Raw genomic sequence first — 144,179 nt, 5'->3', positions numbered from 1 at the left:
ATATGTCAAGGTGTTTGTCAGGTAAGTTTTCAAGATCTATCTGATTCTATCAACACTACATATGACCCAGTGAGACATCCATAAGGCTTTCTTGGCAATCTTGATTAGTCTTGTAAATATTGTAACAACTTAGACTTCTATTCTGACACTGGAAGAATGATTCAGAGTTGAATGGTTATAGCTTATCAGAGAGATTAATTTTAAAAATTAAACAGTTCAGAGGAATAGGGTGTTCTAATTATGAAACTGTTAGGAAGCGCTATGTCCAACGTACATGAGGAGCTTGTAGAAGGCCTGTCAGCTGGGGATAGAGACAGGACAGAACCATGGGGAGGATTTATACTTCTTGAATTTTCAGGTTGAAGGATGTATTGTCTAGAAAAATCTTGAGTAAGTGAAAATAGATCCAGCACTCAGAACAAAAAGGTCTCTATGTCAGACATCTCAATAGTAGGCCATTAAAATAGGCTTGTGAAAAGAGAAAATAATAGGCAGTTTAATAATAAGCCCCCATGAAATCTCTGAACTTTTGAAAATAAACAAATTGGTTGTCATTGGTAAACAGCAAACATCTGAAATGATCCGGACCTGAGGAATTCTGAACGCCGTGGAGGGCTGCTGACATTTTTGTCTCCCCCATGTTTTTTCTCATTAGTTGCTTGAAAAAGGAACATTCGATAGAAGTTCTAGGCTTATATTTTAGGTCCGAGTTTTTCAATATTGGCCCTATCAACATATCTGACCAAATAATTCTTTTTTTGCTGGGGGTGTGGGTGGGGGGTCATCCTCTAAATTGTAAGATATTTAACAGCATCCCTGGCCTCTGCCCAATAGATGCCAATCACACAAGCCCTCAAGTTATGACAACCAAAACTGTCTTCAGAAATTGATAATGTTCCCAGGAGACAAAAACCATCCCTGGCTGCGAGCCACTGCTCTAGGCTGATATTTACTATACACCACAGATTCAAAGATCCACACATTGCTGGATTCTTTATCATCAAAAGAATTAAAAGCACTGAAAAGGTCTGAGGCATAAATATACAAGGCATCAACCCCAAAACTGTACCCTTTCACTTATTCCATACCACATTGCTAATTATATCTTGAAATCTTAGAAAATGAGCTTTTTGAATGACTCAATGCTCATAATTATTCTTAGAAATTGTCCAAGTCCAAACAAGTTAGATATGTTAGTAATAGAAATGTACATACATTTCTTGGCTGAATGCACTTAGAAAAGTTCCATTAAGCTGGACCCTCCTTCAATCAAGTCAGGCCTTACTTCTATGCGTAGAAGTTTGGCCTTTAATCTGTTGCTTGTCAGAGGCAAAAGGCAGACTACACATCCCAGAAAGAATGGAAGATCACTTCAACCCCAGTTTAGATCCCAGATCCAGATTCCCTTGTCTTACCTTTTACTCTGGCAGATTTCCCTATATAAAGGGTGTGTCTTAGACTGTTCAAGCCACTAAACAAGGTACTATAGACTGGGTGACTTATAAACAACAGAAATTTATTTCCCACAGTTCTGGAGACTAGAAGTCAGAGGCCAGAGAGTTAGCATGGTAGGGTTCTGATGAGAATCCTCTCCTAGTTGCATATTACAATCTGCCTACTGTATTCTCATAGGCAGAGAGAGGGCTTGAGATCTCTCTGAAGTCTCTTATATAAGGGCATTAATCCCATTCATGAAGGTTCCACCCTGATGATCTGACCACCATCCAAAGGCTTCTTCACCCACCTCTTTAATATCATCACAGTATGGGAATTTCAGCTTACAAATTTTCTGGAAATACAAACTGATTCAGTCCATAATACGGAGCTACCTTATTTGGTGAAGCTGAAAAGTCCAACAGTCATAGAAGAGATAATCTCTAAAGGGTGAATGTGTATATGCTTAAGACAAGTGTTTTAGGGTATGTATTCAGTGAGGTGATGTGACTCTGCCTGGGCTTATATCAATGGACGTGAGTCTGAGTGAACTCCGGGAGTTGGTGATGGACAGGGAGGCCTGGCGTGCTGCGATTCATGGGGTCACAAAGAGTTGGATACGACTGAGCGACCTAACTGAACTGACTGACACTCTGTTTAATCATAGCTTCCACTATCTCCAAACCCCAAATTGCCAACACCCCTTGCAAGTCTATTTCATAACTCTTCCCTGTGTATGCTTTAAACTCCTGTTTCCATTGCTAGTTGACTGACTCTGAGTTACCCAAATCCAGTTCAGGAAAGGAGAATTTGATTGACTTATCCCATCTTTTCAAATAATAATAACAATAGGGAGGGGACTTCTTTATACCTGTGGCTGATTCATGTTGATGAATATTGTAAAGCAATTATCTTCCAGTAAAAAATATACAATATTTTAAAGTGATTATCTTCCAATAAAAAAATAATAACAATAATAACGTGCAACAGGATAAGGTATCATGTACCAAAGAGTGCTTGCCTTAACTCTTAATCCTTACTTCAAACAAACCAAATAGGAATAATCATTAAGCTCATTGCGTGAAAGAAAAAAAAATGAAGATCAAAGTTGAGTGGCAAATCTTGGATCTGGACTCAGACAGTCTAACTCAGTTTCCATTCTTTTAATCACCAATAATTTGATGGTCATGGATCAGGTGCCCACCAAGGTCCAATTTTGGCTGCTCCCGAGTAGGACAAAGCATGTGGTCCCCACATTAGGAGCTGAGGGCAGTGTCACATCATTTAAAGTGGCTTAGGCATGTGGCAGAAAACTACCTTTGATCTAACTCAATAGCCATCCAAAAGGGCCACAAAGGCCAGCTTAAACATAGAGTGAGTAACAGGTTAGCAAAAATATATCTCCTGTATCACGAAAGGAGCAAGAACAAAAAAGGTAAGGCCAACCTTTTCCTTTAAACCACAAAATAGATCAGGTTATAGTGGAACCATGGATTTGTTGAGCAAATTGGATAAGGAAAAATTCTACACACTTTTTAAATGCTAACATTCTTGTTATTAAATTCTGTTTTTGAATCATCTCTCAGTGATTAATGCACTCTGTTAAGTCTATTTTATTTTAGTTACATTTTATCTTATATTTTGCAAAAAATGGATATAGGGTAGTTAGAGAGCTACATGTACTTCTAAAAATACATCTTTGTACTATCTTTGTCAATGAAAGTGTGCTTGCCTAATTTTGAATATCTGCATTTTAACCTAGTCTCTTGCAAAACTTACAGATATGTCTCCATGTTCTTCTGGAATTTAGAGTTACATAAGAAAAATGAAAGCTTAATTTTAATTTGTTCATTGAAAATTTTTTTTTCTACTGCATGAGCACTTATTTTTTCTAAAACCTAATAATATATTTGCAAGAATAGATTTTGTAGTGTTTTGGGGAGGGGGAGTGTCTGTTTTGAATGCTTTTTAATAGAATGTGAGCCTTTTGAATCTACATACTTTGACTTTTATCAACACAAAGTTTTTTATCCCATTACATTTTTAGTAATTATTCTGTTTATATTATCTTTGTTGGTTCCTTAGAAGTACTCAGCATTATTAGCTTTAGCTTAAATTCTATTCTTTGCCCTCTATATACATGACCTTTTCCTTTTCCTTCTTATCCTTTTACTCTATGTTCTGCAAAAATTTCTCAAGTTTGTTTTCCACGAGAGTATCTGCATCATTGAATGTGCTGTTTACTCCCTGGCATGAATGTCTAATTGTTTTTGTATTGCTTTAGTTCCTTGTCGCTCTTAACTATCTCTCCCATATCTCTTTCAATCTCACTGGGTATCCTCTCATCCTGGCTTGATCTTTCCTAGTAACTTTGTGCTGCTTCATAATGGTCATGTTTTATTACACCCTGAACTTGTTTTCATGGGCTTCGTTAATGTCTTTTGTGATTGTTCATCTTTGACAAGGAGACACATGTTCAGATTTGCCATTCTCAAAGAAGAAGAGCATGTGGATGGCTGATGTTTTCAGTCACCAGATTTTTATCCTGCTTTCCCTAACAACTTGCTTTACACAGAAATAGGAACTTTGAGAAAATGGCTGTTCAAGAAGACTGCATTTGATGTGAGACTAGCTACGGGGCATGGTAGCCTGGGATATATAGTTCTTAAAATAAAATGTCATACTGTTTAATAGACCCTGTAGTGCACAGCAATTTGTAGATGATAGATGGTAATTTTTCATGAATTCCATCTTTTAAAAAAACAGGAGGGCAAGGGTTTTAGGGGGAAAGATCTCATTTGAGTTCAGCAGAGCTGCTGATGCTTAGTCGCTTCAGTTGTGTCCAACTCTGTGCGACCCCATAGATGGCAGCCCACCAGGATCCCCCGTCCCTGGGATCCTCCAGGCAAGAACACTGGAGTGGGTTGCCATTTCCTTCTCCAATGCATGAAAGTGAAAAGTGAAAGTGTCCGACTCCTAGCGACCCCATGGACTGCAACCTACCAGGTTCCTCTGTCCATGGGATTTGCTAGGCAAGAGTACTGGAGTGGGTTGCCATTGCCTTCTCACTCCAAGAGAAAATTTGCCAATACTTGGGATTTTTTAAATGAATTATCACCTTGCTGGCCAGTTCTATCTGAGAATAGTTTACCAGACATCAGGAAACAAAATTGAATTCTATAAGCATTTTTCTTGTTCATTAATAAAATACTTACTAGTATTTCTGAAAGTTAAATAATCAATAAAGAATATACAAAAATCATACAAGTATATATACAAAAACATAGTTTTATATAGTTTAGGGGAATGGGAAAAGAAATAGGTGTGTGTGTGTATATATATAAATAATTTTAGTGTCCTACTTTTTAAGCTAGAATTGTGAAAATGCATTTTGTATGTTATTTGTAAATATAATTTTAAAGGTACATTAGGTTGCATCAAAGTGATGTACTATGGCTACTTAGGCTGAGTCTAATGATTCACCATAGTTTGCTTGTTGTGATCCACTGGGTCATTGAAAAAGCAAGAGAGTTCCAGAAAAAAAATCTACTTCTGCTTTATTGACTATGCCAAAGCCTTTGACTGTGTGGATCACAACAAACTGTGGAAAATTCTGAAAGAGATGGGAATTGAAATTGAATTGAAAATTCTGAAAGAGATGCTCAAGATGCCTCTTGAGCAATCTGTATGCAGGTCAGGAAGCAACAGTTAGAACTGGACATGGAACAACAGACTGGTTCCAAATCGGGAAAGGAGTACATCAAGGCTGTATATTATTACCCTGCTTATTTAACTTATATTCTGAGTACATCATGAGAAACTCTGGGCTGGATGAAGCACAAGCTGGAATCAAGATTGCCAGGAGAAATATCAATAACCTCAGATTGCAGATGACACCACCCTTATGGCAGAAAGCAAAGAAGAACTAAAGAGCCTCTTGATAAAAGTGAAAGAGGAGAGTGAAAAAGTTGGCTTAAAACTCAACATTCAGTAAACTAAGATGATGGCATCTGGTCCAATCACTTCATGGCAAATAGATGGGGAAACAATGGAAACAGTGACAGACTTCATTTTGGAGGACTCCAAAATCACTGAAGATGGTGACTGCAGCCATGAAATTAAAAGATGCTTCCTTCTTGAAAGAAAAGTTATGATCAATCTAGACCACATTAAAAAGCAGAGACATTACTTTGCTGACAAAGGTCTGTCTAGTCAAAGCTGTGGTTTTTCCAATGGTTATGTATGGATGTGAGAGTCGGACTATAAAGAAAGCTGAGTGCCGAAGAATTGATGCTTTTGAACTGTGGTGTTGGAAAAGACTCCTGAGAGTCCCTTGGACAGCAAGGAGATCCAACCAGTTCATGCTAAAGGAAATCAGTCCTGAATATTCATTGGAAGGACTGATGCTGAAGCTGAAACTCCAATACTTTGGCCACCTGATGCAAAGAACTGACTCACTGGAGAAGACCCTGATGCTGGGAAAGATTGAAGGCAGGAGGAGAAGGAGACAATGGAGGATGAGATGGTTGGATGGCATCACCGACTCAATGGACATGAGTTTGAGTAAACTCTGGGAGTTGATGATGGGCACAGAGGCCTGGCGTGCTGCAGTCCATGGGATCGAAAAGAGTCGGACACAAAGGAACAACTGAATTGAACTGACTGACTGAGTGACAGACTTTATTTTCTTGGGCTCCAAAATCACTGTGGATGGTGACTGCAGCCATGAAATTAGAAGATGCTTGTTTCTTGGAAGAAAAGCTGTTATAAATCTAGACAGCCTATTAAAAGGCAAAGACATCACTTGGCCGACAAAGGTCTGTATGTATAGTCAAGGCTACGATTTTTCCAGTAGTCATGTACAGATGTGAAAGCTGGACAATAAAGAAGGCTGAGTGTCAAAGAACTGATGCTTTCAAATTGTGCTGAAGAAGACTCTTGAGAGTCTCTTAGACCGCAAGGTGATCAATCCTGTCAGTCCTAAAGGAAATCAACCCTGAGTATTCATTAGAAGGGCTAATGCTAAAGCTGAAGCTTCAATACTTTGGCCACCAGATGGGAAGAGTCCACTTATTGGAAAAGACTCTGATGCTGGGAGAGATTGAAGGCAAAGGGAGAAGAGGGCAGTAGAGAACAAGATGGTTATATAGCATCACCAACTTGATGGACATGAACTTGAGCAAATTCTGGGAAGGACAGGGAAGCCTGGCATGCTGCAGTCCATGGGGTCAACAAAGAGTCAGACATAAAGACTTAACAACAGTGACTCACCATTAAACATATTTGTAATAAATATTTATAATTTATAATAACTGTATTATTACAGAATTCCAAAACTAGTACCATTGATTTAAAGTCTTATAACATCTTAATTATATATTGAGCTTTACAAAAGTGTCCAACCAGTTTATAGAACAATGAGTAAAACACAAATATGCCTAGCTCAACTTATCCTTAACAATACTGGATATTTTTATCAGTTTTATTTTTCATTGGTTAATTTTTTTTTTTCTTTACTTGGATTACCAGTAAGACTATTTTCCCTATATACTTGTGTACTAATCGCATTTCCTCTTTGGGAAAATATTATGATTAGTACAGTGGGTCTCCAGAAGATAAGAAGGAACATATTTACCTTATCAAGACAATTTTGAAAGTTTTATAGTCATTACAAAAAGTAGAATTCCTGATTTCACCATTCTCAAAGACTTTTATTCTCATTTTCCATCACTCTACTACCCATTACCACTATGTTCCAGTTAAACCAAACAATTTGCAGTTTCTCGTATCAGTCATATGCTCTCAGTCACTTGACTTTACACATACTCTTCCTTTTGAATGTCCTTCATCTTACCTCAAACACACACAAACACACTGTACATACCACGCATGCACACAGAGCCTATGTTTTTTCCCAGGCTCCCTCAGTAGCTCGTTGCTACATTCCTCATAATGTCTAACATCCAACACCATAATAATTAGTATTCTTTCTAGACTTTCTCACTAACCTGTGGGTTCTGTGAGGGCAGGGACATCTCATCTTTGATCTCTAGATTCCACATCATTTATCATCACGTACAGAAGAAAGTAGAAACTCAGTAAATGGTTCTGTGAATACGAACAGTATTGAAAAATAAACACAGCTGTATTCTTAGTGATAGAACTGAATGTCACCCCTAATAATTGTCATGACTCTGAGGGGCAGCTTGTTTGAGTGGAAAGAATATACATTTCGGAGCTGGTCAAACTTAGGTTCAACCCAGCTGTGCTACTTGTCCTTGGAGTCATTACCTAATATTAATATCTCTGAGACCACACTGGAACAAATGGTAATCACAAAACATATCTTACTAGGATTATTTGAGTATAAATTAGGTAATGAGTATATGAAAGAACCTAGCATATAGTAGTGGCTCCAAAAATAATAGACATTTTCTAGTTACTGCTGTATATTTCCATTATAACACTATGGAAATTATTTCCATATAATTAAAACTTCATTCCATGTATATTTCTATTCCATGTATGTTCTACTATAATAAATATTAACCAATTCAAAGGATTTGATTCTTATGTATATATTTTTCCTTGAATCGTTAAGACCAAGAGATAAGGTCAATTGTTCTGTCCATATTCTCGCTGCACGGGCAAGAATATTCTTTTTAAATAAATCTTGGTGAAGAATTAGCTGTAACCACAGTTGAGAAAAGAAGACCTGTATTTTCCAAAAGCAAGAAAGATAGAGTACTCGGTAAAGAAACACATGATCTAATCATCTGCTACTTAATTATTTTTTTGGTTTGCCCCATTAAAACTGCTGAAGGTATTTGGGGACCTGAAATTGCTATAAATAAAGGTACCGCCATCCCTGATGGCAAAAGGAAAGAACTTCTGGATCATGCTCTACTTTTCATTACCAAAAATAATTCACTTGAGCCACACTAAAGAAGTACGTGAAATCTTTTCAGTTGAAAATCAGATGTAAACCAGTAGTGTGTTCAGCCTGTGCACGGGCACATACATGCTCATGTGCACACAAACATCCACACATACCAGAAATTCTCTGACAGCCGGCTTCTGTTTATGACTCAGCCAAGATTCGTACGTGCCTTCTGTATGCCTTCCTTCAGTCCAAAAGGCATTTACATCCATTTGCCAGCCAGATGAACTCAGGGAAAAAGTCACAAAGTCTGCACAAATAAGGATGACACAAGTATTTGTGCAGAATAAATTTGCCAAGATCTTTTTCCTTCTACCCTTATCCCATACCCCTTGCAAGCTGTTTTTCCATGCTGCAGTTTCCTTTCTGCTGACAGCTCGGACCATCTCCATCAGGACTTTGTGTTCTTAGGCCTCATTCCAGGCAATTCTCCATGATTAAATGTAATAGAATGTGTAGCCCCTAGTATGGTGCTAAGCACAACAAAACGTGCTCAGTGCATAAGTGTTTGTTTCTAACTTTTCCAACCCCTCTGAGCACTCACAGAATTATCGTCCATACCTTTCTACACAGGGTCAAAATTACTGCCCCCGGCAGAGCTTCTCAAATACTGAGCAATGTCTACAAATTTTCCATTTTAGAGGTTTTTAACATCCTAAAATATGAAAAACAAATGCTAAAGCCAGATTTTTAACAACAATAGTAGATTTTAAACTTTTACACCTAACAAAAGACTATATTTAAATATAATATACTCAGCGCTACTATTTACAAGGCAACTATAGGATTTGTAAAAGGATATTACAGCCACTGTAGTCCAGGAATGCAACAGGAGTTAAACATGCATGTTATTTCTCATCTTCTAAATATGTTCATTGTGTTTTGTCTGTGTGGAAAGGCTCATTTGGAAGCGACATTTGAAATATAAATTTCAAGTCCTTTGAAATGTAAACTCTTCATTCAAAAAGCCTTACTCCGATCTTTATCACAGTGCTTGTGTCCACACATTTATGGCAAGGAAACCACAAGCAAATAAAGAAAGAGTTAGGGGTAAGATCTGCCCTGAAAATAAGTGGGAAAGAGAAACTTAGAGGAGTCAAATGAGGCCATTATGTCCAGATCTACTTCCAGGTTGAATTGAAGAGAATTTCTTTCCACAACCCCCTGATAACTCATTCCCTGTTACCAAGGAGGCCTTGACCTCCCCCTTGCATTAGCAGAGCCCCGTATCAGTGTCCCAGGAGAATGAACTGTCATGGAAGCCCTGACAATCAAACCAATGAATTAGCAGGCTAAGACTAGAATATTTCCCCCCGACTTTTCTGATGAAAGTAAGCTATTCCTCCTGCAAAGGTGCCTCAAGAGTTTATAACTTTTATGCTGAAAATGTTTCTGAAGTAACTACATAGCACTGATGAACACTGAGTACTATTTTTAATGATGAACTACTTTACTTTCAAGAGAAATAAACAATGAGAGATTTAAAGTGATTATAAAGGCAAACACACAGAGTAATGTATTTATAACTGGAAACTGCAGGTTAAAATGTAACACTAAATATATATCAGCATGTGATAAATACAAGCTATTATGGAATTATGTTTCATGACATGATGTGATTGTTTTATGGGTTATTGAATTGCAGAAAAAATTATATACCAATGAATAGTATGGAGAAAGTCAGCATAATGTGGTGAAACAGCGTGAACTTTGGTATTCTCTTTCTTATCTTCTCCTCCCTCCTTATCTCTGCAACCTGGTTTCTGTCCATCACTGCTTAGCCTCCAGTTTCCCTGAAACATCTGCCAACAAGGTAAACTCATTGTTGCTAAATCCAAAGAATACTTTTCAGTCCTTGTCTTAATTGACCTCCCTCCACAGCATATGACTCTGGAAAATGCCCTTCCTTTTGCACACTCTCAGTCTTGACTTCCCTGACATCATCCCTCCTGGACATCGTCTGATAACTCCTTCTCAGTCTCCTTGCAAATGCTTCTTTAATCTTGATCCCTTTAGAATTGTTGCTAAAGGTGACACTCAAGATTCTTTTTTTTTCTTTTTCTCAACGTACATTATCTCCCTGATGATGTCATCTATGACTGTAACTGCTTTCTCCTTGCTAAAGGACTTACTAACCTCTCCCTCCAGACTTCGATCTCTCTCCTGAGCTCCAGAACTATAGAGCTAACTGCCTACCAGATATTGTAACAGTTCTCTATTACTGAACAACAAGTCACTCGAAAGTAGTAAATCAAAAGAATTATTTATTTTACTCACCAGTTTAGAGGCCAGCTGGGCTCAGCTAAGTAGTTCTCACTGCATGCAGGTCCCTCACACAGTTGTGGCCAGACAATGACTGGGGCTGAGATCAGCTCAGCATCTTCTTTATTCAATTGTCTGTTACCCAGTATTCAATAGTTGGAGACTGAACTCTGAGCCATCTCTCTATATATGTAAGCATGTGGTCACTCCAGGTGGTAGCCCAAGGGTAGCCAGACTTCTTAAATGATAGCTGAAAGCTCTGAAAGGGAACTCACATTCAGAAATGATCTGACATTCCCAGCAAGGCCATGTTAGTCTCCTACTGGACATAAACAATTTCATAGAATACCAACCTTAGGCAAGGTTACTCTGACATCATGACAGGATTATATAAAGCAAGGCCTCTTCATAACCTTGTATAAGTATAGATAAAAGCAAGATCACTATGGCACCTCTAAAATATCCACCCATAGAATTACTCCCACATTCTGACAACACCCAGTCTAGACCAAATCTCTTTCTTAAACCTTCCCACAAATGGCCCAACCAAATCCCAAACCCTGTAAGGGTTCTTTCTAATATCTTCCTATTGACACATCCCACAGTTTCCCATGATGTGCGTTCTTCCTTGCTACAAATAACAAATCCTCAACTTGTTTAGCTACAAGTGTGTTCCTGGTGGACTTTGATTGAAGAGCACTGATAGATCCCAATATTATTCCATTAAATGGATATATCCATAATTATTCAACTAATCCTTTATTGCTGAACATTTAACTTACATACTAATCAAGGTCCAGTTGGGAGACAGAAACCACAACAGTTATTTGAACAGGGAAAAATAAATATTCAAAAAACTACTAAAACAGGTAAAAGTAGGCTCTAAGGGGGCTCTAAATTGGGAAAGGAGTACATCAAGGCTGTATATTGTCCCCTGCTTATTTAACTTCTATGCAGAGCACATCATGCAAAATGCCAGGCTGGATGAAGCACAAGCTGGAATCAAGATTGCAGAGAGAAATATCAGTAACCTCAGATATGCAGATGATACCACCCTGATGGCAGAAAGTGAAGAGGAACTGAAGAGCCTCCTGATGAAAGTGAAAGAGGAGAGTGAAAAAGTTGGCTTAAAACTCAACATTCAGAAAATGAAGATCATGGCATCTGGTCCCATCACTTCATGGCACATAGATGGGGAAACAGTGGAAACAGTGTCAGACTTTATTTTGGGGGGTTCCAAAATCACTGCAGATAGTGATTGCAGCCATGAAATTAAAAGACACTCCTTGGAAGGAAAGTTATGACCAACCTAGATAGCATATTCAAAAGCAGAGATATTACTTTGCAACAAAGGTCCATCTAGTCAAGGCTATGGTTTTTCCAGTAATCATGTATGGATGTGAGAGTTGGACTGTGAAGAAAGCTGAGTACCGAAGAATTGACGCTTTTGAACTGTGGTGTTGGAGAAGACTCTTGAGAGTCCCTTGGACTGCAAGGAGATCCAACCAGTCCATTCTGAAGGAGATCAGCCCTGGGTGTTCTTTGGAAGGAATGATACTAAAGCTGAAACTCCAGTACTTTGGCCACCTCATGCGGAGTTGACTCATTGGAAAAGACTCTGATGCTGGGAGGGATTGGGGGCAGGAGGAGAAGGGGATAACAGAGGATGAGATGGCTGGATGGCATCACTGACTCGATGGACGTGAGTTTGAGTGAACGCCGGGAATTGGTGTTGGACAGGGAGGCCTGGCGTGCTGCAATTAATGGGGTGGCAAAGAGTCAGACATGACTGAGCTACTGGACTGGACTGAACTGAAAATCACTGAAGATGGTGACTGCAGCCATGAAATTAAAAGATGCTTGCTCCTTGGAAGAAAATCTATGACCAACTTAGACATCATATTAAAAAGCAGAGACATTACTTTGCCAACAAAGGTCCATCTAGTGTGTGGTCTGTCTAGTCAGGTTTTTCACAGTAGTCATGCATGGATGTGAGAGTTGGACTATAAAGAAAGCTGAGCGCCAAAGAATTGATGCTTTTGAACTGTGGTATTGAAGACTCTTGAGAATCCTTTGGACAGCAAGGAGATCCAACCAGTCCATGCTAATGGCAATCAGTCCTGAATATTCACTGGAAGGATTGATGCTGAAGCTGACACTCCAATATTTTGGCCACCTGATGCGAAGAGCTGACTCATTTGAAAAGACCCTGATGCTGGGAAAGATAGAAGGCAGGAAGAGAAGGGAACAATAGAGGATGAGATGGTTGGATGGTATCACTGACTCAATGGACATGAGTTTGAGCAAGCTCTAGGAGTTGGTGATGGACAGGGAAACCTGTCATGCTACAGTCCATGGGGTCATAAAGAGTCAGACATGAATGAGCAACTGAACTGAATTGACCTGAAGGGGGTCTAACTTTAAATTCCCTGCTCTTTTAATTTGTGATACTTTGGGATTGACAAGTGCATACTTCTATATTTAAAATAGATTACCTATTTTAATCTAATAAGGACCTATTGTATAGCACAGGGAACACTGCTTAATATCCTGTGATAACCTAAATGGGAAAAGAATTTGACAAAGAATAGATATATGTATATGTATAACTGAATTACTTTTGCTGTACACTTAAAACTAACACAACATTGTTAATCAGCTATGTGCTCAGTCACTTAGTCATGTCCAACTCTTTGCAACTCCATGGACTGTAGCCCACCAGGCTCCTCTGCCCATGTAATTTTCCAGGCCTGAATACTGGAGTAGGATGCCGTTTCCTATTCCAAAGGCTCTTCTGGACCCAGGGATCAAACCCGTGTCTCTTGTGTCTCCTGCACTGCCAGGCAGATTCTTTACCACTAGTGCCACCTGGGAAGCCCCATTAATCAAGTGTGCTCCAATATAAAATAAAATTTTAAAAAGAGCAGGTACTATCTATAGACTGAGGAAGAAGGACAATAAGGGACTAGGAGAAGCCCTCTGGGACCCAAGGCTGAATTCAAACCTCTTCAACAGGAGTCACTACCATAGGCAGCCTACTATAGCAAAAGAAAAACAAAAACAAAAGAAACACTTGACTGAGAGAACTAGCTGTAAAAAGAGCTCATCATTGCTGGTAGGTGTGGATAGGTGGGAGCTGATGGGCAGGAATGGCATGCCTTTGCGGGCTGGTATGGATAGGCCAGAATGTGGCTGTAGATGTGGCCAACATTGCTGGTTGCTCTCAAGTAGCTGCAGATAAGGAGAGATGGTCTGAGGGTGCTGCTCAAGCTCCTGCTTAAGGCTGTGGGGCTCAGAATGTATCTAGAGGGCTGCTGCTGCTGCTGCTGCTAAGTCCCTTCAGTCGTGTCTGACTCTGTGCGACCCCATAGATGGCAGCCTACCAGGCTCCACCGTCCCTGGGATTCTCCAGGCAAGAACACTGGAGTGGGTTGCCATTTCCTTCTCCAGTGCATGAAAGTGAAGAGTGAAAGTGAAGTCGCTCAGTTGTGTCCGACTCTTAACAACCACATGGACTGCAGCCCACCAGGCTCCTCCATCCATGGGATTTTCCAGGCGAGAGTACTGGAGTGGGGTGCCATCACCAACCTGGGGAAGAAGTATTTTCTTGCAACTGCTCTATACTGTCCTCTGCTGATGAAGTGAATAGCCCACCAGCTGGCAAAAGAAGAGTTTACAGGACTCAGCTACATAACACAAAGGAAGACAAAGAAGGGTGAATTTGGAGCTCAGGACAGTAGAATGATAACTGGCACCTTGCAAGTTTTCACCATTATAACTAAAACTATTATCAAAATCCACATAAATCTTTATGGATACCTTACAATTATATCCCATAGAATAGATTACCAAGGTCAAAGATTCAAACACTTAAAACTTCTCCATAAAGGTATGAACATTTATGCTTATTCCAGCAGGAGATAATTGTCTGAAGAACAAGCATTCTCTAGGCAGTTCTAGGAGGCTGACATACTAGAACAAATCCTTAGACAGTGAGTGATCTTAAGCTGATTGCCTAGGTTAGTCTGTTCCTGTTGCTCTGCTCATTTCTTCATGGAGTCTTTCTCTAAGGTGATTTTGGTTTGTTTGTTTGTTTATTTAAGTGACTAGCAAAGCAGAGATAAAATTAAGATTCTAATAATTGGAAAAAAATCTTTTAATGAAATTTGAGGCCACCCATAAATGATATCTGATTTTTCAAAAGATATGATTCAGGAAAGCCAAGATCCATGTTCACATTTTTGAAATGGAGGACTTGGGAAATATTTGATACATCCCCTCACTAATGTCAAGGTTCTCATATTTGTAAGGTTGTTATGAGGACCGATAATGACATATATAAAGCATCCAGGTGGAGTCAATAAATAGTTGCTTTATTTCCTGAGAGCATTGCTGTTAAATTGCTAAGAATCCAAGCATATATATTTTTTCATATATATATATATATATACTAAAGTTGTTTTCATTAAAGGTGTAATTGCACTCCTCATTCCCAAACTATAAGTATGTTATGATATAGTTATGCCCTGATGACTATTAGTTACAGATATGATGGTATTTTTTTCCCCAGCTCCTTAACAAACACCATTTGTCTTTAACTACATTCACTGCAACAAAATCTCAATGCGGTGAGCAGAAATGAAAGGGAATCAGATATTACATGGTGTTTGCATTTGTCTTTGTTTCCAATGCACTTAATTTTTATTATCAGTTGGGAATTTATCCTGCCTGTGTGTCTTCACTTTAAAAACACTCGGTGAGACAAAAACCTACTTGGAATAAACTATTTCTAGCATTGTGCTTTAAATGAGTAAGCTACTTAAAAATCAGGAGTGCAAACACAAATGCTTTCATGGACCAGGCATGTTATCATAAACCAATGAAACAAGAATAATTTAAAATTGTAGGTATCCACAGGCAACATACAAAACTGGAGAAAGCATACTCCATCTAAAGACATTTATACTAAATAAAATAAATAATAAAATAAAAGATGCTGCTAGGGAAGAAAAATTCACAAACCACATTAGACTATTAGACAGCCCACTCAGGACTTCTGTATAATTTTGGGTGAACTGAATTAGATGCTGAGGTAGTGCTGAGAAAGAATTACTAAAAATGGATTCACCAAATAAAATCAGGACTCATTTCCAAGCCAGGTGTCCCACTGATTTTAGCTCAGTCCCTAGCGCCCGTCACACTCACTCTCTTTGGCTTCCATGATGCCAGAACCTCCCCACTCTTCCCTATATCATTCCCCACTACACTACTACAGAAATTAAAGCCTCAAAGTCACTACATTGAGGCCTTAATTTTGTTTACTGTAAAACTCACTAACATAAAATACACTGTTTTAACCACTGCAAAGTGAAAATTTTATGGCATGTAGTACATTCAAATGTTTCGCAACCATTACTGCTATCAAGTTTCAGAACATTTTCATCGCTCCTAAAAAAGACCCTACCATTAAACTGGTGCTCCCCATATCCCTCTCCCCAGTCCCTGACAACCTCTGGCTTTCTTTCTGTGAGACTTTTGTTTTTTCTTGCACCTTCAGTTCAGCCAACATCCCAAGCAAATTAGACCAGAACTAAAGTTTGATAAGGTGAGAAAACAGAACACTTAGCTGGGGCAGGAAAAAGCTCTCCAGTGGCACTTTCTGGATTCAAAGTTAGGATAGGAGGGAGCAGTAGGGAGAAGTCCTTTTGCTTTCCTTGGGCTGGCTAAAGAGTCTGTCAACCCACTCCAGAATCAAAAGACACGACATATCTATTCTCTTAGTTTTTAACTGCATTTTCACTTTCTTCTATCTAGATTATTTTGTTGTTGTTGTTCAGTTGTTTTTGTAACACAAATGTGTTCTAATTTGCAACTTTAAAAACTACAATTTGAAGATCAGAGTCTGAAGTAATTTCTCTACTGAAACTTCTTTCTTGTTCTCCATTGGTCATTTCTCTTCTTTCCCCCTAAACTGTGGCTAACTATATATTCTGTTGGGATTTCCTGGTGGCTCAGATAGTAAAGAATCTGTCTGCAATGCAGGATACCTGGGTTCCATCCCTGGGTCAGGAAGATCCCCTGAGTAAGGGAATGGTTACCCACAATTCCATGGACAGAGGAGCCTATTACACCTTGAAATGCTCTTGCTTTATGCTTTGAATCATCTGGAAATAAGTTTAAGACGCCAGACATAAACACTCACACAATCCCTCCTGTGTCAGCTTTCTTTGGCTGAACTGGAATTGATAATTGATGGTGTCAGTCTTCTTAGAACCATATGAGACACTCTACAGAAGGATTCCCGTCTAAGGCCGAATTTCTCTAAATGGTGAAGTACCAGCTAGTTATACCAATATATCAATATACCCGTGTGGTACGAGATAATCACTATAAATCTACACTGAACAGACCTTGAGATTCTTGGAGGTCAGTCTTTAGTCACTTATTCATCAGTCCATGAAAAATTCACTTGTACCAAATTTGGCTATTTTTCTCTAGGTTTAGGAGAGAAGTACAAAGCTTTGTACAACAGAAATACAACAGGTCCAGGTTAACTTCAAATTAAGGGAAATGTAAAACTATGATCACATTTTCTACTTTGGACTTTTTATCTTTGCTTTGTAATGATGGCCTCGGGCAAGTCATCTCACTTTTTTGCGGTCTTTTTTGTTTGTAAAGTTGAACTCAATCAGTAGTTTTCTATCCAGAGTATCAAATCTCTGAGCACAGGCATTATTTATAGCCTGAAAATAATAATCTTTCCATTCACATGCTATCTTTTTAAAAAATACTTGAATTTTTTAGTTCATAAATATTTGCTAAATAGCCTCTTCCATTTAAAAATTATAAAATTACGTATGCTAACTACAGCAGATTGGAAAATAAGTTGAAGATAAAATCTCCTGCAATCCTGCCATATAGATATGGTGTGTTGTATATTCATATAGTTAGTATATGAGTGTATACTAATATGTAGTATATTCATATAGTATATTCATACAGTTTTCTTTATATGCATTCTTATACATATATTATTTTTAGCAAACGAAAATATACTGTAGACATATTTTATAATTTGTTTTTTTACTTAATAGTATATTATAAACATTTTCCTAAATCATAAGTTGTTTTTTTACAAGATTTAAATGACATTTTCATATATGAATACCCATTACTATTTTTTAACATTTAGCTTCTTTCTGATATTTCATTATTTTTAAACACGCTGCTATGAACATCTATGATGTGATTACATTCATAACATTATGAATTAATTATTGTTATTCTTATTAATGTTCAAATGATTTCAGCTCTGGATGATGGGAGTCACTTTTGGGGACTCGAGTAGTTTTGATAAAACTCCTAGAGTCTTCCATAGCTCTGCTGCTTTTTGGTACAATCAGTATGGCAGGCACCTTTTGTATGTGTTCTTTTACCTTTGTTTTTAATCTCACTAGAGCTGTGCACTCAAATTATTATGCTTTAAAATCACTTGAAATAATTTCTCTTGCCACCAACTTGATTCACAGTTAATATGTTTATTTTCGCTTTCTCTTAAGAAATCGTTCCTTTTTTATTTTTCTATTTTTCTAATTATAGAAAATATTAACTTGGTTTAAAATCATACCTACTAACAAGCTATACCCAGAGAAGTCTCACTTGCTTCTATCCCCATCCTCTTCATCCTTTTCATTTCCATTCAGATATATAAGAATGAGAGACAGAGACTGATTGATTGATTTTAAGGAACTGTGGAGAGTGGCAAGTCTGAAACTTGTAAGGCAAGCCACCAAACTGGAAATTCAGCTAAGAGTTGATTTTGCAGTCTTGAGGTCAAATTCCTCCTTCTTTGGGAACCCTTGGTCTTTACTCTTAAAACCTTCAACTGATGGAATAAGGTCCACCCATATTAGAAAGACAATCTATTAATATTTTACTCAAAGTCTATTGACTTAAATGTTATTCACACCTAAAAAATACCCGTATAGCAACATTTAGACCAGTTTAATCAAATAACTGGGCACCGCAGCCAAGCCAAGATGACACAAAATTAACCATGACATATACGCACATATATATCTATACTCATATGTTCTTATGTATATGCACAAACACATACTCATACATACTCTTCTTGGATAAATGGTGGTTTATAAGTTATGTTTTCTCTGTCTTGCTTTTTCACTTTACAATTTATCCTCAGGATTACTCCTGGCTATGGATAGAAATAGTTCTCATCCCCTCTCTCACCTGCATAATATTTTATAATATGGATATAACATCACAAGTTCACAGTCTCTATTGGTGGTCATTTGAGTTGTTCCCATCCTTGCTCTTAAAAATCATGCTGCAGTGAATAGCCTTTTCATGTGATATTGTCTTGTAAAATGCATGTAAATGCTTGTGTGATGAATGAAATTATTTTGGAAGCTTTGAAATTCACAGTGGTCTTTTAATATTTGGTATTGTCTCAGTTAGCATGCTTGAAACATGCAGCTGCCATCATGTGAGGGTTTAAGAAAATCTCTATCACCTAAAAGGAGTCCTCATACTGGACTATCAAGCATTTTTCATGCCTAGAAGAAAATGAATGAAGAGTTCTTGAAAAACAATTCTCTAATTTTTTACTTAATTTTGCTTAATTTAAATGTGTAATACAAAATGAGATATAAATGACTTATGGTTATAATTCCTATATAATAACAAGACTTCCCAGACCCAAAGCAAACAGACTTATAACGCTGCTGCTGCTAAGTCACTTCAGTCATGTCCAACTCTGTGCAACCCCATAGATGGCAGCCCACCAGGCTCCCCTGTCCCTGGGATTCTCCAGGCAAGAACACTGGAGTGGGTTGCCATTTCCTTCTCCAGTGCATAAAAGTGAAAAGTGAAAGTGAAGTCGCTTAGTCGTGTCTGACTCTTCGTGACCCCATGGACTGTGGCCTACCAGGCTCCTCTGTCCATGGGATTTTCCAGGCAAGAGTACTACTACACTCTATTCAACAACTATCCTTTGGGGTCAGGGAGTGGGGTCCAGGAATTAATCCTCCAAAGATAATGAGGAATGACTTTATATAAACCCTTTATATAAACATTATGTATGCATATATTTCATATATATAATATATATATATAATGTTCACCAGGGTGAACATAATGTATATATAATATATATTATTATATAAGAACTATAATAACCAGGGTGAACATTATGTATGCATAGATTATATGCATAATATATTATATTATATGCATTATATATATAATATATGCATACATAATGTTCAGGGTTTATATAAAGTCATCCGTCATTATCTTTGAAGGATTAGTGTATAGCATATGCATATATCTGTATATAAACATATTTTCATTTTCACCTTCCCCAGCATTTCACATCTAGTAAGCAAAAAGCTGAGATTCAAACCCAGATCTTTCTGTTCCAATAAACCTGGACTAAAACTGGCCAGTGGTTTTTCATAACTCAGGGACATTAAGATAGAAGTGGTTGTAACTCATTGAAAGAGATCTGGGATCTGAACCTAGATAATCGTAGTCTAGTTCTACTATGAATGAAGGAGCTTTGTGAATCTGGACACATCCCTGAACCTCTCTGTATTTCAGCTTTGTCATTTATGATGTCATAAGGACTGACTACATTATGACTAAAGCCTTTACCAATCTAAAATTCTACAAAATTTCTATATTTGCAAAACATCTCTTTTGTGACAAGAATAATGACTTAATCAATATTATTCCTATTTTGACTACAGAGTTTCTTATTACATGTAAGCACCAACCAGTGAGGTCAGAAAGGACTGGGAAATTTTTCTTCAAATTTGGAAAGTGTTTATTCCAAACATTTTATGCTAAAAGGATGACCATTTGATTGAATGATATGCTTGAAAAATATTATACACTATCTTGGAAACACCATGTTGGAGTAGAAAGGCCATTTTAGAAATCACTCAGTATTATCCCTCATTCTACTGATGCAAGTTATGTGATTTCCCAAGACCACACAAACTTACTTGTATTATAGACATCTTTATTACCTGGGTTATTAAGATTACATATACATAATACCTTCAAAAGAATCCTCTCATATTTACCACCAAAGTACAACAAAGGAAAGTGGCATAAGAGAGTGGTTAAGTGTATGTAGGCTGTGAAATTAAATTGCCTGGGTGCAAATTCCAACAGCACTACTTACTGTGTGATTTTGAACCAATAATGTAATCTCTTCATGCCCCAGTTCTCTTCATCTAGAGAATGAGGGTGATGATAATTGCACATACCTCCAGTTTACCAGAAGAATTTAAAAGATAATCTGTGAAAACTGTTTAGTATACTGTCTGGCACACAGAAAACAATCACTACTAGCTGGATTAAGATTATACTGTGTATTTTATATACGCGCTAAATTTGGCTTAACTTTTCAATTGCATTTCTTTTCCTGATATTCAAGGTCAGAATTATTCTAAAATGATCTTTTAAGGATTATCAATCTATAAATTAGACTATGATAAAAGTGTTTACTAGAAAAAATGAACTCTGAAATTAATTTTAAAAAGAATGAGCCTAGATATAGAGCTGTTTTTATTGTAGTACACTAAGGTCAGGTTATTCCCTTGAAAACCCTGTAAAAAAGACTCAGAAGTCACAAATAAGCAACATTTCATCCACTGAGATTTTTGTCCCCCATTAAGCAGTCAGTGATCTGATTTTTGCCAATGTATGGACGTTGCTAGAACATCACCATTTTTAACTGACAGTGATTAAATCCATTTAACACACTATGTATGAATTTTGAAAGGTCTTTATGACTGTTTATCTCATCTTTATGGACCTTTAAACTTAATAGCTTTGGTTGCAATAAAGAAGTGATTTCCAAAAGTTAAGCATCTCTTCAAAACTACTGGCAGACGTTAAGCTGATCAAAATTATGATGTAATCCAGACACAGATTTCTGTGTGTCCTTGTTCTTCAACTTGTCCTCTAATTAATGATATGGTGGCAGGGTAAGTGAGGAGTGAGACATGGTCCCCTGTCAGTAAATAAGAACATTAGTCAAAAGAAATATCAGTTCAGTTCAGGGAATACAAATATTGCAATTTTGTTCTGGTTCAATAGTTTCAGGATCATATGTAGTTTCATTGAAAACTCATAGTACAAAAAAATAAATAAATAAAACTCATAGTATAATAACCCATGTTGGCATTATCAATTCCTCTTCTTCCCCTTCTGAAATGTTAAGGTATCCAGTCTTAAACACAGAGCCCCAGAAGATGACAATCAAAAGAAGTAGCTCAGGGACACATTCCCCAAGCATAACCCTCCTGCAGTTGTGATCATCAAAAATGTCCATCAGATCAGATCAGATCAGTCGCTCAGTCATGTCCGACTCTTTGCGACCCCATGAATTGCAGCATGCCAGGCCTCCCTGTCCATCACCAACTCCCAGAGTTCACTGAGACTCACGTCCATCGAGTCAGTGATGCCATCCAGCCATCTCATCCTCTGTCGTCCCCTTCTCTTCTTGCCCCCAATCCCTCCCAGCATCAGAGTCTTTTCCAATCAGTCAACACTTCACATGAGGTGGCCAAAGTACTGGAGTTTCAGCTTTAGCATCAGTCCTTCCAAAGAAATCCCAGGGCTGATCTCCTTCACAATGGACTGGTTGGATCTCCTTGCAGTCCAAGGGACTCTCAAGAGTCTTCTCCAACACCGCAGTTCAAAAGCATCAATTCTTCGGCGCTCAGCCTTCTTCACAGTCCAACTCTCACATCCATACATGACCACAGGAAAAACCATAGCCTTGACTAGACGAACCTTTGTTGGCAAAGTAATGTCTCTGCTTTTGAATATGCTATCTAGGTTGGTCATAACTTTCCTTCCAAGGAGTAAGCGTCTTTTAATTTCATGGCTGCAGTCACCATCTGCAATGATTTTGGAGCCCAGAAAAATAATGTCTGACACTGTTTCCTCCCCATCTATTTCCCATGAAGTGATGGGACCGGATGCCATGATCTTAGTTTTCTGAATGTTGAGCTTTACGCCAACTTTTTCACTCTCCACTTTCACTTTCATCAAGAGGCTTTTGAGTTTCTTCACTTTCTGCCATAAGGGTGGTGTCATCTGCATATCTGAGGTTATTTTTATTTCTCCTGGCAATCTTGATTCCAGCTTGTGTTTCTTCCAGTCCAGCGTTTCTCATGATGTACTCTGCATATAAGTTAAAAAATATCTATAAATACTGTCAAACATACCTAAGGGTCAAAGTCTTCCCAGATTGAGAACCACTCTTTTGAATCAAGCAGAAGACTGCTTGTCCTAGATCAAGGATCAGTAAGCTACAGTCTAATAGGCCAAAAGTAAAACCCACTGCCTATCTTTGTAAATAAAGTTTTATTGAAACATGCACATTCATTCACTTATTATCTATGCTGCTTTATCACTAAGAGAACAGAGTCGAAGAATGATGACAGGTATTGTATAATCTGTAAAGCCAAAAATATTCACTATATGGTTCTTTAGGAAAAAAATTTGCCAACTCCTGTACTAGTCCACCAATTTCAAACATTTTTTTTTCAGTGATGCAAAATTTTATAATGAAATCTCACATAAAAATTGTGTCAGACAGGGTCCAGATGGAACTTTCAACTTGGGTAATTTGAGAAAGTAAAGCATATGCAGCATATATAGGAAATTTCAAATGTGTGACAGAGAATAGAGAAATCACAAAGGGCTAAGAGAGCTGGGCATTATTACTGTCTCTAGGCCTGAAGGGGAGAGGACCAAATGACATTATAGTAAGGGAGCCAGAAGAGTGAATACCTCCCTCACATTCTCCCTCCCTCCAGTCTCAGACCTGTGCTCCCCAATAGCTAAATACAAATAGAAGCAGGAGAGCAAGAAAACTCACTGTTAGGGTTCCTATTCATCTGCCTACCAGGTCACAGAGCAGAACGTTAAAGGGTGGAAAGTGGAACTGGGGAGCAAACATCAAGGAAACGCAGCTCGCTGTGCTGTGCTGTGCGCTGTGCTGTGCTTAGCTGCTCAGTCATGTCCGACTCTTTGTGACCCCATGGTCTGTAGCCCGTCAGGCTCCCCTGTCCATGGGATTCTCCAGGCAAGAATACTAGAACGGGTTGCCATGCCCTCCTCCAGGGGATCTTCCCAACCCAGGGATGGACCCAGGTCTCCCACATTGCAGGCGGATTCTTTACCGTCTGAGCCAAGCCCTAATAACCAAAACTGATCAAAGCAAAGTTTTTGTGATGTTTAGTGGGGGAAGGTACTGAGATCAGTACACATTGGCCTTATCTCTGACCCACTGGTCCAAGTTGAAACAGAATGCAGTTTGAAAAGTCTCTTAAATCCTCTTCTGCCCTTCTGACTTTGTCTCCTTTCTGAAGCAAAAGCCGGTAGTCAGATATTTCAATGCTGTCTTTTCTAACAAACTTCAATCCTTTAGACCCATTCCCACCATTCAAATCTTCAACCCCAAGTATCAGGTATACCCATCCATTCCCTGCACCCTACATCCTCTGCTCATGTCTTTAAGCTGCTAAACATTGATAGAAAACGTTTAAATACTCTGATTACTGAATCCTCTACAACCTCATAGTATCAGGTAACAGGAGCTTAACTGCTTGCTCAGCTTCCCATGACTTTCAGCCCTTAAATAAAATTGCCTGAATATTCTAATCACCAAATCTGATAGACTTTTCCCAAACCTTATCAACTTTAACTTCTTTGCAGAAAAAGATTTTGCCATTATTCCTTCCCTCTTAATATACTTCTTCCTCTGGCTTCCTTGGTACCATATATTCTTTTTTAAAAAATTGAAGTATAGTGATTTATGCTGTGTTAGTTTCAGGTGCACGGCAAAGTGATTCGGTTACATTGTTGTTCAGTTGCTCAGTTGTATCCGACTCTTTGCAACCCCATGAACTGCAGCATGCCAGGCTTCCCTGTCCTTCACCATCTCTTGGAGCTTACTCAAACTCCTGTCCATTGAGTCGGAGATGCCATCAATCATCTTGTCCTCTGTCATCCCTTTCTCCCCTGCCTTCAATCTTTACCAGCATCAGGGTCTTTTCTCATGAGCCAGCTCTTCACGTGGCCACTAGCTTTTCAGGTGGCCAAAGTATTGAAGTTTCAGCATCAGTCCTTCCACTGAATATTCAGGGTTGATTTCCTTTAGGGTTGACTGGTTTTGATCTCCTTGCAGTCCAAGGGGCTCTCAAAAGTCTGCTCCAATACCACGGTTTGAGCGTCAGTTCTTCAGCACTCAGCCTTCCTTATGGTCACATTCATACATGACTACTGGAAAAACATAGTCTTGACTATACGGACCTTTGTCAGCAAAAAGAATCTGAAAAAGAATAGATATACTTTGGCCACCTCATATGAAGAGTTGACTCATTGGAAAAGACTCTGATGCTGGAAGGGATTGGGGGCAGGAGGAGAAGGGGATGACAGAGGATGAGATGGCTGGATGGCATCACTGACTCGATGGACGTGAGTCTAAGTGAACTCCAGGAGTTGGTGATGGACAGGGAGACCTAGCATGCTGCGATTCATGGGGTCGCAAGGAATCGGACACAACTGAGTGACTACATACATCTATTCGTTTTCAGATTCTTTTCCCTTATAGGTTATTACAAAATATTGAATATAGTTCTCTTTGCTATATAGTAGGTTCTTGTTGGTTATCTATTTTTATGTATAGTAGTGTGTATATGTTAATCCAAAACTCCTACTTTATCCCTCCCCACACCCTTTCCCCTTTGGTAATCATAAGTTTGTTTTCTATATATGGCTCTATTTCTATTTTGTAAGTACGTTCATTTGTATTATTTTTTAGATTCCACATATAAGCAATATCATATGATATTTGTCTTTGTCTGGTTTACTTTAGTTAGTATGATAGTCTCTACTTTAGTTAGTATGAGGTCCATCCATATCGCTGCAAATGGCATTATTTCATTCGTTTTAATGGCTTTGTAATATGGTAACTCTATTTTTAGATTTTTAAGGAATCTCCATACTGTTCTGCACAGTAGCTGTACCAAATCACATTTCAACCAATAGTGTAGGAGAGTTTTTTCTCCACCCCCTCTCCAGTATTTATTATTTGTAGACTGTTGATGACATCCATTCTGACCAGTGTGATGTGATACTTCATTGTTATTTTGATTTACATTTCTCTAATAATTAGAGATGTTGGCCATTGTATGTATTCTTTGGAGAAACATCTATTTAGATCTGCCCAACTGGACATGGAACAACAGACTGGTTCCAAATAGGAAAAGGAGTACGTCAAGGCTGTATATTGTCACCCTGTTTATTTAACTTATATGCAGAGTACATCATGAGAAACGCTGGACTGGAAGAAACACAAGCTGGAATTAAGATTGCCGGGAGAAATATCAATAACCTCAGATATGCAGATGACACCACCCTTATGGCAGAAAGTGAAGAGGAACTCAAAAGCCTCTTGATGAAAGTGAAAGTGGAGAGTGAAAAAGTTGGCTTAAAGCTCAACATTCAGAAAACTAAGATCATGGCATCCGGTCCCATCACTTCATGGGAAATAGTTGGGGAAACAGTGGAAACAGTGTCAGACTTTATTTTTCTGGGCTCCAAAATCATTGCAGATGGTGACTGCAGCCATGAAATTAAAAGACGCTTACTCCTTGGAAGGAAAGTTATGACCAACGTAGATAGCATATTCAAAAGCAGAGACATTACTTTGCCAACAAAGGTCTGTCTAGTCAAGGCTATGGTTTTTCCTGTGGTCATGTATGGATGTGAGAGTTGGACTGTGAAGAAGGCCAAGCACCAAAGAATTGATGCTTTTGAACTGTGGTGTTGGAGAAGACTCTTGAGAGTCCCTTGGACTGCAAGGAGATCCAACCAGTCCATTCTGAAGGAGATCAGCCCTGGATGTTCTTTGGAAGAAATGATGCTAAAGCTGAAACTCCAGTACTTTGGCCACCTCATGTGAAGAGTTGACTTATTGGAAAAGACTCTGATGCTGGGAGGAATTGGGGGCAGGAGGAGAAGGGGACGACAGAGGATGAGATGGCTGGATGGCATCACTGACTCGATGGACGTGAGTCTCAGTGAACTCTGGGAGTTGGTGATGGACAGGGAGGCCCGGAGTGCTGTGATTCATGGGGTCGCAAAGAGTCCGACACGACTGAGCAACTGATCTGATCTGATTTTTTATTAGGGTTTTTTGGGGGGTGGGTATTGAGTTGTATGATCTGTTTATGTATTTTGGAAATTAAACCCTTGTCAGTTGCATCATTGCAAACATTTTCTCCCATTCTGTACATTGTCTTTCTGTTTTGTTTATGGTTTTCTTTGCTATCCAAAAGCTTTTAAATTTAAAAGATCATACAGCATGAACAAGTGGGATATATTGCAAGGATGCAAGGCTTTTCCAAAATCCGTAAATCACTTAATGTGATATACCACATTAACAAATTGAAAAATAATAACCATATGATTATCTTGATAGATGCAGGAAAAAGCTTTTGACAAAATCCAACATCTATTTATCGTAAAAACTCTCTGGAAAGTGGACATAGAGGGAGCATTTATTGTTGTTTAGACTTTAAGTCATGTCCAACTCTTTTGAGATCTGATGGGCTGCAGCCTGCCAGGCTCCTCTGTCCATGGAATTTTCCAGGCAAGATTACTAGAGTGGGTTGCCATTTCCTTCTCCAGGGGATCTTCCCCACTCAGGGATCAAACCCACATCTCCTGCTTATTCTTTACCACTGAGACACCTGGGAAGCCCAGAGGGAACATACCTTAACTCAACATAATAAGGGTTATATATGACAAACCCACAGCTAACATCAGTCTCAACAGTGAAAAGCTCAAAGCACTTCCTCTAAGATCAGGAACAAGACAAGGATGCCCACTCTTACCACTTTTATTCAACATAGTTTTGGAAGTCCTAGTCACAGCAACCAGGGAAGAAAAAGAAGTAAAAGGAATTCAAATTGGAAAATATGAAGCAAACTGTCACTGTTTGCAAATGACAAGATACTACACCTAGCAAATCCTAAAGATGCTACCAGAAAACTCCTAGAGAGAATCAACGAATTCAATAAAGTGGCAAGATACAAATTAATACACAGAAAACTGTTACATTTTTATATACTAACAACATAAGACCAGAAAGAGAAAGTAAGGAAACAATCCCATTTAACCTCACATCTAAAAGAATAAAATATCTAGGAATAAACCTACCTGAGGAAGCAAAAGACCTATACTCCAAAAACTATAAGACACTGGTGAAAGAAATTGAAGATAACACAAATAAATGGAAAAATATACCATGTTTCCATACTTAGAAACATTTCTGACTATGATAAACTCCCTTTAGATGGTGGGTAGAAATGTGAGGATATTGAGCTAGTAAATAGAGGAGGCTCTTATAAATATTCCATATTAATAACTTTTAGCAAATCTGGTAAACTTTCAGTAGTATGGGATATATTCCTCTTTTAGTTTTGCTCATTTCTAAGATAATTTTCATGGTGAATTTCAGTGTATAATTCCTTTTTGCAGTTATGTTCAGGTTTAAATGAGAGTTTATCGGCAGACGAATTGTATTCAATGTATTCAATTTTGATACACTGGTGTTAAAATTAAAAGCATACCATGCATCAATGTTTTCTCTTTCATAGGAAACTTCATCTCCAAGTGATGATGCCTCTTTCTCCCATTATATTCTGACAAAACAGTTTTAAAACTAAATTTGGCATTCCTTTGGTGAGAGAAGATGTTTTATATTAATACTTAGTTTCATAACAGAAAATGTTCTGACCTAGCATATCCATGAAAAGTGAAGTATTAATGTGTGTGCTTGTGAGGGAGTGTTCACTAGCCATTATACATATGTGGTTATGGATATGAGAGAGGAAAACAGGCCAAAAATCCAGAAAAATAAGTAATAAAAAAATCCCTGTGTGTGGTCAAGCATGAGGTTGTAGCTTGGGCCTTCAGTGACTCCAGCAATTAGTTAATCAGCCAATAAAATATGTGTTCATTTTAGATGTTTAGAAGCCAAAGGACTTGAAACAACGTGATTTACATGACCGAGTTCCCCTGACTCAGGATCATATTCTTGTTCCCCAAGATGCCTTAAATATTTATCAGAACCATCTGTACTATTGAAAAAATAATCTCCACAAAGCTCTCAAGACCACCTCTATGTACAGTACTGTAGATTACGTTGAATATGATAAAAATGAAATGATTTATAGTGGTGGCAATATAGACTTCCTCCCACCACCTCCCCAAAATAAAAGCCATAAACTGAATAGTAGATGCTCTTTATTTTTGTTCTGAGTCAACAAGTTCGGCAATATCTCTCTAGTCAGAAGTGTTCATGGCTGCTGCTGCTAAGTTGCGTCAGTCCTGTCCGACTCTGTGCGACCGCATAGAAGGCAGCCGACCAGGCTCCCCCGTCCCTGGGATTCTCCAGGCAAGAACCCTGGAGTGGGTTGCCATTTCCTTCTCCGATGCATGAAAGGGAAAAGGGAAAGTGAAGTTGCTCATTTGTGTCCGACTCTTCGCGACCCCATGGACTGCAGCCTTCCAGTCTCCTCCGTCCATGGAATTTTCCAAGTGAGAGTACTGGAATGGGGTGCCAGTGCCTTCTCCAAGAAGAGTTCATTGGGGAGGAAGGAAGTTTCTACCTAAAAATTTGAATATTTTTATGAAGAACAATGTTCATCTCAGAACAAGGAAATATTGGTCACAAAATACATTAATAAAATGTTCTCAGGGTTCCAAAGTTTACAGATGCATGGCGTGCTTGGGAGGTAGGAATTCACCAACAGGAAAATGACAATAATTCACTAACATGTATAATTCTGGATTTATTAATAGTCCTCACCCATTGCTTATTGGCTGTGTGAACTTGAGTTATTTTACTTTCTCAAGTCTCAGTTTCTTCATTTGTTATGATGATTTTAAAGGAGGAAAAATAATTTTCTCTCCATTCTTCTGAGTTCTAGCTGAGACCCCTATAATTAAAAACAGATTAATAAGAGAAAAATGAAAAAATGTTAAAATGTATACCTCATGTATACATGGTAGATGCAAAGGGGAAAATGAGTAACTCTCTAGGGTGGCTTAGAACTCTGGCCTAAGTATCGTCTTCATCCAAAGACCAAAGAAGGAAAGGTGAGAAAAGGTTAGTTACAGGAGGCTATTAGCACAGTAGACAAGGACAAGTTTGTTATGCAGATTTGAGTTGGTACCTTCTCCACTGATAAGATTCTCTTTTTTTTTTTTTGAGCCAAACTTCTCCTTCTGGTACACAAAGGGAGACACTCTTAACCAATGGAGAGTCTTAGGGTTGTCGTGAGGATTTAGTGAGCTAAGGTAAAGTAAGGTATTCAGAACACAGCTGGAACACAGAAAGTGCTCAATAAAAGTTAGCTATTATTACTTCAGTGGAGAAGGAAATGGCAACCCACTCCAGTATTCTTGCCTGGAAAATTCCACGGACAGAGGAGCCGGATGGGCCACAGTCCATGCGATCACAAAGAGTCAGACATGACTGAGCAACTGCACATGTACATTATTATCTCAGGTTGATGGCTCTTCATGTGTGGCCCCTGGACTAGCAGCAGTAACATCACCTGAAGCTTAAAGATGCAAATGCTCAAGCCTCATCCCAGACCAACTGAATAAGAAACTCTGGGGGCAGGACACAGTACTCTGTTTTAACAAGTCCTGAAGGTGATTCTGGTAACTATTGAAATTTGAGAACCATGCTTGTGGAATATAGGGTAAAACAAACAAACAAAAATAAGTTTTAACACAAGTTATCATTAAGAACTTCTGTTTTCATGACTATTTAAATTCAGGAGAATGCTTGGTTTTCTTTCTTTCCTTAACTAGAAAAAGAAATGCAGCAGTAGCTTGAAAACAATAGGATTTCTGTAGAATAACTCTTAACATCTTATTTTTGACTTTGCTTTGCTCCTTTATATTACACAACCATGTTCCAAGAGATCTATTATTAAATTGCATTACTGTATTGTGTAAAGCCAAGAATACAATGGAAAAACTCACTTAAAAGAGAGAGCATATAGTATTTGTGATAATTATTAGATTGAACATTTGAACACAACCTATTACTCATTAGTCTTAACCAGTTCTATAAACAAGATCATATGACTGTAAGGTTACAGCATAGGCATATGGTGAATCAGTGACAAACCCGGGTACAGGCATCTGTGCAGGGCTTCTAAGTCTGTGCATTGTGGATTGAGTATAGTCAATAAGGTATGTACACAGTTAAAGGTAAAATTGCCTTTAGAACAAAGTAAGCCACAGTGTATATTTTTGTCACTTCAGCCTCCACATGGCTGCCATAGAGATGTTTCTAAAGAACACATTTAATCATGTCACCAAACAACTTAAAAGATTTAAATGGCTCCCTTAAGCCTGGTATGAGAGTCTCTGTAATCTGGCACCTGCTGACCTATGTCATGGACCTCAGTCCTATAATTATACCTCCTTTTTTTATGGAGCCTTCCTTGACAATCCACTCCCTATCACCGGGGAGTTGGTCCTTCCTAACTCAGAGCTTCTGGAGCACCACATGCAGACTTCTAGTAGTCATTTTTACATTACATTATAATTGTTTGCACTTCTCTCTCTAAACAAGACCTTTACTTGACTGTTATTGATGGCAAGAAGCAATTTTTATTTTAGTGTCCCCCGCAATTGGCATAAAGCCCAGTACAAAACAGACAATAAATAAAGATATTATGTGGATTTAAAATGTAAGATCTATACATAAGCCAGAGATCAGCCCAATAAAATACAGCCATCACCTGGAGCCTCTTTCTTAGTCCTATATTAGGACCAAAATCTTTGAATTTTGACAAAAATCTCTGCCACTTCCAAGGTTCCAGTGTCATCCTCATTCTGGCAGACAGTCTCCAAGATGGAATGTCCTGTTCCCACTGTCTTCTGAGAGCCACTAAAACTCATTTCATTTAAGACATTCTGGCCCCCAAAGTTACTACATCTGCTGATATTCATTGAAACCTCCAAACTTTCTCTCAGGCTGTTTGCCATGAGCTTTACAGGTTTAAGAGTTAAGTCAAAATTGCAAACTAAGCTGGGCTTAGCATTTTTAAAGCAGCTGACCCCCCATTTGTTAGCCTACTAAGTATAAACCTCCTGACTCCAGAATCATGGTACTTATTAATATTTGCTGATCTACAACTCATCACTCTCCATCTGACTTCCCTCACAGCCATGCTACCATTTCACTTCTCAGATTAGCATTTTAGAATACTTTCCCTTCTCCACTTGGCTCTGCTGTGTGCCCCTGATGTTTCATTCTTGTTAAATTGTTCGGCCTCGAAGCATTCGGCTGGGGGTAGCTGGAACACCCAGCAAGCTATCTAAGCCAGTTCCGTCCCTGGAGCACTTAGTGCTTGAGCGCCAACACCTTGAATTAATCGCAAATTGTTTGAGAATATCCTATTTGTTTGGTTGCTCATTATCATCTCCCTAGTTACTGCCTTATCCCTTAAGCCAAAGGACACATTTTCAGATTTTAAGTAAATTGGAGTAATGGATGGGTCTGTATGGAATGACAATAACTCTCCATGTAAGTACCAGCTCTTCACTGTCTGCCTGGAGAAACCAAGTGACCTTCCCCTGTTGCTGATTCTGAGATATCCAAGACTCCCCCTTGCTGGAAACTTCTGTAATGCTTTTTAGCAATGACTAACAGAAGCTTGTTTTCTTATCCTTACAGGGCTTCCATAAGGATTAATTCAGTTAATATAAATAAATCTAGGTGGTGAAACACACTACACACATTGTAAATAATCAATAAACTAACCATTTTTGCAACTGAATTTTGGCAGCTGTATTAGTTTCCAAAGGTTGCCATAACAAGTACCAAAACTGGCTTAGAACAATAGAAGTTTATCGTCTCACAGTTCTGAAGGTTAGAAGTCCAAAATCAGAGTTCGCAGGACCACGGTTTCTCTGTTGGCTCTATCAAGGCAGCCTGCATTGTCTCTTCTGCTTCTGGTAGTTGCCAGCAGTTCTCAGGGCCTTGACCTGTAGATGCATCATTGTGGTTATATGGCCATCTTCTCCCTGTGTGTCTTGATATCATCTCCTTTCTGTGCTTATCTGTCTCTGTCCAAATGCCTCATAATGACACCAGTCCTATTGGATTAGGGACTAATGACCTCATTTTATCTTTATCACCTCTGTAAAGATTACATTTCCAAATAAGGTCACATTCTGAGGTACTAGGGATTAAAACATCAATATATCTTTTGGGGAGAACACAATTCAATCCATAACAGAAGTGAGAGATAGCAGAATATGTTACCTTAAAATATGACTGTAGGAGTTTAGGACATGCTACTCCAAAATATGCCCCTTTGGTATATTGACTATTTTGAGCTGAAGGCACTTGAAAAACAGCAAATGCTGGGAGAGGCTTTCTCTGAACTCCTCACGTGTGTCTAAACACAGCTCTTCCGAAAGGAACTCACTTGTCATAAATCTCTTCCCCAGGGCCTTCATTAGGCAGAGAAAACTGACTCCTATCACAGGAGAGAAGGTCAGAGGTCAACACCACACTGAAACAAACTTTGCCACAAACTATCATATCTCACATATATGTTCTTCTAAGGACCCATTCAACTTTCCTAAAAATCATCCACTTTCTACTAAGAAGCCTACATACATCCTTTTTCCCCTTTCCCTATTAAGATAGTATTTAAGTCTGAATTCTAAGTCATCTCAGGGAGCTACTCATTTTCTTCTGTGTATCTCCCATGTATACATAAGGTATACATGTTAATAAACTTGTTTGTTTTTCTTTCGTTAATCTGTCTATTATTACAGAAGTATCAACTAGAACTCAGAAAAGTTCAGTTAAGTTCCATTGCTCAGTCACGTCTGACTCTTTGCGACCCCATGGACTGCAGCACACCAGGCCTCCCTGTCCATCACCAACTCCCGGAGTTTACTCAAATTCATGCCCATTGAGTTGGTGATGCCATCCAACCATCTCATCCTCTGTCATCCCCTTCTCCTCATGCCCTCAATCTTTCCCAGCATCAGGGTCTTTTCCAATGAGTCATGTGGCCAAAATATTGGAGTTTCAGCTTCAACATCAGTCCTTCCAATGAATATTAAGGACTGATTTCCTTTAGCATGTACTGGTTAGATCTCCTTGCAGTCCAAGGGACTCTCAAGAGTCTTCTCCAACACCACAATTCAAACGCATCAATTCTTTGGCACTTAGCTTTCTTTATAGTCCAGCTCTCACATCCATACATGACCACTGGAAAAACCATAGCCTTGGTTTTTTATGCTTAAATGCTCTCTAGATTGGTCATAACTTTCCTTCCAAGGAGTAAGCGTCTTTTAATTTCATGGCTGCAATCACCATCTGCAGTGATTTTGGAGCCCAAAAAAATAAAGTCTCTCACTGTTTCCACTGTTTATCCATCTATTTGCCATGAAGTGATGGGACCGGATGCCATGATCTTAGTTTTCTGAATGTTGAGCTTTAAGCCAACTTTTCCACTCTCCTCTTTCACTTTCATCAAGAGGCTCTTTAGTTCTTCACTTTCTGCCATAAGGGTGATGTCATCTGCATATCTGAGGTTATTGATATTTCTCCCAGCAATCTTGATTTCAGCTTGTGCTTCCTCCAGCCCAGCATTTCTCATGATGTACTCTGCATATAAGTTAAATAAGCAGGGTGACAATATACAGCCTTGACGTACTCCTTTTCCTATTTGGAACCAGTCTGTTGTTCCATGTCCAGTTCTAGAACTCAGAGAAGTAGAGGGAAGTTACTTTTCCTCCCCTGTAGAAGCCCATTTTGGTAAGGCTATAGAATGATTTTTACTTTTTTAATAACTGACACAATTTTATTTTGTTAACCTCCCTTTTCTTGCTGGGGTGCAGGACTCTTTACTTATATTTCAATTTAATTTCTTTTCTGTTCTTGAAATAATCAGATATGTTACCCCCTTGGGCTCTCACCATCCCCAGAGAGCACCTGCCAGGGGTAGGGAGAAGGCAGTGGCACATGTGGGGACCAGCTCTTTAGGGGAGAGAAAAGCTAAAGACCCCAGTTTGTAGCACTGGCAGATTTCCACTATGTATTGATGCTATACGCAGTAGTCCCACCAGGGCTGATCCAAATCACCAACAAACTGGCAACATTCCTGAAAATTTAAACTCAGTCTCCGGAGCAAGTACGAACTGCTTCCAGCACCCCGCTGAAGGCATGGTCTGCCTTCTCATGACTGCCTTCTCCCTTTCTCCTCTCTGATTCTTCAACCCACATTTACCCTTGAACTTCAGGTAACTGAGGCAATAAAGGCCAACACTGACTTACTTGAGATGCAGCAAGTTGCTCTCTGCAAGTGCATTGTTTCTGGTAATTGTTGCTGTCTCTTATCCACCAGTTTGGCAGGGCCTTCTCTGCATGACTGGTGTCCAGGTACTAGATGTGCGTTGTTGGTTCATTGCAGGGTCCTGACAGGTCTTCCTCTACATAGGGTCTGATATGGAAAATCCAGCTTTATATTGGCCTCTAAGCCCCACCCCTTTCCTTGTGACATTTAACCTACAGACTTTTTGTAACTGGGATCCACTTTTCCACAGTCCTTCTGAGAGACACCTGCAAGAAGGCTTTTGCCCCTTCCATCTTCTTTGGCATCTACCTAATGGAGAATAATCTAAATATCTTTGCAAATAAAATGGTGGGAAATGCAGATATTCTCTGGTTCAGCCGTGTCTTTCCTACCACTTTCTCCTTGCCTAATTAGTATCAAACACTCTACTGGTCCAATAGAAAGCAACTTTAAAACAAGAGATCATGTGGAGAAGAAGGAACAGATGACTCTGACATCCCCAAATATGTACAGGAAAAGGAGAGGAGCAAGTCTAAAGTCCTTCTTTGAGTAGGACAATATGAATTCCACAATATGAATTCTGCATTCTTTCAAAAGTCATCGTCTTCCTCTCTCTGGGCCCTCCTTAAATGTGATTCACTGATAAAGATAGGGAAGCCAGTTTGGCTTTCCGAGCAGTAGGAGTAAAGATTATGACTTAAAACTGGCCCTTAGCCTTGGAGAATTCTGCAATTTTATTATCAGAGCTTTGAGTCCATTGTATTTGCTACATTATCGAGCAAACTTTGGGAGGAGAAAAAGATATTATTAATAATAGATAACATTATGAAAATAGAATAATCATACCTCACAATGCTCCCTTACATTATTATTCTAGCAGCGGAAGGGGAAGAAAAGCTTGTTTTTAATCAAAACTAACTCTAATTAAATCTGCCTTCCAAGTTGGAAGAACAGAGGGAGGAATTAATTTATGTTACTGGGAAAATAAGTCTCTATGCTGCCCTCTTTCAATGGCAGAGACTGATAGGTAAGAAGGATTGAGACCAGAGTAGACGACTTAGCAGAGCAAGAGCACATTCATTTGTCTTTGGGTACACAAGAAGATCCCTAGAGCAGAGACTGAGGATAGTAGGGTCTATTTCCACTTCCAAGGGGGAAGCAACAGAAGTAAAGAAGGGAGATGGACTTTCCTGGAGGTACAGTGGATAAGAATCCACCTACCTACGTAGGGATCATGGGTTTGATCCGTGGTCTGGGAAGATCCCACATGCTGAGGTGCAACTAAGCCCATGTGCAACTAAGCCAGTGCTCTGGAGCCCGCGAGCCACAACTACTGAGCCCACAAGCCACACCTACTGAAGCCCTCATGCCCTGGAGCCTGTGCTCCATGAGTGAAGCCACCGCAATGAGAAGCCCGGGTACTACAGCTGAAGAGTAGCCCCTGCTCGCCACAGCTAAAGAAAGCCCATGCACAGCAACAAAGACTTAGCACAGGCAAAAGATAAATTAATCATATATTTTTTAAAAACTCAAAAAAAAAAAAAAAAGAAAAAGGAGGGAGCAAAAAGATAAAAGGAAAGCAACTCTGTGGTGACTGAGAATTGCTTTGTTTCATTTTTTTCTGTTTTCCATTTAAGATACTTGCTCTGCTAGGATATAAACCCCCTTTTGCATTCTCACATGTGCAGTAAAGACTATTACACATAAGTGTCCCCCAAGGGTAATTTTTTCATGTAATTCAAAGAGAAGGGGATGTGTACAGTGTTAGTTCAGCATGGGATGGAAAGAAGGGAACTTGTATGGGAGATGAGAGGCTAAGAACATGGAATAAGTTCTCCCAGAAGCAAGAAGTAGGAGCCAGCCCTGAACCAATATTAATCCCTGGAAAGGTATAGAAATCTTGAAGAAGACAGAGAACAGAAGGTCTGTGCTGACATCTGGGTTTTATTAATAATACTGTTGCTACTGTTATTATTCTCCACTAGGAAGCCAAATAGAACACACACAACACACCTCCCAATAACATCCAAGGCATGATAGCCCCTATATCTAGGTCAGGGACTTGTGAGAGGCCTATTATCAACTCTCTACATGCCTCTAATAAGCACTGACTTTTATTCCTACTCAGGGTCATGTGGTGAACAACTTGGAAAATGTAGCCATGTCCTGGAGCTGACATGTGGGTAGCCAGGATCACCTCAGGCCAAGTTGCTACGAACAGCTACTATCGTTCTTCAATCTTAAGTTAATAGAGGGTGAACAGCAGGTGCCCTCAAGGTGGCCATTCCTTTCCCAGAAACTGAAATCTGTCAGGGAGCACTGAGTGCACAGAGTTGAGTAAATCTGAGCCAATCTGCACTATTGTGAGGCATGCTGTCCCCGTGTCCTGCTGACCTGCTTGGCAAGAGCACGAGCTAGAACTTTGGTCCTAAACAAATATAAAATGTGCTTCTTTAAAGAGACAGCATTAGAAAGTTTTTGCTAATAAACTTTTCTTTTTAGGAATGCCACATCTTGTCATCTGAGAAGTCTCCCACGTGGCGGTTTTGCGATAGTGGCCACAGCTCTGTAACAGTAGCAGCAAAGCCCTCAGCTGGTGGTATCTCACTTTGTGAAATTCAAATCCACAGATACATACCCGGGACACTAGCGATCAATGTGCCCTCTACCGTGTCACAACATGAAGTGAGGGCACAAGGACCTTTCGGCACCTACTTCACACACTTCTTTTCAGAGACCTCAGTGGGTTTTTCTTTGTTGCTTTTTCCTGCTTTTTAGATGTGCATTTCTTTTGTTAGTTGTGTATTTTCCTCAATGTAGAGTGAAAGTTTTTAATATTTGAATTCCACAAAAGGACCTAATGATAATACAACTCAACTACTTTAAGCTGCCCTAAGCTACTGTGATCAACACACAGTATGCTGAGTTTCCAGAGCGGGCAGTGCACACAGCTCCTTATCAGGTGTGCTTTGGTGTACATTTACACCATGTGCCTGTGACTGTCTTTCGTCTTGGTAGAGTCCTTGCTGCTTGTGAGAAGGTGCACTACTACTTTCAATAAAGACAGCCTTTATTGTTAGGGTCACTTATTGTGTAAGCTTGGAAGAGTAACAAGGTTTGTGTCTCACTTTTCTCTTTCACACAATTGCTGCTGCTAAGTCGCTTCAGTCGTGTCCGACTCTGTGCGACTCCATAGACGGCAGCCCACCAGGCTCCCCCGTCCCTGGGATTCTCCAGGCAAGAACACTGGAGTGGGTTGCCATTTCCTTCTCCAATGCATGAAAGTGAAAAGTGAAAGTGAAGTCGCTCAGTCGTATCTGACCCTCAGCGACTCCATGGACTGCAGCCTAACAGGCTCCTCCGCCCATGGGATTTTCCAGGCAAGAGTACTGGAGTGGGATGCCATTGCCTTCTCTGTTCACACAATTAGGTTGTTGTATGATCTTCTGTCCAGCAAGCTCCCTCATGAATCACCATGGCATACAAAGAAGATCAGTTAGTGAACCATACCTCCAGTACCAAACTTCAGTGTACCCGGCACATGAAAGCAAAATAATTGAAAAGTGGAAGAGAGAAGAGAAAGAAATGAAATGAGGAAGAAGTAAAAGAAGAAAAGGTAATGGGCTTATTTAGCCATTAGGGAAGCTCTGGGCTCTCCTTGTATTTTCCATTCACCTCTTTCCTTGGCTAGAAAAACTGCTCTAAAAAAGAAACTCCATACCGGGGAGTACAGGACGGGGTAATACTCTTAGGCTATATGAACAGTCTTTATACTTGTCAGCAAGTAGTTCCTTTTGTCCACCTTGATAACCCCAGTGTCTTGTACAGTACAAGTACTCAGTGGAGGGGCTGACAAATATTTGTATAATAAATGTTTAAAGCTAATGTGGAAACCATTAGATGAAAGGTTGATAAGGAAAGGGAATGATCAGGCTGTGAATATTTGAATTCAAGAATCAATATTTATATCACTAAAATGAAATGGTCAGATCCAATGTGCCTCCTGAAGCGATGTGATGTGAAACATATAACGTCATATTCTAAAAAAAAAAAAAAAAAAACTGAACCTGAATTGGGTCAAGGTTGTAGAACTGAATTCCAATTAAAAAAAAAAAAAGCATGTGGAGAAACAAATTAAACACCACCTAAAGGAAACAGACAGTTCAGGACATTCTACAGGTCAACTCATTGGTATCTTTAACAAGTCAATAACAAGGATAAAAAGAAATACCATGGACCTTAACAGAATTCCAATTTGACCAAATAAATTATACAAAGACAATTAGGGAAATTGTAACATGTACTGAGTGTTAAATGATCCCACATCATTTAACATACAGTACAATAAAGTTATGACTATGTAGGAAAATATCCACATTTTTAGAGCTGTATATCAAAATAGAATGGTGTGATATTGGAGGTGTGCTAAAAATATTTAACACCCATGAATAAAGAGAAAGGGAATAGATAAATATTGTGTGGCAAAATCTGTATAATCTGGGTAATAAGTATAAGAATGACATGTAGAGGAGTACACTTTGTTCTTCTCCATACTTTATGTTTGAAACATTTATAATATAATTCTTTTCAAAGGTAAATACCCTGGGGCATGTTCTGCCCAGGAAAGGGCATAGGGAACTTTTGAGGGGCTAGAAATGCTCTCCATATGATCTGGGTGGTAGTTACATGAATGTGAACATATGTAAAACTCTTCAAACTGTACACTTAAAATTGTGCTTTTTTTTTTTTTTTTTTTTGCTACTTGCTTTTTTATTTGCTTAAAAATAGTTTCAGGTGAGCATTTAAGTTATACTGCACTAAAATAAACAAACTAATCTCCCATCTTTAGGAGAGCAATTAAATAAACACCTGCATGAGAAAGTAAATGTAGTACATATCTGCTTCCCTGGTGCCTCCACTTAAGAGATTTCTGAGAATTCCTGCATCACTCTTTACCTAGTCTTCTACATGCCAAAAAGCAAGGACACTCAGTCACTGAGCATGCAGTCTCCATTTTTAGAGACTGGAAAAACTATCACCAAGTTTCTGAGGGTTTGAAAAAGAGGTAATTACAAGCACTGGCCTTGAGTCATCAGCATCTCAGCGTCCTGGAGAAAAGTAGAGGAAAAATTGATGTGTCCTAAGGCAAACAGACTCAAGGAGAAAGACCTGGGGGAGGGTCAGAAGCAACAGCATCAGCAGAGGGACAGTGGCTCCCTGGGGTTGAACCTCTAGGTCTGTGGCTCAAAAATCTATGTTGTGCCAGACAATCCCACCCTCACAAGTGGATGCATGCTAAGTAACTTTAGTTATGTCCAACTCTTTGTGACCCTACGGACGGTAGCCTGCCAGGCTCCTCTCTCCACGGGATTCTCCAGCCAAGAATACTGAGTGGGTTGCCATTTTCTCCTCCAGGGAATCTTCCCAACCCAGGTATCCAACCCAGGTCTCCCACATTGCAGGCGGATTATTTACTGCTGAGCCACCATGGAAGCTCCACCCTTACCAGAAGATCCTGGGAACAGCCATGAGGGACAGGTGATGATGCTGCTCCTAGCTGCAGGAAAAGAAAGGAAGAGAATAACAATGGAGTGAGCAGCTATCAAAGGTCCTTTCCCATGGAGACCATAGAATGAAGCTTGGTGAATGTGGAGCACTAAGACTTTAGTGTAGTTTATTGTAATGACTGAATCTGATCCCTTTCATTTTCACAAGAGAATACTACAGAGAAGGGAACAGAATGCCTGAAAGGAACGGGAGAAAAGCAAGGAGGTAGGCAGCTCTGATGATCTCCAAATGACCTTTGAGGTTGTTCTTCCTTTGTCTTGAAGAAGAGCACACTTTCACAGCCAAGCCTCTATGGTCCAGGCCTATAGGATCTAAGAAGTCCCACAGCCATCCCTTTCAGTTCAAACTGGAAGAGTTTCTGCTGGGGTGGCTGATCAGCTCCATGGTTCACATCCCACTAATACCCTTTCAAACGGATGTTCCACCACACCCTTTGTGCTCTCTGCAATATATTGATAGACACTGAGAACTTTCAAAATCTTTAAATTCTGGTTCTTGTGTTTTACTATAAGCCTTCAGAGAGAAACAAACTGCTTCATCAACACTTTGCTTAGAAAACTAGTTAAACACCCAGTTTATCACTCACAGGTCCTACCTCCCATGAAATACTGGAATGTGAACAAAATTCAGGCAAGTTCTTCGCCACTTTATGACAAAGGATGCCATTGCCCAATAACATATTTCTCATTCCTGAGACTTTAACAGAATGGCCTTTACTGTCCATATTTCTATCATGCTATTCATGATTATTTAAATGCTTTATAAAGATAGATGCTTTCTTTATAAAACTCCTCTTTTCTTTCTGAGTTCTCTCATACCAGAATACCTTTAACAATCTTCTTACGGTAATCTTGGCTTCTCTAGCATGCATTTCAAAACTCTTCCATTTTCCACCCAGTACCAAAGCCACTTCCACAGTACTCCACCTCATGGTACCAATTTCTGTATTAGTCAGCTCTGGCTTCCAGAGCTAAATACCATAGACTGGGTAATTTAAATAACAAATATTTACTTTTCTCACAGTTCTGGAGCTTGGAAATCCAAGATCAAGTTACTGACAGATTCAGCGTCTGGTAAGAACCCTCTTCCAGGCTTGCAGATGGCTCTTTTCACTGTGTCTTCTCATGACAGAGAGAGAAAACTCTGATGTCTGCTCCTCTTCTTATAAGGGCACTATCTCATCCAGAACTCTGGTTTCTAGTTACCTTCCCAGAGCCCTACCTCCTAATACTGTCCTGTTGGGGATTAGGGCTTCAACATATGGATTAAGTGTATACACTCAGTCTATAAAATTACTATAGCATAATCTAGTTGATCCTGACTGTACAAACCTTATGACAATAAAGGAAGACAGCCTCAGTATGAAGCCAACATTGTAGATAGCAAAGCGGAAGAATAGATAGGGCTTTTGATAATCATTGACTGTCTGGACCATCACTCGTGGAAAGGCCATTTTACTGCTAGATTTACCAGTTACATAAGAAACAAATTCCCTTATAATTTAAGGTATTTGAATTGAAACCACTCCACTGGTACAGTGATTATATTCTGTACTATATGACCCCCAACAATGCTGTGTCTGAATGGAGTAAGCAAGGGCACCAGACTTCTGAGCAAACGACATGCAGGCTGGGTAATGGTCTGTGAAGTAGCTGGATACAAAAGTTCTGTCCACAGGGACATTATATCCAGACTGACCAAAATCAATCCACTTGGCTTCAAGTCCTTCAGTAAGTCTACTGGTAACAGGAAGAATAGTTGAATTAGAAGCAGAGGAGAGCTGCATATTGTGAAATCAATTTCATAAACTGTGGGTACAGTTTTTATTTTCTATCACAGAATATAAAAACCATATATTTTCCCCATTCTGAGAAAAATTTAGAAACAAAGAAAAATTATGAGTCCACGTTCATACGTTCAGCCTACCATCACCGACCATTTGTGTAGCCCTGACATCACCATTTAGTAACACCATGCCTCCGTAGGAGGAAGGCCCAGAGTGGAGGAGCAAGAGAGAAGAAAGTTACTGGGCCTGCATCTGCCATCGAGGGAGCCACAAGACAGCTAGATAGCAACATCCCCACTGAGCAATCTGTTCCAACATGCAAATCCATCTGAGAAGCCCCACGATATGCTTGTTCCTGTTTTCTCTGTAATGCTGGCTTTGGGTGGAGTTCTCCGACTTCCTTATTTCCTTTCATATGTGTCCTTTGAATAAACCCCTCTGAATTACAATGCCACTCTCTTTTGGAAACTGAATGTCTTTTTCAATATCCAATTCTTCCAACTATTTCCGTCAAAAAGAAAGTCCATCTTCCCTCTAACAAGTTTTATTCAAATTTTTTAAGTGTTTGTTTTAACAACCCTGGTCCTAGACTGCCAGGTCATAGTTGTTGCATCACTTATTTCCACCAGATGGCGCTGTTGCTAATTCTCTCACACACGGGAGTCCTATAAAATTTAATCTCGTTAATGAAAAAACACCAACAGCTGCTTCTCCTCGTTCCTGAGAAATTACCAGTTTTAACAACTACCATCTCTGTAACTAACCTGCTGGACACTTAACAACTGTCTCAGAGGGTTTCCTTAAGTGAAATTAGAAATTGAGCTAAGCCTTCAGTGGTGTTCTCTTAGACGTTAGCAAGAGAGATGAGTATTCAGAAAATAATCACACAAACACATAATCACCAACTTTGATTTGTGCTACAAATCAAGAAACAAAGATTCCTGGCTGCTAATGACCAAGCCTGAGGGATGGAATGCATAAGGAGCTAAATTTAAAGGGGGAGAGGAAGCATTCTTCCAAACAGACGGAAGTGCTTTTAAGAAGGGACAGAGGCTAGAAGGATTATGGCACTTTGGACAGGCTAAGCAAAAGAGAAGCTAGAGCTTTGGAATTAAGGATAAGAGCAAAAGAAAGTTGGAAAATGGAGTGGTCCCATTGATAAGTCCTTGGTTTCAGGGACCATTTATATACTGATTATCAAATTAAATCTCTAATCACTCTCTTCCAAGTTCTATAAATGTCCCTACTTGATATATCCACTTAGTTGTTTCAAAGACATCCTCAAATACTGAACTGAAATCATGATCTTTTCTCGTCTGATGGGCTGTTCCCCGAATATCAATAAATGGCACAACCCATACTTCCAGTGGCAAAATTCAGAAAACCAAAGAGAATCCCTGCAGTCTCCCTCACCCTTAGGTACACAGACCATCTATCACCAAATTCTGTGCATTTTATCTATCAAATCTGACAGCTTTCTCTAGATCAGTGATTCTCCAATGTGGTCTCCAAACCAGCAATGTTAATATCTCCAGGGAACCGGTCAGAAATGCAAATCCTCAGGTCCCAACCCAGGACTACTGAATCAAGGGGGCCCAGATATCTGCATTTTAACAAGCCCTCCAGTGATTGGAAGTCCTGTACAGTCTGAGAATCACTGCTCTACAGCTACAGGTACAGGGTCCCTGAAAGTGAAAGCTGTTCAGTTGTGTCTGACTCTGCAACCCCGTGGCTATACAGTCCATGGAATTGTCCAGGCCAGAATACTGGAGTGGGTAGCCTTTCCCTTCTCTAGGGGATCTTCCCAACCCAAGGATGGAACCCAGGTCTCCAGCATTGCATGTGGATTCTTTACCAACTGAGCTATCAGGGAAATCCCTGCTACTGTCAAAAATCTGTTCTATCATTTCTTCTCTGGGCTACAGTAGTAGCTTTGCTATTGTTCTTCTTCACATCCATTAAAGCCTCCTTCCAAGTAATTCTCAGCCTAGCATCCATTATAATCTACAAGAATCTACTCTAAACATCTAAATCCAAATCACTGCCGATGGGCCCAGGTTTTGGTATTGTGTAAGAGCTTCATGTTGAAGACCAAGACTGAGAACCAGGACTGCTGCTGAACTCATTGCGACTCTGCAGCCTCACTGGATCATAACCTGTAAGAGTTCACACGCAGGATGTATTAACAAATATTTGTTGAATGGCTAAACAACATTTTGGACACATTAATTAGTGTTCCCAATTACATAAGGAGTAACTGAGTCTACAGAGCTTAAGCATCTTGCCCAGATCACACAGGAAATGGTGTGGCTGGAATTTGAACCGATGTCAGGAGTTTTCCAACACCATAAACATAAAGCTGTGTTTTCAGAGAGATTTCCACAGCCTGATTCAGTGCCTGAGTATCCATAATGCCCAGGGTTGAGCTTTGCTTGATTCTTATTTGAACTGAGCTCAGCTTGAAGGCTACACAGTTATTTCCTTTCCATTGAAATTGCAATCTGCTCTAAGGAAATGAAGTTTATAGCTCTTGGGGTATAAAGGGCAAATATGCGGGAGAAGCCAGAGATCAAATGGTCAAGTACACTTGTTATAGAATTTTTCATGAACTGAATTCAAATGCTATCATTAGAGCAACTCCCCCTTGTATTTGAAAGGACAAGAACAAAGGATGAGGGGAAAGGCAGCTGTCCGTGCATAAACAGAAGGCAGATGGAATGGTCCAGGCTTGGGGATGTGGAGTAGATGCAGCCAAGGGCTGGGATGGGGTCACAAGAGGAGCCAACGCAGCAGAAGCTTAGAAGCTGTTCCTCCCCCAGTGGAACACAGAGGGAAACATTCAATTCCCTGTAATTCATCAGTGGGTCCCCTCCACATGTACCAACTGCACTTGCTCTTTCTGTGTAACAGTGAGTTGTAACTCCCGGAGGTCACCTTGTTTCATTGATTCTCACTTTTCTCACATGCAAAATGAAGAAGCTCAACTTTGATGACCTTGAAAGATGCTCTCTGCTGTATAATTCTGTAGTTCCATGACCCACAGCCAATGCTACTAGGATTTACTCTGGAAAGATAGGAAAACCCATAGATAGCAGTTATAATCCCCTTCTCAAAATTAGGAAAACAATGGCCCATTTATTGTTTTCCTCAAGTCCTGTTGCATCTAATTCCTAAAGAAAGTGCTTCAGGTCAAGTCCAGCCTGCTTTAAAGTCAAAATTGAACCATGAAGTTGAAAGCAAAATGAATCCAAAGCAGAGTGAGTGCCACTAATCTGCTAAATCCCAAAATTGAGATAAACTAAACTATTATTATGAACTAAACTATTATTATTACTAAAGAAAACAAACATGTAACAAAAAAATTTGATTTTTAAAGTTCATTTGTTTGCATTAGAATAAAGCATGTATAATTTTAGACAATTAAATCAAAATCAACCCAGATTGCCCCTTCATGGATCACTACCTTGTCATGGCGAAGGGATTTGCATAACTCAATGAAGCTATGAGCCATGCCATGCAGGGCCACCCAAGATGGATGGTTCATAGCTGACAGTTCTAACAAACCGTGATCCACTGGAAGAGGGAATGGCAAACCACCCCAGTACACTTGCCGTGAGAACCTCATGAACTGTGTAAAAGGCCACAAAGATATGACACCAAAAGATGAGTCCCCCAGGTCTGAAGGTGTAACCATTGGACAATTGTACTCATCTCCCATGCTAGTAAGGTATGCAGGGAAAGATTGAGGGCAGAAGAAGAGGGCGTCAGAGGATGAGATGGCTGGATGGCATCACCGATGCAATGAATGTGAATTTGGGCAAATTCCAGGAGATGGTGAAGGATAGGGAGGTCTGGTATGCTGCAATCCATGGGGCCACAAAGAGTCGGCCATGACCGCGTGACTGAACAACAACAAACCCGGATTGCACTTCACATTATTAAAACAGTACATTTGATATATATTTTATAATTGGATTGAAACATTTTTATAAGGCTTATGTCAGCACTAGGAGCAAGTAGCTAGGAGGCAAGACTGCCTAGAACACTGAGAATTAATTCAGATTTGATGTGCTTTTGTCCAGCATGTTCATTCCCCAAACTCCACCTAAAGAAATCTTGCCATTTCTTCTACTGTGTCACTTACCTGAGAAAGTTTTTTAAAACATAGCCCCCCAGATTCTTTGGCCTTCCTCCTATTGAAACATGGGATATATGTTCTCCCCCTTAAATTTGGGCTCTGTAACTTCTCAATAAAGAGAATACGGTAGAAGTGATGCTGTGCCAGTTTCCAGACACAGGCTTTAAGAAACTGGCAGCATTTACTTTCTTCCTTGGAACTCAGCCACCATGGTTTGAGGAAGCCAAACAGCCACATGTAGAGGCCAAGTGTAGGTGGTCCAGCTGACAGTCACAGCTGAGGCCTCAGCCTAGAGCCGGCATCCACTGCCAGACATACGAGCCACCAAGCTTTCAGATGATTCCGGCTCCCAGTTTTCGAGCTGTCCCAACTGACGCCACATGGTGTAGAGATGAGCTGTTCCCTCCCAGACCTAGCCAAATTTCAGCTTCATGAGCTAATTAAATGACTGCTGTTATCTTCAGCCCCTGAGTTTGGGGTGGTTTGTTATGCAGCAGAAGACTTCCTTAAATCCCTGCACCGTGGCCACAGCCAGCACTACCGTCAGTACCGCAGTCACGTGGGCAGTCCAAAGCAAGTCCCACTCTCTCCTCCTTCTGGGTACAAGACAAAAATGCACTTCCCACCTGCTGTGAATTTAGGTTTGGTCATATGATAGATTACAGCCAAAGGAAATTATCTGTGCCAATTCTGGGCAGAAGTTTAAAATCTCCTGTGCCATCCGCCGAATTCCCTTCTCCTGTCACAGTGATGGTGGAAGTCCACACAGACACCATTAGCCAGACTCCTCAGTGGAATGACAAAGAGCAGGGCTCCAAGACCAACCAGGCTGAAAGCTGATGATGACAATGAGCAGGGCTGCACTGCTAACCCAGCACAAGGGAGATATCATTATTTGTTGAGTTAAGCTACTGAGATTTTTAAAAATTGTTTGCTACCACAGCATATGACCAGGTTTCTCAATGTCAGCACTATTAATATTTTGGGCTAGATAGTTCTATGTTGGGGCACACTATTCTATGCACGGAAGGATATTCAGCAACATTCCTGGCCTTCGTCCAATGGTGATGCCAGTAGCCCCACCATCCCCAGTTGAGACAAGCAAAAACGTCTCCAAAGTTCACTAGAGGTCCCTTCGAGGGCCCCGGTTGAGAAACTCTGACCTAGACAGCTCCACCTGATGCAACTACCACCATCAGAGTGGCTTCCTCTTCACTGTTTTAAGCCCTTCACAGATTCTCTTCTATAGCACTCATGCCATTCATCACATCAACTTACAATTACTTCCTTGGACCCTGTCACCTGGAAGACTGAGAGCAGGTCCACCACAAAGGGTTGTGCAGTGTGCAGACTTCACAACCTTAACCTCAGAGATAAGCCATGGATGAGATCCATCCAACTCTGCTCACTATGCTATCTCCATGCAGAAGGACGAAATCTCTCTCATCCATCTGGCTGAGGAAGAACCTTTTACAAAAATCACACTAACCCAGGGATGCTCTGATCCAGGTTGTGGGGGACACACCCAGATATACATAGAATGGGACTAGAAAATCAAAGTTCTACTGCCTGATATTGACACAGTGATTCTCTTTGTCCTGAATCTTGGAAAGAGATGGAAAGCTAATTTAAGCCCCCAGACAAGAGTAAGTAAAAGAAATTCAAGTTAAGACTGACTAGTTTGAAAAGAAACAGTGAAAAAAGTTAAGTCTCTTTCCTACTCTTGGCCCCCAATATTCCCTTCCAGGCCAGCCACTGACTTTAGTTTCTGTAATTAGTGGTCTTCCAGAGGAACACCAGGCATATACAGGTGATATGTATATACGGGATGCCGTCTCTTTTTAAACACATATGTTAGCATACTTCACTCATTGTTCTGCATATTCCTTTTTAATTTAAATACGCATCTTAGATGGTGTGCTATCGTTACATGCCTCATTGTTTTAAAGGCATACATTTAATTTCACGGGTAGACACTTCAGATAATCAGTTCCTTGTTGATGGACATTTATCTCCAAGCTTTTAATATTACAATAATTGACCAAATAAATAACTTGGTAGGTAAAAAGTAAATTAAAATAAAATAAGATGGTCTGGTTTGTATCAAGCAAACTTTACCTGGATTCCCTAAAATTGGATATTTATCTGAATCAAGCTGGCATCTCCATTAAAAGACCCCCAAATCCCCAAGCATTAATGTGCGGGCCTGTGGAACTCTCTAATCTATGTAAATTAAGCACCAGTTAGAATGGTTTATTACAGTTTCCATGTAAAACATCAGCTAAACTGTATATATTAGTGCATGTCAAGATCAGCCCTCGTGTAAATTGTTTCTGAAAACACCCAGCCAGTAGGAATCACTGCAATTGCTGCTTATGGAATTTCCCTCTGGTTCTGCTCAAGCAACTCTTGTTATAAGTTAGTTACCAACCAGTTCAGGAGGTGACATGGTCAGCGGAATCCAGCATTAATATATGGGAAAGGATATGTGATTTCTCCTATCTGCCCACCTGTGCCCCAACCCACTGCCTCATCCCTACACAACATACATCCTAAGCTTGATGGATTAATTGTATCAAACTGTGTTCTTTGTCAAATTGCCACCATGTTCAACCCTAACAGGAGAACAATCTGATCCAATAATTTTTCACTGCCATCCTTCCCAAGAAATTTCCATATTCCATAGTCTCTTCAGCATTCTCTATCTTGGTCAGCTCTAATCCTGAGAAACTCTTTATCTTGAAAACTTTCACATACCCTTTATTCTCATGTGCTGTCTCCACTTCAGGAAAATACAGTTAATCCCTGTCATCATTTTTCCCTTCCCTTTTCTTCTTGTACTGTCTTCTCCTTTCCTCATTTGCTTCCTCTCTTTATTGTTACTGTCAACTCAGAAATAACCCCAATTATGATTGATAGGCATTAGAGATACTCTTCTATCCAGAAAAAAGAGAAATACAATGTGTATTACTCCTTTTTTTTCACTTTTTATTTTATATTGGAGTATAGTTGATTTATAATGTCATGTTAGCTTCAGGTATAGAAGAAAGTGACTCAGAAATATATATATATATATATATATATATATGTGTGTGTGTGTGTGTGTGTGTGTGTGTGTGTGTGTGTGTATCTATTCTTTTTCAAATTCTTTCCCCATTTAGGTTGTTACATAATATTGAGGAGAGTTCCCTGTGCTATATAGTAGGTCCTTGTTGGTTATCTATTTTAAAATAGCAGTATGTATGTGTCCATCCCAACTCCCTAACTATCCCTTCACCCCTCACCCTTTCCCTGGTAACCATAAGTTTGTTCTCTTAAGTCTGTGAGTCTGTTAGGAGAAATACAATTTTTCAAATGAACTGCATATGATAAAGACTAGTGTAGTGAAATTCCCAGAAGTCCCCTTTAAAAAATTCTACCCACCTCTATATAAACCTATCTTCCTCAAGAAGCAGTATTAATGATAATCTGTTGCTATTAATAATATTCTGTAGCAACATCATTTTGTCATTACTCATTGCAATTTAGTGACATTATGCTTTATTCATACCTCCTTGAATTGAAATGACCTGTTTTTTGCCTTTGAAAAATGTCTATCTTTTAAGCTGTTGGAGAATAAACCGTCCCTTTCCCTGTACTCTCATATCAAAACTTTATTGCTATTCAATACCTATCTCATTTAGCCTTACTTAATTTGTATTTGTCTCTCCTTCTAGAGTCTCTAAAGATCCTTGAGAAACGTAACTCTACTAATGCTCAGAAACTACCCTGCCAGGATCACATCTGTCTGGCACATGGTAAATGCATGTGAAATGTATACTGAAATGATATGGGATTCATTCTGGACTACGAACCTAAAGATCATTCACAAATCCCTCTCCTTGAAATAACTGCATTATTTTTAAAATAACTAATTAATGGGTTTATTGATAGCCTACTTTAATCTATCATAACTTCAGATAGCTTGTAGAACTTTTACAATTTTTTATAATACCGTATTTTGTCAACAAAAGTCAAGACTGAAGATCAATATCAAGAGCCCAGCTAGGTGGGCCATAGAACCTTACACAGCCATAGAAGTTGGGCTACAAGTTTGGTTCTGAGCTTCCTGGCAGCCAAAGAACAAAGGAAAATATGTTCACTTACATGGATCTCATTATCCAGAAGGAAAAAAAATGCTGTTAATTGAGGAAAGCAAAATTTTCCTAGCACTTAGTTCTGAAACAAAAGGTCTCATATAATATTTCTCATAGGGGATATTAAATAGGCAAACAAGGACTCTTATTTGAAATTCTGATGCATAATTTATTCTTAGACTGCTAATGAAAAGTCATGTGGCAAGAGGCAGAGCCAAAGAGGTCAAAGTAGTGAAGTTAATTTATCTGCTCTTTAATAACAAAGATTATTAGCACATATCTAATAAGTAAAACTCATGTAACACCTAACACAAAATCCTAGAAGTTTAAAAATTTTGGTGTTGTTATTGGTTTTGTTTGTCATAACAAAGGAGACATTTAGGCTTCTGCTTTGTGGAAATTTTGAACAGGGAATTAGAGATCATTGACTCAATATTTCTGAGGTTTAGTCTGAGGTTTAAGACGTAAAACATTGAAAAAGCATGCTGAACAAATCTACATTTAATCAGGAGCCATTTTGTTGTTGTTCAGTTGCTAAGTTGTGTCCAACTCTTTGTGACCCCATTGACTCCAGCTCACCAGGCTTCCCTGTCCTTCACTATCTCCCGGAGTTTGCTCAGACTCGTGTCCATTGAATCGGTGATGCTTTCTAACCATCTCATCCTCTGCTGCTCCGTTTTCCTCCCGCCTTCAATACTTCCCATCATCAGAGTCTTTTACTGTTAAAACAGAAATAAATTTAAATGATTTCCCTTCAAAAAATCTAGTAAGAAGAATTCAAGATTTTCAAAATCAAGGGTTTGATTAAGTTTTCTTCCCCCGCCCCTACATCAAGGTAGCAATGCTATACAATCAGGATTCAATGTAGCAAATTAGCACACAACTAAAGAAGGCAGAGGCCAACAAGAAGAGAGAGAGACTTAAAAGATTAATCAACCTCTGTGCAAACTTCCAAAGGGGCTATTTGGGTCTCACTGTCAGAAGTAGATCAGCTTTTGGATATTAACTAAATCCCCAGTTATTATACAGACTGCCTACGCAAGCCAAGATCAATTGTGCTTTAAATTTCATTTTAAACATTTAGAAAAGAAAAAAATAAGCTGTATAGTCAGAACATTAACTCATAGCACAATTTTATAAATGTGTTTTTCTTGCAGTTTGCCAACTTTTACAAATCTTTGCATGTTTATTGTTAAGTATAAGATGCCATCATTCTCTCGAAAATGATTCAACATGAAAATTGATAGAGCTGTTTGACTAATTTTGTTTTCTGCCAGTTATCTCCAAAATTGTCTCTTAACCCAAGGGAAAAAAATACAGACTTATTTACAGTTCTATGGACCATAAGAATGTGAGATGTGGAATGCTTACCCCCAAAATAGTTTATTAATAAAAATAACCAGAGTTTTGTGTAACTTCTTATTATTGAGTTTAGGTATAGAGTTCTATGCTCAGGAAAAACAGTGGCAGTGAGAAGGTGAACAAACTGCTAAACAAAATATATCAAAAAACACATTTAAATGTGAACAGAATTTGAAACCAAGCTGAATTGATGCTTCTGGCGAGGTCACTATATGGCAAAACTATAATTCTTCTTTTAATAATTAAGCTGACTCAAGAGTACTCATGGCTAGAAGCCCTAACCCAGTGACAAACATTTAGAAATAAAGAAGAAAGATATAAATGTATCCACTGCATCTTGAAGTATCAACTGCAATTCCAGTTAGGATACAATTCCATAAACAAGCCATTGAACAGAAAAACATGACCATTACAAATGGCCGGGGACATAACCTAATATTTACACATGGAATATTCTCCCACTCTAGTACTCTTGCCTGGAAAATTCCATGGATGGAGAAGCCTGGTGGGTAGGCTACAGTCCGTGGGGTCGCAACGAGTCGGACACAACTGAGCGACTTCACTTTCTTTCTTTCTATAGTTCATTTTGGAGAAGGAAATGGCAAGCCACTCCACTGTTCTTGCCTGGAGAATCCCATGGACGGAGGGCCTGGTGGGCTATAGTCTATGAGGTTGCAAAGAGTCGGACACGACTAAGCAACTAACACACACACACACATTCTTATGAAAGGTAGCATTGAAGAAGCAATCTGGGAAGCTAAATGTAACTGAAGAAAAATAACTAAAGACCCCTAAACTAAGTTTTCCTTGTCAACTTTCGATTTTGTCTTATTCTACCTAACAATGATGCATTAGAGATACAGAGAACAAACTAGCAGTTAGCAGTAGGAAGAGGGGATGTATAGAAGTGTGAGATTAAGATATACAAATCACTATATCCAAGCAGCAAGGATATATTGTATGCTGCTGCTGCTGCTGCTAAGTCGCTTCAGTCGTGTCTGACTCTGTGCGACCGCATAGACAGCAGCCCACCAGGCTCCCCCGTCCCTGGGATTCTCCAGGCAAGAACACTGGAGTGGGTTGCCATTCCCTTCTCCAATGCGTGAAAGTGAAAAGTGAAAAGTGAAAGTGAAGTCATTATATAGCACAAGAAAATAGAGACATTGTTTTGTAATGGCTTTAAATGGAGTCTAAGCTATAAAAATATTGAATCACTATTGTACACATGAAACTAATATGAATTCATTTATAATCAACTATACTTCAATATAAATAAATAAATAACAATGATGCATCAACCACCCAAAGAAACTTTATATAATTTGAACTCCAAAAAGCTAATCTTTTGCCAATCATTATTGACTATTTGTCAGAGAAGGCAACGGCACCCTACTCCAGTACTCTTGCCTGGAAAATCCCATGGACGGAGGAGCCTGGTAGGCTGCAGTCCATGGGGTCGCTAAGAGTTGGACATGACTGAGCAACTTCACTTTCACTTTTCACTTTCATGCATCGGAGAAGGAAATGGCAACCCACTCCAGTGTTCTTGCCTGGAGAATCCCAGAGACCGGGGAGCCTGATGGGCTGCTGTCTATGGGGTCGCACAGAGTCGGACACGACTGAAGCGACTTAGCAACAACAGCAGCATTGACTATTTGTGAGGCTAAAGATATGGGAATAAATTCATTTTTCAAAAATAGTCCAAATAGCATAAAAATTCTTTTGAAGTTAGGATCAAAATGTTTTCTAGAGCAATCAGACTTTTGCAAAGCAGCCTGAACTTTCTGCACGTGTAGACAGAGGCAGAGATACCAAGAGTTGTTTGCCACTCGGAAACTTCTGACTAAGGGAAGAGCATCATGGGAGCATTTCTGGTTTGATTTAGATATAATCCACCCCTGAATGAGATTATAGTTCTGAGGAGGTGCCATGTTACCAGCAGATCCATATTCAAAAATCTTCCCACCCTTGCTTCACTTGGAAGAGACACAGTTCAATGTTAAATGAAACTTTCCCTCCAAGGCCACTGGATGTTTGCATTTCTCTGTCTGGAAATCCGAACTTGAAGTAGACTACCATGAGTAGATATTTCCAGTTGTAGTGTACAGACATTATTGAGGCAACTAGTTGGTATGATCAAACTGAAGTCTTCATGCGTAGTCTGTACCCATATGTACATGAGCACCTTCAAGTTTAGAAAAGAGAGTTGGAAGTCAGTGCCTTCAAGGCCTTAAACTGTGCAAGGGAAGATATCGAGACTGAGTCAAAACAGGGCAAAACCTGAAGCCGGGCTGGAGCCCTGTGCTTGTTCAGTCAGATACTATGAATATAAAGGAAATGAGAAGGGTGTATGTAATAAAACTGCTGATTGAGAAAGAAATGAGTAAGACTGCACAGTGAGCAGATAGTGATGTTACCGGGAAAGAAATAAGGCAATTCTTTCGAGGCAAGAAATGAAGGGAAATACATCAGACAATATAGTGGGGAAATAAATGGAACTTTTGGTTGGTGCTTCTTACGGTACATCAAAATCACTTGAGGGGCTTGATAAAATACAGATTTCTACACCCCACACCCAAAGAAACTGTTTTAGTAGGCCTGAGATGACACCCAGGTATTTGAATTTCTAGCAAGATCCCAAAGTACACTGATTCTGCTGATCCAGGAATGACACATTTTAAGTAGTAAGGCTGTAGATGCTGACACATGATGGTCTGAACTACCGCTCTGTTATTTCCTAATTGTGCACTTTGGGAAAATTACCCAGACCTTCTGAATCTTAGTTTCCTCATCCTTAAAGATGATGATATATACTCTGGAAGAGTATTGTGAGAATTAAATGAAGCAACATATTTCAAGCACCTCAGACCTAGTAGAAACTTTACAAATATTTCCATTGTTATTCCTTCTGAGGACAGAGGAAGGGGAAATGGAATCAGGATCCAGGAGTAGCTCCAGGAAAAAGATAGGGCACTATGTGCCCAGAACCTAGAGCAGTGTTTCTCAATCCAAGGTGAGCATCAGAATCCACTGGGGTATCATTTAGATGTGGACAATTCTGGGCCTCATCCTTGAGTCAAAGACTGGGTGGATATCAGGAGAACTGGCATGGATGCTGGGGGATTCTGAGGCCAGTCAGAATGGAGACCACGTACACATAGAAATGTGAGTCTGAGATTTCCAAGGCAGAGAACTGGACAGCAGAGACCAAGCAGATGACACAGGGGACTGGGAAGACAAGGTTGTCAACTTAAGGGCAGCAATGAATCCCAGGGACAGGGGAGCCTGGTGGGCTGCCATCTATGGGGTCACATGGAGTTGGACATGACTGAAGCGACTTAGCAGCAGGATTGAGTTAGAAGAAACCAGAGAAAGCAGCTTGCAGAGAAGAAAGGAGTGGTAAAAGAATCAGTTTAAGTATGTGCCAAGGTTACCAGAATTTGCCTTGAACTTAAAAAAAGACAAAGTAACAGATGATATATAACACCTAAACATATAGGTGGTTAAAACCCCTCACTCTGGAGAAAGGTTTGGTTCTGTTCAGTTCAGTCACTCAGTTGTGTCCGACTCTTCGACCCCATGAATTGCAGCACGTCAGGCCTCCCTGTCCATCACCAACTTCCGGAGTTCACTCAAACTCACGTCCATCGAGTCAGTGATGCCATCCAACCATCTCATCCTCTGTCGTCCCCTTCTCCTCCTGCCCCCAATCCCTCCCAGCATCAGAGTCTTTTCCAATGAGTCTACTCTTCGCATTAGGTGGCCAAAGTACTGGAGTTTCAGCTTTAGCATCATTCCTTCCAAAGAACACCCAGGGCTGATCTCCTTCAGAATGGACTGGTTGGATCTCCTTGCAGTCCAAGGGACTCTCAAGAGTCTTCTCCAACACCACAGTTCAAAAGCATCAATTCTTCGGTGCTCAGCTTTCTTCACAGTCCAACTCTCACATCCATACATGACCACTGGGAAAACCATAGCCTTGACTAGACGGACCTTTGTTGGCAAAGGAATGTCTCTGCTTTTGAATATGCTATCTAGGTTGGTCATGACTTTCCTTCCAAGGAGTAAGCGTCTTTTAATTTCATGGCTGCAATCACCCTCTGCAGTGATTTTGGAGCTCAAAAAAATAAAGTCTGACACTGTTTCCCCATCTATTTGCCATGAAGTGATAGGACCAGATGCCATGATCTTAGTTTTGTAAATGTTGAGCTTTAAGCCAACTTTTTCACTCTCCATTTTCACTTTCATCAAGAGGCTTTTTAGTTCCTCTTCACTTTCTGCAATAAGGGTGGTGTCATCTGCATATCTGAGGTGATTGATATTTCTCCCGGCCATCTTGATTCCAGCTTGCGCTTATTCCAGCCCGGCGTTTCTCATGATGTACTCTGCATGTAGTCAAATGGAATATGTTGATTTTTCAAAGTGAACATGGTAGAGCAAAGTATAAAGGAAAGGGGAAAATTCCAGAAGCCCTGCATCCTCAAACGGGAGTCCCCAATTCGGACTACTCTCCTCAGATCAATTCCAGTGCTGAAAAGTGGAAAACTATCTACCGACCAATAGGAACTATGATGGGTTAGTTTTCTATGCTGCGATGCCTTGCTCATTCCGTTCCTTTCGTATGCCCTGGGGCACCGCTAAAGTGTTTCTCAGAATGGTAGGCTTAGAAAAAGACTGCAGGTGATGTGGTTTCAATGATAAATATGAAAAATGACATGTACTATTAACTCATTCTTGACTATACCCAGAGCACATGAGTATATTTTATACTTCAAGAAAGTTCCCTCATTGGAAATCCTTATTTCAATCTCCTGGGAGCACAAGCAGGAAACACTGCCCTGTGGCAAAGTCTGCCACACCCTCTGCTTGCCCCACAGCCAAGATCTGGAACTGAAAGCTGCACTGTCTAAATGCAAAGTTGTTCAGACTCCAAAACACTTCTTGTTTGAAAGAAAACTTCTCTTGGCTTTCAGAGTCACCGCCTGCAAAAAGGGAGGGATAAGAACATCACCTGTTTGTCGATTGCCTTTCGTCACTGGAGAGATTAATAAGCAGATATACATTTAATAACATGAACACACCTGCACAGGATTCTCTACCCCCTCGTAGAGAGATACACACACATACAACAGATACGCACTTTCACAATAAGAACTGGGGAGAGAGAAATCCTTAGTGTTAAAGAAAAAAATGACATAAAGTTCTTGAGAAAGAAAATAAAAGTACAAGAAGTGAAGATGAAAACAGCCTGCTGGCTGGGTGTAGGTCCATAATGCATTTGGCTTGTTTTCCAGCAAGCTAATACTCCCCTCCCTTGAAACTCCAGCTTGTAAATATATTTATAGCCACTCAGACATAATACGCCAGATACTAAAAAAATCCACTTAGTCATTGTTCCTGGTGAACCAGTTTTGCAAGAGTTAACCTAATCTCTTGCATAAAGCTGAAAAGAGTTTGCCAACAGCTTTAGCAAGGAAGAGTCATGCTCCTTGCCTAAAAGTTGGCTGATCTCAATCAGGCTGCAACAGAAACTAAGCTATTTTTTATTTACGGAATGAACTGTTTTCTGCTCTGGTTGGAAATGGAAGCACTATGGGTGTTCTGGCGAGAACCTGTGTTAATTGATGCTTCTCTCTGTTATGCAATCCTAGTGAGTGCCCTGAGAATTGGCTTCTTGTTCCTCTGCTTCACCCTTTCCTGGGGCCCAAGCACAACAGTCTGCTAAATTGAGCATTTCTAAATCAGTTGTATCAGCTAGTCTTATCAATTATCAGATTGATCAAAAAATTTTAAAGCAATTAATCTAAATTTTGCTTCCCGAGGTGGCAAACTACCTGAGGGCAGGAATAATGGCAGCTCCAGAATTTCTAAGAGGAGAGAAATGGACAGAGATGTTACTGGAAAAGGAACAGTTGGAGGCCGTACCCCAGGGACTTGACTAGAAACAAGTTGTACAATAAGCACATTTACCCTTATAATATATGCTATACATCAATAAAAAATAAGTTTTTCTGAAGATAATTTTGGTAAGATTGAGAAAAATCCCAGTTGCCCATATTATGTATTAAGTAAGAATGCCAAGGCTGGTGAGTGGAACGTGTTCCAGGAAATAGAAGTTGGGGATGCAGGAAGGGGCTGAGGAGAACCCATCAAATTATCCCGTGGTGCTGGGCAGGAAGTGGAACTGATTCACCCTGATACCCCAGCTCTTAGCATGGTAATTGGCACAAGCACCAGTTTGGTACATGTTTGTTGATGCAAAGCAGCACTGAGCATTAAGAAGAGGAAGGAATGATTAGCAAAGATAGAGGAGGGAAGGGAAAGAACAGAAGGAAGAAGGTTTAGAGAAAGAGGTCAAAAAGGAAAAGGAAAGGGAAAGGAAAAGAGGAGCAGGAGGAGAAAAGGGAGAGGGAAGAGAGAAAGAAAAGACCATGACACATTTGGATGAGATTATCCAAGATATCATGGGCCTCTTCAGAGTTCAAGTGTATTTTTCCCCTCTTGGCCAACTATATTATAGTTGTCAGAGCTCACCATGACCACAGTTATTGTTCTATGATGCTGGACTTTTTCATCTGAGATGCTTTCTAGAAGCAATTTCATACAGCTTACTTTGACATCTTAATGGAGATTCTGCCACAGGGCTCCTGCTCAGTGCCACCGTCTCTTTAGGCACAAAGGAAACCTGCTTTTCACTGACTTTAGCACAGAAAACATCCTCCTGGGTGTCTTCCCCTAACAAGTTCTTCTTGTACTTCCAAATGCTTGTTTGGCTGTTGGGAGGATATGAGCCCAGTTTTAATCACTCCAGCTCTCTTACCTGACTCAGAGATCCCAACCAGAAACTAATGCTTGACAGCTCTGTCATTTCCAGTCCAGAGAAGAAAAATGTCCCAAGTCCCAGATTATGAAGTAACAAGATGAGCAGTATAGAACAGACCAGAGAGAGAGAAAGAGAGAGAGAGAGAGACCAGAGCGAGGAGCCAGGGCCACCCTGAAGGCTGTGACCCTGTACCCTTCTGGTATAAGGCTCCTTTGTTTCAGTTAGTGTTGCCTTCTGGGCAAAATGGGCCAATAAAAGGCAAACCATCTGTGATACACTTCTCTCAGATGTCCACAAAATCCCCATAGTTATTACCTTCTGGGAAGCTCAAAATAACAAGCTCAACAATTGTCATTGTTCCCAATTCTTGTTCCAGACATTTGCAAATATACGAACATGGTATTTAGTTTTTAAACTTCATCTACTATTGTGGAATAATAATATGAATGACACAATACATGTAAACCCACTGTACAAGTGTAGTGTTATTTATCTCCTTTGAAGCAGAAAGATGGCGGTAAAAGGGAGGTCAGGATGGGGGGTGGGAGGAAAAGCCTGGCCAAAAGAAGTATAGAAGCTTCATGACAGTTGGCAGCTGAATCCTCTCCCCACACACAATTCTAGCCAGTAAAATTGTCCCCCAGGTATTAGGGGGCATGGTCTGGGAGATCAAACAGACAGCACCAGCCCTACCTTTCGAGGAGTCTGGAGTCTAAGCTCTATGATGGAGACAGATAAGTGAACAGTTATAATGCGTAAGTAATTCTAACAATGGGGGCAAATACAGTGTGATGGCTCATTTTCTATGTCAACCTGAATGGACTGCCAAGGATGCCAAGATAGCTGGTAAGATATTATTTCTTGGTGTTCTGTAAGGGTGTTTCCAGGTCAGTATTTCAGTCAGTTGACTAAGTAAAGAAGACTGCCTTTACCAATACAGGTGGGCATCATCCGACCTGTTGACAGCCTCAATAGAATAAAAAAAAGAATGAAAGGGTGAAACTGATCTCTTTGTTTGAACTGTGACATCCATCTTCTCCTGCCCTCCCAGGTTGGCTCCCCTGGTTCTCAGGCCTTCAGACTCTGAATGAATTGCACCATGGCTTTCCTGACTCTAAACTTTGCAGGCAACTGTGGGACTTTTTGGCCTCCTTAATTGTGTGAGCCAATTTTTATAATAAATCCTCTTACATATATTTCTACACATCCTATTATTTCTGTTTCTCTGGAAAACCCTGATTAACACACAGGAAGATGTGAGAGTATATGGGGACTGTAGGAAAAATGAGAAGAGAATACTTCTCAGAGGAGTTGATTTACTAAGTTTTGCCTTTGGTATGCATCATAACCCTCATAACCCCAGAGCAAGGATAGGTACAGAAAGTGACAAGGAAATAACCAATATCCACCTCGAATCACCTGGAGAAGGAAATGGCAACCCACTCAAGTATTCTTGCCTGGAAAATTCCATGGATAGAGGAGCCTGGCATGCTACAGTCCAATTGCAAAGAGTCGGCCATGACTGCGCCACTGAGCACCTTGAACAGCGCGGCACCTTATGTTAGTCTGGGCTTCCTCTGGTTATCAGTAACCTTTCACAACCTCCCTGTGGACAGGTAAGGTTTCCAGTCAAGTTTCAAAACTGATTCCATATTTATTATTGGAGAGAAGAGTGAAAAGAAATGCCTTTTATAAAAGGAAACATTTTTTGAAATTGGATCCTCAATTCAATCTGGTTTGACTAGGACTATGGCAAAGGAAAATTTTCAACTGGAGAAGTATACGGCCTCTGTAGTGGGAGCAGTCTCTGCAGCATACTTCGATCTTTGTTTTGCATCCCTGATATCATTATAGCAATTCTAGAACCACGGGGTCAGTTAGGATGGCCACCCACACTGGAGCACCCAGTGGCCTGGACACCCCATTAAGCGAAGGTCACTGAGCACACTCCCCTATCTATGTTCCTTAACCATCTGTTCCGGAGGAGACTCTGGTCAAGGATCTTCCTGTTCTCTTTTACTAGTCCCAATCCTGCCATCTCAAAAATTCTTTGTTTCCAAGGAACACCCATGCAGAACACAGAGCATGGTTATAGCCTAATGAAATAGTGAAAACTGGAGGAAAAAAAAAACAGAGGAAGGGAGACATTCTGAAAAGTAGGCATTTGACCTAAATACCACTAAAATGGTGCCAAAACAGACATCTTAATTAAAGAGTATGAAGTGAATGAGATTTTTTTTTCCTCAGAGTGATTTAGGATCATTATAAACCATACAAAGAACAAGACCAGCCACTTTAGGAAACTATTACCTGCTTCCTTAACAGCTTAAAGGGAGGTATGTTCTCTTCCAAGATCCACACACAACACTAAATCACTGTGGTGGGTAGGAAGTGCTAGCACAGCATGTCAATGTCACCATGTTCTCTGAGAGCGTTCATCAGTGGCGGATTTTGAGGCTGCACATTCATTCTACCTTCTCTTATTCTAAACCCCTTATTTACAGAAGGACACACTGCTCATCAGCCCACATCACCCTTCTTTATTCTGAATTAGCCTTCCTTTCCTTCAACTTATATTTAAACAGATAAGAAATTTAAAGTGGTGGGTGTAGGGGGTGACAGAGTCAGACACAACTTGGCAACTAACACACCATCACAGGGAGTGAAGTTGGAAAGGATGTCCCTAAAGTTAAGTATCTGAGGGAGAGAACAGCTGAATGGGCTGTGACTAGACACATATAAAGTGGGCAAAGTATATGAATAGAAAATTCATCAGAGAGAAAACCCAAATGGCTCATAAACATGTGGGAAAAAAATATTCAACCTTACTAGTTATCAAGGGAAATGCCTATTTAAACAACGATGAGATACTGTATTAGTCTGGGTTCTCTAGAGAAATAGAATGGATAGGATATGGTAGATAGATAGATACAGATACAGATATAAAGAGTTGGCTTATGAATCACGGAGGCCAAAAAGTCCCAAGCTCTATAGCCAGCAAGCCAGAGACCCAGAAGAAACCCATGAATGGTTTCAGACTAAGTCAGAAGGCCTGAGAATCAAGAGAGTCAATGGTAAAAGTTTTAGTCCAGGTCCTATTGTGAAGGCAAGAGAAGATCCCAGTCCCCACTCAAAGACTGGCAGGAAGAGAGAATTTTTCCTTATTCTTCTCTGTTCTATTCAGGCTTTCAGTGAGTTGGATGGGACCTAGCCCCATTGGCGGAGGCAACTCACTCACTTTACCAGTTCAAACGTTAATCTCATCCAGAAACACCTTCACAGACACAATGTTTAAACAAATATCTGGGTATGGCCCAGACAAGGTGACACATAAAATTAACTACCATCACAGATACCATTTTGCACTCAACATGATTGACAAAAATTTTAAATCTAAAAAAAAGCAAGCATTGGCAAGGAAATGAGAGGAATCAGGAAAGCACCAATGGCTGGTGGTAATATAAACTGGTATTGCCCCTTTGGAAAGTCATCTGTCGCTCTCTGAGTATGGGTACCTCCCATAGTCTCACTTCTGTGAAAGGTTCATACTCATACAAGCAGAGGTGTTCAAGGATACACTTTACAGTATTGTTGATAATATAGTGCTATTCTCACTGTAGTATCAGAAAAGTAAAATTCTGTATCATAGAGTAGATTTTAAATGGTAAAATGAATCTACATGCTAAACCTCAAAAAATATAATGTTGCATTGAAAGAAAGAATATTGGAGCAACTTGATGGATCATACTGAGTGAAGTAAGTCAGACATAGAAAGACAAACATCACTGGATAGTGCTTGTATGTGGAAACTGACACGGGGGTACAAATGAACTTATTTATAAAACAGGAGTAGAGTCACAGATGTAGAAAACAAACTTATGGCTACCAGGGGATAAGGATAACTTGGGAGCTTGAGACTGACATATACACACTACTATATATAAAATAGATAACTAACAAGAACCTGCTGTATAGCACAGGAAACTCTACTCAATTTTCTGCAATAGCCCTACAAGGGAAATGAATCTAAAAAAAAAAAAAATATATATATATATATATATATGATTCACTTCGCTATATGATTCACTTCGCTATATACCAGAAACTAACACATTGTAAATCAACTATACTCCAATACATTTTTTAAAAAATAAAGCAAGCAAATTGTAAAAGGATACATACAGTATGATACCATAAGTTTAAACATTTAATGTAAATAATAATAAGAGTGAGAGTGAGAGAGAGAGAGGGAGCAAGGGAGAAGTGATTACAGTTGGGTGGTGGCTATATTGAAATTTTACTTACAGAAAAGATTTGGAAATGTGTTGATTTCTCTTAAATCTAAGTTCAGAGTATATAGATGTTATTCTGTTTTATTTACTTTTCTGTATAATTGAAATATTTCTAATTAAAGATGAAAGAAATAAAATAAAAAACAGTATGATAGCAAGAGTTGACAAAATATAATGCATGATCAAATAAAAAAATATACACTAAAAAGATCTAGAAGACTAAACTAAACTGTCAGTGTTAGCTGTCTGTGGGAAGTTACTTCAGGGGGTTTACTCTGTAGTTTCTACATTTTTGTTTTGCTTGAACTTTTGCCATGATCATGAATTAACTTTGTAATCAAAACAATCATCCAAAATGTTGAGAAGGGGCAGAGCAGGTAAAGAAAGATGTAAAGAAACTTACATTTAGGTCCTTACTCAAAAAAACACCCTTAGAGCCCCACCCCTTGGTGTCATTTTTCAAAGAGTAGGCCAGAGGAAAAAAGGAATGCATTTATGTTCTTAGAAGCCAGTAACTAGCTAAGCCCTAATTTTGCAATTATGCAACACCAGCTGCCATTTCTGAACATTCACAAAGAACTAAAAAGGAACTCATTATGTTCCTCTGAAATCTGCTCCTCATCCTGTATTCTCTGTCTAGATAAATGTTGCCACTAGGCTCACTAAGTCCAATCCTATCCCGATACTACCGCCTTAGTTTAAGCTCTCTCATTTTCTTTTTCCTGCTTCGGGACTTAACCTTTGGAATCCATCTAACAAACAGAACTCATAGCAATCAACCTGAAGAATATTTGATCATATAAGTCCTTTCCTCAATTAAACACCTCCACAAAAGTGTTTGCTTCTCCTTACTGACAAGATAAAATGCCAACTCTTTAGCATGGCTTCTGAAGTCTGGAGCTCCTCATGAGCTAACCCCTATCTGTCTCAGCAAGCCGACCTCTTTCTATGCATGTCAACCCTATAATTTCTCTGCAGTTACCTGTAGTCTCCTGTACTTTCCTCTGTGTTTTGTTTATCTTGCTCCCTCTGTGCAAAATGCCCTGCCCCTATCCACCTGGAGAACAGTACATCTGCTTTTTCCACAAGGTCAGCCCAGCACTTCTCTTATGAAGATTCTCCTGATTCTTATCCATATACACTTAAACACACACACACACACACACATTTGTTGACACTTATTTTCACTGCACTATGCTCTTAGTTTCCATTATTCTACAAGGGTCAATTTGGTTTTGTGCGGATTGTCTTACTAACGCTGTTGGTTTTCCAAACATGCCTGATACTGCTATATTCTATTATTTAATTGACCTTTCATTTCCTAAAATATTTTTAAATCTCTTATTTGAGGATAAGCCCTCTTTTCTTTCCTTTGTTTTATAAGTTTATTTCATTTTGTACATCTGCACTTTCATTTCAGGGAGGTGCGTGGCAGCACAATTAGTCAATACGAATGTTCAGTCCATCATCTTGAATCAGAAGACTAGCCAACCACTTTAGCATCCACTGAGCTAACAGATACTACACAATGGTGAAAAATGAACAAATTTCTAAAGACCTAAAACACTTAAGAATGCAGGTGAAGAATATTGTACTTAAGCAATAATTATCTAGAAAAATTGAATCGTACAGTATAGTAAGCTTCAATACTTGAATCAGTCGCTTTGCTTTATTTTGTTCTGATCATATCCATACTAGAATACAGCTTTAATCTAGCTTCCACTTTTATTGGAAAGGGGAGGTTTTAGACAGAGATAGAAGTATAAGAAATATGGTGAAAGTAAGAGTTTCTACTTTTTTGTACCAAGGAATATATTTTCTCCTCAGATGAAGCTATGTGACTGAGTGTTGGTCAGAGGGGAACATATTGAAGAAGGAAGTTCAGCTTTGTAGTTTGAGAAAAAGTGCAAGAGGAAGCAGTAAATTTGAGAAAAGGAGCTGACTATGAAATCTAAACCATTTTTATCTGGGAGATCCTAAACATTTCTCAGGATCTACAAAAAAATTCCCAAAGATATAATAACCAATATGAGCCCCATGCCCTCTCCTTCGTCTCCCCCACTTCCAACTACTTACAGAGTTTCAAGCACAAACTCAATTTTCACAGGCTACAGATATAGAAATTTGGCCTCAGAGTAAATTCAATCTATGGAATAAAACAGAATCTAGAATTGGGTTGTCTCAGGAGATAACAATCAATTTTTAGAGCTACCGGATAAAGTCTGATTAATGAACAAAGATTCAAAAGGCAGAATTAATTGTTTGAAGCAAAATAAGACTACATAGGTACCTTAACTGTCTTTATTCAGCTGGAGAGCTATTTTATGGGTAATGCTAAATAGCCATGTATTTCTTCCACAGAAAGTAAAGAAGGACAAACTTCATTTGAGTGTCAAATATCTGAAGCTATTCTGGAGAAAGGAGTTACAATGATGAACAAAGAAGATTGTATACTTGAGAAGTTTAAAGACTAGTGGAGAATACAGATAAGAAAACAGACTATCACAAGAAAGTGTGTTAAATCCTACTATGAGGTGATCACCAGGTGCTACTGGAACTTATAGAGGAACATGTTTGCAGTGAGGAGGCCGGGAAATGTTCCCAGGGAAAGTGACATCTTCTCTGAAACTTGAAGGATTATCATATACTCAGGGGAAAGTTTATAGAGACTCATCATGGGAAGGGGAAAGAGAATCTCATAGCAGAGCAAAGAGCCTTGAGGATATCAGAGAGGGACTTCTGCTGCCACAGTAGAGAGCTAGAACTGGACCAGAAGGGTGGAGTGGAGGCAATGAAAGGGTTTGGGAGGGGATGCAACAAGATATGATTTGCATCTTAGATCTCTCTGGGTTATGTGGAATGTATTAGGAGATGAAATGGCTGAGTATTTGATGCTGGGAGCTCAGGTAGGATTCTAAGGCAGCAACCTCAGGAAAGAGGAGAGTGGTCCTAGACTAAAATAGTAACATTAGATTAGAGGGTAGTAGATGTGACGCATTTGAAAGATGTGTCTGTGGAAGAATCAACATGGGTAAAGAGAATAATCTAAAGCGAAACAAGCTTTATTCATCCAAGTCTAAGGACTTCAGAAAAGTCAGCTATTCAAAGCAGATCCTCTTTATGGGCCCTTCTTGTGTCTAGCCTGTTTCTCCTTCCTTCCCATTCTATACTTAAGTGTTCCCTTTCTATAAAGCCTTTCAGTATAGAATCTGTGCCCCAGGAAAACATTTCCCCTCCCCTAAATGTCTAGGCTAATGCCAGTTCTTTTCAATGTCCATGAGCTTTTGCCTTGGATGGAAAAGTTTTTTCCCAGCACCACCTATCTTATTACCCTGTTTTGAAAGGGTAATCTGTCAGGCACATCAAACGTTAAAAGCAAGAGGAACATTCTGAGGTTTGTAGCGTGTATATTTTTCTCACTAAGTCTTAACTTCTCAGCCATCAGACAAAAGAGAGGAAAACTGTTCCACTCTTCCCCGAAAAGGAGAAAAGCTTTTAAAACAGTTGGCAGAATCCACTATTCAAAATGGGAAAATAAAATTTCCAAGCTACATCAGATGAGAAAGGCAAAAGAACACATGTGTTCAGGATAAAGTTTGTTTTCACTTGGGCTAAAATATTGCTGCTTCATGATCCTAAGTTATTATCATTAGAGGCAGATTGTAGCTAACAATTCTATCAACACAATTCAATGCTTCCCCTAGGTTACTGTAATTAGGAAATATAGGGGAAGTTTTAAGCTGATCTCATCAAATAACAAAGAAACTCCAACATTTGTGAAAATACAAAATGAGAGAGTAAAGGATTGGTATGTAAGACTCAAAATTTCTTCTTTACCTCCAACTGATAAGTATGACTAGAGTTACTATTAGGACTTTGATATCACCTAGAAAATGACAATCAAAGAGGGCCTAGGTTCTTGGATATTCTGCTAGTATCTCAAACTCAACACATTAAAATTAGAATTCTAGGTGTACCTTTTTCTCTTCCCCTTCTTTACTCCCCCTTCAGTATCACCAATCTTGGGAAAAGCATTATCAATCACCAAAGACATTAACTCCTTTTCCTTCATTTTTGATCTTCCTCCCACTCCCACTGCTAGCTTAAGTCCAGTTTTTTCAGACTCTGAAATGCCTTAGAATCCATGGCCACTGTGTTAATTCTGACTTTTACTGTCTCTTGAACTGCTGGCACTCAAGTTTGATGAATTGGTCCTTTAAAGGTCCATCTACTCAAGGCTATGGTTTTTCCAGTAGTCATGTATGGATGTGAGAGTTGGACTGTGAAGAAAGCTGAGCACTGAAGAATTGATGCTTTTGAACTGTGGTGTTGGAGAAGACTCTTGAGAGTCCCTTGGACTGCAAGGAGATCCAACCAGTCCATCCTAAAGGAGATCAGTCCTGGGTGTTCTTTGGAAGGAATGATGCTAAAGCTGAAACTCCAGTACTTTGGCCACCTCATGAGAAGAGTTGACTCATTGGAAAAGACTCTGATGCTGGGAGGGATTGGAGGCAGGAGGAGAAGGGGATGACAGAGGATGAGATGGCTGGATGGTATCACCAACTCCATGGACGTGAGTCTGAGTGAACTCCGGAAGTTGGTGATGGACAGGGAGGCCTGGCATGCTGCAATTCATGGGGTCGCAAAGAGTCAGACACAACTGAGCGACTGAACTGAACTGAACTGAAACTGCTTCTATCAACTTTCCATCTAAGTTTCTTACGAAAAACCAAATTACTATTATAAAATATAAAGCTAACGATGATTTAAAACTTTCTATGGCTCCCTGTTGCTTATATAAGGCCAAATTTTTCATCTGGTCTAGAAGAATTTCTCAATCCAATCTCAATACACTTTCCAACCCCCGGCCTCACTGCAACCTACCACTGTAACCATGCAGTGGAAGCTTTGACCATACCCACCTCCAAATTCTGTTACATCTCTATGCCTCTGTTTGTGCTGTGTTCTTTCCTTGTAAGAGGCTTCCTTGATGGCTCAGTGGTGAAGAATCAGCCTGCTATGCAGGAGATGCAGATTCAATCCCTGGGTCAGGAAGATCCCCTGGAGAAGGAAATGGCAACCCCCTCCATCATTCTTGCCTGGGAAATCCCATAGACAGAAGGAGTCTGGCAGGCCAGAATCTATGGGGTTACAAAAGACTCAGACATAACTTAGCAACTAAACAACAACAACAACTCCTTATAAGTCCTACGTCTGAACCCTCATTGTCTACCTGGCAACTTTCTCCTTGATCTGAAAGACAGCCCAAGTGCCACATCTCAGTTTCTTTTTCTTTAATAACCCCTCAAAATTTAGTTGGATCCTTCATTTCCATATCACAGTTAACAAACTGTCATCAATATTATAACAATTATCCCAGTATGATTATACTTTTACTGGGAAAGTCTTTGATAGATTAGGCTGTAACTTCTTTGTGTCCCCAGTCCTAATGCAATATTAGATGCAATAAGTATTCAAGTGTTTGTGAATTAAGTTCTCTCCCCTAGTAATAATAAATGTGAATGATTTTCATGTATAATCTCAAACCTCCAGTTATCAGAAAAATCAACTGATTCTCAAACAATATAGTATGGTACAAATGTATATCATAATATATATAAAATGTAAATTATATTAAAATATGTCTTAAAAATTATATAAAAGCACTGTTTCTTCTACAAAAAGTTGAGTGGATCACATAATACAGCACAGGATAGAGTAAATTTTATGCATACAAGAATTTTAAAAGAATAATGTAATGTGAAACCAGTGACCAAAAAAAAAGTGCTTTTTTATTAGAAACTGCAAGACCTTTGCCCTGGAGTATATAACAGAATTTAGTCAGGGCAGAAGACAGTTCAATTTAAACAATGAATCAATGTTCAAGGGTAACCAAGTGGATAGAATAGTAACTACGGGTGTTCTACAGCACTGTGAGAAATTGTTGGACAGTAATAACAATCACGTTGTAATTATCACTGACTTGTTTATGACCAAACCTTCCAATATTTGAAAGTATTTCTTAAAAGGTAATGAAGTAGAGGCAGAATTGAGGAGCAGTGGTTTGAAATTGACAGCCTGGATTTAAACCCCAACAGTAAACTCCCTTCCTCTGTTGACCTTTGGCAAGTCACTGTAACCTTGCTGAGCCTCAGATGGCTCTACTCCAAAAAGGGATGGGACCTACTTCACAAGATTGTGAAAATTAAACAAGAGAAAAACAATGTGGGCTTTGGAGTAAGCCCTTACTAAATGTTACCTGCTGTTATTTGTTGACATAGTTGTTCTGTTTATTACTATGGCCCATAGTGAAATTGGGCTTCCCCGGTGGCTCAGAGGTAAAGAATCTGCCTGCAATGCAGGAGATGTGGGTTCAATCCCTGGGTCAGGAAGATCCATGGAGGAGGGAATGGCAACCCATTCCAGTATCCTTGCTGGGAAAATCCCATGGACAGAGGAGCCTAGCGGGCCACAGTCCACAGGGTTGCAAACAGTTGGACGTGACTGAAGTGACTGAGCACGCAGTGAGACTAACACACTCTCTTCATTTTATCACCTTTACTTGTCACTTCTGTGATCTCTTAAAACTGATAGTTTAACTTGCTCAGTTCTGATTCCTCTACTTCCACAAATACCCACTATGTGGTTCAGAGAAAAAAAGCAGAAACCTGGACACAGCTGTTAATTTTTCCTCTCTCTTCAAAAGTCCAAAAACAGAGCCCTGCTGTTGTCATTGTCATGTATCTGATTGGAAATACTCATTTTCTGGGAAAATAAAATCCAAGTATCTCTGCCTAATCAGTGTCCCCACAGGGCCCAATGCAATCAAAAGAGTAAAACAATAATTATCAAGTTTGCAGGGTGGGTAAAGTGAAGTTTAATTGAGGAGACCTGGTGAAACTTGTAAAACATCACCTGTGGAAGCAGACAGGCGATATACACCCAGAGGAAGAAAATGACAACTCTGTCAAAGATACCCACAAATTGAATCTACATTAATGTAAGGTCAGACACATGAGGCTGACTCAGGATATATAAGTAGATAGGAGAGCCCTAACTTTTGTCTCACCGAAGTTAAAGATCAATGGCCAAAAATGTTTATATATGCATGCGCAATTCTGTGGTACATTCATGCAGTGCTTTTGTGATCAGATAGATACCAGTGCAATTTGACTCTCAGGAAATAAGCAGTAGTAACTTACGACTTAGGACATAATTGTTTTCATCCAATCATCCGAATTTTATGGGTGTATATGGCAGGTATTAATACCTGCCTCCTGAGACTATTGCAATAATTAGTGTTTTCAACAATGTTTTGAGCTGTAGAAAGATACAAACAAGTATGGGAAGATGAGCTATGGTTATCAGATATAACTATTATTTATTTTTCCTTCAATCAAGGATATATAAGGGCCAGTGGTTCCTCACGTACTTATTTAAGAATGAATTGATATCCCTCAGTCAAATTAAGGCTTTCAAACAGTGGGATTCTTCCCTAAATTAAACCTGAACTCAGTATGTTCCAAAATAGTTAATGCCACTTAAGTACACTGAAGTCTGGGTATTGTACCCTTGTTGCTAATTTCACTTGTGTACTTCTTCACCCTCCCAGCGTTCAACATGGTTGACTGATGATGACCCTCTTTCTTTAGCCATTCTTTTATTTTTTATGCGTGTGTTTTTTTTAATATAGCAGAATTATGGATGGAAGATTTTTCTTCACCTCTATTTTCCAAAGTTTAACCATTCTTTTTTTGTTGTCACTATGATACCATATTTTACTGTGTTTGATTCTACTTTGCAGGTTCTTCTTTGCCTGTTTCACAGTTTGTTTCTTTCCTAGGTCCTGTTGCTTGCTTTTTGAATTCTCTGCTCCTGAGCAGCACTGCCCACCACTGTGGTTCCTAATGAGAAACACTGAACGCTGTAGGAATTCAGAGTGGAACCTGGTCCTTACAGAGGGTGTCAGGAAAAAGGTGGTATGTGAGTTGATTCCTTAAGAGTGTGGGAAAAGTGGGCCAGATAAAGTTTCTGGTATAAAAATTGAAGCTGTTTGTATAAAATTGTATTTCTCATTCTATTGTCTATTCCAGCTTGCTCTTTATAAAAGACATGTTTTCCTCTAAAGGAAATGTTTTCACTCTAGTGTCTCAAACCTAAATGAAGTCCACTTTAAAGAGTTGTAGAAGAAAAAGAGACTCACCTCATTCTTACATCAAAATACATTCATTTAAATTCAGTAAGATATCCAAATGAAAAGTTATGTGACTTCCTTAGTCCTTCAGTTTTTCAAATAAGAATTCTTATGATTGCCGAGTATACTTTTCCATCTAGAGAGAAAACTACACTTTTATTTGCATTTCTAATGCAAAGAAGAAATGCAAGAGAATTGTTAAAGAGGAAAATTATACAACTTTGGGGGCTAAAAGGTTTAACTTACAAACACAGTTTTCAAAATATTAATATTTTAACAGAACTCTTTTGTGTGTTATGTATCACATGTACACATAATAATATTTTAACAGAACTCTTTTGTGTGTTCTGTTATGTATCACATGTACACATAATGCACATGTGATAAACATTTTAAAAGGAGATCTAAATATCTTTCAGCAAAAGAGAGCAGATTGGGAGTAGAAAAGTCATTCTGGGAGGGATGTGGATTTTGATGGATTCCCCAAAGGAGACAGGTGGTATGGCATCTAGATGACTTTGCAATTTTATTGAACATTTTTATATTTGTGAAGTGCTTTAAAATAACTCCTCATGACAAGCATGTAATCCAGATAACCATTATCATCCCAATTTTTGAAAAGATGAAACAGAGATCAACAAAGCAAACTGCCCTCTTCCAATAGAAAAGGGCAAATGGTAACAGATTAGAAATCAATGAGCCTGAAATTCTGTTTTGCTGTGTGAGCCAAACTCTGGGTCTACCTGTTGGCTGAGTGCTGGTCAGCATTTGCCAAATTTGAACAAACAAAGCAGTGCACAGTTGTGACAGTTCATCCAGATTATTCAGGTCAGAATTTCCCTGTGACCCTGGAATCTCAAAAACAATGTAACCTGAATTATTTAACAAACTCACAGTTTTAGGTTTAGTTTTACTGTGTGAGACACCAAGATGTTAGTGTTTTACAGGAAACAGAGATTTAACTCTCATTTGGTTGGGCTGAGGTCAAGTAATGGGAGTGACTGGGAATTTTGCTGCGAAAGAGAATGAGACATTTACTAAATATGTAACATTTACATTAACATTAACATAGGAGAAACTTTCCTATGTCTTCCATTTGCACAGTTCTCCTCACTGAAGAAGTACTTTTTATTTTATTCCTGGCTACCCTTACTGTCCTAAGGAAGCATATCTACTCTCTCTGAATATAATCTGAAATGCTATTTAATGTTTAATATTACATATAATAATAAAATAATGAGCTCCTAGAATCTCTTCTGGGTTCTGACACACTCCACACTGGCCCAGCTGCAGAGAAGGAACACCAGCCAGAGCTCTAGATATGCACAATGACAGTGTAAATTAAAGAAAAACAAACAGCTTGTTTTTCCTCTTCACCCTCTCTAGAATCAAAACACAGGAGAACCTGAGCGAGCAGAGCAAAGCCACAGGCAAATGATTCACTGGAAATCTTGAATGTTTGCTAGGTAAGGTCTTCAGGGGCCTCTCAGATCAAAAAGCCCAGGCCCTTCTGCTGCCAGCCCTGACTCACTTGGGAGAAGCCCTGAAGCATGTCTCCTCTGATATCTGCTATCAGGAAGGCTCATGACCCAGGGTTGGTGGTAGTATTGTTTGCTTTTTAGTCTTTAATTTTTTGTGTGCATTTGTCCATTTGTTTAAGGCTTATAAAGTAAGTGTTCCATAGTAAATATTTGGAAAAGATAGAACTTTCTTTTTTCAACAACAAGGAAAAAAATATCTCATAATCCTATCCAGAAGCACCTGTTAACATTTCTATCATTTCATTTAGACCACGGTTTCTCAACCTCAACACTGTTGACATTTTGAACAGTTTAGTTCATTGCTGTTTGTGTGTGTAGGGACTGTCCTGTGCACTATATGATATTTAGCAGCATCCCTGGCCTCTACTTAAGATGTTGGTAGCAATCCACCCTCAACCTCCAATTGTGACAACCAGTTGGGTCTCCAGACATTATCAAATGTCACCTGCGGAACAAAATTGCCCTAATGGAGAACTGCTTTGGAGAGTTTATATTTGGAAAGCAAGAGTATTGATTTGAGATTTATATATGAGAAAGTTTTAAGAAAGTCATTAGGGATGGGGCTCCCCTGGTGATCCAGTGGTTAAGAATCCTCTTGCCAATGCAGGGACATGGGTTAGATCCCTGCTCTGGGAAGATCCCACATGTGATGTGGCAACTAAGCCCATACACCACAGCTACTGAGCCAGAGATCTACAGCCTATGAGCCATGACTAATTAGCTTGTGTGCCACAACTACTGAAGCCTGTGTGCCTGGAACCCATGCTCTGCAACAAGGGAAGTCACTGCAGTGAGAAGCCAGAGCACTGCAACTAGAGAATGGCCCCACTCTCCACAACTAGAGAAAAGCCGTAAGCAGCAACAAAGACTCAGCACAGCCAAAAATAAATTAATAAATTAAAAAGAAATTCCATAGGGAGAACTTAGTCCAAGCTGTCATGTCACCATGAGAAGGCTCATACAGACATGACTTGTGCAAAGTTATCCAGTGGATTAGTAGTCAGATTTCCTGAGCTTCTGATCTACAGATCTTTCCACTCTTTTCCTTGTGTTACTCCTGTATTCTTAGTTGATGGTCACATATGTGGGACACAGTCAAAACTGTCTTTTTCTGTGGCTCTTAAATTTCAAATCAGTTATCATTCCTACTACACTGTGTGATTTTTTTCCTGCTCTTCATACTTCTCCCTAACCAATAGTGACCAGTTTCATGGGTGATGATAGATTCTATTTTACTAAAAAGAAATCTGACTTTCTTAACTTAACAGTCCTTCTGCTAAGGGGTACTCAAGAAACTTCCATAAGTTCTTGTGATTTTGTTTTTCTGCTCATTAGTTATCTATCCATAGTGCAATAATTTAGTGATTAGGGTCTATTTTCTTCCCTCTTTGTTCTGATTAATTCCACTAATCTAAATAGCAGCTCTAAATTTCTTTCCTGGAAATCCCCTCCTTCAATTCAAATTCAAAGCCCTATCATCTTCCATCTGACTAAAGAAGCAGTCTCCTTGCTTCTACTTTTGCTTCTCTGTAACCCATAATCCACTCTTCACAGAGCTCTTTTCTTTTCAAAATGTAAATCAGACCATGCCATTCCTCTGCTTAAAATCCTTCCATGGCTTTCTATCACACTTAAAATACAAATTCCTTGCCCTGACCTACAAGGCCTTATGCCTTGCCAACTCCCTACCCCTCTTCTCTGGTCATTCTAGCCTTGTGGTTTGTTCTCAGACATTCCAAACTCTGCCCACCTCAGGATCTTTGCGCTTGCTCTTTTCTCTGTCTGGAATGCTCTTCCTCCATGTTCCTGTGACTGATTCCTTCTTATATCTGGTTTCATCTCCAAAGTCAGTTCTTCAGGGGAGGGTTCCACCTCGTCATCACAGCTTCCCCTACCTGCACCTCAGTGATTCTGGATCATGTTACTCACAGTATTTATTATTATATATTGATCTAAATAATGATATTTATTAGTTTACTTTTTATTTACATAGATTATTCCCCCCCCCCATAAGAATGTATCTAGTTTCTTCACTCCTCTATCCCTATTCCCCACAATACCCTGCAGATAGTACATAATACTCAACAACTGTTTTTGAATTCAGTTCAGATCACTTCAGTTACTCAGGCATGTTTGAATCTTTTTGACCCCATGGACCGCAGCATGCCCGGCTTCCCTGTCCATCACCAACTCCCAGAGCTTACTAAAACTCATGCCCATCAAGTCGGTGATGCCATCCAACCATCTCATCCTCATCCTTTCTCCTCCCATCTTCAATCTTTCCCAGCATCAGGATCTTTTCCAATGAGTCAGCTCTTCACATCAAGTGGTCAAGTTTTGGAGCTTCAGCTTCAGTATCAGTCCTTCCAATAAATATTCAGGACCGATTTCCTTTAGGACTGACTAGTTGGATCTCCTTGCAGTCCAAGGGATTTTCAAGAGTCTTCTCCAACACCACAGTTCAAAAGTGTCAATTCGTTGGTGCTCAGCTTTCTTTGCAGTCCAACTCTCACATCCACACATGACTATTGGAAAAACCATAGCTTTGACTAGACGGACCTTTGATGGCAAAGTAACGTCTCTGCTTTTTAATGAGCTGTCTAGGTCGGTCATAGGTTTTCTTCCAAGGAGCAAACATCCTTTAATTACATGGCTATAGTCTCCATCTGCAGTGATTTGGGAGCCCAAGAAAGTAAAATCTGTCACTGTTTCCACTATTTCCCCCTCTATTTGCCATGAAGTGATGGGACAGGATGCCATGATCTTAGTTTTCTGAATGCTGAGTTTTAAGCCAACTTTGTCACTCTCCCCTTTCACTTTCATCAAGAGGCTCTTTAGTTCTTCTTCACTTTCTGCCATAAGGGTGGTGTCATCTGCATATATGAGGTTATTGATACTTCTCCTGGCAATCTTGATTCCAGCTCATGCTTCATCCAGTCCAGCATTTCTCATGATGTACTCTGTATATAAGTTAAATAAGCAGGGTGACAATATACAGCCTTGATGTACTCCTTTCCCAATTTGGAACCAGTCTATTGTTCCATGTCCAGTTCTAACTGTTGATTCTGGACCTGCATACAGATTTCTCAAGAGGCAGGTCAGGTGGTCTGGTATTCCCATCTGTTTAAGAATTTTCCACAGTTTATTGTGATCTACACAGTCAAAGGCTTTGGCATAGTCAATAAAGCAGAAGTAGATGCTTTTCTGGAATTCTCTTGCTTTTTTGATGATCCAGCGGATTTTGGCAATTTGATCTCTGGTTCCTCTGCCTTTTCTAAATCCAGCTTGAACATCTGGAAGTTCACGGTTCACATACTGTTGAAGCCTGGCTTGGAGAATTTTGAGCATTACTTTGCTAGTGTATGAGATGAGTGCAATTGTGCAGTAGTTTGAACATTCTTTAGCATTGCCTTTCTTTGTGATTGGAATGAAAACTGACCTTTTCCAGTTTTTGAACTAATTAATTAATAGTTAATTAATTAATTAATGACAGATCTACAGAACACTCAGGTAAATACAATTTGGGATCCTTGACAGCCTTCTTTAATAACTGCCAACCCTCCTATTCAAATCTACTCTCCACCTCCTGCCACATCTTCCATACAGAGTCATAACCAAGGCATTGAAGGGTTCATTTGGTGACACTGATTTAATAATCCATGCCCTATCTGACTCTGAATGAATCACTTGGATTTCATAAAATTTCCCCATTATATAAGCTATCACTAATAGTCCTGGCTCTTAAAAAAAAAAAAGAAAAACATCTTATTCATAAATTTATTTACCTGAGTAAAATCATCTAATAGGCCCAAAGCCAAAAGAATCCAAAGAAACAGAGTTACTAAGAGGACAGCATTTCTTTGCATGAGGTTATTACTATCAACTACAACTTCATCCAGATGTCACAAGAACAAATGAGAATATTTGTGGAACATTTTAATGTTAATAAGAAGCATTCAGACACATGAGAAATGAAGCTATTGATTTTCTAACATTACAATGTGCCATTTACATGCTTTTACTAGTAATTATATTAAGGAAGGTCAACTTTTGTGCATTTCTCATAAGTTGAGAAAGCCTAGTTGCTTACAGCATTTACCCAAGAGATTATGACTCAGAATTTGGGAATATTTAGAAATAGTTCATGTGTGGATGTGAAAGTTGGACTGTGAAGAAAGCTGAGTGCCGAAGAATTAATGCTTTTGAACTGTGGTGTTGGAGAAGACTCTTGAGAGTCCCTTGGACTGCAAGGAGATCCAACCAGTCCATTCTCAAGGAGATCAGTCCTGGGTGTTCTTTGGAAGGAATGATGCTAAAGCTGAAACTCCAATACTTTGGCCACCTCATGCGGAGTTGACTCATTGGAAAAGACTCTGATGCTGGGAGGGATTGGGGGCAGGAGGAGAAGGGGACGACAGAGGATGAGATGGCTGGATGGCATCACCGACTCAATGGACAAGAGTTTGGGTGATCTCTGGGAGCTGGTGATGGACAGAGAGGCCTGGCATGCTGCAGTTCATGGGGTCTCAAAGAGTCGGACATGACTGAGCAACTGAACTGAACTGAACTGAACTAGAAATAAATAAACTTAGTAAATTTCAGTTTTTTTACCTTCTTTATTTTCTGGAGACTAACTGTTGTCGTGTGTTATGAAAAGAGCATACATCAGAGAGCAAGAAAGCTCCTTAGAAATCATCTGACCCAACACCCTCATTTGATAGATGACAAAGAAATACCCAGAAAGTCAACATACCAAAGTCATTCAAGCTTTTTAGGGCTTTGCCGGCCTAAAGCCATCTTTCCCTACATTCACTCTAGGGATTGTCTTTGTCATGTCCCTTCCCACGTGCCATTATTCTCTCACTCTCCTCTAACTTCAAAAGGTCAGGCTGAAAACCAGGAAGAGAAAAATGCTAAGATCAAGATCTCATCAAGAAAAAAAAACAAAGAAAACATAATTTTGTCCTGATATTTCCAAATTTAGGGTTTTTGATGAGAAATAGCCACTCTTGTCGAAAGATGCAAATAAGCATCTGCAAAGAATTCAAGTTAACATAGTCAACATTTTAAAACCTTGGCTAACTTGGTTGCCAGCCCTCTAGAATGCTCAGCAATATGGAATGATACTAAATCCAGTAGTACGTAGACCAAAGCAAAAACTTAGGGGGAAAATGTATTTGGGGAGGAAAAAAGCAGTCCTTAAGTATTCAATAACAAGTGAGCACAGCTGAGAAAATCCAAAGACCAAAAGGCAAGAAACAATACAATGGTATCAGTCCGGGGGTGGGGTGGGGGGTGGGGCGGGGAGGAAGTAATGTTTATAAAATATCAAGACTTTGAAGAATCAAAAGTCAAGAATGTGTGTGCAATCATTCACAAAGAAATATTAAGTGTTTTCTGCTCTTTTTGAGAATATGGAGTATTATAAATGAATTTTTTAAGGATTTCCATTTGTAAGATAAAAGGAATTCTGAAGCATAAATTCAGTTAACCTAAAACCTGAATTTGTTTTCAGATAGCTGTAGGAATACACCGACAGTCAGACCCACACACAAAAATATATTGAAGAGATAAACTGCAATGGCTCCATATTGAACTGCTAGCATGATTTCTAATCATTATATATCCAAGGCCCCAGAAATCCAATTACCTTTAAGAGAAAATACTAGATGAAAGTAACCACGGTAGTTTCTATACATTGAACTGGCCACTTCTCACCTGTTAATACAGGAGAGATAAATTTAAAATAAGCTTTTAAAATGTCAAGTGGTGGGGAAAATGTATCAGCAGAAGTATAGGCAAGTTCTGATAAAATATGAACACACTATTGTGGTGTAAATTCTACTTTCTCTTCTATTTCATGCTTCATTTTATTTCTTTCTTGTCCTTCTAAAATCTAGCAACAGAGAAGATTAAATTTACAACTAGGTTGTTTCATAACAAAATGGATTTCCTTTTTAATAGAGTAGAAATTAAGTAAGATGTTTAACTCTATATACAGTTTTCTTCATCCCAGGGTGATTAAAATGGGAAAAAAATAGCACAGCAACTGATATTTGAATATGCTTTGTATATTGGAACATTATACTTATATTTTAAATTATGTAGAATTGAACCCTAAAAGGACATTATATGCAATAGGGAGAGTACTATATACAGTGTACCCCTGAACAGAACAAGGAATTAGGGGTGCCAATCTAATAGTTGAAAATGGTTGAAAACCTAACCTGTAGTTGAAAATCTGAGCATAATTTATCTATACAACCAGTTACTTTATATTCATGGTTCCACATCTACAGATTCAACCAACCCCAGACTGAATAGTACTGTAGTATTTAGTTCTAAAAAAAAAAAAATCCATGCATAAGTGGACAGCACAGTTCAAAACTATGATGTTCAAGGGTCAAATGTATGTGTGTATATGTTTGTGTATGTATACACATTTTAAAATACATATATATTTATTAAATTTTAAAAGAAGTCATCATATGGAAAAAGAAGATATGGAGTATTGAGATTTGCTTATCTTGATCTCTTTTTTAATATGATAAATAGAACCATATAAATCTGAACAGAAAAAGCTAAAATCTAGTGGTTCAGCAGGTAAAGAATCAGCCTGCAACGCAGGAGATGCAGGAGAGGAGGGTTCGATCCCTGGGTCAGGAAGATCCCCTAGAGGAGGAAATGGCAACCCACTCCGGTATTCTTGCCTGAAAAATCCAATGATAGAGGAGCCTGGTGGGCTACAGTCCATGGAGTCACAAAGAGTCCGGCACAACTGAGCCCATGGCATCATACTCTGGGACAAACATCACCAGTGGTTAGTTGGTTGGTTTTATAAACAGCAAGTAATTCAAAAGGCAAGAGAGTTCCAGAAAAACATCTAATTCTGCTTTATTGACTATGCCAGGGCCTTTGACTGTGTGGATCACAATAAACTGTGGAAAATTCTGAAAGAGATGGGAATACCAGACCACCTGATCTGGCTCTTGAGAAATTTGTATGCAGGTCAGGAAGCACCAGTTAGAACTGGACATGGAACAACAGATTGGTTCCAATAGGAAAAGGAGTACGTCAAGGCTGTATATTGTCACCCTGTTTATTTAACTTCTATGCAGAGTACATCATGAGAAACGCTGGACTGGAAGAAACACAAGCTGGAATCAAGATTGCTGGGAGAAATATCAATAACCTCAGATATGCAGATGACACCACCCTTATGGCAGAAAGTGAAGAGGAACTCAAAAGCCTCTTGATGAAAGTGAAATAGGAGAGTTAACAAGTTGGCTTAAAGCTCAAAATTCAGAAAACGAAGATCATGGCATCTGGTTCCAACACTTCATGGGAAATAGATGGAGAAACAGTGGAAACGGTGTCAGACTTTATTTTTCTGGGCTCTAAAACCACTGCAGATGATGACTGCAGCCATGAAATTAAAAGATGCTTACCCCTTGGGAGAAGAGTTATGACCAACCTAGATAGCATATTCAAAAGCAGAGACATTACTTTGCCAACAAGGTCCATCTAGTCAAGGCTATGGTTTTTCCTGTGGTCATGTATGGTTGTGAGAGTTGGACTGTGAAGAAGGCTGAGTGCTGAAGAATTGATGCTTTTGAACTGTGGTGTTGGAGAAGACTCTTGAGAGTCCCTTGGACTGCAAGAAGATCCAACCAGTCCATTCTGAAGGAGATCAGCCCTGGGATTTCTTTGGAAGGAATGATGCTAAAGCAAACTCCAGTACTTTGGCCACCTAATGCGAAGAGTAGACTCATTGGAAAAGACTCTGATGCTGGGAGGGATTGGGGGCAGGAGGAGAAGGGGACGACAGAGGATGAGATGGCTGGATGGCATCACTGACTCGATGGACGTGAGTCTCAGTGAACTCCAGGAGTTGTTGATGGACAGGGAAGGCAGGCGTGCTGTGATTCATGGGGTTGCAAAGAGTTGGACACGACTGAGCGACTGAACTTAACTGAACTGAACTAATCTGATAATTGCAGACTGGTTTCCAGATTTCCTGTGTTTTATGTTAACAAAGTTGTACCATAACCAGAGTGTCCTGCCACAATTCAAGATGCAAACGAAGATCCATGATACATCCCCCAAATAGGATGCTTGCACCCTTTCCTCAACATTCAAGCAATAAGCAGGAGTTCAGAGATCCAGTTGATCTCCTCCAGCTCTAACTCTCTCCCTGTTAGCTGAGATCCCTCATGCTTAAAAGTCTCCTTCTCAGCTTTGACCTTTCTTAGTGCACAGACTGCTGTGGAGAGAGGCAAGTGCAAATCTGTCCAAAGCACAGAATTTAGCAGCAGTTAATCCTTAGGTGTTTATTTGTTCTATAGACGGGCTCCTAAGTAAGCAGGCCCAAATCTTTGATATCTTTCAATCCCTTCTTGCCTTCCAGATTTGGGCTAAGATAGACCATGACCTGTAGCTCAGATGGTAAAGAATCTGCCTTCAATGAAGGAGAAGTGGATTCAGTCCCTGGATCGGGAAGATCCACTGGACAAGGGAATGGCAACCTACTCCAGTATTCTTGTTGCAGAATCCCATGGACAGAGGAGCCTAGACAGAGGACTACAGTCTGTGGGCTCACAAAGAGTCGGACACAACTGAACAACTAACAGTACACTATGCTACTACTAGACCAAGACCACTGCTATCAGTGTGATCAAGTTCCCCTGGCAGAAGACACATTGTATTAGTTTCCTTCTTGTTGTTGTTCGGTTGCTAAGCCATGTCCAACTCTTTGACACCCCCTGAACTATAGCATGCCAGGCTTCCCTGCCCTTCACCACCTCCAGAGTCTGCTGTTTGGAACATGAGTCCCAAACTCATGTCCATTGAGTCAATGATGTCATCCAACCACCTCATTCAGTGGCGTCCCCTTCTCCTCCACCTTCAGTCTTTACCAGCATCAGGGCCTTTTCCAATGAGTCGGCTGTTCACATCAGGTGGCCAAAGTATGGAGCTTCAGCTTCAGCGTCAGTCCTTACAATGAATATTCAGGGTTGATATCATTTATGACTGACTGGTTTGATCTCCTTGCTGTCTAAAGAACCCTCAAGAGTTTTATCCAGCACCACAGTTCAAAAGCAGCAATTTTTTGGCACTCAGCCTTCCTTATGGTCCAACTCTCACATTTGTACACGACTACTGGAAAAATCATAGCTTTGACTATATGGATCTTTGTTGCCAAAGTGATGTCTCTGCTTTTTAATATGCTGTGTAAGTTTTTCATAGCTTTTCTTCCAAGGAGCAAGTGTCTTTTAATTTCATAGCTGCAGTCATCATCCACAGTGATTATGGGCCCCAGGAAGATAAAATCTGCCACTGTTTCCACTTCTTCCCTGTTTGCCATGAAGTGATTATTTTCCCAGGGCTGCTGTAACAAATCACCACAAACTGGATGGCTTAAAACAGGAAAAATGTATTCCTTCACAGGTCTTCAGGCTGGAAGTCTGGAATCTAAGTGTTGGAAAGGCCATCCTCTCTCTCTGAAGGCTTTAAGAGAAAACATATTCCATCCTTTTTTCTTAGCTTCCGGTGTTGCTGGCAGTCCTTGGTATTCTTTGATTGATAGATGCATCATTCTAATTTCTGCTTCTATTATCACATGGTCTTATCTCTATGTATCTGTGTCTCTCTTCATCTTATTAGGACAGCAGTTAAACTGGATTGGGGCTCACCGTAATCCAATATAACCTCGTTCCATTTTAATTACATCTGCAAAGATCCTATTTCTAAATAAGATTACATTCCCTGACCCTAGGGTTAGGACTTCAATCCGTCTTTTGGGGGACACAATTGAAACCTTAGTCACCATTCATGGTTGTGCATGTGTGCTCAGTCACTCAGTCACGTCCAGATATTTGCTACCCTATGGACTATAGTCCACCAGGCTCCTGTGTCCATGGGTTTCTCCAGGCAAGAATACTGGAGTGGATTGCCATGCCCTGCTCCAGGGGATCTTCCCAACCCAAGGATCAAACCCATGTCTCTTCAGTTCAGCCGCTCAGTCGTGTCCGACACTTTGTGACCCCATGGACTGCAGCACACCAGGCTTCCCTGTCCATCACCAACTCCCAGAGCTTGCTCAAACTCACGTCCATCGAGTTGGTGATGTCATTCAACCATCTCATCCTCTGTCATCCCCTTCTCCTCCTGCCTTCAGTCTTTCCCAGCATCAAGGACTTTTCCAATGAGTCAGTCCTCTGCATCAGTGGCCAAAGTATTGGAGCTTCAGCTCCAGCATCAGTCCTTCCTATGAATATTCAGGACTGATTTCCTTTACGATCAACTGGTTTGATCTCCTTGCAGTCCAAGGGTCTGTTATGTCTCCTGAATTGGCAGGCAGATTCTTTAACACTAGCACCACCTGAGAAGCCCCATTTATGGTTGAAATGCCTCAAAACCATGGTTTGAAGGGCCACAGGCCTTGGTTCACCCCAGTCACGCTCTCCTTAAAGTCTGGTCAAGACAGCAGTGGCAGAGACTGTTTCTCATTATCACCATGCTCCAGAAATTCTAAACAATGTCAATAGCAGACACACAGAAAAGTGTTATCAAATTTGTGTTTTTATAAGATAATTCTGGCTGCAGCACTAAGAATAGATTGGAGAGGAGCAAAAATGAAAATGTATAGAACAATAAGACTATTTTTATAATCTAAATGGAAAGTTGAGACTTGGATTAAGCTGATAGTAGAAGAGACAGAAGGAAGTGTATATGTCTGAGAGCTAGAAGATATATTTGGAATCTATATTTGGAGCAAAACTGATAGGATTCACTTATGGAGTGGATGGATAAGAGGAGAAATTAGGATATCCCAGATTTCTTGCTTAATCAGTTAGTGATTGGTTGTATCACTCATTGTGATGGGGAGAAAACTTGTTTAGTGAGGAAAATCCTTATATCAAGCTTCAAAGGCAATCTCACGAGAAAAAGTACAAAAATACAGATGAAATGTAAAGCATTACCCTAGTTTCAAAAAAAAAAATCATATAGAAAAAAACAAGATAAGGTCTAATCCAGATTGTCATTTTATATACTAGGAAGCTGAGACCCTGAAGAGAAAGATGATCTGCTCAATGAGTTAGAGCGTGGATCAGAAGTTATCTATCTCCTAGGTCAGACTCTTTGGGTCTAGCAATCCAAATATTTCACCTGGTTTTTTGTTTTTCATCATAATCCTTTTTCTTTATGCCTTTTTCTGTGTGGGGGCCATGTCTGCTACAGAGCCTGTGAAACCCACTTGTTCCTAAAGGCACAGACAGTGATAACAAGAAAGTTCTTCTTATCTTCAGATATTTTAGACCAGCCATATCCCATTCTTGCGAAGCATACGGCAACAAGGCAATTTTCATCTATTAAGCATTATTTTCTAAAGCCAATATCTTGGAAACCATTTTAGAAGTCTTCTGAAGCCAATATAATATTGTAAAGTAATTAGCCTCCAATTAAAATAAATAACTTTATATTAAAAAAAGAAGTGTAGATATTCAAACAATTTAGTCATACAAACATTTATTCAGTATCTACTGTTCTGTAAGCTGTGAATGAGTAAAAAAGATGACCTTTGTTCCTTCGCACCTACAAGTTTTAAATTTGGTTGGAGAGCTTAAGATACAGAGGTAACAACTGGTTATGTGGCAGTGCTTGTCAGTATAAGATTTGGCATCAAAATAGGTAGCCAGCACAATGAGGGCCATGACATTTCAGAAAAGGTGGTCATCCATGTGGGTGAGAGAAATTAAAGATTGTGAGGCTAGAGATGGAAATCAAAGAACAGTTTGACTTTGAAAGGGAGAGAAGGAGAACAAATCTAAATATTAATTGAGAGAAACTAATCCAGCTCATGACCTGGCGAAGCCCAAAAATGGGTCAGGAGTTTTAATGAAGAGCAATAGTGTTGATGAGTGGATTCAATGGAGGCAGACTAGCTAATCTGAGACTAACTAATCACTATACTTGTACTTATAACAAACCTATGAGAAGGTATTATTCTACCTCCAGTTTGTAGATAAGAAAACTGAGGCATTGAGTGGTTATGTAACTTATTTCAGGCACACAGCCAGCACATGTTAGTGCTAGGTTTCAAGCCCATAGAGTCTCGTTATAGAGCCTGTGGTCTTAACCACTACAGCCTGTGGTCTCTCATATGAGTGCTAGTGGTTTATAACAGGCTAAGGGAGGGGCATCAAAATGGACCTGATGAAGTGTGGAAATAGTGACTAGGGACACAAATAAATGAGTACCAACAAGTCACTGCAGAGACAGGGTTAGATTGCAAAGACAGAAAGGCAGTTAGGTGCCAGCTTCCAAACAGTAAGGACAAGGATAAACATTAAGAACAGGTTCTGGAAAAATTTACCTAATGGTTATGAAATGAGGTGGGATGAAAAGAAAAAAGAATGTACAGTAAGCACAGCCAAAGATAAGCTTCCCTGAGGTGGATGCCTGGCTGAAAACTGGTCTGGCTGCCCCTGATTTCACTACTCATGTGAAGAGTCATGTCAGCCTCTAAAAGGAAAATAAATGGAACACAATTTGATAGTGGAAACTAGCATGAAATGCTCAAAGCACACCCTGAACCTCACCTTCCTATTTCCTTCATGAGGTAAAGGTCCAGTATTAAAAAGTATGAAGAAACAAGGCCATTTAGATATGTCAGACTGTAAAACACTGATATTCAGGGGAAGTGGCTGAAATTTAACCTTAGAGGTAATACGGAGCCCCGGAAGGTTCTCCAGGTGGGAAGTAAGGGGACACAACCGGCGTATCAAGTATCCTTGCTAGAGTATAGTTTGCAGGTTGGATTGAAGGGAAAAAAGAAAGATGATAAGTCGAAAATTTAAATGCAGCCAAGGCAAGAAGGCATGTAACTTCGTATCAACAGGATTCAAAAAAGCAGTTTAAACAATGATGGAAATATGAGGTTCCACAAGAAAGCCAAACTTTCAGAGATGACTTCCAGCAACCTTTGGACAGCTTCTTCCTACAATGCTAATGGTTTAGAAAGGTATTTCTGCAGCACATTCAACAATATACTGAATAGATAAGTTCCTCTGAACAGAGGTGAACTGTGTGATTTTAGGTAAATTCATAGTTTCCCTTGAAAACATTCTTTCATCCATGATAAATACAGTTTTAAACAACAGCCCACATGATTCATGTGGTTGTAACACACCAACAAGATTTTCATTTTAAGAGACCCATGAATCAACTGTCTTTGTCTAAGAATTAGGGCAGGCAATTTGCAAGGATCAGTATAACAGATAATAGATATACACCCGTAGCAAGAACAGTGATACTGAAAATAAACCATTTCTACTCTGCTATTAAAAAAAAATCTTTTCTTTCATAATATTTTTGAATACTCTAAATCTTTATAAACAGATTGTCAGCTACATTATTGGTCTTTGGTCTTTTTAATTTCTTAACCACTATTTTCAGGGATTTTTTAAGCATTTAAAATGAAAGCCTAAAAGTACCTTTTAAAAATCTTATAATCTCATGATTCATGTTGTCAGTTTCTTCATCAGTAAAGTAAGAAAGTTGAATTGTACATTCTCACAGGAACCGAATATATATGATTCAGTTTGGTTCAGTTCAGTCACTCAGTTGGATCTAACTCTTTGCCACCCCATGGACTGCAGCACACCAAGCTTCCCTGTCCATCACAACTCCTGGAGCTTACTCAAACTCAGTCTATCCAGTTGGTGATGCCATCCAACTATCTCATCCTCTGTTGTACCCTTCTCCTCCCACCTTCAATCTTTCCCAGCATCAGGGTTTTTTCCAATGAGTCAGCTCTTTGCATCAGGTGGCCAAAGTATTGGAGTTTCAGCTTCAGCATCAGTCCTTCCAATGAATATTCAGGACTGATTTCCCTTAGGATTGACTGGTGGGATTTCCTAGCAGTCCAAGGGACTCTCAAGATTCTTTTCCAACACGACAGTTCAAAAACATCAGTTCCTCAGCACTCAGCTTTCTTTATAGTCTAACTCTCACATCCTTACATGACTACTGTAAAAACCGTATAGCTTTGACTAGACGGACCTTTGTTGGCAAAGTAATGTCTGTGCTTTTTAATGAGCTGTGTAGGTTGGATGCCATGATCTTAGTTTTTTGAATGCTGAGTTTTAAGCCAGCTTTTTCCTCTCCATTTCACCTTCATCAAGAGGCACTTTAGTTCCTCTTTCTGCCATAAGGGTGGTGTCATCTGCATATCTGAGGTTACTGATATTTCTCCTGGCATTCTTGATTTCAGCTTGTGCTTCAGCCAGCCAGGCATTGTGTATGATGTACTCCGCATATAAGTTAAGTAAGCAGGGTAACAATATGCAGCCTTGACATGCTCCTTTCCCAATTTGGAACCAGTCCATTGTTCCATGTCCAGGTCTAACTGCTGCTTCCTGATCTCCATACAGATATCTCAGGAGGCAGGTGAGGTGGTCTGGCATTCCCACGTCTTTAAGAATTTCCACAGTTTATTGTGATCCACACCATCAAAGGCTTTAGTGTAGTCAATAAAGCAGATGTTTTTCTGGAATTCTCTTGCTTTCTCAATGATCCAACATATGTTGGCAATTTGATCTCTGGTTCCTCTGCCCTTTCTAAAACCAGTTTGAATATCTGGAAGTTCTCGATTCATGTACTGCTGAAGCCTAGCTTAGAGAATGTTGAGCATGACTTTGCTAAGCGTGTGAGATAAGTGCAATTGTTCAGTGTTTCGAACATTCTTTGGCATTGCCTTTCTTTGGAATTGGAATGAAAACTGACCTTTTCCAGTCCTGTGGCCACTGCTGAGTTTTCCAAATTTGCTGGCATATTGAGTGCAGCACTTTCGCAGGATCATCTTTCAGGATTTGAAATAGTTCAGCTGGAATTCCATCACCTCCACTAGCTTTGTTCATAGAAATGCCTCCTAAGGCCCGCTTGACCTCACACTCCAGGATGTCTGGCTCTAGGTGAGTGATCACACCACCATGGTTATCTGGGTCATGAAGATCTTTTTTGTACAGTTCTTCTGTGTATTCTTGCCATCCCTTCTTAATATCTTCTGCTTCTGTTAGGTCCATACCTTTTCTGTCCTTTATGGTGCCCATGTTTGTATGAAATATTCCCTTGGTATCTCTAATTTTCTTGAAGAGATTTCTAATCTTAATGTTTGTATAAATATTTTTCTGTCAATATTCTTCAAAATGTCTGAACTCTCTATACTTTTCAAAATAATATACAAACTCTATATTAAACTTAGGGCTTCATTGATAGCTCAGTTGGTAAAGAATCTGCCTGCAATTCAGGAGACCTTGGTTCAATTCCTGGGTCAGGAAGATCCACTGGAAAAGGGATAGGCTACCTACTCCAATATTCTTGGGCTTCCCATGTGGGTCAGCTGGCAAAGTATCCACTTGCAATGGGTGAGACCTGTGCTTGATCCCTGTGTTGGGAAGATCCTCTGGAGAAGGGAAAGGCCACCCTCCTCAGTATTCTGGCCTGGAGAATTCCATGTACTGTATAGTCCATGAAGTCCCAAAGAGTCAGACACGACTGAGCAACTTTCACATCAGTTCAGTTCAGTCGCTCAGTCGTGTCCGACTCTTTGTGACTCCATGAATCACAGCACGCCAGGCCTACCTGTCCATCACCAACTCCCGGAGTTCACTCAGACTCACATCCATTGAGTCAGTGATGCCATCCAGCCATCCTCTGTCGTCCCCTTTTCCTCCTGCCCCCAACCCCTCCCAGCATCAGAGTCTTTTCCATTGAGTCAACTCTTCACATGAGGTGGCCAAAGTACTGGAGTTTGCTTTAGCATCATTCCTTCCAAAGAAATCCCAGGGCTGATCTCCTTCAGAAAGGCCTGGTTGGATCTTCTTGCAGTCCAAGAGACCCTCAAGAGTCTTCTCCAACACCACAGTTCAAAAGCATCAATTCTTTGGCGCTCAGCTTTCTTCACAGTCCAACTCTCACATCCATACATGACCACAGGAAAAACCATAGCCTTGACTAGACGAACCTTTGTTGGCAAAGTAATGTCTCTGCTTTTGAATATGCTATCCAGGTTGGTGATAACTTTCCTTCCCAGGAGTAAGCGTCTTTTAATTTCATGGCTGCAGTCACCATCTGCAGTGAGTTTGGAGCCCAAAAAAATAAATTCTGCCACTGTTTCCACTGTTTCCCCATCTATTTCCCATGAAGTGATGGGACCGGATGTCATGATCTTCATTTTCTGAATGTTGAGAGTTAAGCCAACTTTTTCACTCTCCATTTTCACTTTCATCAAGAGGCTTTTTAGTTCCTCTTCACTTTCTGCCATAAGGGTGGTGTCATCTGCACATCTGAGGTTATTGATATTTCTCCTGGCAATCTTGATTCCAGCTTGTGTTTCTTCCAGTCCAGCGTTTCTCATGATGTACTCTGCATAGAAGTTAAATAAGCAGGGTGACAATATATAGCCTTGATGTACTCCTTTTCCTATTGGAACCAGTCTGTTGTTCCATGTCCACTTCTAACTGTTGCTTCCTGATCTGCATACAAATTTCTCAAGAGCCAGATCAGGTGGTCTGGTATTCCCATCTCTTTCAGAATTTTCCACAGTTTATTGTGATCCACACAGTCAAAGGCTTTGGCATAGTCAATAAAGCAGAAGTAGATGTTTTTCTGGAACTCTCTTGCTTTTTCCATGATCTAGCGGATGTTGGCAATTTGATCTGTGGTTCCTCTGCCTTTTCTAAAACCAGCTTGAACATCAGGAAGTTCACAGTTCACATATTGCTGAAGCCTGGCTTGGAGAATTTTGAGCATTACTTTACTAGCGTGTGAGATGTGTGGTAGTTTGAGCATTCATTGGCATTGCCTTTCTTTGGGATTGGAATGAAAACTGACCTTTTCCAGTCCTGTGGCCACGGTTGAGTTTTCCAAATTTGCTGGCATATTGAGTGCAGCTGTGGATGTGACTGGTGATAGAAGCAAGGTCTGATGCTGTAAAGACCAGTATTGCATAGGAACCTGGAATGTCAGGTCCATGAATCAAGGCAAACTGGAAGTGGTCAAACAAGAGATGGCAAGAGTGAATGTCGACATTCTAGGAATCAGCGAACTGAAATGGACTGGTATGGGTGAATTTAATTCAGATGACCATTATATCTACTATTGCGGGCAGGAATCCCTCAGAAGAAATGAGGTAGCCTTCATGGTCAACAAAAGGGTCTGAAATGCAGTACTTGGATGCGATCTCAAAAATGACAGAATGATCTCTGTTCGTTTCCAAGGCAAACCATTCAATATCACAGTAATCCAAGCCTATGCCCCAACCAGTAACGCTGAAGAAGCTGAAGTTGAATGGTTCTATGAAAACTTACAAGACCTTTTGGAACTAACACCCCCAAAAGATGTCCTTTTCATTATAGGGGACTGGAATGCAAAAGTAAGAAGTCAAGAAACACTTGGAGTAACAGGCAAATTTGGCCTTGAAATACGGAATGAAGCAGGGCAAAGACTAATAGAGTTTTGCCAAGAAAATGCTCTGGTCATAACAAACACCCTCTTCCAACAACTTTCACATATTAAACATAAATTTTAAAAATTATATATTCCATATCTATATTAGTTATTACTCAATTGGACATAGTTTCTTAAAGGATGCAATCTTTTAATTAATTGCTTACAATTCTTGGTTATATGAGTGAAGAATTTTTTCAGAATGCTTATATATATAACAAATTAAATTATATCAAAGAGCTTCCTTTGGTGGAGTTCTTTTATAATGTCTGCTCAGCACCTTCCTCCACATTCCCTCCACCTTTCCTGTGAACTGCTATTGGTCCATATGATCAAAATGATGGATCTTAATGTCATATTTCCAGGTCATGGCCTTATGCCATCACCACAGTTCATTAGGTCAAGGAAGGCCTTTTACTCTGGGATTTGGAATTTGAAAAGAAAGGAAAAGAGTGACCACAGTCTCTTTCAGGTAGCTGGAAAAGGAACCTAAAATATTTGTAGTTAGTTAGTTAGTTCAGTTGCTCAGTAGTGTCCAACTCTGTGACCCCATGTTGCAGCACGCCAGGCCTCCCTGTCCATCACCAACTCCCGGAGTTCACTCAGACTCACATCCATCGAGTCAGTGATGCCATCCAGCCATCTCATCCTCTGTTGTCCCTTTCTTCTCCTGCCCCCAATCCCTCCCAGCATCAGAGTCTTTTCCAATGAGTCAACTCTTCACATGAGGTGGCCAACATACTGGAGTTTCAGCTTTAGCATCATTTCTTCCAAAGAACACCCAGGGCTGATCTCCTTTAGAATGGACTGGTTGGATCTCCTTGCAGTCCAAGGGACCCTCAAGACTCTTCTCCAAAACCACAGTTCAAAAGCATCAATTCTTCGGTGCTCAGCCTTCTTCACAATCCAACTCTCACATCTATACATGACTACTGGGAAAACCATAGCTTTGACTAGATAGACATTTGTTGTCAAAGTAATGTCTCTGCTTTTGAATATGCTATCTAGGTTGGTCATAACTTTCCTTCTAAGGAGTAAGCATCTTTTAATTTCATGGCTGCAGTCACCATCTGCAGTGATTTTGGAGCCCCCAAAAATAAAGTCTCACACTGTTTCCTCATCTATTTCCCATGAAGTGATGGGACCAGATGCCATGATCTTCGTTTTCTGAATGTTGAGAGTTAAGCCAACTTGTTCACTCTCCTATTTCACTTTCATCAAGAGGCTTTTTAGTTCCTCTTCACTTTCTGCCATAAGGGTGGTGTCATTGGCATATTTGAGGTTATGATATTTTTCCCAGCAATCTTGATTCCAGCTTGTGTTTCTTCCAGTCCAGTGTTTCTCATGATGTACTCTGCATAGAAGTTAAATAAGCAGGGTGACAATATACAGCCTTGACATACTCCTTTTCCTATTGGAACCAGCCTGTTGTTCCATGTCCAGTTCTAACTGTTGCTTCCTGACCTGCAGATAGGTTTCTCAAGAGGCAGGTCAGGTGGTCTGGTATTCTCATCTCTTTAAGAATTTTCCACAGTTGGTTGTGATCCACACAGTCAAAGGCTTTTGCATAGTCAATAAAGCAGAAATAGATGTTTTTCTGGAACTCTCTTGCTTTTTCCAAGATCCAGCAGATGTTGGCAATTTGATCTCTGGTTCCTCTGCCTTTCCTAAAACCAGCTTGAATATCAGGAAGTTCACCGTTCACGTATTGCTGAAGCCTGGCTTGGAGAATTTTGAGCATTAATTTACTAGCGTGTGAAATGAGTGCAATTGTATGGTAGTTTAAGCGTTCTTTGGTATTGCTTTTCTTTGGGATTAGAGTGAAAACTGACCTTTTCCAGTCCTGTGGCCACTACTGTTTTCCAAATTTGCTGGCATATTGAGTGCAGCACTTTCACAGCATCATCTTTCAGGATTTGAAATACATCAGCTGGAATTCCATCTCCTCCACTAGCTTTGTTCGTAGTGATGCTTTTTAAGGCCCACTTGACTTCACATTCCAGGATGTCTGGCTCTAGATGAGTGATCACACCATCATGATTATCTTGGTCATGAAGATCTTTTTTTGTACAGTTCTTCTGTGTATTCTTGCCACCTCTTCTTAATATCTTCTGCTTCTAATAGGTCCATACCATTTCTGTCCTTTATCAAGCTCATCTTTGCAGGAAATGTTCTCTTGGTATCTCTGATTTTCTTGAAGAGATCTCTAGTCTTTCCCATTCTGTTGTTTTCCTCTATTTCTTTGCATTAATCACTGAGGAAGGCTTTCTTATCTCTTCTTCCTATTCTTTGGAACTCTGCATTCAGATGCTTATATCTTTCCCTTTCTCCTTTGCTTTTCGCTTCTCTTCTTTTCACAGCTATTTGGGCCTCCCCAGACAGCCATTTTGCTTTTTTGCATTTCTTTTCCATGGGGATGGTCTTGATCCCTGTCTCCTGTACAATGTCACAAACTTCCGTCCATAGTTCATCAGGCACTCTATCTATCAGATCTAGTCCCTTAAATCTATTTCTCACTTCCACTGTATAATCATAAGGGATTTTATTTAGGTCATACCTGAATGGTTTAGTGGTTTTCCCTACTTTCTTCAATTTAAATCTGAATTTTGCAATAAGGAGTTCATGATCTGAGCCACAGTCAGCTTCCGGTCTTGTTTTTGCTGACTGTATAGAGCTTCTCCATCTTTGGCTGCAAAGAATACAATCAGTCTGATTTTGGTGTTCACCACCTGGTGATGTCCATGTGCAGAATCTTCTCTTGTGTTGTTGGAAGAAGGTGTTTGCTATGACCAGTGCATTCTCTTGGCAAAACTCTATTAGCTTTTGCCCTGCTTCATGCCATATTCCAAGGCCAAATTTGCCTGTTACCCCAGGTGTTTCTTGACTTCCTACTTTTGCATTCCAGTCCCCTATAATGAAAAGGACATCTTTTTGGGGTGTTAGTTCTAAAAGGTCTTGTAGGTCTTCATAGAACCATTCAACTTCAGCTTCTTCAGCGTTACTGGTTGGGGCATAGGCTTGGATTACTGTGATATTGAATGGTTTGCCTTGGAAACGAACAGAGATCATTCTGTCATTTTTGAGATCGCATCCAAGTACTGCATTTCAGACTCTTTTGTTGACCATGATGGCTACTCGAATTTCTTCTAATGGATTCCTGTCTGCAGTAGTAGATATAATGGTCATCTAAGTTAAATTCACCCATTCCAGTCCATTTTAGTTCACTGATTCCTAGAATGTTGATGTTCACTCTTGCCATCTCCTGTTTGACCACTTCCAGTTTGCCTTGATTCATGGACCTGGCATTCCAAGTTCCTATGCAATATTGCTCTTTACAGAATAGGACCTTGCTTCTATCATCAGTCACATCCACAGCTGGGTATTGTTTTTGCTTTGGCTCCATCCCTTCATTCTTTCTGGAGTTATTTCTCCACTGATCTCCATTAGCATATTGGGCACCTACTGACCTGGGGAGTTCCTCTTTCAGTATCCTGTCATTTTGCCTTTTCACACTGTTCATGGGGTTCTCAAGGCAAGAATACTGAAGTGGTTTGCCATTCCGGTCTCCAGTGGACCACAATGTAACTTTCAGCAATTGGATTTTTCCATATGTGCACAGGAAAGTAGATAAAGCTAGTCCACAGGGAAACAGAGAGAGAGAGAAAAAAAAAAAAAAAAAAAACCTGAAATCAGACACATAGAGAAGCAGAAGCATCTGAGTCTCTGGTCCTGTTTCTTTCTGAGGTCTTGATGTTTCTTTTAGATTCTGTATCCTTATCATAAATTCTTATTGTTTGCATTTGTACTCAAGCATCTATAAGACATTAAGAAACATTTATAATCTCCTTCAAATGGGTCTCTTATCTGAGTTTGTCTCTCTAGAACAAGAACTCTCCCATGGATGGTATCTTCTCAGATTCATCTTATTTCCTATGTGTACTCAAATTACAACTCTGGTGGTCTGTGGGGGACATCTCTGGTAGAATCTGTTCAGGAGAAAATAAAGAGAGGAAGCAGAAGTCTTTGCTTAAGGGAGCAGCTCACACTCCAATGGATTGCGAGGCTATAAGCAATGTTCCTCTTTCAATTAATCTCTCAACCTTTGGAGGAAGGTTATTTCTTTGAAATAACTCTCACACAGAATAAAAGTAAATCATTCTATTCTGGCTGCCTAAAGGTCCTTCTAGAGCTAGGGATCTCTCTCGTGTTCCTCAAGATCTTTCAGACTGTTTCAAGTTACACATTATGAGCTGTGTTAGTTCTCTTCATACGTACACTTCACAATAAGGCACTCAACTTCTGACAGGCAAAGCAAGAAGAGGGACCCTTGATCTGGTCCTAGCAGTTATCTCATAAGCATCTTACCTCCAAGGCAAGGGAAGAATCAGGCCTTAGAATATAGCTTCCTCTTACAAAACACAACACTCCTTTTCCACCACACCCCTACCTCAACTCCAACATGTATGTAGATTAAAGGAGGAGCCAGTTTTTCACAATAATAGGATCCTCTATGCCAAGTAGCCCAAGCCCAGATTGGTAGACTAACTCTCACTTAGGAATTCAGACCCATAAGGTCCTTAAAAATAGCTTTCTTTACCTTTTCCTTCTTCGGCATTCCTCAGACAGTGAGAAAATTTAGTCTCATCAGCAAGCTCTAACAAGACTGCATTTGCATTTTGTCATTCTGAAAATTAATCTGAATCTGTCTGAGGAAATTAAAATACATTACAGTGCTCTTATTCAAGTATCATCATAGTCTTCATTGCAAAATCAGCAAGGCTCTTGAGAGCCTGTCTCATTCCACTTCACCAATTCCTTTCAGAACATAGCTAAAGCCTCAAGATGACATGGCTTTAACTCAGGTAGAGCAGAAGCAAAATATCTGCTTCTGTTAGAAGACAAGATACTGTAAGCCAGTCTTCTCACAAAAGATGACTAAGAAAGCTGAGTGAAATTTTAAGAGACAAAAATCTTGGTAGCATTGAAGGGCCAGCAGAATACTGATGAATTACCAATCCCAGAAACAGAGGGATGGGAATCCAGACAAGTAAGCTTGGTACTATGACCTCCTCCTTTTAAATTGGAGGCTTTTGCCAATTGGAGAGATGTGGTCAAGAGGCTGAACTATACTTTTGGTATCTTCACAGAACTAGGAAGATAAAAACCAGTGTCCAAAGCAGGAAAAGATGGACGTCCATAAACTACAGAGCAGCCACCCATAGATGTAAGTATAAGTCAGAAGTAAACTATTTCTTTTATGAAATACAGATAAGCAGAGTGGCCCAGAAAATATCAAATCTAGAACTTAGATTACCCAGTGGCTCAGCAGTAAAGAATCCACCTGCAATGCAGGGGCTGCAGGAGTCATGGCTTCAATCCCTGGGTCAGGAAGATCCCCTGGAGAAGGACATGGCAAACCACTCCAGTATTCTTGCCTGGAGAATCCCATGGACAGAGGAGCCTGGCAGGCTGCAGTCCATGAGACTGCAAAGAGTTGGACTGACTGAAGCGACTTAGCACCCACTGAATTATTAGTGTCCCCAGCACTTCATTAGATTAATTAAATACCTTCTTTGGTGGACAAAATGTCCCTCCAGTTTTCAAATAATTTGTGCTCTTTGTGTTTATAAAATTATTAGGAAAAAAAAAATGTCTAGCAAACAACCAAAGTATCCAATGAATGTGGAGACTAGATACTATGAATGTAAACCGTGGGCAACAAAAACTGATTCTAGAGGCTCCAGATGTTATAATTTTTAAATAAAGATAAAAACAACTATGATTACTATGTTCAAGGAGATAAACATCAACCTTAAAAACTCTGACAGAAAATAGGAAATGTGGCAAATTAGACATCCTAGACCTGAAAATTTCAATAATTAAAATCAAGAATTCAATAAATAGGCTTAATAGTACACCACTACTGCTAAGTCGCTTCAGTCATGTCCGACTCTGCACGACCCCATAAATAGCAGCCCACCAGGCTCCCCGTCCCTGGGATTCTCCAGGCAAGAACACTGGAGTGGGTTGCCATTTCCTTCTCCAATGCATGAAAGTGAAAAGTGAAAGGGAAGTCGCTCAGTCGTGTCTGACTCTTAGCGAGTCTGCATGGACTGCAGCCTACCAGGCTCCTCATCCATGCGATTTTCCAGGCAAGAGTACTGGAGTGGGCTGCCATTGCCTTTTCCAAATAGTACACTAGACCTAGTAGAAAAAATGCTTAGTGAGCTGGAAGATAGGTCATAAGAAATTATCCAGAACAAAACACAAAGACATAAAGATGAGCAATAAATGAAGGAAGTAAAATATATAGAAAATACATTAAGAAGCTCTTACATACACTTCATTAGAATCTCAGAAGAAAGACAGATAATGGGACAGAGGCATTATTTGAAGAGATAATAGTTGAAGTTATTCTAGAACTTGGATGCAATCTCAAAAATATCAGAATGATCTGTTTGCTTCCAAGGCAAACCATTCAATATCACAGTAATCCAACTGTGTAATCCAATGCCCTGACCAGTATGCTGAAGAAGCTGAAGTTGAATGGTTCTATGAAGACCTACAAGACCTTTTAGAACTAACACCCCAAAAAGATGTCCTTTTCATTATAGGGGACTGGAATGCAAAAGTAGGAAGTCAAGAAACACCTGGGGTAACAGGCAAATTTGGCCTTGGAATATGGCATGAAGCAGGGCAAAGGCTAATAGAGTTTTGCCAAGAGAATGCACTGGTCATAGCAAACAACTTCTTCCAACAACACAAGAGAAGATTCTACACATGGACATCACCAGATAGTCAACACCAAAATCAGACTGATTATACTCTTTGCAGCCAAAGATGAAGAAGCTCTATACAGTCAGCAAAAACAAGACCAGAAGCTGACTGTGGCTCAGATCATGAACTCCTTATTGCAAAATTCAGACTTAAATTGAAGAAAGTAGGGAAAACCACTAGACCATTCAGGTATAACCTAAATCAAATCCCTTATAATTATACAGTGGAAGTGACAAATAGATTTAAGGGATTAGATCTGATAGAGTGCCTGTAGAACTATGAAGGGAGGTTCATGACATTGTACAGGAGGCATTGATCAAGACCATCTCCAAGAAAAAGAAATGCAAAAAGGCAAAATGGTTGTCTGAAGAGGCCTTACAAATAGCTGAGAAAAGAAGAGAGGCTTACAGCAAAAGAGAAAAGGACAGATATATCCATTTGAATACAGAGTTCCAAAGAATAGCAAGGAGAGATAAGAACGCCTTCCTCAGTGATCAATGCAAACAAATAGAAGAAAACAATAGAATGAGAAAGACTAGAGATCTCTTAAAGAAAATTAGAGATACTAAGGGAATATTTCATGCAAAGATGGGCACAATGAAGGAGAGAAACGGTATGGACCTAACAGAATCAGAAGATATTAAGAAAATAGTAGCAAGAATACGCAGAAAAACTGTACAAAAAAGATCTTCATGACCACGATAATCAGGATGGTGTGATCACTCACCTAGAGCCAGACATCCTGAAGTGTGAAGTCAAGTGGGCCTTAGGAAGCATTTCTATGAACAAAGCTAGTGGAGGTGATGGAATTCCAGTTGAGCTATTCAAATCCTAAAAGATGATGCTGTTAAAGTGCTACACTCAATATGCCAGCAAATATGGAAAACTCAGCTGTGGCCACAGGACTGGAAAAGGTCAGTTTTCACTCTAATCCCAAAGAAAGGCAAGGCCAAAGAATGTTCAAACTACTGCACTATTGTACTAGTCTCACATGCAAGCAAGGTGATGCTCAAAATTCTCCAAGCCAGGCTTCAACAGTACATGGACCATGAACTTCCTGATGTTCAAGCTGGATTTAGAAAAGGCAGAGGAACCGGAGATCAAATTGCCAACATCTGCTGGATCATAGAGAAAGCAAGAGAATTCCTGAAAAACATCTACTTCTGCTCTATTGACTACACAAAAGTCTTTGACAGTGTGGATCACAACAAACTGGAAAATTCTTAAAGAGATGGGAATACCAAACCACCTTACCTGCCTCCTGAGAAATCTTTATGCAGGTCAAGAAACAACAATTAGAACTGGGCATGGAACAATGGACTGCTTCCAAACTGGGAAAGGAGTATATCAAGGCTGTATATTGTCACCATGCTAATTTAACTTCTATGCAGAGTACATCATGCAAAATGCCAGGATGGCTGAAGCACAAGCTAGAATTGAGATTGCCAGGAGAAATATTAATAACCTCAGATATGCAGATGACACCACCCTTATGGCAGAAAGTGAAGAACTAAAGAGTCTCTTGATGAAAGTGAAAGAGGAGAGTGAAAAAGTTGGCTTAAACTCAACATTCAGAAAACTAAGATCATGGCATCGAGTCCCATCACTTCATGATAAATAGATGGAGAAACAATGGAAACAGTGAGAGACTTTATTTTTTGAGGCTCCAAAATCACTGCAGATGGTGACTGCAGCCATGAAATTAAATGACACTTGCTCCTTGGAAGGAAAGCTATGACCAACCTAGACAGCATATTAAGAAGCAGAGACATTACTGTGCCAACAAAGGTCCCTCTAGTCAAAGCTATGGTTTTTCCTGTAGTCATGTATGGATATGAGAGTTGGACCATAAAGAATACTGAGCACCGAAGAACTGATGCTTTTGAACTGTGGTGTTGGAGGAGACTCTTGAGAGTTCCTTGGACTGCAAGGAGATCCAACCAGTCCATCCTAAAGGAAACCAGTCCTGAATATTCATTGGAAGGACTGATGCTGAAGCTGAAACTCCAATACTTTGGCCACCTGATGCAAAGAGCTGACTCATTGGAAAAGACCTGATGTTGGGAAAGATTGAAGGCAGGAGGAGAAGGGGACAACAAAGGATGAGATGATTGGATGGCATCACCAACTCGATGGACACGAGTTTGAGTAAGCTCCAGGAGTTGGTGATGGACAGAGAAGCCTGGCGTGCTGCAGTCTATGGGGTCGCAAAGAGTCAGACACGATTGAGCAACTGAAATGACTGATTCTGGAACTGATGAACTACAGTATTTATCATCAGACTGTGCTGCAGAAACACACATGAAGATGATTTGCAAAAGTCAAGAAAAAAACATCTGTTGTGGGCAATCATATATGCTGGCTACATATACTTACACATTCTTAACCCCAATTTGTCTTCAGTTGTTTCTCCACACAATGGCAATTGCCCTACTGTATCCTTCATTTTCTATTGCAGGGTCATTTCATTCTAAAGCTCTCTTCCATGAGTATGTAGCTCTCAACCACAAAAAAATATTCTACTGCTGTGGGCCTTAAAGAAACTCCATGAGGTTACCTCATACTCACCAGCCCAGGTATACTTCAGTGATATTTTCTTTATTTCCAATTTATGGTAATCATTGCCATATGGAAATTCTGGGTTCTGTCTTGCTCCCCACACTCTATATTATGGACATCTCTGAACTCCCCAACCAAAACTATCGTGGGGATATGAGGGTGGGAGAATTTCTTCTCCTATACCCTCAGAACTTGGGCAGAGTCCTTATTAGGGATCTAAGTCTTCACTCTCTCCTTATTCTCTCCTTTCTTCTAGAAATTCTCATCCAGTTGCAGGTGGAGAAAACTGATTTAATCCTATAGCTTATTCTAAATTTTCTCTTATGCCAAGGCAAACTTTTGATTCTCTGTTAACTGTTTTGCTGGGTCATTTTTCCTCAAAAGCAAAGAAGACCCTCAACCTGGGAACCTATTCGAATTTAAATGAATATCTCAAAACACTATTTTATAATATATGAAGCTATAAGTTTTGACAAATGCATTTATATTAATATAAATACACAATACAGGACATTATTATATGTGTACAAGTTTACCGCAGCAGCATTTATTATTCACGAAGTCATTTGTTTAATACCTAAATAGTTTCTAATCAACTTTTTTATGTTCTGGGCCCATATTCTAACATACATGCATACACGCATAGTCACTCAGTTGTGTTCAATTCTTTGCAACCCTTTGGACTATAGAACCCATGGGATTCTCCAAGTAAGAATACTGGAGTGGGTTGCCATTTCCTCCTCCAAGGCTCTTCCTGACTCAAGGATCAAACCCAAGTCTCCTGTGTCTCCTGCATTGAAGGTAGATTCTTTACTCATTGAGCTCCTGGGGAAGCCCCATATTTTAATATACTTTAAAATAAATATGGGCTTCCCTGGTGGCTCAGACGGTAAAGAACCTGCCTGTGATACAGGAGACCTGGGTTTGATCCCTGCATCAAGAATTTTTGGCCTTGTCCAGTCTTCATGCTCTTCATTAGTTTTTTATAAGTTCCTCAAAATAGAAGGGAGTCATTTTACAACAATTTATCTAATCCTGTAAGAAATCTATCACATAAATGTGGCAAAGGTCATAATGAAACAGTTTGTAGTCCTACCTACTTCATGAATCCAGGAAATTTAGGAAGTAACATGGATTCCCTGAAAGAAGAGAGGAGAAGGGTGTTAGGACTGAAAGCCAAGTCTTGGGTACTGAGATTCAGAACCTTTGGGAGGATAGAAGTACTTCCTTAAGTTCTGGGGAGAAACTGTTGTTGCTGTTGTTGCTTAGTCCCCAAGAAGATAAGGGTGATGAAAGACATGGGTACCTTTTCAGGTGTCAAAAAACAGGTACAAGAATTATATGGAGGGCTGGGAACCATGAGGCCATATCTAGAATGGCCAACATCCAATTGTCACTTAATGACAGTTTGTAAGTCTAGCTGATAGAAGAAGAACACACAGCAGAAAAGCCCCTTCTGTGTGCCACAGAAACAGCCTAGGGATTGCAGCTTGATGGCAGTGGCAGCAGGAATAATAACACGTTCTCCTACAACAATCGAGGGACAGAACAAACAATGGTGACAGAATAGCCATGGTGGCAGCAGGTAAACAGAACCTGCGCTAACATACAGTGAGCAGGCTATGTCTGCACAGCAATGGTGCTGGCAACCACAACAGAGAAAGGTCGGCAATAGGAAGCGTGTGAGTCACTCAGGGCCTGGGGGAGGGCAGTGTGAGCAGGAGAGCTGAGGAAAGAGGCCTCTCTCCTGGAGGTAAACATCCACCCAAATGAGCAGAGTCAAACCAGGAAACACCAGGAGATCCACCTCTGATTGCACAGGCAGATTCTGAGACCCTGCCTCAGAGCTGCTACATCAAAGTATCTGGGAGTACAACATAGGAAACTGAATGTTAAACAAAGTCTTAGTGTGGTTTTGAAACGGCACCGCCTATAAGTCTGAGCAACTGGGAATGCTGCCCTAGATCTTGCCTTTTAAAGACCCTTCTTCCATCCATGCTCCTGAAAGGGCAAGGTATCCTTCAGGTCAAGATAACATGCCCTCCTCATGCACAACTATCCCTCATCAGACCATGATCCTGGTTCTCAAGGCCCTGGATTTCCTGTCTAACTGACAGAGACCAATTCAAAGGCCTGAATGGACTTCTTCCCCAAGTCTGCTCTCTCATGGTTGGACCACACTTCAGGGTGTGCACAATTCTAGAACTAAGTATTTGCCAAGAGGCAGCTGCTTGGTGGTCCTGGAACTTAGACTTTTGTGCTGGGCCCATCACCTGTGCTCTCCAAACCTCCCACACAAGAGAGGTGCCTTCCCCTTCTCCCTCCATCTGCAACTGTCCCTGGGCCCACATACTGTTAGGGACAGCTACTGGTCTAGACTAGAGACTTACTAGTTATTTTTGACTTTTCTATTTTTTTTTAAATAAGAGGGATTTTGTTTAGTTTTTGTTTTGTCTTGCTTTACTTTGTTTTTAAGAATCAGAGAGGAAAAGAAAGCTCTTGGTGTCAAGGTGCCAATTATAAAATGAATGAATGCTAGAATTTAGTCCCACTGTAACTTTACAAGCTCTTGCCTTTTCCCTTGGCCAGTAAAATCTTGAAGAAAAGGCTTGCATGATTAAGTGGCATCCTAAAACTTTGAATCCCTAGAGTTAATTTAGTTTAAGTAGTATCTATTGAGCATTTATTCTATGTTCCCCACTGTCCCAGACAGAGAGGATCAATATGATATGATATGATATCAAAGAAAGGCCATTGGATAATTCAAGCTGTATATATGGAATTCAAAAATAACAGCTGTGAAAGGGATTGCGTTATTTTAAGTGCTAAAGTGAGTGCCCCGGACATACTAATTGCAATAGGAATTTTATGTACCTTCAAGAGGATTCTTCCCTTCTATTCTCAGGGTTGCCACCTTCAAGAGGAAGACACACACACCTAGCTAAACAAGAGCCTACTGCTTTCAAGTTTCAGCAACAAGCATGACTAGTGAATGATTCTTGGTGCATCAACACTTATTTAGTCTTTGTTTTTAAAGATTGGTTTTTGTGTGTGTGTGTGTGTATGTGTGTGGGAGCAGGGTGGGGTAGGAGGGCAGTGAGAGAAAGAGTGTGCAAGGACACAGCCACAACAGCTCAAAGTGTTTTTCTCTCTTGCAGCGATGATCCATCCATGACAATCATCCATATCGCCTATGACGAGCTCTGCATGTGTTAATCACAGATAGCCTTTGATAGGCTAAGTGTGGTTGGGGTTCCTTTCTGGGTGGAATATTGAGCAATAAAACTTGGGAAGAGATTCAATTATTCACGCTGTTGGTAAAGTCAGACATTCATTTTACCATAACACAAGCCCCAGGCATCTGAGTCAGTAGAGACACCTACCCTAGGTAGTAGTATCTGTTTCACTTTTTGCCAATAAAGTTGTGCCATGAAGGATAAAGAGCAGCAGAGACAGGAAGCAGTGACCAAGAAGTCAGTTGGGAAACTCCAGCTGCCCTCCTGCCCTACTTATAAGGAATGGGGATGACTCATGATTAAGAAGCAAACAGATGTTGACTTGGCTAACAGAAATCTATGCAAAATTTAACCTCTCCATGCCTTGCATCCTGTTCTAGGAAAACTAAAACAGACAGGTTATTATATTTGGACACCTGGATAGCATTGTTCAATACTGGTATGATAGAATAGGCATGTGTGCCTTTTTTAAAATATGCTGTTTCTTGTGTCCTTGGAGGCCACCTTCTGGAACATATCCTTCTATAGTGGCCACGCTGTACACAGAAACCTCCATAATCCAGGCTTCAGCTGTGCAGGTCTGCTACTTATAGAGACATGGAAGTTTAGGTAAACACACTTACTAGTAAGTTCTTATGTGCCCACCCAAACATAGGGAGACCCAGGTTATAATCCTGGCTCTACACTAAGGAGCTATATAGCCTCAGTTGCCATGCCCATGAAATCAAAAGGTTTGGCTGTTAAGGATCCTCCCTCCTTTATTATTTTATGATTCTAGGGATTTAGAAGAATTGAAAATATGTATCTATAATCCCTCCCTCTCTTATCCATCATATAACAAGCACTTATACAACACAGAAAATGTTTCTGTTAACAGTGTTCTTTACAGTTCTGTACAGTAGGAAAGTATGGTTTGGAAAATATTAAATCAAGGATAAGATACAACTTGGAGTTAGAAACAATTCCTTATTTATTACCTCACTGCAAGTATTTACATACTTGCTATACTTATCAAACGAGATCACATCCTTGGGAAATTTTTCCTGTATTGTGCTCTACAGAGATGTGCTATAGAATGAAAGTTTCTGTCTCTCTGAAATTAATACATTGAAATATAATCCTTAATATGATGGTATTAGGATATGGGGTTCTTGAGAGGTGCTTAGTCATGAGAGCAAACCCCTCATGAATGAAGTAGTGCCTTATAAAAGAGACCCCTGAGACCTGCTGCCCCTCTGACATGTAAAGTTTCAGCAGAGACGGATTTATGTGAACCAGAAATCGGGGTATCAACCAAACACCCAATCTGTCAGCACCTTGATCTTGGACTTGTCGGTCTCCAGAACTGTGAAAAATAAATTTCTATTGTTTGTAAGCCACTCAGTCTATGGCATTTTATTATAGTGTATAGTATCAGTCAGTCAGTTCATTCGCTCAGTCGTATCCGACTCTTTGCGACCCCATGAATCACAGCACGCCAGGCCTCCCTGTCCATCACAAGCTCCCGGGGTTCACTCAGACTCACGTCCATCGAGTCAGTGATGCCATCCAGCCATCTCCTCCTCTGTCGTCCCCTTCTCCTCCGGCCCCCAATCCCTCCCAGCATCAGGGTCCTTTCCGATGAGTGTATAGTATAGATAGACTGAAGAGGCTAAGGGTAACCTATCCCTTCTCCAGTGGATCTTCCCGACCCAGGAATCAAACTGGGGTCTCCTGCATTGCAGGCAGATTCTTTATCAAGTGAGCTACCAGGGAAGTCCCTAAATGTTATTATTAAAAATAAACATAAATAAATCTATTCAATAAACATTGATCAAGCACCTTCTGTACATCAGACATCATGATAAATGTGAAAAAGACACAGATCCTGATTTCTCAGAGCTCACAGGAGATCAAAAGAGCTCAAATAAAATGATGATGACATTTATCCTTAAAATTATTTTTTACCTTTATAAAAAGTTTCAAGCTGAATAAAGGAACAAATTGTTACAGGTATTTTTTTTTCTCTAGTTTTAAGTGTCACGCATCTTTTAAATGCTTCTGTCCCAAACCTCAAGAAAAACACACCTGAGATTCTGCAAAATTTCAACTGATTTCAGCATTCAGGTGATGAAATAAAAGATGCTACAGTCTATTAACTGTTGGGACCAAGTATAACGCAAGTATTTAATGGGCTCCCCAGCAGTGGTGAGAGAAAAATGGATGATGATAACCTCAGTGTAAAGGGTAACAGAAGAGTGACCTTGAGCTATGAAAAATGTGTTCTGTAGCCTTGTGGCTGCAAAGCCCACTATCCTCCCTTCGCACTTCACGCTTCAGTAACACTGCATGTCCTGGCTGCTAGGTCCTTTAACATAGTATGCTGGTTCAGGCCTTTGTGCATTTTCTCATTCACCGTCCGCAGCCTGGACCAAGTAATGCCCCACCACTCTTCACTCTTCTTCCCTCCTCCTTTCCTTTCCCTCCTCCTCCTCCTTCTCCTTTGCACACCCCCACAGGCTGCTGCTCAGTTTTCAAGGGAAACCTCATTTCCCTCCCTAAGTCTTTGCTGATTTCCCCGCATACCCACAGTCTTCGTGAGGTGCCCCTTCACTGCACTCCTGCCAGTCCTACAGCATCATGGCACTTACTATGACGTGTGAGAAACTTCTGTGTTTTGTCTGTTACTGCCATTAGACCAATGGTTCTCAACTGGAGAAGATCTTGTCCCTTTGTGGAGGGGTAGGGTGGATAGCAGGGAGGGATTTCAGCAATTTCTAGAAACATTTTTGACTGTCAGGATTTGGGAGGGTGTGTTACTGGCATCTAGGATGCTACTCAACATCCCACAATGTGCAGGAGAGAGAACACCCACAACAAATTAGTTACCTGGATTCAAACGCCAGCACTGCTGAGGTCGAGACCCTGTACTGGACTGAATTCCTTTGCTGTTTCACTGGCCTCAAGCACAGTGCCCAGCATTCAGGCCCCTAATGTCTACCACACTTCTTACAGGCATAATACATATTTGAAATGCAAATTTCTACTTTGATTATAGCTTTTGGTTACTTGATGCTTTGGTTTAATAATTCCTTACTGTTTTCTTCCCCACCCTCATTTTCAGTCAGTTTTCTCTGGCCCTATGTTCTTTGTTCTGATTTTGTATCCTAGGCTCTTTGCTCTCTCCTCCAGTCTCTCATTCGTATGTCCTCAATCATTTCCCAGAATTCTTACAGAATGTTAATCATTTTTTGTGCATCCTAAAACTTTTAACCTCTCATCTAAGAATAAATACTAAACATTTATAATGTTTATGAATATATTATGCAAAATACTAAGTTCAAAACAGTTGACATATTTCCTGCTATATGTTACAGATAAATAAGCTTAATTTCACACAGATGAAATAAACATTGAAGTGCATGTATTTTTTTGTACATAGCCTTTTCTACCTGCTGCTTGTAAACATCAGACATTACAAGCTTATAGGTTATAACGTCTGATGTGATTACTGGACACATTTATGCTCATTGGTGTAGCCACTCATGCCTACTGAATATTTGGGAAATGTACTCAAATACAACAACAACTCAAATACATATAATAATACCTCTGACAAAAAGCAGAGCAGTGCCCTCTTCCACATCCAAGGACAAGAATTAATTTCTTTAAGCTTCCTTCACAGAAGAATGTAGTAATAGATTTGGAAATTGAGATATTACTAAAGAAATGTATCTGTCAGGAACGTGAGCTAGTGGATAACTCTAAGAAAGCTCTCACAGACATTTTTTTTAACAATTTCTAAAATAAAGACAGTACATTAAGTGAACGCCATTTGGCATCTTAAGTTAATAAGACTCAATACAATATAATTAATTTCATTTTTCATCCCTCACTTACTATAAATTTTCAGAAGACCACTTTCTCTAAATTTCAATATGAAAATTATAAACTATAATTTAAAATTTGTAATTTATAAGCTATAAATTATAAGGTTATTAGCTTTATTGCAAAGAGCATGCACATTGAGAACTGGCATTGTTTAAAAGTGTCTGATCCTTTTTGATTTTTATAATTTAGAGTTCTAACTCCTATCATCTCAGTTTATACTATAATTTCAGGGACACAGAGATTTAAAAGTAGATGCTCAAAAGGCTCTCCGTATACTAGCCTATTTTGCACAAATGAGGGGCAATTTTTTTAAAAACTTTTTTCTAATATACATGCTAATACATTATGGTCTCTTTCCAGAAATTATTCTGGTTAAAGGATCTTCTGAAACACATCTGAGTTCTCACCATTTTAACAAAAAAAAGAATGTGGTATGAAAGAAGAGGTTGCTGCCTCAGCTTTCTTTACCTCTTCCCAAGTTTTGCTGGAAAAACCTCTTGTATTCATATCTACATAGCAGTAGCTAACATCTATCTAATAACAATGTGCTGAGTGTTGTATGCATTATTGCACTTAACACTTACAACCACCTTATGAGACATATATTAGTATTATGTTCATTTTATGAATAAGGAAATAAAGATTTCTAGATGTCCAATATGTCTTCCAAGGTCACACAACTAGTGCGTGATAAGGGGAGAATTTAAACCCAAGTTTGATACCAGAGCCAGACCTCTTAGCCACTAAGCTAAGTGTGTGGTATGTGTGTGTGCGCTAAGTCACTTCGGATGCTGAACCACCATATAACTATTCTCATGTTCCTTTTCCAAATCCTCAGTTACTTCTGGTTCCTAAGTGTTCTCAATAAAGTGACTTGCAACTTGTTGATAAAGAATTGGAATTAAATATACAAGAATGTAGGCTTCCCAAGTGGCACAGCGGAAAAAAATCTGCCTGCCAATGCAGGAAACACAAGAGATACAGGTTCAAGCTCTGGGTCAGGAAGATTCCCTGGAGGAGAAAATGGCAACCCACTCCAGGATTCTTGCCTGGAAAATTAATGGACAGAGGAGCCTGGCAGGCTACAGTCTGTGGGGTTGCAAGGAGTTGGACATGACTGAGGGTACACACACACACACACACTCACACACATATAAAAATGTGTTAAAAGATGGTGCAGGGGAAAAGAGAAAGGAAGAGGATGAGAAAAAAAATGAGCTCTGCTCCCAGATAACGGACTCACGTATTAGGCGACTGAAACCTATACACACAGAATGAGAAAACCAATGCTGACGTCATGTGTTCTTTGCATAAGTCTCAGTGCCGTCCACAAAGTAGGAGCTAGATAAATGTTTGTTAAACCAAGTGCAGAACCAAATGAGTTTTACAAGTGTTCTAGACCTGAACAGTATTGGATTTGAAAAGAGTCTGTTGAGAAAATATGAATATCTTGATTTCAATAGTACAAAATAGTACTATTTTACAATAATACAAAGTATATATTACTTTCCCATTGTCAGAAAGGTCCAACATCTTATAAAAATTGTGGATATTAAATAAAAATATCTAGCTTAAGAATGAGATTTATTACAATGAACACTGCTATGATTCAATTAAATGTTTATTGAATGCCCATGCAAGCAGTGTACAACAGATATTCTGAAGCCTTAATTTGTTCACAATACTGGCAAAAATTGCTACATCATTATTTTATAAGCTTACTTTTCTCTAAATCATAAGCATTCTGAATTAGAATAGGAATTTATGATTCTAGGCTAATTTATATCAAGTATAAATTTCTGCTATAGTGTTTTAAATATAAAGCAAGCTATATCTTCTTCAAACACATATCCTTTACATTGCTTCCTGAATTAAGTAGGTTTAAAAATATGCTAAAACTAAAATGGGCTCTGGATTCCCACATGTCACAGCAAAACTCATTAAGATCTAGAATCTTTCTCCTCTAATGGAAAGCTCTAAAACGCTTCTCCTTTCAAACAGTTTTCATATTTGAAAAACCAACAGACCACATTTACTACTATAAATACTGAAATACTTGATGCTACTAAGAAGTCACATTTCCACTGTTTCAAAACTGATCTTAGAAATAATCTATGCACAATTTCTTAATTTCAAAATATCTTTATCTTGGCAAAAAATCTTATAACAATATAATAAAAAAATGGACTCATGAAATAAAATCTATTTTTTAACAATTAATATATATAATTCAAAGGGCTATGATGACCACAAATTTTAGAAAAGATGATCAAGTATTGTGCAAATGAGCATATGAAAAAGGGCTTCACAAAGAAGTGGGGCCCAGGTAGGAAAAGATGCCTGATAGGGCTAGCTTTTTTTTACTTTTTAATTTACAAATCTTAATATGTCACTCTTTACTTAAGATCTGAACAGTTTCCCATTGCCTGCAATATAAAATCCATTACCATACCTTACCATAGCTCTCAATGACTTGATTAAAGCTCACTTCTCCATCTTTGTCCCCAACACTCTCCAAATGCTCCCTAAATTCCTGTCATACTAGCTTTCTTGTGACTCTGAATAATACCCCAGGGGAAAAACTGCAAGACTTCCTTCCAAAGAATAAAAATCTGTTTTATGCATCCTTGCTTTCGCACACAGTTTCCTCTAGCTGAAATGGCTTCCTTACCTGACTCATCTTCCAAAGTGCTCTTACCACTGTTTTTTGTCACCCCAAAATTGTTCCCAGTCATGTTCACAGAGAATGGCATGTGGAATAATGTGCCCTGCTTGTGATTCCCTTTTTGGGGACTCTCAGAAATACTGGGCAGCAGTGGGTGGACATGAAAAGCAGCAGGGGCCTGGGGCTCAGGATTTGCAAAGATAGTCAGATGACATTTTTTTTCCTTTCTCCTGGACTGACACACAGGATGGTTTTATTGGGACTGATTCCTAATATGAGTTGCACATGCCACACTCGAACACCTCTTTCACTCTCACGGACGCTCTGTACCTGAGCCTGACTTGTTCGCTGAACGTTTTTCTCATGGTGAGTTCTGTACTAAAACTCCACCTCGGATCAACTAGTGTCTCCACCTTTAACACAAGCACACTCCAACCTCAAATCCACCAGACAAACCTGTAAGCATCTGAATTGTGAGCCACACTTGTTATTTTTTTCTTTCAGAAAGTTTTTCAACACTCTTTTAGAATCAGTAATTACAAACATGTACTCCTAGGGGAAAGCAATGTCATCCAACCCCATGTCACCAAAGTGTCCAAAATCAGCCTGAATCCGGGATGATTCCCTCCAAGACAGCCACTATCATTATTAGAATTTTCATCATTGAAAATTCTTCAATGATGAATCATTATTATTTTCATCATTGACATTTAAAACTTTGGGGAGACACAGGATCACTCAGTTCAAAATGCTTGAGTGAGTACTGTTGAAAATGATACTCATAAATATAGCTAGAATTTAAATTAGACATTCATTGAAAAAGTAAATGAAAAAAAGGAAAAGTAAATGATAGGAAAGTCATGAAGTTGAATGCATTTGTTTTTCCTTATCTAGTGACATACAATTCTCTTTCTCTACTTGGTAAATCTTATTAACATAATACAGGTATTATACAAATCTCCCTTTTCCTGATGGATGGCTTTGGTTTGAGCAATTTCCTTCTGCAACTGTGCCACATGTAAATATTGACTGTGATGCAACATGCTCCATAAACTAAGATTTTAAATTCAAGAGTTAATTTCACTGTTGGTACATAATGAGATTTCATTGAAGATGAAAACAGTTTTTTTTTTTTAATTTTGTAATTCAATCAGTCAGAAATACTAGAGTATGTACAATTATCAAACTAGGCAAGGGTTATGTCCCACTCTGCTTCGAATTCTCTACTTTTGTAATGTAACAGTGGCTCCTCTTTGAACAAAGGACAGACAAAGGTCAGATATTTCAGATGCCTGAAAGTGGGAAAAGTACTAAATCAATTTCCTAGCCAATGTATCTAAAATATTGTTCATTAAACAGTTCATTAAACAATAAAGTAAATGGCAACAGGATCATACTTATCAGTAATTACCTTAAACGTAAATGGGTTGAATGCCCCAACCAAAAGACAAAGACTGGCTGAATGGATACAAAAACAAGACCCCTACATATGTTGTCTACAAGAGACCCACCTCAAAACAGGGGACACATACAGACTGAAAGTGAAAGCTGGAAAAAGATTTTCCATGCAAATAGGGACCAAAAGAAAGCAGGAGTAGCAATACTCATATCAGATAAAATAGACTTTAAAACAAAGGCTGTGAAAAGAGACAAAGAAGGTCACTACATAATGATCAAAGGATCAATCCAAGAAGAAGATATAACAATTATAAATATATATGCACCCAACACGGGAGCACCACAGTACGTAAGACAAATGCTAACAAGCATGAAAGGAGAAATTAACAATAACACAATAATAGTGGGAGACTTTAATACCCCACTCACACCTATGGATAGATCAACTAAACAGAAAATTAACAAGGAAACACAAACTTTAAACGATACAATAGACCAGTTAGACCTAACTGATGTCTATAGGACATTTCATCCCAAAACAATGAATTTCACCTTTTTCTCAAGCGCACATGGAACCTTCTCCAGGATAGATCACATCCTGGGCCATAAAGCTAGCCTTGGTAAATTCAAAAAAATAGAAATCATCCCAAGCATTTTTTCTGACCACAATGCAGTAAGATTAGATCTAAATTACAGGAGAAAAACTATTAAAAATTCCAACATATGGAGGCTGAACAACACGCTGCTGAATAACCAACAAATCACAGAAGAAATCAAAAAAGAAATCAAAATTTGCATAGAAACGAATGAAAATGAAAACACAACAACCCAAAACCTGTGGGACACGGTAAAAGCAGTCCTAAGGGGAAAGTTCATAGCAATACAGGCACACCTCAAGAAACAAGAAAAAAGTCAAATAAACAGTTTGGGTATCTACAGTTATTGAACTTACTAAATCACTTATTTTGTATGGTTACACTTTGACATTAAAGTTCAAATCAAAATGACACACAAGAGCAGCAGAAGGCTAGTTGCCCTAAGTGTCTGTATATATTACCTATTTGCTTTCAGATATTACAATTGTGTGAGATAGAGCTGAAGTTTCTTGTTTGTCTGTTTGATCTCTTTGAGCTGAAAGAAGTCACTTAAATGACTCTCCCAAGGTAAAAAACAATATAGAACGAATATCCACCCATTGTCCTGGTAGAAGAATATAAGGCCAGTAGCTAAATAAATCTGCCCACATCCTGATAAACAGAAATTTTCCTTGGGATGAATGTGGCCCAACATGCATAAAGATTTCAGTCCCTGAGATCTAACCAATATGAAAAACTCTAATCATGAAAAAATAAAGTGAAAAACTGGGGGTTCCTGGGTGGCCTAGTGATGTAAAGCCAACACTTGTGCCTAAATGCTAATGAGGGAGGGCTGGTTTGAGCAGTATGACAAATACTAAAAGTTCCTCCAACCTAGACACCTAAGCACAGCAGTTGTACTTTAGAGAATAGTCACTGAGCATGAAAGTGTGAACTAAAATGTTACTCACTTGGGACCCAACATGTAACCTGGTCGAAGACCTGGATTCCCTAGACCATCCTTGCAGCAGTGTAGCAATCTTCATCCTTAATATTAAGTTGCAGAGAGAAGAAACAGCAGTACGGTCAGAATTCACACCATCATAGCCATCACTGTCCCCATCTTTGAATCAGGATTCTTAGACTATTTGAGAGAAGAGGGTCACAAGAAGAAGTATTAGAATTTTTACTAGTAAGTCTTAGGGCAGTTATGCATGGGAAAGTTTAAGTGTTTCATACATCAAACCAGTCAATTCTAAAGGAAATAAATCCTGACCATTTATTGGAGGGACTGATGCTGAGGCTGAAGCTCCAATACTCTGGCCACCAGATGAGAAAAGCCAATTTATTAGAAGAGACCCTGATGTTAAGAAAGATTGAAGGCAGGAGGAGAAGGGGACGACAGAGGACGAGATGGTTGGATGGCATCACCAACTCATTGGACATGAGATGGTGAAGGATAGAGAAGCCGGGCGTGCTGCAGTCCATGGAGTCGTAAAGAGTCAGACATGACTGAACAACTGAACAACATAAGGTCAAGTACTCTAGATGACTGTGGTTAGTAAAAGAGCCCCATTTACATTATAATTCAGAATATAAACATTTGCCCCAATAGCTTTTAATTAAACTTTGGTAATGTTTGCCTTTTCCTTGCCATATAAATAAAATCCAGCCACTAACCAATCAAGTAGGAAACTCAGGAGTTGGGATAGGACAAAAAAACAAAAGAACAAAAATAACTTAGTTTTTAGCTTCACCTCTTTAAAGGCCAGAAAGTAGTAGAGTGGTGACGTTGGTTAAGGTTGAAATGTTTTAAGAATGGGAATCACCAAAAACACAGCCTCAGCCCATATCAGAATACACACACACACACACACACACACCCTCAGACACACACATTTCTCAAAAACATTAGTCATTAAAGCCTAGAGGTTTTCTTTTTATACACTAAGTTTAAGAATTGACTCCACAGAAACTGACAAGTCTTAAATTCTAACTAGTGTCTAGGGCCTCTATTTTATGACTTAGACTTTCTCTTCTTGTTAGGAGATGGAAAGAGAACAGTACATCTTGGTTTATTTCATTTTTCTCCAAGCCTACTTATCAGCTAAGGTTACTATGAAGGCTGAAGTTATGGGATGGTTGAATTCTTTCTACTTTGATCAATGAAAGATATACTGTGATTGTCCGTTTTATATCAATTTTCTTTCCAGGAGGCAGTCATTGAAGCATATTTTATTTTTTTAGAGGTAATTTTTTTAACCTCTATCACTCTGTTTTTACTTGCCTTGGGGATAATTTGAGGAAATCTATTGCAAACATGTCATGAATGACAGGATAGAAAAATGTAGTGAATTCCTTCAAAGTCCTTCAATTCAGTGCATTTTATTGTGTGTTGTAAATTTCACATATTCAGTTTGGACTCTCTCCTCTAGCTCCTCGGTTCCATCTCACTCCCACAGCCCTCCGAAAGATAAAAATATATGAATGCTATCCTTGTCTACTCAAACTTATAGAGACTAATAGCAGCAGTTTTGAAAATCTTTCAGTACAATTCATTTAACCTGTAACATCAATTAACCATAGCGACACATTTGTGTAGGACTTTCAGTTCAGCCGCTCAGTCCTGTCTGACTCTTTGCAACCCCATGGACTGCTGCACGCCAGGCTTCCCTGTCCATCACCAACTCCCAAAGCTTGCACAAACTCATATCCATCAAGTCAGTGATGGCATCCAACTATCTCATCCTCTGTCATCCCCTTCTTCTCCTGCCTTCAACCTTTCCCAGCACCTTAGGACTTACAATACATTTGCCTTTGAGCCTTACACAATCCAGTGAGATAGACAGAAGAAAAATTGGGCCACAGTGGAGATAACTGAGTCTTCTCAAAGGCCAAGTGATGACTAAAGTCAGCTAGCTAGGGAACTTCCTAGGCCTGACTCCTAGGTCTGCATTGGTTTTACTATACTATTTTTCTCTTTCCAATTCTGATGTGACTTCCCATCTACCATTTTTGCAGCATATCCAGCATTTCTATTTTTCTCATAGAAAGTAAATCAGATAGTAATAAGCCAAATAGATGAGGGAAGTTAGAGAATTCTCCAGGTAGATTGCTCTGGATACAAGTACCTGCTCTAAATCTCTATGAAGATTGCACACAGCCTTTATGGGTAATATCATATATATCTTGCAGCTAAAACTCAAATATCATTTAATGTTTAGAACAGGAAAAATCAGTAGTCCAAGAACTTTTTCTTAGACTCTATCATGAATGTCCATTAATATCAAAAGTGCTTACTTTTTTCAATGGTATTAGCGCCCAAGAATAATTGAAAATATGCTTGTAATTCCACAAATATATTTAGATTCCACATTTTTGCATTTCATGAGCTCCTTATGGCCTGAGTCCAGGTCTTATTTGTCTTCATATTACTACAGATAAGCACAATGCCTTGAGCATAATAAGCATTTGTTAAGTATTTGGTATTGTTGTTAAGCATTTGACAGATACCTGTAAGCCATCATAGGTTCTGATTTAGGATGACTAGATTATGTCTCTTATCAAAATCCTAGGCAAAGCTTCATTGTTGTTCTTGATAGATAGACAGAGGTTGTTCTTTAGTAGTTTCACTGAGAAAAGTTATGCTTGCAACCCTCTTTCCAACCCTAGCAACTTGTTGATTAAACTGAATCTTTAACTTATCAATTATAACTTGGTAATAGGGACTTCCCTGGTGGCCCAGTGGCTAAGACTCCATACTTCCAATGCAGAGAGCCTAGGTTCAATCCCTAGTCAGGGAACTAGATCCCCCATGCTGCAACTACAAGTTTGCATGATGCAACAAAGAGTTCGCATGCCACAATTAAAGATGCCCCATGCAGCAACTAAAAAGGGCCCACATCCTGCTACTAAAGGTAGCAGCAGCTAAGGCCTGGTGCAGCCAAATAAAGAAATAAATATTGTTTAAAAAAAAAAAAACTCAGTAATGAACAGTGTATGTGTGTGTGTGAGAGAGAAGGGGTGAAAAAGAATAATAATAAACAATAAGCTTGGACTTTATAAGCATGTGGCCCTTTCTGCACTAACCCTAGCGTGGCTTCCCATTCCTTCATATTACTATAAACAGCACTTCTCAGCCAAACATGTTTTAAGATTAAAAAATACTAATACTTTAATGGGCTTCCTTTGTGGCTCATACAGTAAAGAATCTGCCTGCAACGCATGAGATCTGAATTCTATCCCTGGGTTGGGAAGATTCCCCTGGATGAGGGCATGGCAACCTACTCCAGTATTCTTGCCTGGAGGATCCCATGGATACAGGAACCTGGCAGGCTACAATTCATGGGGTCACAAAGAGTCGGACACAACTGAGCGACTAAGTACATCACAGCACGTACACTTTAATATGTATTTATATTATATAGAATATATATTATAAAGTTATATTTATATATAGTTTAAATATTATGCTATATTTTTACAGTTATCAGTTCAGTCACTCAGTTGTGTCCGACTCTTTGTGAAACCATGGGGTGCAGCCCACCAGGCTTCCCTGTCTGTCACCAACTCCCAGAGCTTGCTCAAACTCATGTCCATGGAGTCGGTGATCCCATCCAATCATATCATCCTGTTGCCCCCTTTTTCTCCTGCCTTCTGTCTTTCCCAGCATCAGGGTCTTTTCAAATGAGTCAGTTCTTTGCATCAGGTGACCAAAGTATTGGAGTTTCAGCTTCAGCATCAGTCCTTCCATATTCCAATGAATATTCAGGACTGATTTCCTTTAGCATGGACTGGTTGGATCTCCTTGCATTCCAAGGGACTCTCAAGAGTCTTCTCCAATACCACAGTTCAAAAGCATCAATTCTTTGGCTCTCAGCTTTCTTTATAGTCTAACTCTCACATCCATAGGTGACTACTGGAAAAACCAAAGCTTTGGCTAGACGGACCTTTGTTGGCAAAGTAGTGTTTCTGCTTTTTAATATGCTGTCTAGGATGGTCATAATAACTTTTTTTTCAGGGAGCAAGCGTCTTTTAATTTCATGGTTGCAATTACCATCTGCAATGATTTTGGAGCCTCAAAAAATAAAGTCTGTCACTGTTTCCATTGTTTCCCCATTTATTTGCAATGAAGTGATGGGACCGGATGCCACGACCTTAGTTTTCTGAATGTTGAGTTTTAAGCCAACTTTTTCACTCTCCTCTTTCACTTTCATCAAGAGGCTCTTTAGCTCTTTTTCACTTTCTGCCATAAGGGTGGTGTCATCTGCATATCTGAGGTTATTGATATTTCTCCCTGCAATCTTGATTTCAGCTTGTACTTCATCCTGCCCATCGTTTCTCATGATGTACTCTGCATACAACTCTGTACTTTACAAGTATATATACATGTATATAGGCTTCCCTGGTGGCTCAGCAGTAAAGCTTCTGTCTGCAATACAGGAAATAGAGCGGACACAGGTTCAACCTCAGGAAGATCCCGTGGAGGGAGAATGGTAACGTACTCTACTGTTCATGCCAGGAAAATCTCAAGGACAGAGGAACCTGGCAGGCTACAGTCCATGGGGTCACAAAGAGTCAGACAATACTGAGCATACATGCATGCATGTATATATTCATATGTATATATGTATTCATATGTACATGAATGTATATGTGGCTGCTACTGCTAAGTCGCTTCAGTCGTGTCTGACTCTGTGCGACCCCATAGACAGCAGCCTACCAGGCTCCCCTGTCCTTGGGATTCTCCAGGCAAGAACACTGGAGTGGGTTGCCATTTCCTTCTCCAATGCATGAAAGTGAAAAGTGAAAGTGAAGTCACTCAGTCGTGTCCGACTCTAGCAACCCCATGGACTGCAGCCCACCAGGCTCCTCCGTCCATGGGATTTTCCAGGCAAGAGTACTGGAGTGGGGTGCCATTGCCTTCTCTGATGAATGTATATATATTTTCTCTTTTCCAAAAGAAATATAAAAAGGGCCTACTTAGTGAATCTACTTATTAATGCATCCTCTCATCTTAGGATATCTTAAAATCAATAAACATGTACAGGTATAAGTGCAATTTATATAAATCCTGAAGGATTAAATATTATCCCTAAGGAAACATTTTATCAATTAGGATATTTCAATGTATGATGACAGATGTTAACTAGATTTAATGTAGTAATAATTTCACAATATATACAAATATTGTGTCCACCTGAAACTAATATAATGTTGTACATCAATTATAATTCAGTAAAAGAAATAGAATTTTTCAATCAAAAGTATCAGAAATCAACCCAAGCTCAGCAAAAAGTTGTTGTTTTGTGAGATAGAACACAAATCTATAGGAAGGCTGGAGGAAAACTCAGAACCAGGTCAGGGTGGGAACTATAACCACTGTAATTGCTTGACCTTCTTTTCAGGCTACTACTGCTGCTGAAATTAATAAATGCATGCCAAAAATTACTATTATTTGGTACTCAAGTTACTTCATTCAGTGTTCAGGGTCCTGAAAAAGAGAATTCACTTGGCTTAGTTACAGCCATATGTTCACACTTAACTCTGGGATTGGGAAAATTATGCAGCATCAACCACATGACTTGAGATGGAGTCCTAATAGGAGTAAGGACATCTCTTGGAACTGGGTTGAATGCTCCTGAGTGACCACAACCATCTTGTGTAACTTCCATGTTCCATCTTCTTTTGCTGCCCCCATACTATCCTTTCCATGCAGGGATCTTCGAAAACATCCCCAGTGAACATAATGTAACTCCTTTGATGAATACACACTCACCACTTCTCCAAATAATTTAAATTCTCAATACCTCCTGCACATGTTTCCAAGTGGAGGATCTCTTGCTAGGCTTCCATTTCTCCTCTAGTTTCAACATGATTCTATTTCGATGCAGTAAATTAGGGATTAAACAAGTATATTTAATCACCACCTGTTGTGGGTTGAATTATGTCTTCCCACAATTTACACACTGAAGTCTCAAGCCCCAGTATTTTAGAAGTGGTCTTATTTGGAGACAACGTTTTTATAGAGATAATCAAATTAAAATGAGTTCATTAGCGGAGTAGGGGAGGGAAGGCTAATTCAATATGACTTGCATCCTTATATAAAGGGAAAATTTGGAGTCAGAGACATGGAGTCCAAATTTATTTTATGGAACTGAGTTACGAGATTAGGGAAATTTGGTAAGTTAAAAATCTGATGGGGAAGGCCTGAAGGCTGGAGACTCAGGAAAAGAGTTACAGTTGAATCTAAAAACAGTCTGCTGACAAACCAGGAAGAGCTGGTGTTACAGATAAAATCCAGAGGCATTCTGCTGCCAGAATTCTCTCTAGCTTTGAGGGACATCAGCCTTTTATTCTACTCAGGTCTTCAACTGATTAGATGAGGTCCATCCACATTATGGAGAGCAATATACTTTATTCAAAGACTTAAATGTAAATCTCACACAAAAACACCCTCAAAGAAAGATTCAGAATAACTTTGGCCAAATATCTGGTTACTGTGTGATGTAACCAGGTCAAAACATAAAAGTTACCATCACACATGGTCATTCTGCTGCATATACATCCTAGTACTTCTTTGAGTATCCAAACTTCTTTTTATCAGACCAGTCAGATTGGACTGGGACTTACTATAGCAGCCTCATTTTAACGTTATTACTTCTTTAAACATCTTATCCCCAAATACAATCACTTTCTGAGGTATTGGAGGTTAGGGGCTCAACATACAAATTTTGGAGGGGAGGGGGGGACACCATTCAGCCCATAACACTATAATTACAGCTACGCTTTACTGGCACTACAATCCCACTATAACTACCATTGCACTCCTCCTCCTCCTTGCTCTTTTCCTATTACCAACACTTCCAGAAAGTCTTTTCTAGTTTCAGTTGTCCGTATTTCTATAAAATGGATTGCACACAGAAGATACCATAAAGCTGAAGGTTTCTACCAAGACTGCATACAAGTTCAGCCAGAGTTCACGGAACACGGTTTGCTGCTAAATCACTTCAGTCGTGTCCGACTCTGTGCGACCCCAGAGACGGCAGCCCACCAGGCTCCCCTGTCCCTGGGATTCTCAAGGCAAGAGGACTGGAGTGGGTTGCCATTTCCTTCTCCAATGCATGAAAGTGAAAAGTGAAAGGGAAGTCGCTCAGTCGTGTCCGACTCCTAGCAACCCCATGGACTGCAGCCCACCAGGCTCCTCCGTCCATGGGATTTTCCAGGCAAGAGTACTAGAGTGGGGTGCCATTGCCTTCTCCAGGAACACGGTTTAGATAATGATTAAAGAATATTTCAAGACATAGGAATTTTGGTCAAGGAAATGCCAAACTATAAAGAAGTTAGGCCAGGAAGATTGGCAAAACCAATATGCTCTCCCAGGAGGAGTTTTAATTTGTTAGTCATTACCAACAGGAAAGTTATCCAGCTCAGGGAGCCCAAACATTGTGACACTAAAGACTCACCAGGAGTTATTAGTTGGATGACACAGTCTTCATCACTTGAATGGCTGGTCTGGTTTCCTCAATAGTAAGAGTCTAAGGAATGTTTACCCCTCATTCCTCTCTCAAGCATTAAGTATACCATTGTGTTTACCAATTGTATAGTAATACCTAGAACAGAATTGAGAAATATTGCCAGTTAAGGACTAAGTGGTGAATCCACATGGAAAACACTCCAAATACACATATTCATTCATACCATACAGATATTTTAACAGACCAGGAAATAATGAGCTTTCTTCATTTTATCTTTTATTCCATATAAATGAAATTGTATGCACAAAGACGATGAGACTCCCAAAGGATGAACACTGTTCTATTCTTAAGGTTGTGTCTCCCATGGTACTTCATTCAGTGTCTATTACATCATCTTTGTTCAAGAAATATTTGCTGAATTTTGCAGAGAGAAGACTCTCCAAATTCTGATGATACTAGCTCTATTGCTGCTTTCTCTCATTCAGCAATACGTGCCATGTGCAGCTACCCTGCTACTCACTGAACAAATAAAGTCACATCATGGATTTACCCTGAAGTTTGAGAGTCTATAGCATAGTAAATAGTTCAAGTCAGTCCAACAGTCATTTACTCAGCCTGTGTTATGTGTAAGATGCGACAGAGCTTATCACCCATTAAGGTAGATTGTGTGTACATGAATATCATAACTCAAGGCAATTTGCTCTATTAATAGAGATATAAATAATGTTCTCGGCATGGGGAACATAGGTAAGACAGGGCAGGAAACCAGAACCAGTGCCAGATTGTGGAGCTGTTTGAAGGTTGAGCAGTACTCTAATACTGATAAATTCTTCTGTTGCCATTATTAAAGGTTGAAAAAAAATGAAGACACAAAGCCTAGATAGCTGTATGCTCTAATAGGCACAGAAGGAGTAGTTCAATAGTAGTGACACCACTTCAGAGAATAACACCAGTTTAGTAATGAAAAGCCCAAGCTCATCCTCTCCAAAATATTTGGTTATGAATCAAATATACCAATGTCTCTGTATTTTAATCCATGTTATTGAAGAAAGCCAGATTTAAAATTCTTTAATGCCATATGCAATAAGTAAAAATCATTAAAGGAGGAATAGTTACATAATCCCCCCAAAGTCACCAGTTGGCAATTTACAAGACCAATTCACCGGTCCCTATTCCCCTCCATCTCTCAGACTGAGGTAAAAGGAGGAAACAAATTAGAGAAATAGGTGAAATGACTCACAGATAAAGAATTGTGAGAGAGAGAGGAGGGAAGATAGAAAATAAAAGTCATATAGAGTAGACTGGGGAGAGCATTTAGGTTGGTGGTGCGGGGGGGCGGGGGGGTTATCGATGGAAATGGGTGGGGGGTAGTTAGTTGTGAATAAGCAAACGCAAAAAGAATGAGAAAAAGGGAAACAAAGGATATGATGATTATGACTTGGATTCCTGTAATGTCTTTGAGAGATACTAGTAAAGAACAGATTTCTTTTTTAATTTGAGGGAAGAGACAAGATGGCTTGCTGCTGCTGCTGCTAAGTGGCTTCAGTCGCGTCCGACTCTGTGCGACCCCATGGACGGCAGCCTATGAGGTTGCTTAGTGAACAGTTTTTCTGAAACTCCATACTCTTCAGAGACTGAAACCTTGGGGTCCCCAATTTATTAGGATTGCAATAGAACCTAAAATATTTTGAGGTGAAACGCATTACATGTATATCAGACATTTCTAAACTAGCAATTAAATTCTGATTTAACCTAGAAAACTATATTCTTAACCTACTGATACAATTTCAAAACAATGCATATGAAAATAAAACATTTTAGGGATTCTAAGTAGGACATGGGTTTTTGCTGTTGGTGTCTAACTATCTATTATTTTTCCCAGAAGCAAGCCACTTGAAGTATCTAGGTCAGAAATGAAAACCTCTCTGCACCAATTGAATCGTAAATGTAAACAGTTAATGAAAGCTTCATTTCTTTACAATCTATGGACTACATTAGCCAATTAATGTTGATCTTTTAAAGTGCCATGTCTTTTATTTATGATAAAAATATATGTGTATGCAAGCATATATTCATGCCATGTAAGTGCTGTACACTGATATATTTACCAAATTAATCTAAGCATGTAATAACCACAATGCCACAAAAAAGCCAAGCTTGCAATTTATTTATTGCTAATATCTGACATCAAAAGTTCCAAAGCTCAAAGCTGTAACCTAAATAATTAAAAAACAAAGAAACAATTTATCACTCAGTGCTCCAGAATATCTAAACCTTCCACAAAGCAGGCTAAACAATTAAACATGGATAATAATACTTAAATGCACTGTATATTTCCATTCAAACCCAAGATAACTCTTAAAGCAAGCAACTGGGTGAATGGGAGAATCATGCAGTCTGAAGCAGACAAATACATGTCCAAAGCCCCTGATATCTGCAAGATGAGTGTGGAAATAGGAATCTAAAGCAGAGGGAAAATGACTCTTAGAGAAATATCTGTTATAAACTGCTTATCATCATAGCTTGGAACAAGCCATCATTTAACGGCCATAAACATGACAGCCAGCTGGCAATTACTCAGAAAGTGTGTACCTTTCAAATTCGCATGAACAATAATAACATATGGATATGTATGTGAGATAGATGTTAAGACTGTGGTGAGAAGCCCCTTACAGTCTTGCTTAAAGGAGGGATTTCATCCTTGAATTGAGTAAAAGCTAACTGTAGTTCTAAACCCATGTTCTCCTATTCTCTGAAAGTTATGAAATGAGGCACTATTCTTTTTTTGATAAAGACCCAAGGAAAGAAATAAGGCTGAGCAGCAGTCTTTACCTCAACTCCCAGTCTCGAGTCTGTTTCAGTTCCAAGTCGTGTCCCAAGGAAAGACAAGGTAGGGCTGGAATGAGGAGAAAGAAAAGAACCAACCCTAGGGCAGACTGATTTTGGAAACCCACAGCTGTATTGTCTGGCCACACTGTGTTTTTAAATGGAGAAAACATATTCAAAATAAGACAAATATTGTAAAATGTCACTTGTATGTGGAATCTAGAAAATGGTACAGATAACCTTATTTGCAACGCAGAAATAGACTCACAGATATAGCAAGCAAATTTATGGTTACCAAGGGAGGAAAGAGGGGCAGGATGAACTGGGAAACTGGAAAGGACATATATACATTCATTTCAGTTCACTATGTATAAAAAAGATAACTAATGAGAACCTGCTGTATAACAAAGGGAACTCTACTCAGTGCTCTGTGGTGACCAAATATGGGAAGATTTTTTTAAAACGTGGATACATGTGTATATATAGCTGATTCACCTTTTGTGAAGCAGAAACTAACACAACATTGTAAAGCAACTATACTACAATAAAAATTAATTTTAAAAATAAATTAAATATACCTAAACAAAAAATAAATAAGATAAAGCCAGGTTTATAGCATTTTGGAAAAATTAGAAGATCCAGAATCTCTGAACTGCTATGCTCACTTCAGCTAGAGTTGAGTAGTTCCTGCTATCTTTAGATAGGGCAGGTGTTTTCTGGTTTACCACACTGCCCATCTGTCCCTATTGTGCTACCTGCCCAATCCTACCCATAGGCATGAGTTTTTACCACTCTGGGATTAATATATCTTCTAAAAGTTCCAAGCAGAACTGTAAAGAAGTTCTTGCATTTACAAAAGATTTTCTATAATTTTCATAGCTTTGCTGAGATTCCAGTCTGTTCCAGGATGAGCTGCAAGACACAGAAACTTGCCTTATTTATATTTGGCTCTCTCATAATCCACACAGTACCTGTCACATAAAAGGCACTCAGAAAATGTTGCTTATTACAAGCTAAGTGTAGAAAGGGCCAGAATAACCCTCAAAGAGTCTTGAACGTCTTGGTTTACTCAAATCCAAACCTTTGGATCCTGGAATGGCCTTAAATTGAAATAAACCTGGATTAGGGGCTACTGGATTGTGCTGACATGGAGATCAGAAATCAGATACCCTGCATGGGAGCAAGATGGTATACAGAGGGAAAAGGACTTGAGTAGTGCTGCAGCAGCAGCAGCAGCAGCAGTGTAGAGGAGGGAAAACATCCCTCTGCTGTCCTAGGTTCTGTGGTTGGTCTGAGAATTAAACTGACATAAGACAGATTAACAAGAGAAAAACATGCAAATTTAGTTTAATATTTTTATGTATACATGGGAGTCATCAAAAGGTAAATGACTCAAAGAAGCCATAAGCCTGAAAGCTTACGTATATTTCTAAACAAAGAGCAATAAATTGTAGGTGTGACAAGACAAAGGGTCTTAGGCCACAGATAGTAAATTGTGGAACAGTGACAGGGAAATATGGGGAAACTAATGGGAGATAAGAGTTATTCTAGTAGGTTTATTTGTACAGATCTCTATCAGTGTTGAATCCCAGGCTCTGCTGTTAAGAATGTTCTTCTCAGTACAGGGAGGGCATCTTTTTCATAGGACATTTTATGATCTGCTTTTAGGTACAAAGGGGGAAGTTAAAGAGCCCTTCCTGCATATGCTGTTTCTCAAGTACCTTTAACTCAAAATAATTAAATACAAAATTGGCATGTTTGGGGATGGTATATTCTGAACCCCCTCACTAGGCATTAGAAGTCCTGGATATATTGATTCCATAAATAAATACTTATTTATTGCCTACTATGCACTAAGGATACACACATGAATACAAGATCCTTTAAAGAGTACAGTCCAGGGAAGATTCAGCTTTAGTGGAAGCCATGCAAAACTGGGCATGTCACCGAACCCTTCCAAACTCTGTTTTTCACTAGCAAAAAGGGGTTGACATGTCTGTTTCTTGGGGGCTTATTTCTTGCTACAGTGAGAAACAGCTGATATAATAAAACTGTACACTTTGCAAGCAGTGAAACACAGGCAGCAAGATGACAGAATTGGATTCTTCCTGCCTTTGTTTCTTAGGACTGTAAAATAATAGATTGTGGTCACAAAAGTAAGAATCAGACACACCCCACTCCAAATAGAGTTTTACAAAGAAATGGCCCTGCAGAACCTGTTGCATGCCAATTGGATTCCTCAAGTAGATGCACACCATGAAGAATCTGGGCATGGTTCAAAATACATTTCCTGTAGTTCAGAGTAGATTCTTGCCTGGATCACACTGAGGCATCTAAGGCAGAGTGTGGATGATCCTGGGGAAATCTAGATGGTAAGAGAGAACTTAACTGGCTTAACTGTTTTGGTGGGGGATCCAAGAGGGACCTGCCATATTGGGATTGCATTATCCATGATGAGTTTACCTAAGCAAGAGATACAGGATGTCTCCTGTCAACAAAAGTGAGCTATTCAGGACGGAGTGACCTCTGTTATTTTTGTGCCCTATAGAGCTGTCCTCATAGACATATGAGGTTACCTTAGTAGAAAGAGTCTGGATCCACACTCAGTGATATCCAAGGACTGAGCAAGTAGTTGCTAGTGAGCATGGTAAAATGCCTAAAGGAGAGAGGAGCCCGCAAAGAAAGAGTCCATGAGACTGCCACCCAGGAGCGAGTCCATTTTTGTCCCAAATCCCTGCCTTCCAGGATTTTCAAGAAAGGCTGGCGTTAACCATCTGCCAAGTCAAAGAGCCAAAGTCACCTAGCCAAGAGACAGTCTTATCCTTTTATCTCCCCCCTCTCCCATGCTACATGAGATTCTCAGAAGGAGGTGAGCAGGGAGCATGAAAGAGGAGGAGGAGACAAACTTGCTTGTTCTCCTATTGTTGATTTTAAGCTGAAACAGGAGATATTTCAGGAGTTCAGATTTCAGGCAAGAGAGATTTGATGTTAAATTATGTTTGTAGTTTTGACTTTACATGGCCCTGGACATTGTAGAGCCTGAATTAAAACTATGCTTGTGACTTAAGATAGGACAACCATAGTACATCCCAAAGACCTGGGAGTATCCTAGATATCACCTAGGGTCAGATGAAGATTATCCCACACAAAGAATTAAGGGAAAGTAAGGAGAAGGCGATGGCACCCCACTCCAGTACTCTTGCCTGGAAAATCCCATGGACAGAGGAGCCTGGTAGGCTGCAGTCCATGGGGTCGCTAAGAGTCAGACACGACTGAGTGACTTCACTTTCACTTTTCACTTTCATGCATTGGAGAAGGAAATGGCAACCCACTCCAGTGTCCTTGCCTGGAGAATCCCAGGGACGGGGGAGCCTGGTGGGCTGCCGTCTCTGGGGTCGCACAGAGTCGGACACGACTGAAGCGACTTGGCAGCAGCCGCAGCAGCAGCAGCAAGGTACATAAACAACAAGGCATTTGACTAAAATGCACATGTCATTCACCATACGTACGCATCATATAAACAGGAATAATTCTGAGAAGCAGCAGTGTTTTTGCCTCTTCTTGAAAAGCAGCTTTTAACAATGAACTATTCCTGAAGTAGACATAACTAGCTTTTTCTATGGCTCTATTCTTAAGACAAAATGTGGTTAATGACTACTGACGGAATAATATAGGTCACATCAGAGATCTGAATTTGAAGGTCAATTGAAGAGCACTGACAAATATTGTTTTAGGGAATGGTGGACTTCCCAAATAATGTTAATTGAGCTGCCCCATCTCTTGAAATTTAGGACTTTCTTCAAATTTTGGAAACATGAGCAGTCGTTGTATCATGCCTCATGCCTCAATGCTCAAGTTTCTGTGATCTGTCAGTCAAGTGGAATCCTTAGAAGCACCAAATGGCCACACTTGGCAGTGAAATTGAGTGTAGATAGAATAATTATGCTGTGCACCTGTGCCTCTATGCCACCCTAATAAAACTTCCAAAATATTGTCCCCATCTCCCCCAAAATACTGTTCCCATCTTACTCAGGAAATTTAAATTTCTTCTAAAGGAAATTAAAAAGAAAAGCTCTGTGATTCAAATAAGGATTCCACTCAAGATCCTGCCATTTGCAGCACCCCTTTAAAAACTTCTACTCTGCCCATTAAGTGTGATTAGCATATGGTTTAAGTTGAATCTGTCAAAGAAATTAGGTTTACTCTTTTTATTTTAGCCTTGAAAAAATATACTTCCAGGGAGTCTTAGATATAAGTTGTGGACACAAAGCAGGCACTTTTTTTTTTTTAATTGAGAACTATAAGGGTGGAAAAGGGAGAGAAAATGCCCTCCTTCTCTCCAAAGGTACTCTCCTAGACTTACAATCCCAATTTCCTCTCCCAGGTCCCTTCTTCCCACTCCTACATCTCCGCATTTTATCTAGAACAGTTTCAGGATTGATGAAACACTTTTCTTAGTTTCTGCCTTGTTGCCTTAAAGCTGTAGTGCTGCTTATCTTTTAGACAGTTACTGCTGCCTCCTTGCCTCAGTCAATTGTCACTGACAGCTGTGTTTAAAAAACAATCACTTTAGTGTCATAAAGATCACTACTAATTAAACTCAACCAGAGTATTCACTATTTGGTGTCTGTCCATTGTGCATTTCCCCAAGATCCTCTTATCCCAAAGTTAATTATACCAAAAGACAGCAGATTGTCTGAACCTCAGGGGGGATTTTTCCCCAGTTTGCCTTTTTGCTATTATTCTTAGAGGATTATTCTTGACATTTGTTGAAAAAAAGTATCTTGAAAAGAAGACAGAATTGACAATAGAAGTATTAAATTTTGAGAAGGCTGATTTTTAATTAACATTATTAATGGTATTAAGCAGATATCTATACAGAAATATGCTTATTGTATTTCACCAGAGATGCATACCAACAGGTTTAGAAAAAAACTGGACTATAAAGAGAAACCTGTACTTCATTAACTCATTTGAGCAGCTCCTCATATATTATATACTTAAAAGAAATATAAGGCATGGGCCATATTTTCAGAGATCATACAATCTAGTTGAATGGGTATGAATCTTTTGAATTTCATAGGCCAATAACTTTTCTGAAGAATAAAAAAATGGGAGGAACAGAAAATATAGTGACATCAATTTTCCCTTCTGCCCAACTAAACAATAAAAATGACTAACATTTACAGAGTGCATGCTATGTGCCAGATGTAGATCTAAGGGCTTTATTTCACTTATACTTTACAGCAACTGTTCTGACATTTTATGAATATATAAAACATTAATTATATATATTTTATTATTGATACATATATCTTTGTGTGTGCAAGTGTTCATCACTTAGTCACGCCCAACTGTTTGCAACCCCATGGACTGCAGCCCACAAGGCTCCTCTGTCCAAGGAATTCTCCAGGAAAGAATATTGGAATGGGTAGCCATTCCCTTCTCCTGGGGATCATCCTGACCCAGGGATCGAACCTGAGTCTCCTACATTACAGGCAGATTCTTTACCATCTGAGCCACCAGGGAAGCCCTATATATAATTATATGTAGTATCGTGTGTGTGAGTGTACTGTTAATATCCCCACTTTTCAGGAAACTGAGGTCACAAAAGTCAATGACTTCAGTTTCATCAGGATTTGAATACAACCAGTCTGGCCCGCAAAACCTTTAACCACTATACTATCGCACATCAGTTAATTTCATCAATTCATGGAAGAGCTTTATCTTAACACTAAAAGAGTGAACAAGTCATCTAAACACAAAATAAAGGTCTGTTAAATACAATGTATGTAGCTTTAGGACAAAAGCTACATTGTCCTTATTTTGGTCATTTTATATGGGTGTATAAAGACTGGCATTTGGGAGCCGTGGAACAACTTCAAAGAGACAAGACCTATACTTAGGAAGTGCAATTAAAATATGAGCCAATTTGTGATTCAGGTGAGTGGTAAAATCACTGAAGAAGTGAAGCCCACACTGGGTTGAAAGACTGAATGGTAAAACAGTGTGGGGAGAGAATTCCAGACAGGCAGAGGATACAGGCAAAAGCCCAAGGAAGAAATAACAGAGGGGTGTGAACAGCAAATATACCAGTTTGATGTATTCAGACATTTGACCCAGGATAAATGGCACCAGCTGTAGGCCCACGAACTCTACCAGATTTACAACTATGTTTGTTTGGCTTGCATAACACTTTTAAAGTAATCTATTTTTAAATATAACATACTAACAGAAAAATGCACAAATTATATATGTGCAGCTCACTGAATTCACAAATTTTGAACACACACATGTAACTTCTTACAGATCAAGGAACAGAACACCTACTAGCACCTATAAATCTCTGTCATGCCCCTTTTCCTGACACTGTCCCTGGAAAGTAATCACTATCAGCATGGATTGGTTTTGTCTGGTTCTGAACCTCATATAGATGGAACCATATAGTACGTATGATTTTGTGTCTAACTTTGTGTTAATGAGATTCACCCATGTTATTCCATATAGCAATCATACATTCCTGTTCACTGCTGCACAGTATTTCATTTATAAATATACTATATTTTATTTATATACTCTATTGTTGAGGACAGTTGTGTTGTGGGTATCATAAATGAAGTTTCTTTGAACATTTTGGTACATAACTTTTGGTTGACATGAGTACATTTCTGATAGAAATAGAGTTGCTGGGTCATAGTAGGTATATGCTCAGCTTTAATGGACATTATCAAGCAACTTTGCAAGGCAGCTGTTCCTGTTTATACTCCCACCAACAGTATCTTCACTGTAGCTTCAATGTGCACTCCCCTAATGATTATTGAGATGACAAATTTTTTCAGATGTATACTCACCATTTGGACATCTTCTTTTGTAAAGTTCAAGACTTTAAGCTATTTTTCTATTGGGTTGTATCTCTTTCTTATTGCTATATAGATATTCTATATTCTGCCTCTCAGTCATTTGTGAAATATGTACTTTACACAGCAACCCTTCTTATTCTCTTATTGGTGTCTTTCAGCAAACAGAAATTTTAATTTTTAATTCATTGTTAGTATTTGTTGCATCCTTTTAAAGAAACCCTTGCTTCCCCAAGATCATGAAGATATTCTTCTATGTTCTCTTCCTTCATTATTATTGTTTTACTTTTCATATTTGAACATAAATGTGAAAGTCTCTCAGTCGTGTCTGACTCTTTGCAACCCCATGGACTGTATAGTCCATGGAATTCTCCAGGCCAGAATACTGGAGTGGGTAGCCTTTCCCTTCTCCAGGGGATCTTCCCAACCCAGGAATCGAACCCAGGTCTCCCGTATTGCAGGCAGATTCTTTACCAGCTGTGCCACAAGGGAAGTCCAAGGGGGGCACAGCATAGTTTTAAATTTTTGAGTCATTATTTTAAAATCTGAAGATTTCATGAACATATAAGGATTTTCAGCTCCTCTTAAAAATAAAAATGTCTGGCAGAACCAGTTAGATACTCCTGTACTGCAACAACAGGCAGGAGCTGCCCACTCTCACTGCAACATGTGTTGTCCCATTGTCATAATTCCTACCCCAAACCCAGGGCATGAATCTGAACTCACAGCTCTGACTCCATTTATTGTATCTTCTGGGTCACTATCTATGGCTAAAAAATAAGGAAGGAAAATAGTGAGAAATGTGGAAAATAATGTTCACCTACTCATTCTTCCAATATTTACTGAACTCTAATTATACACCATACTACCTGTTGGGATATACCAGTGAACAACAACCACAAAAGTTACTTTTGTGTTTGAACCCTGAGGACTTTACTATGATCATTTTAATCAGAATTATAACAATGTTGAATATTTTTATCAAAATATTTTTCTTAGCAATGTTCATTCAACCAATTAAAGGAATTAGGGGTGATAGAAGAGTGAGCACACAGGACGACACAGAAAAAAAAAAAAAAACAGAAGAACATGGAAAAAGAGCCTGTAGCTGTTCTGTCGTATTAACAGATAAGTTCTCAAATATACCAGGACATCAGACAACCCTTGTTTCACAACACCCTCAGGTTCAGAATAACAGACATAAAAACTATCTGGAAAAAGCTTTCACTCCCAGGAAGCTTACTTTCTACTGGCAGCATACTTAGGTTGGAAACTTCTTCATTGAATTTCAATTTCAGGAATTTTGACATTATTCTCCTGCTAATCCCTGGGTTGTCGGAAAGATACCCTGGAGGTGGAAATGGCAATTCATTTCAGTATTCTTGCCTGGAAAATTCCTTGGACAGTCCATGGGGCTGCAAAAACTTGGCAATTGATCACAATGGGCAATCAGTGGTGTTTATTACCTTTTATTCTAGGTTTCATAGAATACTTACTGAAACCTCATTCCTCATTGGATCCCAAGTATTTAGAAATAAATCAACCCTGACCCTAACTCAGTGAGTTATTTGGTTTCTGTGAACAGGGGAAGAAAAGGAGAAAAATCCCACCATCCAATGAACTTTTAAAATACAAAGGGGCAGTCCAGGATGAGGCTGTATCTATTTCTTTCACCAAGAATTCAAAGCACCTCTTCACTCAGCTCAGTTTGACTTTCCCATTGCCGTCAGTTGTATAATACCAAGACATGTATATGTGTGTGTGTGTGTGTGTGTGTGTGTGTGTGTGTGTGTGTGTGTATGTGACTGGGCAGAGAAAGAGGCAGTGAAAGTGAATTGCAATCCAGTTGTTACTAATGGACTGCTAAATTTTCCCTCATGTAAAGATATTTTAGCCTTCTCCTTCTCCTGTGTCTTCTGTCATGTCTTGGGATCCAATCAGCACTACCAGAGGCAAGCCCATTAACTCTTTCAGCTCTCTAGGGTACCATTTAGACTACTCAGTGCATTTCTGGTGCTCTACTCTCTAAGTGGACCATACAAGGATGCTATTTAGTTCAATACACTAGTGATTCATAAAACAATTCCTTGAAGGTTTGAAAGAGTTAACCTGTATCCCTCTCTAAACATTTGGCTTAGTGCAAGGGATTGACTGAGAAAATGAGGAGGATAGAGACCAATATGTCATTAACTGGCACAAAATTCTAGCGACATAAGCAAAAAAACAGACTATCATCTTTAGTATACAAGTGGAAAAACTGAGAACTACAAGAAGTTTTTGTCCACAGTCACACAATAAGCTGACCTCTGAGCCAAGACTGTTTCCAGGTCTCCAAATGTTCTATCTGAAGCTATGCCTATGGTTTCCTCCAAATCCAAACCCAGGTAGGGAAGGGGAGGATGGAAGTGTATGATGGGGCAAAGGTTAACACAAGACTCCTTCTGGGCCCTTTCAGGACCAAAATTCTTTTTTTTTTTTCCGCTTTTCTTTTCATTTCTCTGAAATGCAAATGCTAATCTGTTTCACTGTAAATCCTACTTGAGATGAAACAGAATTTTAAGTAGAATCTATAAAACCATCCCTTCCCAATTTCCTTCCTGGCCAGTAGTTCCTGTCACCTCTGATCACACAAAACCCAGCAGCCTTTCCACGTTTTACCTCAGTTCCCATCAGCATGTTTGCAACTTTCCATAGTTTATTTTCATCTCTCTCCAGCAAACAAGGCCTCTTGTGAAATGAGAGAAGACAGGGTCAGCACACACACACACTCGTCTGCTGGTTCGACAGAAAACACCACACAGAACCAGGGAAGCCTGCGTGGGGTCTTCCAGGAGGCCACACAGCTAATTCGCATGCTGGTACTGCAGTTGGACTCCTTAGGAGACAGAAGTCTCAAGTTTAAATCACTCTGTGGTTGGAAAGGAAGTTGAGAATAAAGTGGGTGGGGGAACTGCCATGACTTTACAACCAAACTGTGACCGACCTCTTCATGCGGAAGTCCAGAATAATAAATTTTAGAATTGGAAATGGTCTGCCTCACATCTTATCAATGAGAAAACTGAAGCAAACAGGGAAGTGACCTATCCAGCGCCATGTGATTTATTAGCAACACAGTCAGTTGGTGAGTGCCGAGGACCAGCCCCGGCTGATCCAGAGTATTCGAAGGGGAGACGGCGTCGGCGACTATTTATATGCTAATTAGAGATATAGAGAACAATAGAATGAGGATAGCTCAGTAGGAGAATTCAGTGGAGAAAAGAAGCTGAGTAGCTTGGTTTACGCGGGAGACCAATAAAACTTCAAGACAAGAAGTTTGCACCACTTACGTAGGCCGCAGGCGCCCTCTCGAATAGCGGAAGGTGTCTCACCCTAGACACCTTCTCGAGTGGGTCTTAGAAGCCCAGGCATGATTAGTAAGCGTGGTGGGTTCCGCGCTCCAGATGGAGACTCAGCTGGAAGTTAAAAGAAAGAATGACATGGGGAGACCAAGCGTTGGTGAGCAAGGCCCGTAGCTTTATTTTTAACAGGGGCTTTTATACCCTAAGTTACACATAGAGGATAATAGGGGATGCAAAGTCAGCAGTCTTTGATTCTTATCAAAAACCAAGGTTTCTTTCCTGCAAATGTATCGTATACAAATGGTTTAGGTGATTTACATCATCTTCTGGCCAGAAGGCCTACTAACATTTTATGACTCTTGACAAGGACTTATCAACAAAGACTTACTTTCTCTAAGAGTAATTATTTCAAGGTTTGGCACCATCTTCCAAAGATAAAATTGCATTCCTATAGGGCGGATGTGTAATGGGTTTACAACAAAGAAAGAATTTATTACCTTAAGGGTCTAAAGTTACTAACACCAAGGCCACTACTTATTTTTTCTACATACCCACTATTAATTGATACATATTCAAGGATACAATTCAGGGGATGTGAAAACTTGGCAACAAGCATTGACTCATCAATGAAATCCTTTACTAGTTTATTCTGACAGTTTTTAACTCTCTGAGAGGCTCTAAGCTATTTGAATATCTTAAGCTTCCCATGCCTCTCGAGGCTGGGAGACTGTAAACAATCGTATGCATAGCTGCAGGAGTCCGGGTAAACTTGTCAGGCGAGTTAGAGAGCCATCAGAGGGGTTTGGATTTAAACACTCCTAATTGCCCAGGAACTTTATTAATTGGAGCTGTAAGTTAACTCTTTGACAGAGAGAGAGCGAGATGGTGGTAGGGGACAGCCCCCAGTAAAGTCAGAGGTGAGAGCACAAAGCAATAAAGTAGGCAGACTCTGGTTTTTTGGGGGAAAATGCTCGAGAATATCCGGGGGGACTCCTGAGGCTCGATCCCGCCTTTGCGTATGCCGAGCCTCCTTCCTCATGACCTTTGTCACGAGTGGAATGCCTCACCGGCTCCCCGCAGGTGAGGGCACTTCAAGTGTAGAGAACAGAAAGAGAGAGGCTCACCACAGAAAATGAGGGTTTGTTTCAAGGATCCACAGAGCAGGGAACTTTAGTGGTAGCACCTGCAAGCTTCATTGAGCACTAAATATTGCAGGTACCTAGCAGCAGCTCTAGTCTGCTAGTTTCACAATGGCAAACATGCCGTAGACAGTAGCACCTGTCTGCTTGCTCTAGTCCTTTGCTATTGTGGGCATTAACTACTCTCGTCTCTGCTCTTGCTTTTACTGCTTTTGTTCATATAAACACATATCTCTCTATTATCCTGTCTGCTTCTTAATTCCTGCTTCCCAGGGCCTCTGCTTCCTGTGTTGCCTTTCTGACTTCTTTTCTGTGTGTCTCCTGACTTCTTTCCACTGACATATAACTATCCTTGAATAGACTTAAATTCAAGTTCTGGGAGGGAGGATCCGATGGGTTCACCTAGTAACTCTCCAGTAGTTCTGTCACCAGACCTTAGGGTTATTATAGATGATGGCCACAGGGAGATGTCCTTCCCTGGTCAATCAGGATGGACTGCAGAAACAAAGCTGAGTAGTCATCTCTCCTCAGAATGGGGTTTTGGGTATGGAAAACACTTGGAGCATAACAGAGTCCTCCTCAAATTAGTGCTTTGGACTGGATCCCATGTCTCTCAGTTATGTAGTGTACAATAATGAATAAGAGAATATTTCTGGAGCCAGGCTGCCTGGCTTTTAATCCAATGACCATTACTTTCTGGCAAGTTATGCTTTAGGAAAGTTATACAAACTCAGATTCCTTACAATAGAGATTATATAGTCTGTCTTATAGGGTTGTGGGAGGACTGGAGTAATTTACATAGTAATTTACATAGAATATTTAAAAGAGGATCTGACACATTAAGTGCTCAATAATGTTAAATATGAAGAAGGCAACGGCACCCCACTCCAGTACTTTTGCCTGGAAAATCCCATGGACGGAGGAGCCTGGTAGGCTGCAGTCCATGGGGTCGCTAAGAGTCGGACACGACTAAGCGACTTCACTTTCACTCTTCACTTTCATGCACTGGAGAAGGAAATGGCAACCCACTGCAGTGTTCTTGCCTTGAGAATCCCAGGGACAGGGGAGCCTGGTGGGCTGCTGTCTATGGGGTCGCACAGAGTTGGACACGACTGAAGCGACTTAGCAGCAGCAGCAGCAATGTTAAATATTATTATTATTATATTTTTCCCATAGCACCTGTAATGGGTTTTTGTTTGTTTGTTTTGTCTTGGCCACACTGCACGGCTTGTGGGATCTCAGTTCCCATGGATCAAACCTGTGCCCCCTGCAGTGGAAGTATAGTCAACCACTGGACCACCAGGGAAGTCCCACCTGTAATAGTTTTAAACTAGATCTGTATTCTTTGACACTTTTCCCACAAAGACATGGAGTCTAATTCTTCTCCTTTGAATATGGTCTAGAATGTGCAGAATGCAATAAAGTAATGCTTCATGATTTCCAAGGCTAGATCAGGGAATGCAATATAGTTACTGCCTTGTTGGAATTCCTGCTTTTGCACCTATACTGCAGCTTCTCTCTAGCTCCCGCTCCCACTCCTCAGAATAGTAGATTCTCAAATCTTAGTGCGCAAAACTAAGCTGCTAAATGGGAATTCTTAAGCCCAACTCCCAGAGATACTGATACACTATTTTAAGAATCACTCCAGGAAGTCTAATGCAGGTTAATTTTATACCAGACCTGGTAAAACACAGAACTAAATCTTTAAGAGGTCATTTAGTACAATGATTTAAGAGCGCAGTGTCTAGAACTCAACCACCTGGGTTCACTTCTTGGCTCTTCTATTAAAACTTTCTGTGTGACCTTGCACATGACACTTAACCTCATTGCGCCTCAGTTTCTCCAGCTGTGGAATAGGATTAATGATAATACCTACCTCACAGGCTTGATGCAAGCATTAAATGCATTAACGTATATGGAGCATCAGAATAATGGTGTACTTATCAATTATTTGCAGTAGGGGAATTACCTAGCTAGCCTGGAAGCTAGACCTTGCCTATAGACAACTATAAGATTCTTACAGTGACACCAATAAGTGTGACGAGAAGTCCATTAGGGCTGGTTCTCTGTCCATTCTCTTTTCTCACTTTCCCTTGCCCCTCAGACAAGCTGTGGCCGATAGACACATTTTGTTAGAAATCAAATTAAGGCATGAGTCAATCAATCCTGCTACACTTTTAAGTCCTTCTATGTCTTAAGGACCTTTTCTAATCTATCATTTGATCATCATATTTGGCATGTCAGCAGATTTTAAGTCTTTTCCACCATTATTTTGATGCATGCTCTTAGCGAATTTGGGTTTCCGTGTTTCTTTTACAGTGCATTTCACCAAGAGTTCATTTTCAAATGCAAACATAAAAACTAATGTTCCTAAAGCTTTATGACTCATAAAATGGATTTCTCCCCCTTCCCCCTCATTCACTAGCATGATAGCAAATCTTTTACAGATTGCCTTGCACCTAGGGAGGTGGTTCCCAGTGCTCACATAAATAATTTATACTGATCAACACTTGCTCCAATTAATGGAAATGATAATGTTGTAAAGAAAACATTTTACTGTGTTTCCAAGTCTATTCACCAGAGGAAAAATATTAGTATTCCTACATATATGGGAAACCTCAGAGCTAAAAGTTCCAAAAAAAGTTTTTTGTGTTTTTTTTTTTTTAATTTCTTGATAGCAAACAACAGTCTTTTCTTATATATAAGGTCCATTATATACTAGATACTGTTAATACCTCACTGGCAGAAATAGCTCTCTCATATTATGGAGCTGCTGCAGTTTTTCTATCAGCCAACAACTGTGGTTTCCTGAAGTAGCAAAACCTGAAAAAAAAATGCAGCAGCTCAGAGAGAAGGAATCAGAGTGGGCTGGTGATTCATGCATCCTCAGGAAGAGGGTTGGACATGACCTCTGAGACACCTGTCAACACTGTTTTTTGTTTTTCTACCATTCTACTCGAACATTAATTTATAGTCAAATATCAGTCACACCTCAAAAACAAACAAAATGTTTTCACTCCCTCTCCCCATTTCTAAATGTTGTGGCTTTAAACTTTGCCCCAGAAAGTTGATCAGACATGTAAACAAGTTAAATTTAAGTCACCTTATTTATGCAATTTGTTGACGTGCATAAGAGTTATAGAATGTGTTTAGTTAGCATTAAAGATAAACTCCAAATATAGCTCTGGAGTTGAAGACTATATTTCACCTAGACTGTAAGACAACACTATTGGCTCCTTGGAAGGGGGAAGAAAGGATGTATTATTGACCTTAAGTGACCTATTTTTGATCCCTTGTAAACATGAAAAGTTGGCAGCTGAGTATTTGTCTGCTAAACTCCGCCCCCTCATCCACATACCATGTTTGGAGGAACTGAAAGCACTTCCTGTATGGGGTCATGACCCAAAACCAGCAGCTGCAATTTAGGCAGAATTAGAGCAACAGTATCTGCAAGTGGGATTGGCACCTCCTAAAAGCCATCATCACCCGCTGACAAGAAACTTAGAATCCAAACTTAGGCAGAGGACAGTAGGGAAGCTGAGGTGTTTTACTAAAGAGACACAGCCCTTCTGTGTACCATGCACTGCAGGTTGAGCTCAACTTCACAACAACTCATATTTGTACAGTGCTGGCTTCCCTTCTCTCACACACATACACTCTCCTGGGGGTGAGAGGAATGGCTCAAACACGAAATTAGAATTCTTTGAAGGGTGACATCCATTATGGCCCTAAGGAACTTTGTGACCTTAACTTTCTAAAATTAATCCACCTAAAAGCTTAAACATGGAATACCTATTTCATCTTGAAGGAGACCTTTGCCACTTTGCCAAATTACCTGGTTTATTAATTCAGACCTAGTAGTAATAGAACTAATTTAAAACCAAAATATCCATCATGTAACAGAACTAGATATGCTGTTTTTATCAAAGTAATTATTAGGATCATTGCCAAACTTTCCTTTGTTTTGTTTTATTCCATATAAGCCAATCCCACTGGTTTATATGCACTATATATACATATATCCTTATATTAATAAACAAATGTGTTGAGAATAAATTTATAGTCAGATACTTTCCTCCCAGAGCAAAGGATAAAAAGAAAACAAGAGCTGTATTTCCAATCCAGACTGTTGGCTTTATATAAATAAATGAAAACTTTATTTAAAAATCTATGTCTTTATCATACCTATTTTCAGAGGGTTTCTGTACATAGTAATAAAACCTTTTTACTGGCAAATATCAACAAAATAAAAAACTGATAAATGAGTAAAAGTTAGGACTACTATACAATTTCAAGCCACTTCCAAGGGTGATTGAAGTTTGACAAATTCCCTTCTTCCCATCTATGAAAGGATTTGAGAAGGTGTTCTTCCTCTTCCAGTATGTCTCTTCATCCTGTGAGTCCCAAGGAGCTGGGCTATTGGAGTTCCTAAACAGGTATTGGAACAGTTGTTCCTCAACAACTCAACTGGCTGTAGAGCTGTCCTGAGACTCCTCTAAGACTTCTCAACTCTGAGCCACTATCCACAAAGTCAATGACTAATGTACCATGTTAAAAGAAAGTCTTAGAGAATTTTCTTCAAAGCAAAAGCCTCAAACTCGAACACCCACAGGAAACAGGAACATAAAGTACAGCAGTGAGGGAAGAGGGGACAGTTAGAAAGTATGGGCTGCAGTTATTTCTGCACTCTCCCTAACTCCATCCAGTTTTTGCCATGAGAATTTGTAGGCTCAAAACTGCTATTTTTCCTCATTTTTAAGAGATTTCAGAAATCTGATTTTATTGATATCTGCTGATTTATAAATATTTACAATGAACTTGATTTTGTAAAACATTGTGCTAGGAAATCAAAAAACATCTGTGACAATAATCACTAGTTTATGATCTGTGGTTTATAGTGTCCTCCCCTGCACACACAGACAGGCATAGGCACATGTGTGTGCATACTCACCCACCCCTAAAGAGTGATAGATCCTGAGAGCTGAACCTGTCAAATTTCAATCATCCTTGGAAACAGCTTGAAATTGTTTAATTGTTCTAACTTTCATTCATTTATCAATTTACAATTTTGTAGACTATTTGCTAGCAAAAGATACTATTATAATTTATAGGAAAACACTGAACATAAGTACAACAAAGACATAGAGTTTTAAAAATTTTTAATTGAAGTATAGTTGATTTACAATATTGTGTTAGCTTCAGGAGTATTCAGCTTCAGGTGTAATCACTTCAGCAAAGTGATTTGGTTATATACTATATATTCTTTATTTTTTCCAATTCTTTTCCATCGTAGGTTATTACAAGTTCTTGATTACAGTTCCCTGTTTTTGTTGTGCTCAATCACTCAATCATATCCAACTCTGTGACCCTATGAACTGTAGCCCTCCAGGTTCCTCTGTCCATGAGGTTTTCCCAAGCAAGAATACTGGAGTGGGTTCCCATTTCCTTCTCCAGCGGATTTTTCCCAACCCTGGGATAGAAATCATGTCTCTTGTGTCTCCTGCATTGGCAGGTGGACTCTTTACCACTGCACCACCTGGGAAGGTCCATAATTCCCTGTACTATAAATAATACCTTGTTGTTTATCTTTAAATATGGTAGTGTGTATCTGTTAATTCCACACACCTGATTTATTCCTCCCCTCTTCCTTTGGTAACCATAAGTCTGTTTTCTATAAGACATAGATTTTTAAATTAGGTTTTCATTTATTTACCAAACTGTGAACTCCAGTTAGAAAATTCTATTTAAAGACCAAAATAATTTTACTTATAGTTTATTTATGTATATAAATAAACTATTTACATACAACCAAAAATTATACCTATTTACCAAAAAGGAAAGAATTAATGCTTCTCATCCAAAATTTTGTTTATTCTCCATAATTACTAGGATCAAAGTTTGAGTCAAAAAGCCTGAAATAACACTGAAAGCAGTCAGTGTCCTCACCTATATGAGGTAAGCACTTAGTCACAGCAGACAATTCCTAGGGTGTATCCATGATGACAAGTTTTGAAGCATATTATTATACTATGATTTATTTTCAAGTATAAACAAGGGAGGAGTAGATGAGCTGACTTCTGATTACATATCATATTAAAACTTCCATATTATATATCATATTAAAACTTCAAGCCAAATTTTCAATAAGGTCCTTACTGAGCCAGAAGATAAAGATAAGCAAAGTGACTTCCAAAGACAGACATATAAGTTCAGTCCTGATTTTTAGTTTGACATAAATATCTGTTTTTTGGTGATGGGGGGAGACAAATTTAGTGTTCAAATATATATTCATTGTGGATTGAAAGCACAATATACATGTAAGAGATATTCCATAGAGTGTTTATTATAGCCTTAACAGTCAGTATGCAATGCTGGTTATCTTTTCCTTCCCCTCACAAACAGTAGACTTCATTTTCCTGTAGAATTTGTTGAAAGGGTTTTCAGTGTTCCGAGAATTGGGACTCATTATGGGATGCCTGTTGAAAATAGTTGCTTACTCAGAATAAGCTGAAAGCAAAAGGATATTATTTTCAGTCTAAATCATTCTAATGGGACTGGGCCAATCAGTCTCTCTCCTTGATCTTTATATTGAAAATGTTTTCCTTTTTCTCTCACTGAAAATTTCTGTTGCTTACAAGCATTTGCAAACTCCAGGAAAACCTGTATAAGCACCATGATTACAAGCTCAAGGCTAGACTTTAATGCTCTATATCACGAAATAGCTGCTTAAAATCAGAGATCCTGCTTAGACTGAACTAGAAGGAAATTTTGTCTCCAAATTCACCATTGTTGCTCTTCTTCTTTCATATATATTCAGTAAAACAGTTTGTCTCTTCAACTGTGAGGCAATCACCACTAACTCTTTCTAAAGGATTCGGGAAATATTTCTACTTCAGAGAAGTGGGCTTTGAAATCTGAAATATTTGGAGTCATGTTCTTATTCTGCCTTTTAGCAAACTAAATGTTCTTGGGCAAGTCCCTTAACCCCTTTGAGCCTTTGTTTTCCAGTATCTACTTTTCAGTCTTGTTGTGAGATTTTAAAAGAAAACACAATGAGTTAAATACAACAGCAAAACATTTTAAATAAATATTTTAAGACAAAGGCAGTTTCAGTTTGTTAGACTGTGTGTGACAGAAAAAACTTTCCAAAATCAGTCAATAAAGACAATCCTCAGAGGAAATTCTTGAGTTCCTTTTCCATTCACTTATGGTTATTTCCATCACATAAATAATTCTCACTAGTGCTAACTATGTTTAAGGAGACTGTAAGCTGGGAGTGAGAAAAGAAGGAAAGGAGAGATGTCTAGATAGCTGAATCAGTTCCATAAAGGATTTAGACCCTACTAGTAAACAAGGAGATAAGACCTGCCAGCAAATGACTATAAATCAGAACAGAAATTCATCCAGGCTGTAACAAGGCAGGGCTAAAGAGCAATGACAGTTGGGTGAGGGAGGAGATAATTTTGCCTCTGAATTGTTTCCTTTTATAGTTGTGATTCTGAAACCTATAGCAAAGCCCACCCTCTAAAATAATTTTTTTTCTAGCAAATGGTTCCAGAGAATGTTAGAATTCAATATATTTTAACAGTTTGTGGTTAGAACACCTCAATTTTACAGATTAAAAAAATAAAATGGGTCCCCAAAGATGAAGTTAAGTAATCAGGTTAGGAAAGAGTCAAAACAAGAAGTATTATGCTTCTCCTGCTTCAGACAACCCATAAGGTCTCTTTGTCTGAGTCAACTGGAAATACCCTTTGAACAATGTATGTCTCTTCTATCAGAGGAAGAGAAAGTTCAAGTTGCAAATAAAAAACTCTATAATACTCCGAACTTTAGGCTTTTCCATGGCTTTAGTCCTTCTGCCCTTCTCCAACACTCTTTTTTCTCCAGAGATTTTCATTTCTGCCTAGAATATAGGACTTTCTTTTGATGGTTTATTGTCTAACAAGCAAAACCAGAGATCCCGGAGCTAATGACTTCTTCCTTCCTTTCATCCTTCCTTTCTTTTCCTTTCTTCTTTCCATGTGGCTTCCTTTGATATTGGAATTTGATCCAGAGTTCTTAGATTGACCTTAGAGTCCAAGTATGGCAAAATATCTGAAGGAGTATTGGGCAAAGAGGATTCTCAGCATTATTCAGGGTAGACAGAGACCAATGAGTATCAAGACTTTCCTAAAGGCTTTGTGAAAGACTCTGAATGAACGCTTTGCTGAAAATTGAAAGGAGGTGGAGAACCCAAGAACCGCTGAGATTGAATTTCCTATCCAGTCCACACTGGAGTCAAATTAAATAGAAAGAAAGGAAAACGGACAAAAGAAAAGATGGTAGGAAAAAATAAGGAATTAAGGTATTATTTTATTTGTTGCATACGTAAGATGTAGGCTGACATTCATTGACACTGCACTGTATTCTACCCAGTGCACGTCACAGTGAATGCCTCTACATATATGCATTTCAGTCGTGTCTGATTCTTTGGGATCCTTTGGACTATAGCCCACCAGGCTCCTCTGCCCATGGAATTCTCTAGGCAAGAATACTGGAGTGAGTTACCATGCTCTCCACCAGGAGATCTTCCCAACCCTGGGATCAAACCTGTATCCTTACAACTCCTGCATTGGCAGGCTGGTTCTTTACCACTAGTGCCACCTGGAAAGTCCCATTCACATAGTGATAAAGTGATACTATTACCTTTATAACTCAAAATGAAAGTAGTTTTCACTCAGTACCTACAGAGCAATTGGCCTTAGCCAGAATAAAGGATTAATAGGTAAATGTTCAATAGATTACTGAGCATCTATAGGATCTTTACCTACATTATTCAATTTTATCTAATTATCAGAATAGTTCTATAATATTGGTGTCATTAACCCTATTTTAGAGATGAATACAAGGATCAAGAAGTCCGAGTAGTTTACCTAAAATCACAGAGACAGTATGTGGTAGTACTGGGATTAGAATCCATGTCTGTCAGGAGCCACATGAACTGCTTCATACCCTTCCCATAAACTGCTCTCCTGCCTAAGATTGCAATGCATAGTGACTAGAGTTCTTAATTGGAAGTTGGGATACTTAAGATTTACTCCAGTTTATATTCCTCATTGTTCTTCAGTCTTTTCCAAAGACTCTGACTCTCATGTCTCCTTTTATTCATTGTGTTTCTTCTATTGTGCTAATTCACTGTCTGATCTTGACCACAATCCCATCTCAACTAACGGCCTCTCGTCAACACTTTCTTATCATCTGACCCCAGGCCCATCCTGGGTTTGCTTCTGTTACGCTTGTCTGGTTCTGACAGCTCACACTTCACTATGTGGTCCAAAGGAGATAGTGAGTGACAAGGGAGTCATTCAGAGAAGATTGAGATGACTACAGGCTGTAGCAATCAAGGAACATTTGATGGAAAGAGATTATTAAGTGGGAAAGAGGGAGAAGACCACTGAATTTAGAAAGGGAATAAAACACATGAAAATTAGAGTATGGACAATAAGTGCTGTGCTTAGTTGGTCATTCATGTCCAACTCTTTGTGACCCCATGGACCTGTAGTCTGCCAGGCTCCTCTGTCCATGGGGATTCTCCAGGCCAGAATATTGGAGTGGGTTGCCATGCCCTCCTCCAGGGGATCTTCCCAACCCAGGAATCGAACCCAGGTCTCCCACATTGCAGGCAGATTATTTACTGTCTGAGCCATCAGGGAAGAATAAGTAGAACATACTTAATGTAGAAGAAGAGAATTAAGCTTGATAATAGAGATTACTTTGGTATGTGGGTTAGGATTAACTGTGAATTATCTTAATGTTTTAAGATTTAAATTTCCCTGCCAATATTGTACAGTATGTTTAGAAATAGAAAAGAATGAAGGCAGAAAAACCAATGATTGTTACTGAGAAATAGGTAGGATCCAAAAAAACTCCACAGATGTAAGCCATGATAAATAGGAGGATGACTGAGACCAAAGGAAGAACCGGGGATTTCAAGAGGCAGATATTATTTACAAAGAATATGAATTTTTGTTTACC

The sequence above is a fragment of the Bos taurus genome, chromosome 8 (genome assembly GCF_002263795.3).
Source record: "Bos taurus isolate L1 Dominette 01449 registration number 42190680 breed Hereford chromosome 8, ARS-UCD2.0, whole genome shotgun sequence".
Classification (NCBI taxonomy): domain Eukaryota; kingdom Metazoa; phylum Chordata; class Mammalia; order Artiodactyla; family Bovidae; genus Bos; species Bos taurus.
The sequence above is the reverse complement of the archived record's forward strand: the minus strand, read 5'-3'. Positions refer to the sequence as shown.